This window comes from Medicago sativa, chromosome 1 (assembly GCF_051527215.1).
Source record: "Medicago sativa cultivar Bolivia chromosome 1, Bolivia_mono, whole genome shotgun sequence".
Lineage (NCBI taxonomy): Eukaryota > Viridiplantae > Streptophyta > Magnoliopsida > Fabales > Fabaceae > Medicago > Medicago sativa.
Genome location: NC_140749.1, coordinates 90,851,058 through 90,966,253, shown reverse-complemented (window position 1 = coordinate 90,966,253; position 115,196 = coordinate 90,851,058). Strand labels below are relative to the sequence as shown.

Below are 115,196 nucleotides of genomic sequence, written 5' to 3'. Positions count from 1 at the left end.
CAATACTGAACTTAGTTCCAGGTGATCTTGAACTGCCTTTCAAATTTACTATGAGACAGTTCCTGTTGGCTGTGTGTTTTGCAATGACAATAAATAAAAGTCAGGGTTAGTCGTTGTCTCATGTTGAAATCTATCTTTCCAAACCGGTTTTTACTCATGGACAGATGTATGTCGCTATGTCAAGAGTCACTTCCAAAAAGGGATTGAAAATGCTTATACTGGATGAAGAAAATCGCGTGTGTACTGAGACCACTAATGTTGTGTACCGTGATGTTTTTCGGAATGTTTAACCTGTTGTTCTTGATGATGCAGGTGGGTATGAGTTTTTTTTTCTCTTTTAAACTTCGTTGTGATATATATTTTTTATTTGGATATGAATTGGTTGTTTCTACTTGCAACCATTCTAATAGTTGCGTAAAGAAAGAGTAATGGATTGGTCATGTAGATAAACTACAATTTTAGAACTAACAATTAAGATCACACTTCTTATTTCATTGTATAAAATCCAATGACATTTATTGTTGTGCAAATAACAGGCCGAGTGATCAATTTGTTATAGGGACTAATATGTTATATGGAGTAATATTTTTGATCCTTTTTGACAATATTTTGATCTCATGTACCTTCAGGTGCTGTCTGCTTTAGGTGAGGTGATATCATTCAGATGTACACAGGCTGACGTTAATGGAATTTCTATGACATTGAAATATCATTGACCAATTGCAATAGGTGCAATGCCTTCTCTTCGACTCCAAAATTTGCCTGATACATTAAGGTGTTTATCTACTGAGATTTCGGTTTTTCTATTATCTGGTAGAGCAACTTCAATATTCTCATACTCAGTTTAATTTTATTTATAATGTCAGCATCCTTCTGATCATTCTCATTTTTTCTAATGTAAGCCGTACTCTTTCAGTGACCATATTATCAACTATATACTCTGCTTCATTTTTTATACAATCTGCTATATATCCGTCTTTTTTTTTTCTTTGTTCTTTGGAGCGCCTATGTCTATGTGCATGCACATGACAATTTTGTAGTCCTTTTTCAAGCCTTATCTGTTGTGTTTTTATAATATGCTTAGTTAAAAAATGCGATAGATAGTTGGTGTTTATGTCGCTGTTTGTTATACTTATTTGTTACACGATTGAATAATTACAAATTCGTGTTGGATATTAAGATAAATCAAGTGTATGCACGATGTTAACTTTGTATATATAAGGGTATCCGCTATAGAAATCATGGAATTTGAAAGAAACTAATCTGATAGAGACGATTCGTTGGGTAGGGACAATTAATTGTATATGCAGCAGTAGGCCTCGAGACTCCAACACCCCCCAGTTATATGCAGAACATAAAAAAAAAAAAAGACTCATGTCTCCGTAATAAATTTTAGCCATCCATGTAAAATATTCCTGCATTAAATACTAATATTTCGACGTTGCATCCGTTAAATCATTCCTGTTTAACGATACGAAAATCCAAATAACTATATACGCATTGATATTTGTATATATAAGCAATCGAAAATACGATAACAATGCGTTCTATTTATATATTGTGTATAAAATAATGAATTTGCTATTTAATTAGATTTTATATATAAAAAATAGTCGTAATTCTAGCCCGTGCTTGGCACGGGTTTCCAAGCTAGTAGTTAACATATGACAAAGCAGAAGCTTAGTGTTAGTGTGATGAGTATTAATTATAGTGATGTTAATTGTTTTTGCCAAATTGGTTATTTATTTGGCTATACTACAGCTTGTAATCTCAGATCAAACACAATAATAGAATTTCCAAGTTGATTGGTACATGTGCAATGTGTCCGAAGGAGCATGGAAACTCAGGACACTATTTCCATTGGGAAAGAAGTGAGTAGCTATAGCTTATCTAGCTAGTATTTTTGTTCTTTTCTCTTCAATGTAGTAGCTGTAGAGTGAAATTATTAATTTTACTTTTTAATTTCGTTTTTTTTTTGTCAAAGAAATTAGTGAAAAAACTAATCTAGCTAAGTACCCTCGAGATCTTAATCCAATCAATCAACCTTTTATAATTAGAGTAGTGATATTTAAGCACACAAATTTGACATCATATACACGACACATTATAAAGCACGCCTAGATTCAATGTTGGTTAGATTCCAAGAAAGAAAATGATATTTGAACAACCATTTTCTGACAATTTTTGTGGTAATTTTCTCTCTCATTCTCATATTATGTTTTTCTCTCTTTATTGTTTTGGTTTTTGTGTTAATACCTCATTTTTTTTGTAAAATTTTAGTTGTCTCACAAGTTGTTATATAAATAGATGTTCAAACAACACAACTCTTCTAAGAATAGAGAAACAGCTAATATAAAAACGGAAACATCTTGTAAGTAAATACGGTGGTTAGATTTCGGAAAAGTGTGTCAACAAAATATAACTCTTCGTAGTAGTTTTTTATGTAGAAAATATTTCTCTCATAGTTAAAATTGTATTTGTTATCGTGTAAATTTTGGACTCAAATTTGATCTTTAGTATGCTATTATTGTTGCCACATTCTGCACGCCAAAGAATGAATATACTAGTGTACCATGTAGTTGTGGGCCAATAACTTAAAAAAATACATTAGCTCAGGGCATATGTACTACGGTACTAGAAATGCGGCGGAGCAATATAGGTGATAAAGATGTTCATGTGAGAATGTCTTTTATAAATTTGTTACTACCTCCGTCCCGGTATAATTGACTTACTTTGGTTTTTCACACAGATTAAGAAAAGTGTATAAATAAAGGGGAAAGTGGAATATATTGTATTGGGAATGATAAAAGTAGTATTATTTAGTGTTATATTGTATTGAGAATGATGAAAGTTGTATTGAAAATTGAAATGGGTCAGTTTTTTTGGGACACTTTTTTTTAGAAAATGGGTCAGTTATTCCGGGACGGAGGGAGTAAATGATAAAGGATTAGTCACAACTTAGTAGTTCAATTGATTACTTTAACATAAAAAAATAGTTCCGATCTCTAGAAGTAAACATGTTTGAGTATATTATATTGCTTAACCCTAATTTATTATGCAACTAATTAGCCTGTTCATAAAAAATTATGCAACTAATTAAATATATTGTGGTTGCAATTTTGTAGAAGCATACTATCTGTACAAGAAATCTAGAGTGCAACTTGAAGTTTTTTTTTTTTTTGAGAGATAGAGTATTTATATGCAAGTATTTTAGTACTCCCTCCGTTCCTTTTTAAGTGTCACTTTTTGAGAAATTTTTTGTTCCTATTTAACTGTCACTTTCAAAGTTCAATGCAACAATAAATGTTGTTTTACCAACATTACCCTTAGTTATTTATTGTGGAGAGAGAAATATATGAAATAAGATATTAAATGACTAAGACTATTATAGTAAAAGTATAGACTATTGTATAAGAAAAAGTAACATTTATTGAGTGTCTTGGTTTGTGTAAAATGTTAAAAAGTGACGCTTAAAAAGGAACGGAGGTAGTATATATCAATGTATTATGAAGTATTGTGGAGTATATATTACTATTATATATATGACTCAACTGAGGGAGAGCAAACCGTGCAGTAGCAGTATTGAAGTCTCTGAATGGCTGGCGACATATTGGGATGAGCTACCACATAGCTGTTTTTCTATGACTATAACTAAGGTATTTTAAATTTTTTATTGAACACTTTGCAAAACAGAACTCTCCCAAAAGGTATTCACAAAAAAAAAAAAAAACAAACTCTCCAAAAATGGATTTAAAAAATATTTAACCCTTGTGTAAATTATGGCACATGAGAAACGGGTAGCACTTAGGTGACATTGTGGTTGGTGACATTGTGATATTGGTCAACCACAATGTCATAAGTGTCTTTCTTATTTCTCTTTCACAATATTTTTTTGTTTCTTTATACATTTATGATATTGTGGTTGACCAATGTCACCAAATACTATCACCCTAAGTATTACTCCCTCCGTTTCAAAATACATGTCCAAGTCAACCACTTCACATATGCCAATGCACAATTTTGACCGTTAATATCTTTAATTATCTAAAGCAAAAAATTATAAAAATTTAATATCTTGAAAATATTTGTCGAGACAAATCAAACAACATCTTACATGCTAATATTTGTATTTATACATTAGTTAAAAAGTATGGTCAAAGCAAGTAATGTGAATAGTGCACATTGCAAAAATTGGACATATATTTTGAAACGGAGGGAGTATCTGAAACGAATTAATTATGCTTCTCTTACAATTCCTCACACATTCAGGTAATGAGACATCAATCAATTATATAGTAAAGAGTGATTCTTAAATTTAATTTATACCGTTTAGATCTAAACCTAGACTTAATAGAAAATGCAACTTCAGATTTCCTCGAATTATTTCATGAGTTTTGGTTCTTATTCTCACGTGAATATTTTCCCTTCTTTTTCATTTTTATTAATAATATATTTTTGCTTAGAAAAATAAGGGGAATGTTTTCCACGGGGTTGATTCATCTTGGGGAAACAGTAAATTAAATATGGAGTTATACTAACAAGTACTACCTCCGTCCCAATTTAATTGACACATTTTTGTTTTTCACATATATTAAGAAAAATGTATAAATAAAGGAGAAAGTGGAATATATTGTATTGGGAAGGATAAAAGTAGTATTATTTAGTGTTATATTGTATTGGGAATGATGAAAGTTGTATTGAAAATTGAAATGAGTCAGTTATTTTGGGACACTTTTTTTTTAGAAAATGGGTCAGTTATTCCGGGACGGAGGAAGTAACAAATATCCTAAGAGCATCTATAGTGGAGACCCTCAATTTTGAGTTCTTAAACGATATATTTTTGCTTAGAAAAATAAGGGGAATGTTTTCCATGAGGTTGATTCATCTTGGGGAAACAATAAATTAAATATGGAACTATACTAACAAGTAACAAATATCCTAAGAGCATCCATAGTGGAGACCCTAAATTTTGAGTTCTTAAACGAGTCTCACGTGTACACATCATTTATTAATAAATTTTTTAATAATAGTACATAATAAACATTCAATCCCTCTAATCCAGCATCTCACACAATTTTTTAAATGAGACTCACTAATCAATCATCAATAAATATCATTACATATCAATTTTTTAATATTAAAAGAGTATGAGTCTCACTTAAGAACATGTGTCTTAAGTGAGACCCCCCCGGCTCTTATACATATAGGACCCCTAAAAATTTCTCCCCAATAATGATACTTATTAGGTATCAGATCCTAAATGTTTAAGACCTCGCTATTGAAGAGGGTCTAATGATATTATTTAATACGCCGATAATAAGAAATTTCATCTTAAAAATGCACCTCAAATTGCTTAACATTCTAGGCAAAAAGGTACTCTTTTTGTTTGCATTTACCTTAAGTATATGTGCACTCCAACTAGTTAGTATAAATATAGTGAATGTGTCAGTTTTGGTTGGAAGTGAACATGCTGGTTTTAATGAAGCTGTCCTTCTAAGAATGTCAGTTGAAAAATTAAAGAAACAATAAATCAATGACAGAAAGGGGATGATGGGAGATCCAAGGAAGAAGGTGAAAAGAGTGAAAGACAAAGGCTTCGAAAGCTGAGTGAGTACAGTATTTTCTAAGCCATTACTTACAGAATGTGGGTGTGAGCTTAATGGACCAAGTGCACCAACATTAGAATATAATATTTGGTTTATAAGGTAGAATGATGAAGGTAAACACTAAACACATGATGGGTTTGAAACAGAAACCAAGAGGAAGGAACATATGAGAGAGTGAGACAGTGCGCGTGCGTTAATTGTTTTTGCGCATGATCCTATAACTCATCCTAAGAACATTATTTAATTATGTAAATAGTGAAAACTGAAAGAGCATGGGTCTGGAACATTTGTACAATTTGGGGTCAAGGTTCAAAGAATACCGCGTGAGTCTGTGAGTCACTATTTAGGTTTATAATCCCAACTAACTATGACAACAATGCGAGGTTTGTAAATTTGCATGCCTGAATTTGGTTGTATGCATTTCCCTCTCTGTGCTCCCACCTAGTGCTCTTCCATGTCTCATGGTCAGGCACTATAAGTTAGTGGATTGTGCTTACCTTGCAACTTGCAAGTGAATTTAATCCAAATTTATCGTACTCTATCTATCCGTTCTAAAATAAATGTCATTTTAGGAAGTATGAATTATGTTATCGATGATGCTATAAGTGTATTTAAGATATTTGTTAAAGAATTTAAAAGACAATAATGTTTTATGTTTAAAAGAGAATATTTTAGAACACTTGTTAGCAACATTTTTCTGATTTTACTTTCAAATTAATATTGTGTGAAACACTTTTTGTTTTGAATTGGCCCAAGGCCCAATCCGACTCCGCTCATATCCGACCCGAATCCATTAAGCATGCGATATACCACATGATGAACATGCCTTATAATCCATCAAATCACAATGCAGGTCGAGAGTTGCTCACCGGTCCAAGAGTTGCTCACGCCCACCGGACCAAAAAAATATTTTTGTCCCTATAAAATATTTATTCAACTTTTAGTCTCCATGATATTTTCCGGCCACAATTTTTGTCTGTATAAAAATTAAAACAAATTGAATTCATATCATATACAATAATTATTATATAATAACAAATTACATCTATGGACCCTCTTATAAACAATTGAGACATTCTCCTCCCTCCACACCTCTTGTGCACCCTTTAATTTTTCATAAATGTCCAATGATTTTTCAATTCTAGAATCCGAAATGTGTTGTCATGTCATTTAAAAAGGGAAAAACATTAACCACAATTGAATCATGACTAGCTGCTTTTTCAGGATTATTACCCATCTGAATTTTAGAATCCGAACGACGAAAGACCAATTTTACACATATGAATATTAGAATTGAAACGCTTACATGGTTCGAACACCTCAAGATAAAATGCAATTCTAGAATTTTTCGCATTCTAACTTTAAAATCTATATATGTAAAATGCAATCTTTAACATTATAGATGCGAATAACTCATTAAAATTTTCGGGTTTGGATTCTAAAATCTCAAGAAAAAAGAGAGGGTATTATTGTGTTTCCAGGGGGTTCGTGAGATATAGGGGGATGTAATTTCTGTTAACAATTTCAACATGATTCATGGACTTTTAATTGGCCCATTTACATTATGAAATGAGCAAACTAATTATAATTACAATATTGATTTTAAAACCCCCGCCACAACTGCGACCATACATACACCCCACAAATGCTTTATCGTTTCTTATTAGTTATTGTCTTAAATGCAATTTTGTACCTAGTTTTTTTTGTCCATTTATCCTAGAATCAAACTAGGGATAACAGTTCCCATTACATCACCTAGAAGAAAATGACTGAATTGGGTCGAAGAATATCACCGTTCAAAGAATATATATTGGTTGGCTAACACATCCATGAATTGGTTAACTTCACAAAAAGATTGTTTCACAACGACCTCCAACTCAAGCAAGCGACATCTTCTCAACTAAAGACTTTCCCGTAGACAATCACTTCCATTTTTTATAAGAACATTAGCAACAACTGCTAAAGAGTTTATATTTTAACTCTACCGTCCGAAATCCAACTTTCTAGCATACGTAAAACCTTTATACGCTCCCCCATAACTGTTGTCATATACTAAGCATTACACATCTCAATCCTATTAGCAAAATCACCCAACCATTCAGCTTAACTGTTTCCCTCCTCCAGCGGCTTCCGACAATTTAAGACACATTCAAAAGGTGGAGTTACAATCACTCTATGAACATTGTGGAGGCAAATGTTATTGATCTTATATCTGACATACGCCAAAGCATCTCGTTGACCATTTTCAACAATCACTCAATTTTATAATACTCTTTAATGTTGTTTTTGTATTTGTTGTTTTTATTCTTTTCTTCTGTGTTAAGCCCATGCCCCCATATGGTTGTCAATTGTATTTTATTTTATTTACTTTTAGGAAGTATTATTGCTATTTTTCTAGCAAGAAAAATCATTATTACCATCTCTGATTTATGTGTGACGAAAAGTCTAATAAAGAGAGATTCCAGGTCTTTTCCTATTTCAGGAGAATTAAAAAGATATTAAAAAACTAAGAAGTTAACCTATTTTTAATACGCCATTTTGTTAAAATATTCATATAATTCGCATCTGCTGCATTTTTTTTTTTTTTTTTTTATAAAAAACTTTGATCTGGAGGAGGGGGTTGAGTCTGCTGAATTTTCAATAAAATAACCACACAGTTGCCAACAAGGAAGAGAGTAATAAAACAACATTACAACGAGCTTTTAATTTTCAATATGGTTACTTTTAAATGTTATTTTATAGCTAAAGTGGAAGAATTAGAAAAGAGCAATGATCATAGATTCAAATGTGCGTTAAAGAAAGTACTAATAGAAAAGCAAATTCTACATATAAAAATACAACTTACAAACGCGTAAAAAATATCTTACACAATTTCCTTTAGTCCCAAAAAAAAAAAAGCATACGTAATTTTCAGTCAAAAAAACATCATACAACGTAGTTTTAGAGTTTTTTTTTTAATAAACGTAGTTTTAGAGTTAGAAGTTAGAACAGAAGGTCTCTTTTTTAAAAAATAAATAAATATGTGGAGGTTAAAAATGTTTTGCGCCGTCTGCGGGCCGGGTGGCTAAGAGTTACAACTATGGAGGTCCATTGTGTACTAAACTCTTTTTTTAGGCCATGTGTGCCTAATATATAAACAAACAATTAATGAATAAACAAACCAAACAGGTTAATTCGAGAATAAAAAAAATAGTGCAACCAAATGGGTTGACGGAAAACAAATGGGAATAATAAATATTACTTTACATTGTTGAGTTTTGATTTAAAAACATATGATTGTGTTTTTGCGAAATTGTGGTTCGATTTGGTTCAGATGTTTGGAAGTTATAGTTTTAGGAAAATCGTGATGCGTTTTGGATCATGATTCGTATTTGTATGGAAGCAAATTGTGGTGCAATCAAAGAAGTCGTGGTGCAATTGCCTAGATCTTAAATTCTATAAAAGCACTCTTTGTTTCATTTGTTGAAGTGTCATAGAGAATATCACATAACCAAATGATGAAACTTTTAAGAAACTAAAGGCTAGATGTTGAGGGTCTTTGGATGGGGATTCATAGGGTTAAAATGTCAATCTTGGAGAACCATAAGTGGGCTTCTTGGGAAAGAGTTGATGTGTTTTGGGGAGAGACTCATGGGTTGGGAAACACACGAGATGGTGGGTAATTTGTGAGCAACTTGGGTGAATATCGGGAGACCAAAATAGAAGATCCTTAAGAAATCAAAGTCTAAGAGTTGATTTAGGTTGGGGCTAGACTCTAGAGTTGAAAAACAATTGGGAAACACCTTGGATAGTGAAATCATTGAGTTTCTTGATCATGCGAAAAAGATTCGTAAAAATGGTAGAAATTATAATTGCTTTCGGTGAGCTTGTTAAAGCTAATTTCTTGTTATTTTTTTGTAAATAACTTTTGACAGTGGATTGGAGATCTCTCTCCCCTCCAGATATACGTGATCGTTGGGTCGAACTGGGGGAACAAATCCTTGATTTTGTTCTCTATACACTACTCTCTTTATCTTGTTGTTCTTTGGTTCGATTGTTATTTTGCTTTACACTTGGTTGCTATGTTAGATCTAAATATGTTGTTGGTGCTTGTGACTTATTTTGTTATTGGTTGTGAGTGATACTTCTTGCACTCATCTAAGTTTATTGATGTGAGATTTGGAGTTCCGTATTCCCAACACTTTTCATTACAAGTATTCTAAAGAGCATAATTACGAGTGTTAAGGATTGGGTAATTGCAGATTTAAATCCACGCTTCAATATACCAAATATTTTTGTAATCTTTTATAATCGGAGTTGTATTTAATTACAAGACACTGTCCTAAATTATTTACCACTTTAAAATATTAAGAAATCACTGATTAAGGTTTTGTCTAGTAGTAAAAATACAAGTTTTGGATGCAGGTTTGAGTCTTGCTAGCGTCATTGAGGGAAAGTAAATGAAAATCTTTTGGTAATTGTCCCCCAATGTTATTTTTTTTAGTTGCCTGGAAAACCAACCTCCCACCTTGTATTTCTATAAAAAAAAAAGTTATTAATATTTTAAATAATTGACTATTTCTAAACCATCTAGATCCAAAACTTGTATTTTTACTACTACCTTCGCCCTTAATTATAAGACTTTTTTTAGATTTTGTGTATCCCTTTTTATAAGACCCCTTTATTATTTTCAACTACATTAATTATTTTCTTACTTACATACCCTTATTTATTATACATTTTTTTTCTTCAATCAACAACAAATAATATGTTGAAACCATAACCAAACTCTCTCTTAAAGGATAAAATTGTAAAAACAATAGTAATTATAAACAAATTTAATAGAAATATCAACTTTCTTAATTTTCGTGATTTTACCAAAAAGGTCTTCAAAATAGGGACAAAGGTAGTAAGCGCATTTGCATTTATTTCTTATAAATGATAAAAATAATAATGTTTACCTTTATTTTATTTTACGAAAATAATCACATTTACTTAACAACTACTCCATCCGTTTCAAAATACATGTCACAGTCAATCGCTTTACACATGTCAGTGTACAACTTTGACCGTTAATATCTTTAATCATCTAAAGTAAAAAATTATAAAAAAGTTAATATTTATCAAAACAAATCGAACAACATCTTACATGCTAACATTTGTATTTATATGTTAGTTAAAAAGTATGGTCAAAGTAAGTCATGTGAATAATGCATATTTCAAAAATGCGACATTTATTTTGAAACGAATGGAGTATAATCAATATGAGTATTTTAGTCTTTAAACATTTATTTACTATAAAAAACAATAAAATTAATCATTTTCTTAACAATTATGTTTTGCAGTATCTAAAATAACATAATAAGACCAAAAGAGCAGCAAGCAATTTACTCTCTATCAAATATTTTTTAACACTACTTATTTTTTTTGTTAAAATTGATAGGTATTCCATTTCGATTTTAATTGTTATGTCATGAGTGAAACACAACTATTACGCTTATAAATGACTTATACACACCTAAGTATTTGGTATTGGAGCCCACACTCTCTCCTTATGAAATCTTCTTTAACAAGAGAGTTTTGCATGATCACAAGATTTAGACACATTATTTAGACATATATATAAATGAAAAAAAAATGTAGAAGAGAAAACAAAGTAAATGATATTTTTTAAAATAAGTAAATGATTTGTACTTTTTCAAATATTCATTCTTCATTGTTTTGCTTTTTGTAACATTAATCAACAACTTTCTTGTACGTATCTTGTAAGTAAAATCCTTTTCAAACAGTGAATACTTGAAGTTCAAAATCTCCACCGGTCAAATCAAAAAACACAACTCATCAATTATAGTATATTACAAATTTTATAATTGATAGTTGTAGCTCCAATGTCAACGGTCAGCATTGTTGGCCAAATAGTTTATCTTAATCTCAGCTTATATATACACTACCTACCCTCTCTTCCCTATTCACCAAGTTTCACTTTTCTTTCTCCTTTTAGCAAAACATTACATTTCTTTCTTCTTATACGCATCTTTCAATTCAATTTGTTGTAATAATATTGAGTTGAACTAAAAAATGAAGCCTGAATCAAAGTTGCATGGTTTTTATGATCAACAAAAGAATATGATCAATGGTCCTCGTCCTTCCCCTTTGATGATACGCAAGCCTAATTCATCACCCAAACAACAAAGGGTTCCCATAATCATTTACACACAATCACCAAAAATTATTCACACAAAAGCACAAGATTTCATGGCTCTTGTTCAAAGTCTCACAGGCATGTCCACTACCAATCAAGTACAGCCACGTCAGCTAGAAGTCTCTGAGAATTTTGAGTCATCTTTGTCTGATGGATCAAACAATAATGGTGATGAAACTACTTCAACTAGCTCGGTTATTAAGAGGGAATATAATATTGATGAGAATTTTGACAAGGGTGGTGTAAATAGCAATGTTGATGATAAACATAGTCCTTCTAATCTGATGAAGTTTGCTGATATGCCATTATTCACTCCAACTTCACATGATTTCTTCTGCTCTCCATCATCACGACCAGTGTATAAATTTTCTGATTCTCCATATGGGATTTTGGGAAGTTTGATATCTCCTTCTGGATTGGGATTCATCCAAGATCTACCTGAATATTAATTCTTCACTTTGGGGTATATGGTTGATGTTTATTCATCAACTAATAGGTGCAAGCTGTGTGCTATATTAGGCTGGTCTCTTATTTGTTAATTAATTTGTTGCATATTTATTTTTTTGTAAAGTTTGTTGTATTATGGACATAAGAAATTGACATGAATTACTAGGAGATTTAATTCATTCTTTCTAGACATAAGAATTAGCAAAAGATTATTCATTTGGTTTTAATTTGTTAATTTCATTAATTTTACACTGTTGTTTTTTGTTTATTTCCATGTTAATTTCTCATTACTTACAAAAAAGCTGTGCATGCAATCCTATTTTTTTGAGTGTATAATTCACCTTCCAATTTAGCAGTTGTTTATATATCTAGCTTCTTCTCTCTTTCCAACCCCTAGGCTAAATAATGGTAAAAGAAAGGGGAAGGAGTATTGTGTGAAACCAAACTAACCACAAATATGGTCCATAATTCTTTTTGAAACAAAGGGAATATGGTCCATAATTTTATCACGTGTTTAATTATAACCAATGGATCGATGCATTCAAGCATCTAGCTAGTCAACGTGAAAGACAATCCAACAAGTTTAATGGATCGCTGTCAGGTTTGGGATTTTTAGGGATGTGGGTTTTAATAATTCGTAGTTCAACCTTAAATTAAGTATAGTCGGATATTTCACTCAAAAATAGAACTTAAATTTTTTCTAACAATTTGTCATTTAATAGAACTCGTTAACTCTTGAGTCAAATCACTAGATTAGATTTATGATTTTTGTCAACATGTTATATTGTTATTTGAATTATTTTCTGATTTATCCATCAATTAATGGATTATTATCTGATTATAATCAATCCCCTTTGATGAGGAGCTGTACTATTACATTAGGCAAGATCAAAAGTCAACTCCTTCCTTATCATACTATTTTTTTTTAACTGCAACTTGAAATTTTCAATCGTTCAATTACCAACATTTGGTTGACCATATATTTAACATTTGGTTGGATTGGAGTTGCAATTGTCAATTGCTTACACACGCCACCGGCAAGACCCCAATATTTATATTACAGCTTACGTTTCATAACAACGGTCAATAATAATAATAATAATAATAATAAAAGAGTGGTTTGACCAACAAAGGATGAACCTAATACAAGGGCCTAAACTCCTTGATGCCTTGCTAAAAGAGGTATTCTCACACACCTGGACAAGGTTTTTATGGGTTTTCCATTAAATTGTTTCGAACAAATTTTTTCCATTAATTAGGGATCAGGGATAGGAAAAAACCTCATATCCGTAGATATCCATGTATAAAATGTGCCACAGGCATAATGGGGATAACTTAATGGATAATTGCAAGTAAAATCTATATCTATAATAAAGACATATTTTTAAAAAAAATGCAGCTATGTGGCTTCTAGGATAGATTCTCAGATAAATGAACTACTGCACGCACAAGCTAATAATCAAATAATTTTTTGATGTTTGCATAAGAAATGTAGACATGGTAGTTAGGAATTCAATGACCTTGGTTACATCTCAAAATAAACAGTGTTTCCAACTACTCAGCAAATTTTAAGCAGAAGAGTACTAGATAGAAAACTAATAGAAAATTGCTCCTCTGACATTCAATACTTCCTAACAACTGCTGCCGGATTGCCCAATGGTAGTTAACTACCGCTAGGGGCATTTAAGGACTTTCCATGTGTTATTAGGAAGTATTGAATATCATAATAGCAATTTTCAAACGATTTTTGGCCCAAATTAAAAAGTTGTAGTTAATTGAGTAAGATTTCTTAAGGGAAAATGCTACAACTTTTTAATTAACCACATTAGAAGCACCACACGCGGGAGGCTTAGAATGTGATTGTAATGTTAGTTTTGCTTCCTATAACTTAGGCATCAAAAGTTTGTTGCTTATTGATTTGTTCTCTTGTTGTCACTTGCTTATTGGCTTGGCCTCTTATTGTAATCTTGATTATGTCCATGATAGGCCTCTTAAGCATGTTCATAGAAGGAGTGGAAACTAAAAAAAGAAAAGAGCTGGAATGAGCGTGAGTAAGGAATTAGAAGGGCTGGCGTGAGAAACATTATCATCTTAGAGGGATAGTTTATACTATTAACATATCTTAATTAGTTGTAATCAACCTCTGCTATACTGTAATTACGTAGAGTTGCCCCTCTATGTGAATTATATAATCCAATATCTATCCTAATTTGGGTGTTTCCTATTAGTCCCTAATCTATCTATATTCCTTAACTTGTCAACATTTTTTATTTATTTACTTATAAATTTTTTATAAGTATTGCACATGGGAACCTAGATATGATGCGGGGATTCACCAAATTTTTAACACTAAGAGGATTACTCAACAATATTTGGTTTTGACTTACGAAATTATCAACCAAATGTTCAACCATGACTATAAATAACAAAACATAAAACAAAAGCTAAATTATAAAATAATAACATCAAATAATGCAAAACAAATGAAGGAATAAAAAATACTGGGGTTGAATGGATCGGGAGTTAGAACCCAATCCCAAAATCGGATCTTAACTCATGATAAGTTTGTCACATCAAGTTCCAAGAAAATCCATCGAAAACCAGCAACATAAATGGGTTAAAAGAAGCAATATCTGCTTATTGACGTTAAATGAGTGTTCAAATATTTCAATAATGCTTTTTTGATGACTTGAGACACACTTTTTGCAACAAAAAAAAAAGTTTTAGACGAATGGATGAAATAATAAGTAGGTTGTGATAGAAAAGTGTAGTAAAAGTGAGCTGGGCAAGATCTATGTTAAAAACAGATTGTTTCGTAAGTCCCAATCTTGAGCGAACTAGATGTAATTCCGACCTATAGGAGTATTTTTGGCATTTTAAGGTGTATCTGAGCAATTAAAGATGCTTTAAAAGTAGTTTTCTATTGTTTCTTTACTAAGCCCAGATACAAACTAGCAAAATAAACAAGAGGCCCAACCCAAAATAACCTTACTTTTTTGTTTGTCTAAAACCCTAAATATGGATTTTTTTTTTGTTTGTTGGAAAACCCTAAATTTGTTTCTGAAAAGTAATAAGCTACAAATTGTAGCAGTAGATTAACGTGCGGTGGGTTTCTGTTGCTGAGTTCTCCTCTTCAACTTCAACATCCCCAATTCTTTTTCATTTTTCTGCAAAACAATAAGTTTCGATTCAACGCCGTTTTCATTGCAACACGATGGTTGGAAGAAAAGCGGCGGTGAAGGAAATGGTTTCAACACAAATTGATAAAGGTTTATTCTTTCTTTCATTGTTTTATTTTACTTTTTTTATCTTTTCGTTATTGATTCGTCTCATTTATTTATTTTGATTATATTAGAGATTAATGTGGATGGAGAAAATAATGTAAAAAGAAAGAGCAAGAAAAATTCCACGGTTGTGATTGAAGCAAAGCAACATAAGGAGCAAATAGAAAATCTTCAGCACAAGGTTAGACCCATTACATTACATTACATTGTTGTTTCTTAGTATACTAAGATACCTGTGTATGCAACTTTGCTTGTTCTTATTTGAAGGATTCTCTTTAATTTATTGTCTGTTTCAGCTTATTTGCTTATAAATTTTGTTTAAATGTCTGAGCTATTTTCGGCTTATTTTCATAAGTTCTCTAAGATAGCTTATGAAAACAACTAATAGCTTAACAAAAACAATTTAACTTTATTTTATCTTTTTCTATTGAAATAGCTTATACATAAGTGTTTATCATGAGAAGCGCTTATGCTATAAGCTGCAAGTAAGCTGCTTATCCAAACAGGGCCTTAATAGCTAAATATAAGTTTTGTCCTTTCAAGCAATGTTTATCTCTAGGTTGTTTACGTTTATATAATTTTATTAGAGAAATTAGACATATTGCATGTCCATAGGGTAGACGTAGACGAAGACAAGTAAAGGTTTCAGTGAAGGTTTTGATAATTTAATTCACATTTGCAAATGCTTGTATGTGTGAAATTTGAACTAGGTGGTGGTTGATAGGGAATTACCTTTTATATATTTATTGGGCTACATTCTGTTAGCAATGTTATTAACAACCTTTTCCATTGCAGGACGAAGATTTTTATGAGTACTTGAAAGAGAATGACCCGGATCTGCTTAAGTTCAGTGATGACGATATTGATGTATGTTTCATTTTAACACTTCCTATCTAATATCTGTCTTGTTTTTGCTTCATACATTAATTGAGATGAATATGGTTCTGTGATGCATTGAGCCATTGATGTGAGATGTGTATTTCAAATGAATGATATGCAGTATCTTCTAATGCCATCCTAGATATGGGAAAAAAATTCTTAGCTACTAAGCTTGCATTGGTTATCAATCTCTTCTGCTTCATACTTTTGTTTGTTTTGTATTAGGAAGATGTGGGTGCTAAGCTTGCATTGTTTGTTATCTTACCCAATATTTCTTTTTCCTTTTTTTTTCATCCGAAAAAGGTCATTGCAGTGGCTAAATGATGGGTGACTGGCTGGTTTCCCTTTAGAGACATGTTTGTGGCACAACACAACGAAATGTAAATTCAAGGCAAATGCTAACATGTGCTCTAAGGGCACATGTTTAGAAACTCAATAAAGAAACATTCATCATAAAAGTCATGCATTCAACTTTTAAAATTATTTTTTCATTGCAAAAGTTCCATTTTGTGTTCATTATTGGTAACCCACCAATCACTACAAATTTAATTTTTGCTTCTTGAGATTTGTATTTTTTTAGACCTATAGGCTATAAATCTTTTAGGTTAAGGTTATGGTTCTCCTATTAGATTTTGAGAAGACACTTGGGGTAGAGTCATGATATTTATTGAATCTCTTGTAAGCTATAGATGGTTTTACTTGAAATTTATGATCTATCCTTTAATCAAGATAGAAAATTTTGGACTGTGCTTGTGTGTTTGCTGGTAAATTGGTTGAAGAGGAATGCCGGTATTGTCAAGATTGCTCCTTTTTGCTGTTATGTTATATAGGATTTCACGTTCATCAACTATATTTCGTGCAGTGATCATAATTTGTAGGAAATCTCAAGAGATTGGTTTCAGTCTATTTTTTTTTTCTGTTACCTATTTGCATGCATTACTAAATTGCTATCAGTGTGACACTTTGTTAGCAATAGAAACTATATATAACTGTTTCGCTTCTTTTATCCAGGAAGATGTGGATGATGACATGGAAGATGGAGAACCACAGGTAGATGAGAAGGCTATTGAGCATGAGGTTCAAGCAAAGGATAAAAAACGTTCTAATAAAGTTATAACCACTTCTATGGTTGATTTGTGGTGCAAATCAATTAAAGAAAATGGGAGCTTAAATGCGGTTCGTTCCCTGATGAGGGCTTTTAGGACAGCATGCCACTATGGTGATGATGATGAGAATGATTCTACAGCAAAGCTTAGTGTAATGTCTAGCGTTGTGTTCAACAAAATAATGTTGACTGTACTTAATGAAATGGATGGAATACTAAGAAAATTGTTGAAGCTTCCTGCTTCTGGTGGAAGAAAAGAGATCATAATGGATTTGATGACTACAAAACAATGGAGGACTTATGGCCATATTGTGAAGTCCTACCTTGGAAATGCTCTCCACATTTTGAATCAAATGACTGACTCGCAAATGATATCATTTACTTTACATCGGCTAAAATATTCTTCATTGTTGTTGGCTGCTTTTCCTTCGCTCCTAAGGAAATATATCAAGGTACAAATAGTTCATTGGTCACCTCATCATTGTTCACTACAAAATTCATAGATGAGCATTAGTACTTTAAAGTTTGTGGCTCTGTACTGAATATGTCTTCCAATGCTTGGTGATTGTGGCACCATTCGGTCTTGTGCAGTAATTGATTAAAAAGCTTAATAGATGGACAGAAATCAACTAAATTTTTCTGAAATCTGGATCATATAAATGATACATTTTTCCGTACTCGAACAAAATTAAGAATAGTATCATTCGGTAAACTTGCTGTTGCATGCAGTTTTTTTCCCTTGTAAGTATATACTTCTGGTAATGTGAATGAAAAGGCTTCAATGCAAAGAACATTTGTGACTTGCTAGGACATAACTTAACATATGTCTATTCATTTGGTAAATTACTTTCTTGTTGAAATTATCAGGTGTCTCTTCATTTCTGGGGTACTGGTGGAGGTGCCCTTCCTGTTGTTTCGTGTCTATTCATGAGAGAGTTGTGCATCTGTATTGGATCTGGCTGCATAGATGATTGCTTTAAAGGAATATATAAAGCCTATGTTTTGAATTGCCATTTCGTAAATGCTGTGAAACTTAAACATATTCGTTTTCTTAGCAACTGCGTCATTGAACTTCTCGGAGTGGATCTTCCGACTGCATATCAACACGCCTTCATTTTCATTCGACAGTTGGCCATGATTTTAAGGGATGCACTTAATACAAAAACTAAGGTGCTGTTTATTTGTTCACTATATGTTATTTTCTTTCTTGTAACTGTAAGAAGTGCCTCGTAACATTTTGCTGCTAGAGGGATACAATCAATCACCTGGAACCAATCCTAACAATTGATCTATCCTGACTTATGAGCTTGACACTTCCGTATCTCATTAGTAATGAGTAAAGGAAATGTGACCAGACATTCCTTGATAGATTTGTTTTATTCGTGTTTGATTGGAGCTTTTCACTAATCAAAACAAATTGTTTGTGCATTTTTGACAATTTTATTTTATGGTTCTTACGTTGCTCTTCTTCGTCTGAATGTTTTCTTTAGGAAGCTTTTCGCAAGGTTTATGAATGGAAGTTCATTAACTCTCTTGAGCTTTGGACTGATGCTATCCGTGCTTATAGTTCACAATCTGACTTTAAGCAACTTGCATATCCACTGACCCAAATAATTTTTGGAGTAGCCCGTCTAGTTCCCACGGCTAGGTACTTTCCCCTTAGGTTGAGATGTATCCGGATGTTGAACCAGATTGCTGCTTCTACCCATTCTTTTGTACCAGTATCTATGCTCCTTTTGGATATGCTGGAGATGAAAGAGTTGAATAGACCCCCTACAGGAGGCATTGGCAAAGCTGTTGATTTACGCAGCATATTGAAGGTACTCGTTACTTGGTGAAATTGTGCATTTGTTGAAAACTTTAAATCCACCTAACCTTTTAAAGGTATTCTTGCATATTAGGTTAGCAAGCCAACTCTTAAGACACGGGCATTTCAAGAGGCTTGTGTTTTTTCTGTGGTTGAAGAACTTGCGGAACACCTAGCACTGTGGAGTTACTCTGTTGGGTTCATGGAGTTGTCTTTTATTCCAATTGTGAGGTTGCGCAACTTTTGCAAATTGACCAAAGTTGAAAGGTTTCGAAGAGAAATGAGGCAGCTTATTCGCGAGGTATCTTATTAAAAAGATCATAAACCTTTTATGTTTTACTTTTATCATTGGCATGCATCAGATTTTGTGGCATTCGTCTCTAATATTTAATTTTCCACACTCAGATTGAGGCTAATGTCCAGTTTGTGAATGAAAAGCGCATGTCGATTTCCTTTCTACCTAATGATCCTGCGGCATCATCTTTTCTTGAGGTTTGCTCAGATTTTCTCTTTACTTTTGAGGAATGAGTGAGAGTATTGATTGTTTCCTTGTTGGATGTTGGTTGACCTTTTTCATTCATTTGTTTACTTACATTGTAGCCTGCTCCATGTTTCAATTCTTCCAAGCTCTCGGCTACCTGCATAAAAACTTTTTTCCTTAAGCAAATAAACTTCTATAGGTTGTTACTTTATTACTGAAGACCAATGAAGTGACTGACGATGCTATTAAGTTATTTCATTTTGGTCTATATATCTGGCTAAACACTATCGTATGGTGGGAATTGAATGAAGTCATTTTATTGATGTTTAATGTTTTTGTGTTGCCATTTTCTTTTCCTTTATTTTATTATATCAAGTGTGTATAGATTATCGTCCCACTTATTTCACGCCTCAATGTCACTTTACTTTAAATTAAATGCCCATTTATATTTGAGAATTGTAAACAGTCAACTTGATTTTGATAGGATGAGAAGAAGTCAGCCTCTAGTGCACTATCAAAGTATGTTATAACACTCCGCCAGAGAGCAAAACAAAAAAACGACTCATTAAAGGAATCCAGGTTTGAATTTTAAATTCACCTCCATTCTCATGGATTACTGTGTCCAACATGCATACATCATTATCATATATGTTTCTTATATAACTTAAAAAATTTCCAGTGTTCTTGTTGGAGAAGAATCCTCTGTTTTTGGTGATGAAGAATCAGCAAGTGATGAGGAGGATACTAAAGAGAATGAGGATGCCAAAGAGAACGTGGATGGAACTGCTGCATTTAGCTCATCCTGGTTACCTGGAAATGACAAGTATTGCTCTTTTTCTTTGTTCATCTTTCACTGACAAACCCAGCTGCATACACAAACACACGTACATTCGTGCACATACTACACGATGACATTAACACAAATTTCTTTTTACTTTTTATCTGAGGAATGCTTTGCTTTCAGGATAAAACAACAGCCTACTGAACCAAAAGGAAAGAGGAAAAAGCATAAAAAAGAAAGAACTGCCATTGATGATGATGTTGTGGAGGACTTGGTACTTAGTTCTGATGAAGATGAAGATTTGCCTTCAAGCGACAGCCCTTCTGCCGGGAAAAATGCCGATGTTGATCATCATTCATCTCCAAAACAAAACCGCAAGACAAAGCATAAAACAAAAAGGTTGAAAAGGAATAAATCTCACACCTAAGGGAAAAGTGATATGTCTACTTTGCAATCTCTATATCTTCTTCATCGACAGAACAACCTTTATCTCTATTCGAACTTTTATTGGGTTAATGAGAGAAAAGTTTTGTAGTTTTATAAGAAATTGTTTTCTATTTTACCTTGGAAGTAAAGATTATTGACATATCTAAATGTAATGGCGGCGGCTGCAATTATATTTTTGTTTACTGTTCAATTGTCAAGGGAAAATGTACTTTTCCCGTTGTAGCGATATGCCAAAAACAAAAGTTATATGATAATCTCTTTAGCGTGTAAGCTGGTAGGAAGATTGACAATTATTATGAGAATTCAATTTCAATATCAGGTTGAGCTTGCTTGAATTTTCCTCCAGACCAAGTTGCCCCTGATATTTGTATTTTGGACTGTAGATGATAATTGTCTATGTAGCTCTCCTACAAACTCCTCTTTTTTTTTTTTTTTTTTTTTTTTCTTTCACACTTTATCTCTTCCAGAAACAATTTTTTCAATCAAAATTATTTTTCTAATTTGCATTTAATTTTTTTAACAATTTAACATTTCTTTCTCGTTATAGGTAACAAAAAAAAAACTGTCTAAAATAAAACACTTGAATTTTTTAAATACATGATTATTATAGGTAACAAAAGTATGTTTAAAAAAAGTAACAAACTTGAAATTTTTCAAATACATGATTAGTTAATTTTATTGTGAAAGAGTATAATTGACAAGCTATACATTAAATATTAAATATGTTTTTGGTCCCTATAAATATACCAATGTTTTGCTTTAGTCCTTCTAAAAAATTTCTTCGACTTTTAGTCCTTGTAAAATTATGAATTCCACGTCCGAGTTTACTTAAAAGGAGAGACCAAAAGTGAAGATGAAAAACTTTTAAAAAACTAAAAATAGAAGAAATTTTTTAGAGGGATTAAAGCAAAAAGTTGGTATATATAGAGACCAAAATATATATTTAATCCTACACAAAAAGATTAAAATGATAGTTAAATAGCATTAAATCAAGCTTAAAACGGCAAAAAAAAAAACGGAGTGTATTTTGTAAGAAATGGTTTGGGAATTTTTTTTAATGTTGCGATCAAATTTTCTCTTTTTAACCATTTTAAAGTGAACCAAATTATTTCTTTTGAAATGATATCTTCTTAAAATAATGATTGTGGTTCAAGCAAGGAAGATTCCACTTTGGTAATAAACTAAAAAGAATATTTAAATGGGTTTCACGTACACACATAATTTATAATGAAAGTACTGATTAAGGATTGACTCCATTTGTAGTAAACTAAAAAGAGTCTTTAAATAGTTCATACTAATATGTTTTTTAATGTGTTTAGTTAGAAAATAAATAAAAAGAAATTGGAGAGAGCAAGATCACATGAACATGAGATGATGGGATTAATTTTTATCTATATTCTATCTTATTTTGATCGTTGAATCTGTTATTTATTTTTTTTGATGAAGTTGAATATGTTAATTGTTGAAGAGAAATAGTGTCTTATATAGTTACCGGTAATTAATAGGTACCCAATTTTTTCTTCCACCACTGAGGGTCTTTAATAGGTTGAGATTCTTATGAAATAACTGATACCCCATTGAAGATGCTTAGAGTGACGTCCATTATACTACATCATTTTTTTTTTGGTTACAATCTGCTACATCATTTTGAAACAACTCGCTCATTTTTTGCTCCAATAGGACAACTCTTAAAAACTCAATTTTAATTCACATATGAATAATAATTTAATTTATCTTAACCAAAGCAAGGGGATTTATTTATATTGGGTAACGATATCTCAACTTTTGCGGATACCAGTGAAAAAACGGACAAAAAAAATGGAAAGGCCAAGCATTGAAGGTGCTCTAAATTACTATTAAAAATTACTATTATTTTTCTCAAGGCCATATTTTTTTTGAGGATTTAAATTGGTCTTCACTCATAATTTAATAACCAAAAACGATTGTATATACCTCAAAAGTCAAATTATATACTCCCTCTGTCCTTTTCTATAGAATAGAATAGTTTATAAAAATCATGAGAAGAAAAGTTGTTGAAGTAATAAAATTGTCTCAAATGTGTGACTATTACCATATTATCCTTAATTAAATATATATTTAATGTTAACTTTTCATATACAAAGACAAGTTGGTAGTATTAATAAGAGGTATATTTGAAAAAAGAGTAATCAATGCATCTAGAAATTTGTATATAATTTTATATTCAGGGACAATTTTTTTTTTTTAAACTACTCTTATAAAAAAGGTCATAGGGAGTACGTTTCTCTTTATTTTCGTAATATTGGCACCATTCTAGTCATCATCTTGGATCACACACGTGATTATAGGCATGATCGTGAATTCCACTTTCAAATTTGGAAAATCAGTTGTCATTGATATTTTGAGTGATTTTCAAATGGGTCAACCATAAATCATTGATCAAAATGATTTGTAATATTGGTCTTGATCTTTACACCTTAAGTTGGTCCACCTCATTTAGAGCACAGAAAAGTGAGGAGGAGACATAGAGGGGGAACCTGAAGGTGGAGGAAGCACATAAAAGGGGTTAAATTGTGTTGACCATTTGATAAAGAGTTGCATGAGTTAAATGAAGTTTTTTTTTTTTTTTTTTTTTGAAAGAAGAGTTAAATGAAGTTATTAAAGAACTTAGTTTGTATCTTCGTAGCAAAATTTCTGAACACATACAATCCTTTATCAGATTATTTAACTCTATTGAAAGACAAACTTTTCAGAGTTAAACCATAAAAATCTTTGTGCATCTAAATAAAATGGAGAAAGAGTAAAGAAAAAGAAAACCACACAATATGTTTACAGTAGTTTACAGTCTAATCTAGACAACCTTTTATCCAAAAAGTTTTTCCCCTAGTAAGTCGATTACAACAATTTGATTTTGTATGGATACAAATTGGAGAGATATCTTATATTACTCTCATCTTAAGGGATACTATAATGATTCATATATCAAAGCAAGTGTGCTAAAGACAACTCGATTGATGTACAATGTGATCTAATAACTCTCTAAGATATGACATTGTAGAATGATTCGAGATTCATGTTCAAAGCTTTTTCAGATATATATTAACATTTTGCAATCTCATTTCTACGAATCTAACGTCGTAAGATATTCTTTGATCGACATAGTTTTCCTAGTATTGTGAATATATATACTATAGACTTTCATTCATACATTTTCTTCTCTCCTTTGTTAAGTAGTCATTACTTAAAAGCTTTTAGCTCTTGATCTTAAGTAGTGGTGAACACCACAGTTTGTGTTGAACACTCACACAAGATTTTATTTAAGGTCGCATTCACTTAATTTTTATTGGTGTTGAACAACACTTAGAGTTGGTAAATTGACTTTATTTGCATATTTAGTTATATTAAATATCAGCAAGGCTGATCCTTAGATATTTTGTGTCCTGAGCCAAATAAAATAATGGTGTCCATCTCTCAGTCATATTATTATAATTGTTTCGTTTGTGCACAATGATAGAGCTTGAACAAAAAACTTGGGCTGTCAAAGTGAAGATAAAAAAATTTAAGTTATAAATTTACAAAAGAAAAAACACTAGCAGATGTACATGTACAACCAATCAATAGGAATAAAAACACCATCCTTCATATGCAACAAATAAATCTTAAAAAACATCACAATAAACAATACTAGACAACACCAAAAACAATTTTCATAAAAACTGACCAAGTATAGATCCTAATAAACGACTAAATTCATTCTTTTTGTTAATATGAAATGATCTAAAAAAATTGATAACTTAAATCATGCTATGAAACTGGTCATTACAATATTTAGTATTGTAAATTGCTTATCGACTTGCTTGAATCAATTAACAAAGGAGAGCATTTTAGCAACCTATCACACCTCATTAAATGCATATTTTATTAATTAGAGAAACAATAGAAACACAACATATAAATCATTTATTTTTAATTAAAAAATTAATTATGAAAATTAGTTAAATCACACAATTATTTTTCTTTCATTATTATAAAGTAAACATGACTCTTAGAGTCATGCGTTTCAATCATAAAAAACATCAACTATTTCTATGAATCACCCATATATCTTGCAAATAATACATAACTTTTTCATTTTTCATGTATTAAGTATGATTTTTTGAGCCATGCAAAACTTTCTCATCTTTCATGTATTAAGTATGACTTTTTGAGCCATATATGTCATGTGAGAATAAATATTATATACATTAGAAATACAACGTGATTGTAAGTTTTAACCCCTATTATATTTCTGTATTATGTGTCTACTGTCTATCAAAAATGTATTTAAACAACCGGATAAAATTTTGTAACATTCTATTATTTTATGGATAAATTATAAATGACATCAGTTACCACTTTAAATTTAGACGAAAATATCAACAATGTTAATTATTTCTATGATATCTCATTTGTCTTCATCTATTTTTTTATTGCCCCTTATATATATATATATTAATGTATGCTTTTATGAAAAAATTAGCATTACTTTAAATATTTAGACATGTATATATTTCTAAAAATATTTTGTATTGTCCCTTATACCTATTAATGTATGCTTTTATAAATAAACTAGTTACAAACCCGTGCTTCGCACGGGTTGAATAACGTATCTTGTAAAAAAATTGTTCCAAATGAAAAATGAGCAAATTAATGAATATTGCACAAACTCGGATATTCTAAATAAATCACTTTTACTGTATTTTTAAAAAACTTTGTTATAAAGGATAAATGGGCAAATTAAGAGAAATAGCTGCATTTTTCTAAGAAATTGACGTCGTTCATAAATGTGAAAATCAAGCAAGCATATTGCACAAATCTCAGCTATATGTACATTTCTAAAACATTTACCAAAGCATTATAAAGATTTGCTGTAGGAAAAGAGCATGTTCTATTTTGTTCAAGAGATTAGGAAAACAACATTATAATTAACATGATACTAATTGGAACCAATGAAGGAACCAACAATGTGCAGATTAACGTTACATAATAGTTAGGTTTATAAAAGAAACTGCAAGTGTCATAGACTAACCAAAAAGGGATTTTTGCCAATATTTACATCAGACAAAATGAAAAGAACAAATGGCATCCCAAAGTCAAGATAGTTTACGATTACAGTCCAAAGCGATACGCCAAAATAGTAGAAGTTCAAATAGTTCAACGGCAAAGATCTACTTTGGAATAACTCAAACGTGCAAGTTCTTCAGTGACTTTTCGAGATCAAAGATGAGCTTACCACTTTCTTCCATCACACGTTCTCTACAGAAATTGAACCACTGCCCACCCAAGTATTTTTCATAGCTTGCTCTTTCGGCGGTAATGAGGCGACACTTATACTTTCTATGCGTCTGGTCATCAATGAGAGTGATTGTTTTGGGCTTTTCTTTCAAAATTGTTCTTGACACCTCGTTTGAGAAATGCTAAACAGAGAAATAACTGCAATATTAGTCTAATGCATATTAACATGGATAAGATGTATGCGAATATAGTTACATATAATTTATAAAATGAAGGTAGCATAACTGATTTTAAGCTAAAGAAAATGTACCATGACTTCTAATTTATATTCCTATAAGTCTAGATAAATGCATGCATGTGGATTATATGTACCCCGTTGGCCAATTAACATTGTTGAAACAAATGAAAATTTAGCATCACTCACGCATGTACATTTATAGCTAGCACCATTTGACATTGATGTCTTCGAATATTTGGTGCAACTCTCATAATACCATCCAAACTGGTTAGGATTGAATTTAGTTTTTTCCAAATAGTGATGTAGTATGTATCCTAACACAAATTATGCACATGAAATAAAGAATAATGCAATATGTATTTTTAATTTGTGCGTAAAAAAACTCAAAGCATGTTTGTGCATAAAAAAACAGACCTTGACTAAGTTTATAAATTCAGCAATTGGCCTAACTTGAGACAGATTGAAAAAATCGTCGTACGAAGTACGTTGAGAAGAAGTCGAACTCTGACTTAAGTTCTGACTGAAGCTTTGACTCTGAGCTTGAGAAGTGTTAAGGTCACGACAACAATTCAAGAAACATGGTCAAAAAATAATCAAATCAGATTGTGAAATAATAAGTTACTCTAACATTGTATTGTGAAATCATAATGCAAACTTACTAAGTCTTAAACTTCTCAACAATTGTATGATGTAGGTTGATGAGCAACCTCAAACCTGACCAATTGTTACATATATTTGGGTTGCCATTGGCTACAAAATGGAAGCAAAGAACTCAAAGTAAATAGATGGTAAATGATAAAGCTACAAAGTATTTTTTCAATAGTGTTACATCAACCATATTCCCGCTGGATAAGGAAATACATCTTTCAGGTCATTATCAAACTTTAAAAAAATACTGTCATCTGATGCTGACAAATTAGAAGATAATACATTTTATCTTTCAACACAATGTTCGTACATGGTTTCTTTCCAGTCCCAATTGGTTGTCTTGACAATCTCATGAAGAAACCCGATGATTTCTTAAAAAAAAACATCTATAAGAACATTATAATCGGAGAAAACACAGAAATAAAATAAAGCACATAATTATATCATAAAAAACGTCAGTTTTGAATTTTCCATCTTGAATTTCCTTAAATGACTTCAAGCAAAATTCATGAGTAAGAACGTTAGTTAACTTGTCATATTTCTGCACCTTTTTACCAGAACCAAAAACAACCTAAAAAGGATTAAATGCAATGTCATTATCAAACTCATGACAATTATACAAAGTATAAGTCTTGTTTTCCTCGATCAAAGTCTTCCAATGCTCCAATTCTCTATATCGAGTTATTACATGAACTCGATCACCCTAAATCCAAGAAAGAAACCAAAAAATATAAATAAATCAAAATGTACACTAATAAGTAACATTGATAAATCAGAAAGGAAATTACAACAAATCTTAACTAACTCATCTAACCTTTGCATCACAAATAATGAGCTTCATATGTTGATTCTCATTACTACCAGTCACAATCCAAGAATCTAGCACTCCAAATCCTATTTTCCAAATGTCCAAATCATTTTTGAGATCCTTAATGTAGTCATAATCCATTGACATTGAAAGTCCTATACGGAAATACAATAATACATCATTTAATTTTATTCCCTTTGTTCATTCTGATATAGAAAGAAGCTAACATATTTCTATGTGATCAATTTTTGTATTATCAAATCAACCTGATCTTAAATGCACAAATTTATGTATCATCAATTTTCTAGACCTCAATGATATGACCAAAACAAATTTACACCAATCAACTTTCTTACGGCTCAATGATATAGGAAAGAATAAACCAAATATGAAAATTGTTACAGCTTTAGGATTACTCACAAAAACAAAAATATCCCACATGCATCATTTTTTTCAACTACAGTACCAGAAGCTAAAATAACAATTGTGTCAAAACCTTACCATGGCTAAAATTCAATCATCATGACACTATACTCCACATAACAAAGGAATATTTTTCTACTGCCATGCAACATAACAATTTATGGTACATAATCCACTAACAATTGAAAAAAAAACAAAAAACTAAAACCATTAACATTAAAATGCAGAATCGTGAAAAAAAAGAGGAAGAAAACTACCTATGATGAAGAAAAAAACTAAAACAGTGTCGAAAAATGAACCCCTCAAGCCATAAAAATCAGTCAACTCAAGTCATGCATGGTCTCAGAACCATGAAAAAAAGGAAGAAAATGACCTCTTATGAAGAAGAAAGTGAAACAGTGTTCCAAGTTGAACTTAGATACCGTTTGGCCAAGATTTTTTACGGTCTAAAAGTTACTTCAAAACAAAGTTAAAATAAAGGTCTTTAAGAAAGAAGCTAAAGTTGTTTGGTTTCTTTGTTTTTTTAGTTTTAAAGCTATTTTTAAGTTAAATGTTGTTTGGCAAAATATTGTACAAACTTTGATTTTTTTTTTTATGGTGTACGGGGTTCGAACCCCGGACTTGGCATATATTTATGCATTGTTCATATCAACTGAGCTAAGCTCACGAGAAAAAAAACTTTGAATTTATTATGAATTAACAAAATAAATAAAAAAATGTATAAAATATTTTCTGAAGGCTAAAAATATTAAAAAATAAAAGATATTGTTTTTTACAAATACTATATTTACTCAATAACGTTTATTTTGTGTAACATGAATACAAATTTGTATGATCATATAAATGACTTGTTAAATATTTGAATAGAAGAAACAATTTAAGGAGCCTGAAATAATAACATAAATAATATTAAAATAGTTGGTTTTTTCTATTTCAATTATACTCTATAACAAATTTCGTTATAAGAATACCATATTTTTGGTGTCTTTCAAAAATATAAGAATTTATATTATATGATATTATATTTGTTACATTGTTGGTGTCATGAAAACATATATGTTAAGTTTTTTTAATAAGAAAAAGATATGCATAGTTTGTTACAATATGAAAGTGCAATATATATATATATATATATATATATATATATATATATATATATATATATACAAGTATAATTTTTTTAGGCATCTATACCTTTTTTGAAGAAAAGACATCTACAATTTTACTTTTAATTAAAATCAAAATTTTATAAAAATAATCATATGCATTATGCAACGCCAAAAAAAATTATAAGCATTAGCGTAACAAAAAATAGACACACATAAAGTATTACTCTAAACGCTAATGTGTGTGTATATATTAGCGAGGTTGAAGAAAGAAAATAAAAATATTTGGTATCATTAAATGACAGCATGAATAAAAATATTTGTGAGGTTGTGATGATTAAACGATATTGAAATTAAATATATAAGTGATAAAAAGATAATAAACTCCTTTGAAAAGAATGTAATAAAATTAAATGAAACCTGCTTAAAAAAATTAAATAGAACGGTTAAAAAAAATTAAATGGAAGAAAAAACATATTTGAAATATAATAACAAAAAATAAAAGAAAAGGTTCCCAACGTGAATTGAAGAGAGATGCTTGTGAAATAAATTGTCCAGAAGTAGTTTTTTGAAGTAGCATTCAACAACTTTTGGCCAAAGCTCATTCCACTCAATTTTATACATTAAAAAAAGTATCTTTTTTAGTAAGTACTTAATTGATATTGTATTTGGTCTAACTTCTCCTTAAAAACGTAGAGAAGTTGGAAAAAAGTCGGGTCAAACGATACCTTAATCTTCCACAACGACAATGTAGAAGCAACTGAATTTAAGATTATTTTTATTCTTATAAAATAAATATAAAATAAAAAAGAAAATAATATAAAATAAATATAGAATTATGAGGTGGCACTCTCCAAGGTTAATGAATTATGAAATTACCAAATTGCCCCTCCTAGGGGTAAAATTGGAAATTCTCATGACATCAATTTTAATAAATAGTTAATAGATTAGCATTACTCTAAATATTTAGACATGTATATATTACTAAAAATATTTGCTTCTCCTTTAAAATATGGGACCTTGGATGGTCATTAATCTCAAACCGTGCTTAGGGCGAACACTAAATATGAGATATACATTTCATCCAAATGCTCTTGCCAACATCGTAGAAATATTTATTTTTTTAAAAAAAAAATATCATGCGAATATTTACTTTCTTGTTTTTTTTTTTACACAAAATATTTACTTTCTTGTTATAATATTTAATTATAGTAAAAAATTTGATATATAATATTATGCTTTTTTAAAAAAAAATTGCAATAATATTTTAATTGGGATCTGAATTATATAATTTTATAATTTTTTAGTTATAAATTATAGTACACATTACGGGAAAAATCGGTTAAGCAGGTTTGCTGATCAATTTTACAACGGTTGAATTGATCACTTGTGTATTTCATAACAAATTACTAGTGTAGTATATGTCTAATAATTAAACATTGCACAAATGAACAAAATTTTATAAATGGTACTAAAATTGATACAATTTAGGAACTTATTGATACGTATTCCATTAGGAAAATGATACTTCTCAAGAAAAATAGCTTCAAGAATTTTTCAAGAAATAGTTGGCAAATTTTAATTGGATGATTTATTTGTCCACTTCCTATTTTTCAGCCACACCTCCTTGAATTGTGGCAAATAGTGCACTGTGATTGGCTATTCTTTATTCTTGAAGAATTCTTGATGTTATTTTTCTAAAGATATAGCATTGCTCATTTCATTACTCATAAAGTATAATCCTACAAAAATATATAAGTTCAAAGAAAAAATCCATCATATACTATCAAATGTATAACTAACTATCATCAAGGACGAATTCATAAATTTTGATTTGTGGGGACAATTTTGTATGATTGTTTTTCGAACGCTAACCACGACGTTTGGCCTAACAATTCCAACATTAGTCTAATTGAGATAGTGGACTCAGTTTTTATTTTCATTTTTATTTTTCATTTTTAACATCATCAAATATAATATTTTTGTGTATGCGACCGAATAATTATTCAATAATTTATCTGTTATATTATTATCTATTTGATTTTTCAAAAATAAATTATTTAATAATTTTTTGTAGGTTCAACACTCTTAATTGAGATAAACCTAAAACTATTGAATAATTTATTATAAAAATCAATCTAGTGGGCAGCTCCCTCCAAATATCATAACCGAGAACCATGTCTACCTACTATTATCATTTTTATATTGTATAATTACAATATGACTAATAAGATAATATCATGAAATTTAAATGAAATATACAACTAAAATTTTAGTTTTATAAGAGAGTAGTGCAACAACAATGGAAGACAAGAGTTGAAAACGCACCTCCGAAGTCATTTATTGATTGCACATTTCTTTCTAACCAATTTTGTAATCTTCTTAGCAACCGTCTCCTAGTCAGTCCTGTCCATACCTGACTTCAAGATCCTACAAGAGGGTTACCTTCCTTGCAGTAGTAGCTTTTGTTTAGCTCTTCTCATCTTTTGTATATCTTATATAGAATTAAAAACATATGTTAGTAATCTTTCCTGTCAATTTTCTTTCCAAATTTTTGAAGATTTAAAGTCAGGCTCATCCATTTCCCATATGTCATTATGTTGTTAAGATAAATAAAAGTGGTACACGAATATTCTTCGTTTTCCGTCCAAATTTTTTTTTTGTGCATCACTTTTTTTTATTGGCATATAGAAAAACTAATGATCTACTTTTCAGATGTCATAGATGTAACAATATGTCAAGAATAAAAGCCATATGATATCTTTTTAAAGTGTAAGCTGCCAAGAAAATTCAATTATTTTGAGAAGAAATATTATTGGTCTTCGAATTCAATTTCAATGTTGTAGTTCAAGTTGAGCTTGCTTGAAATTTTTCTTCGGACTAAGTTGACCGCAAAAACTCTCATATTGCTTGTTTGAACTTTGGATAATAAATGTATGTGTAGGTTGACAATGTAATTTAAGTATGTATGGAATGTGAGTTAGAAGATGGTCTTTACTTTGCTCTCCATGCTACAATTATGTGGAGCCTTTGGAAGCGAAGGAACCTAAAGTTATGGCAACATAAAGATGAGACGAATGATCAAGTTCTGACTAGAGCGACGACTCTCCTAGAAGACTGGAAAGCCGCGCAAACCATTAGAAATGCAGGTGGCACACCTTCAACCGTATCTCACCAAGAGTCAAGCAGTCATGATATGATCCGTTGGGAAAGGCCTGCGAGGGGTGGGTACAAATGCAATATTGATGTCTCCTTCTCCTCCTTTCTTAACCGGGTTGGTATTGGAGTGTGTATTCGAGACGATGTCGGTGACTTTGTGCTTGCAAGAAGTTTTCCCCTCTACGTAATGTTACGGTAGGAGAAGCAGTTGGATTACACACGGTGCTGGAATGGGTATCAGACCTCCAATTTGATAATGTTGACTTTGTCTTAGACTCACAACAGGTCGTGGATTCCTTTCGTACAGGGGTAGATGATGATAGTGAACTTGGTTGTATTATTACTGCCTGTAGACATATATTCCATGATAATTTTCAAAACTCTCATGTAGAGTTTAAAATGGGGTCGCTCACGAATTAGCCCCACTATTTACGATAATATACCGTCATCTATTTGACATATTTTGGCTAATGAAATAAATTGTTATGCTTTCTTTAAAAAAAAAAGGTGGTTGTAGGTTTTGATAGCCGTAATATATATATATATATATATATATATATATATATATATATATATATATATATATATATCCGCGTGAGCATAGCTCAGTTGGTTTGGACAATGCATAATATACGCAAGGTCTGGGGTTCGAACCCGGCCACCACCCAAAAAAATATATATATATAATTTTTCTTCCTAACATAAATTGATCACGTTTAAATAAAAAAGATTATAGTCAATGAAATCAGTTGTATAAGTAGGGGTGTTCAAAACCGAACTGTCGCGTCATTTTTCGGAGATCAAGGCTATTTGATTAGCTTATTGACTCACTAATTATTTCACGACTGAACGTTTAATTTTTAATGAAAAGGGGAAAAAAGTTCAAACACCCCACATTTTGAAAAGATTTAGGGTTCGGGGGTTAGTTACATAAAGGGAAGGTGTTAGCACCCTTTATGTCCGTAGTACTCTACGGGAACCTTTTGATTTTATTTAATTAATGTGCTATAACTTGCTTATTTTTTTTTGAAAAAGAAAAAAAAATAAAAATTGAAATGATTAAAAAAAGGGAAGACCTAATTATCTACATTTTATTGATTTGGAAGGACAAGTGTCCTCTGCCTACGTACCCGTGAGGGATCAAAACCTCGTAGTTCGGGGTAAAAATTGACGTTTGATTGGTTGAGTGTTTTTTAATGTTTTTGAAAAAGGTTTTGAAATAAAAGCCAAGTGGCAAAATGGAATTGGTTTGTATTTTTTAAATTAAATGAAAATAGACTCGAAGCAGAATTAAATTGATTGATATTTGACTTAAGAAAATAAAATGAAAAGACGGTCACTTGATTTAAGATCAAGGTTTGTTTATGAAAATGTTTTTGTGGTTTTTGACACTATTTACATGTTTGTGTTGTTTTTGAATAATAGCTAACTAAAATATACACTAACGGAGCGAGAAAAGATAAAAGCGTAGGTACTTTGTGGTGACGTTGGATCACCACAAAGACCATTGACCTAAACTACAAAGCATAAGAAGTAAATCATACACCCACGCACACACACATGCATATAAGCTATTACATAAAACCTATTAATACATTCTACGGTCTGCGATAAAAAATAAATAAATAAATTACATTAAGGCCTATTTACATTCTAAGTTCCGTGCAGTAAAAATAAACGATATAAATATGCATGCTGATATAATAAACCTAAAATAATAAAGAAATAAAATGCAAAAGAAAAGGAAAAAAATAAAATAGAAATGCTAGAGAAGTTAAAAATGCATGAAGAAGAAATAAATAAAAAAATGCAAAGTGGCCACCAGTTCTCTTTATATTGGAATCGCAGCCACGACAACACTACTAGTTTTGTAAAAATCTGGCCACTTTGATGGAGTAGAATCCCCTCCAACAACTCGATGCAGACTGCACATTTAGGAACCGTACTGCAAAACAATGGATTAAACAAACAAACAAATAATAACTAGGCACAAACACGATGAGATACTTGTACCTACAGTAGCCGAAAAGAAAGATTACAATACCAAGAATAAAAGAAACACGAACAGTAGCGCATCAAATTGCTTTCAATGAATTGATGGGATTAAGCAGCAGCAATGAACAAGTAATACGGGACCCAAAAGCAATGATAATTGACAAATAAAAAGGAAAAACAATAAGCTGGAAACTAAAACTACGACAGCAAGCAATTGTTTTGGAATTAAAATAGAGAGCTGTTATAGATGGTAACTTTGATCCAGTACAATTCCATTGCTACAATTTGAAGGTTATACGCATGTAATTGAAACAAAACGGAACAGCTACACACGCATATAATTGAAACAAACGGAACAGCACGAGGTGCAGCAACAACAATGAAAATAAAAGGGACAAAACAAAAGGGAAACAAAAACAAAAAAACTTGGAATTATTAATGGCAACGTGAATTCAAATGGGTAAGTAAAGCCAAACTGAGATTAAATTTCTATGGAAAATAAGGGTTCTTAAACTATCATGTAAATTACGGCTGCTAAAGATTCAAAAGAAATAACAAAATAAAATTGAAACTTCAAAACTAGGGTTATGAAAATTGTGGTAACTACAGTTTTTTGGTTTGCAGGTTCTTTGGAATATTTGTGCGTGTCTCAACTTGTGTGCTGCAGGTTCAACTTATAGTGAAGGATTTGAGGTTAGGGTTTGTTGAGAAGGCAGAAAATTTTGTGGCTTGGGGAGGGGAAAACGTATCTGTTCTTGGCTTGGGAAAAATAAAAACTCTGTGACAGGCTGTTTGTATCTGGACCATTTTTGGACTTAACACTTAATAATAAAATAAAAAAGTAAAAATAAAAAGGGATAAACATGTATATATTTTTTTTGGATTTTATCAAAGAAATAATAAATAAAAGTAAAAGTAGTAAAAAATGAAAAAAGGATAATTATACAAGACTTAGACAATTGGACTTATCTCATAATAAAAAATAAAAAATAATGATAATAATAATGAAAAGATAACTATGCATATTTTTTTTGGATTTTTGACTTATCTTGAAAATAGAAGTAATTAATTAAAAACGAATGACTAATTAAAACAAAAATAGACTAATTAGAATTAATTGATTAAAAAATGATGGAAATAAAGACTAAAAAGAAAAAGAGAGAAGAGGGCCCGACTCGGAACCAAAAATGAGTTATTTTAAAATACCTCTCTGCCGACCTTTTTCACTGAAACATCAGAGATCGATCAGGGTCAAGCGACACGTGTCAATGGGATCTTGGGTCAAAAATTGGGGTATGACAGATGCCCCTATTTAAGTTTCTTCGTCTGGAGATTTGAAGATGGAATCTTTGATTCGATCGGAGCGAAGAGACTTAAATACAAAGTACGCCAATTTTGGACCTAAGATGCTATGAATGCTCGTGAAACGCTTTTATGAATGCAGGACGACAAAGATGACTTGACTGGAATGAGAAACAACAACGGGATACCCAAATTTGTTGAAGAAAGGGGATCCGACTCCGCTAAGGATGATGTAGTTTCACTGGGGAAAAGATTGTCTACTACCGTATTGGTTTGGGACGATAGCTTAATAAAGACAAAACTTTTTAGCGACACCTCTCGACCAGACACACTTGAGATGACACTTCTGAAAAGGGTTCAAGCTGTCATTTTGTCGGAACTAGCCACTTGAATTTGATTGAAGGTAGACTCAAGTTGTCCTTTTGTCGGAACTAGCCACTTGAAATTGATTAGCGACGTCTCTGGAACAGATAGACTGGGGGACGACACCATTGAAATTGATTTGATTAGTGACATCTCTTGAACAGTTAAAACTGAGGATGACACCATTGAAATTGATTTGATTAGTGACATCTCTTGAACAGATAAACTGGGGATGACACCATTGACATTGATTTGATTAGTGACATCTCTTGAACAGATAAACTGGGGATGACACTTTCGAGAAGATAAAATGATGAAACATGATGAAAGGTGAACTCAAGCGGTCCATTGTTTAGGACTAGCAGCTTGAAACAAGACAAAAAGGTAAACTCAAGCGGTCCGTTGTTTAGGACTGGAAGCTCGAAATAAGATAAAAGGTAAAGTCAAGCGGTCCGTTGTTTGGGACTAGTAGCTTGAAACGAGATAGAAGGTAAAGTCAAGCGGTCCGTTGTTTGGGACTGGCAGCTTGAAACAAGATAAAAAGGAAACTCAAGCGGTCCGTTGTTTAGGACTAGCAGCTTGAAACATGATAAAAGGTAAAGTCAAGCGGTCCGTTGTTTAGGACTTGCCACTTGAAACAAGGTAAAGGTAGACTCAAGCTGTCCGTTGTTTAGGACTTGCCACTTGAAACAAGATAAAATGTAAACTCAAGCTGTCCGTTGTTTAGGACTTGCCACTTGAAACAAGATAAAGTGTAGATTCAAGCTGTCCGTTGTTTAGGACTCGCCACTTCAAACAAGATAAAGATAGACTCAAGCTGTCCGTTGTTTAGGACTCGCCACTTGAAACAAGATAAAGAATAGACTCAAGCTGTCCGTTGTTTAGGACTTCCCACTTGAAACACGATAAAATGTAGACTCAAGTTGTCCGTTGTTTAGGACTTGCCACTTGAAAAAAGATAAAGATAGACTCAAGCTGTCCGTTGTTTAGGACTCGCCACCTGAAAGAAGATAAAGATAGACTCAAGCTGTCCGTTGTTTAGGACTTGCCACTTGAAAGACGATAAAATGTAGACTCAAGTTGTCCGTTGTTTAGGACTTGCCACTTGAAAAAAGATAAAGATAGACTCAAGCTGTCCGTTGTTTAGGACTCGCCACCTGAAAGAAGATAAAGATAGACTCAAGCTGTCCGTTGTTTAGGACTTGCCACTTGAAAGAAGATAAAGATAGACTCAAGCTGTCCGTTGTTTAGGACTTGCAACTTGAAATTAGATAAAGATAGACTCAAGATAGACTCAAGCTGTCCGTTGTTTAGGACTTGCCACTTGAAACAAGATAAAGATAGACTCAAGCTGTCCGTTGTTTAGGACTTGCCACTTGAAAGAAGATAAAGATAGACTCAAGCTGTCCGTTGTTTAGGACTCGCCGCTTGAAACAAGATAAAGGTAGACTTAAGCTGTCCGTTGTTTAGGACTTGCCACTTGAAACAAGATAAAGATAGACTCAAGCTGTCCGTTGTTTAGGACTCGCCACTTGAAACAAGATAAAGATAGACTCAAGCTGTCCGTTGTTTAGGACTCGCCGCTTGAAACAAGATAAAGGTAGACTTAAGCTGTCCGTTATTTAGGACTTGCCACTTGAAACTGGATAAAAATAGACTCAAGCTGTCCGTTGTTTAGGACTTGCCACTTGAAACATGATAAAAATAGACTCAAGCTGTCCGTTGTTTAGGACTTGCCACTTGACATTGGATAAAAATAGACTCAAGCTGTCTGTTGTTTAGGACTTGCCACTTGAAACATGATAAAAATAGACTCAAGTTGTCCGTTGTTTAGGACTTGCCACTTGACATTGGATAAAAATAGACTCAAGCTGTTCGTTGTTTAGGACTTGCCACTTGACACTGACGAGTGACATCTCTTGACCAGACACACTGGGGATGACACTTTTGATGATGAGAAGGTAAATGTCAGATGTTCATGTGTAGAAACTTGCGGCTTGACACGATGATAAGTAGAGACCAAATTGAAAAGACATGACCGAAACAAGATTTTGGTGACCAATGCAATCATGCATGAATTGATATCGCGTATATGATATGTATGAATGTATGAATAAGTGAAAGTATTTATGTATGATTGTATGAATGTATGATTGTATGGATGTATGAATGTAACTTGTATGATTGTATAATATGTACGTGACGGGTAACTCGATGAAACGAGACAAGACGGGTAAGATAGGAGACGGACTGACGTCGCAGTACAAACACTCGGCAAACTTCCTTGGAGGTGATATTATCGTGGAGAAATCAAGCCGTTGACGGTGTAAAATCCGGCACAAGGTAGCAACTGATACCTCCTAGGGAGAGAGCCCATTGTCGTACCAAAAGTCTGGAAGAAGCCGCCATTTGTAAACCGACGCAGAGTGCTCTTTACCTAGCATGCTTCAACAGTCATGTTTTTTTTATGCTTTTTTTGAAAAATCCCTAACTTTTGCCTGGACCGCCCTTTCGGGTTGTCAGTCCACCGGGAATATATTCCTTTTTTGTGCCCCTAATTTTTGCCTGGACCGCCCTTTCGGGTTTTCAGTCCACCGGGACGCTCTCTATTGCCTAAGCCGCCCTTTCAGGTTTTCAACTTGGCGAGCTTTTATTTTTGTATATATTTTTTTTGACTTTGAAAGCATTTTGCCCGAAGCAGAGGTCCTCTTCTTTGTGCTTAGCCATGTTTCTCTTTTGGAACGTAACCGTTTTCGAGGCGGATGTTGATGTACACTTCAACTAGTCATAAGTTCAAAGAGAGTGCGTTTGTTTTTCACATTTTTCAAAAGATGTAAAAAAAGTTTTGTATTTTGAAAATTTTGCTTTAAGTATTGCCATCAAAAATAGAAGAATTTTTTGTGAATAGAATAAATGAGAGTTCCAAGTAAATGGGCACAGGCTCAAATTTGATGAATAGAGTGGTGACCTGCCAACGGCGTGGCCCCACGGATCTTTGAAAAATTTGGAAAATGGTAAATATATGGGAAGGGTACATTGAACACGATAACCGTTATACTCCCTGACAACTTTGAATGCCCCAGTTCCGAGTCTTTGATCTGCAGATGCTTCGAATCGGAGGTTCTTTTGACGACTGGATGCCCCAAGTGGACTGTGCTGACTGATGCAGTTACCTGTCATGATCCTTAACTTTTGCATAGATTGCCCTTTTGGGGTTTTCAATCTATCAGGATAATCATCATCATGTTTTTTTTTTTTTTGTCTCTAATTTTTGCCTAGACCGCCCTTTCGGGTTTTCAGTCCACCGAGACGCTCATTTTTGCCTAAGCCGCTTTTTATGATTTGCGACTTATCGAGCTTTTTATTCTTTGACAGAGTATTTTTTGACTGCATCGGCATTCATGGGACGTGTGAATTCGTCACCATCCATAGTCACAAGAGTCATTGCACATGGGCCTTCATAGTTAGGCATCCACCTGCCCCTGGAGTCTGGTTGGAAAGTAGTACAAAGTTCCGTTCTTGAAATTCATGGGGACGACCCTTTTTGTTAGAAGCTTGTTTTAAACCTCTTTTGATATATTTGTACAAGGTCGTCATAAGTTTAGATTCGATCCAGCTTGGACTTTAGTAGAGCTCCTATTAACAGGACTCCAACCTCCACGGGAAGCACTATCTCCATGCTGTATATTGGGGAAGGAGGGGGGGGTTGCCCCTGTTGAAATGTGTACTGAAGTACGATATCCATGCGAGGCAACGGTAACATCTCATGCCAGTCTTTGTGAATGACTGCCATCTTCTGGACAATCTTCTTGACTTTTGTTTGCAGCTTCGATGGCTAAGATGCCCCAGTATGTGAGAGATCTCATCGGGAGTCTCTTCATTCCCTTCTTCAGCTTCGGATACAAGGAACTCAAAGTTGGAAGAGAGTACATGGTTAATGTGTTCAACGGGTTTATTAATGCATGATTTGATTATTGATTTTGACAAGTGAGTATAAGTTATGATTATGCAGATATTTGAGAATATTTTTGGGTTTTTTGTATTACCATTTTTCCAGAAAAAGCACGAAATAAAAACAAAGTCGGGATCAAAACGACCTTTTCATTAAGGATGGAAAACACATGAAGCAAAAAGCCCTACACAAGTTCATTTTCGTCTCGGGCAGAACGAAATGATTTTTGAAAAGCAGCAAACAACAAACCAACGCATTATTTGAACAGATAAGTAGTAGAAGGAACATCAAAAAACGACCCAAATGTGGCTTGCAAGTACGAATTCAATCTTCGAAGAGCAATATATTGGCTTCAATCAGCTTCTGGACTTCAATCTTCAAAGAGAGACAGTGCTCAATGTCATGGCCGGGTGCTCCTTGATGAAAGGCACATGAGAGGTCAGGTTGATACCCAACCGGCAACTCGTTAGGCACTCGAGGAGGCTTTCTAGTTTTGACAAGGTTCTTCATGAGCAAGATGGGAAGCAGCTCCACATACGTCATTGGGATTGGGTCAAACTGCATCTTTGGAGCCTGTTGTCGAGGCTATTGTTGATGTTGGCGTTCGGGCCTTTGCTGGAACTGCGGCTGATGAAGCTACCAGTGAAACCACCAGCGTGCTCAGTCTCTCTGAATCGGCCCGGAGTGTTGTGATCTCTTGTTCAAACTTCTCCCTTTTTGTTTGCACGAGTGCGTAGGTGCGAGTTGGCCTTAAGCGAGGACAGTCGGACCACTTTTGAAACAGATTGACCTCTATGGAAAAAATTATGAGACTCAGAATTTGAGACTATGAAATGCACGATGATGCATGGTGTTATGCAAAAATAGACACATTTTTTATTTTATCGAAGAATTTGTCAAAGTAATTGTAAACATCATAAGGAACATTGTTTCATTTGATAATTTGAGATATTTCAAACAGTTCTCTTAAGAAAAAGCAAAGCCAAAGACAAAGTCCCCAACAAAGCTAAGGTCTAGTTTAAGATTTTTGAAATTGTATTTCTTGTTGTTCCTCTTTACAAGGTCCATACCTCTGATGTTTACAAAAACTTATTCAAGTCTTTCGATGTTTAATGAGAAAATGTTTTTAGGAATGTATGCATGTATGCATGAATATGCTAAAGAACAGAGAAAATATGGTGAGGTTAAATCCACATGTTGGAGTTAAGAGTAACAACGCCATTTGGTAAGGACTATGGTTTCATTTGTAATTGTAACAAGGGTTCTACCAAGTTCCCAAATTGCAACTACCCTTATGAATATACCGGTGTATAGGAATGCTCCTAGTCCAATATCATCCACAAGGAAGTCTAGTTTGAGTGTAGTATCGCGTGACAACTAAAGTCAAGAATGCTCTTGGTTTAGCCACCGCACTACGTCCTAAAAAGGCCAAGATGGGTTAAGGGTTACTAAGGTCCACGGCTTCACGGGACACTCACATTGAAAGTAATAACGTCGACATGAATGCTCATGACAACAAGAGTACTACCTTCCGTGAGGCCTCCGCCGAGTAGGGTTATCACATGTACGCATGGTCCAAGAATGCTCTTGGTATGGCACTATGATTATACCCCGTCCTATCTTATATTTCTCTCAAGTCCGGGTTAGGACTTATCTCACCACTCACGTTAAGAAAAAGAAGAAAGAAGAAGAATGGAGAACATATATACAGGTATTTCCATCTTTTATTTTTTTTGATTTTTTTTTTTTAAGCAAGTTATAGCACAAAAATTTAGGTAAAACCAAGTTAGGCTCAACCCTCTTAGGGGGGCCCCCAGCGGAGTCGCCATTTCTGTCGCGTCATTTTTCGGAGATCAAGGCTATTTGATTAGCTTATTGACTCACTAATTATTTCACGACTGAACGTTTAATTTTTAATGAAAAGGGGAAAAAAGTTCAAACACCCCACATTTTGAAAAGATTTAGGGTTCGGGGGTTAGTTACATAAAGGGAAGGTGTTAGCACCCTTTATGTCCGTAGTACTCTACGGGAACCTTTTGATTTTATTTAATTAATGTGCTATAACTTGCTTATTTTTTTTTGAAAAAGAAAAAAAAATAAAAATTGAAATGATTAAAAAAAGGGAAGACCTAATTATCTACATTTTATTGATTTGGAAGGACAAGTGTCCTCTGCCTACGTACCCGTGAGGGATCAAAACCTCGTAGTTCGGGGTAAAAATTGACGTTTGATTGGTTGAGTGTTTTTTAATGTTTTTGAAAAAGGTTTTGAAATAAAAGCCAAGTGGCAAAATGGAATTGGTTTGTATTTTTTAAATTAAATGAAAATAGACTCGAAGCAGAATTAAATTGATTGATATTTGACTTAAGAAAATAAAATGAAAAGACGGTCACTTGATTTAAGATCAAGGTTTGTTTATGAAAATGTTTTTGTGGTTTTTGACACTATTTACATGTTTGTGTTGTTTTTGAATAATAGCTAACTAAAATATACACTAACGGAGCGAGAAAAGATAAAAGCGTAGGTACTTTGTGGTGACGTTGGATCACCACAAAGACCATTGACCTAAACTACAAAGCATAAGAAGTAAATCATACACCCACGCACACACACATGCATATAAGCTATTACATAAAACCTATTAATACATTCTACGGTCTGCGATAAAAAATAAATAAATAAATTACATTAAGGCCTATTTACATTCTAAGTTCCGTGCAGTAAAAATAAACGATATAAATATGCATGCTGATATAATAAACCTAAAATAATAAAGAAATAAAATGCAAAAGAAAAGGAAAAAAATAAAATAGAAATGCTAGAGAAGTTAAAAATGCATGAAGAAGAAATAAATAAAAAAATGCAAAGTGGCCACCAGTTCTCTTTATATTGGAATCGCAGCCACGACAACACTACTAGTTTTGTAAAAATCTGGCCACTTTGATGGAGTAGAATCCCCTCCAACAACTCGATGCAGACTGCACATTTAGGAACCGTACTGCAAAACAATGGATTAAACAAACAAACAAATAATAACTAGGCACAAACACGATGAGATACTTGTACCTACAGTAGCCGAAAAGAAAGATTACAATACCAAGAATAAAAGAAACACGAACAGTAGCGCATCAAATTGCTTTCAATGAATTGATGGGATTAAGCAGCAGCAATGAACAAGTAATACGGGACCCAAAAGCAATGATAATTGACAAATAAAAAGGAAAAACAATAAGCTGGAAACTAAAACTACGACAGCAAGCAATTGTTTTGGAATTAAAATAGAGAGCTGTTATAGATGGTAACTTTGATCCAGTACAATTCCATTGCTACAATTTGAAGGTTATACGCATGTAATTGAAACAAAACGGAACAGCTACACACGCATATAATTGAAACAAACGGAACAGCACGAGGTGCAGCAACAACAATGAAAATAAAAGGGACAAAACAAAAGGGAAACAAAAACAAAAAAACTTGGAATTATTAATGGCAACGTGAATTCAAATGGGTAAGTAAAGCCAAACTGAGATTAAATTTCTATGGAAAATAAGGGTTCTTAAACTATCATGTAAATTACGGCTGCTAAAGATTCAAAAGAAATAACAAAATAAAATTGAAACTTCAAAACTAGGGTTATGAAAATTGTGGTAACTACAGTTTTTTGGTTTGCAGGTTCTTTGGAATATTTGTGCGTGTCTCAACTTGTGTGCTGCAGGTTCAACTTATAGTGAAGGATTTGAGGTTAGGGTTTGTTGAGAAGGCAGAAAATTTTGTGGCTTGGGGAGGGGAAAACGTATCTGTTCTTGGCTTGGGAAAAATAAAAACTCTGTGACAGGCTGTTTGTATCTGGACCATTTTTGGACTTAACACTTAATAATAAAATAAAAAAGTAAAAATAAAAAGGGATAAACATGTATATATTTTTTTTGGATTTTATCAAAGAAATAATAAATAAAAGTAAAAGTAGTAAAAAATGAAAAAAGGATAATTATACAAGACTTAGACAATTGGACTTATCTCATAATAAAAAATAAAAAATAATGATAATAATAATGAAAAGATAACTATGCATATTTTTTTTGGATTTTTGACTTATCTTGAAAATAGAAGTAATTAATTAAAAACGAATGACTAATTAAAACAAAAATAGACTAATTAGAATTAATTGATTAAAAAATGATGGAAATAAAGACTAAAAAGAAAAAGAGAGAAGAGGGCCCGACTCGGAACCAAAAATGAGTTATTTTAAAATACCTCTCTGCCGACCTTTTTCACTGAAACATCAGAGATCGATCAGGGTCAAGCGACACGTGTCAATGGGATCTTGGGTCAAAAATTGGGGTATGACACGAACCAATCCAATAGAAAAACCGCAAACCAAACCAACTCAAACCAAAACCGCAAAAAACCGTATTTGGTTTGGATGTATTCGGATCACTTTTTTACTCAACCGTATGATTTGGTTTGGTTTGCGGTTTTCATTTTACCAACCGAAACAAACCAAGCCAAACCACAACATAAGAAAAACTCTAATTAAATCTATATCACCTAGACCAATACTCATATAAACTTAATATAAACTTTAATAAAATGACATATTTTTCTATTGTTAAGTTTCTTCTTTGTTTTTTTATTTCAAAAATGTATTTGCGTGCTACTTGAACTTTTACAGAATGATAAAATATTAGTCTTTTACATTTCATACATAATAGAATTACTTTATGTTCACATTTTTAATTTGGTTTATGTTGTTTGGTGAAAATGAAATTGTGTTGTCAAATGAAATTAAAAACATTGTCGGAAACATTGCTGAAAATATGTTATGTTTTACCTTTTTAACTCGATTTTAATATCAAAAACAAAAATTGTATTGTCTCGAAAAAACTGCACCAACCGATCCAACCCAAACAGCATTGGTTTAGTTTGGTTTGGTTCGAATTTTATTTTAAAAGTCAACCGAACCGAACTAAACCGCATGATTTTTATCTTGCGGTTCGGATGACTTTTAGTCTCAAAATCGAACCAAACCGCACCGCGAATACTCCTACATCTAAGTATAAGATATTAATTTGCATCACAATCACAGTATAAATATGATAGAATTTTATTTTATATTTTACAAGAATAAACTCTAGATAATTTCTAAATCTAATCTAAAAAGAATAAACTTTAGATGCTCAAATATTCCCGCCCTTCCTTCAAGTGATTAAATTTTGAGTTATGTTAATCGATACCCACAACACTGATTAAGGATAAAGAAATTAATATTAAAAAAGGAAACTTTTTTTAACTTTTTTCGGATTAATTACACAATTTTCAATACAATAATTATTAATAGTTTCCTTTATTAGAATTTAGGAATTTGGCCACCACAAATCTCTTTGAGATTTCGTTACACCTTCTAACGGTGGCATCATAGTATTGTCAACTCATAACGTCCGTCATCTCTAACGTAAACCTTCTCCAGACCGTCGGAAACAATTCCAATGTCGTTCCTGTTGCCGGGCACCCACTCCGTGACCACCGCCGGCTTCCGTCTCCGGAGTCTCGTATCCCAAATCCTCAATGCCAAATTCTCTGACGCATTTTCTTCGGCGGAAACCATCATCGCCGACGATAACACGCTTTGTTTCTCGTCAGCACCGTCGTATACCGACACCACAGAGGAATCAAAATCGTCAAATCCAAATCCTAATCCAAACCCTATTGTATCCCAAAGCTTCACAACGCTTTTGCTGTTGGCGATTTCCGATAGCGAAAATATATCGGTAATGCTACGACGACAACTGCGTAGAAATCCGTCACTGTTTCCGGAGCCTTTTAATCGGAAATATTCACCCGATCTATTTTCATCTTCTTCTTCATGATCGTCTTCGGATTTCGATGACGTGGACGACAACGAGCAGGTTTCATCATCGTTGTCGCTGAAATCATCTTCAGCAATGAGAGGAGGAATAGAAGGAGTTTTTTTGGGGAATTTGATGATGAAAATGGTGTGAAAGGTTACGAGTAGAGCGAGAAAAAGAGCGCAATATTTGCAGAGATTGAGAGCTATTGAAGAAGGTTGGTTATGAAGAAAATTGAAGAGATGGTTGATTATGTGAGTCACAGGAACTTGCACTTGCATCATTTTCAGAAGAACAATGGAATGGAAAGGAAAATAATAATGGAAATTGTGACAGCGAGAAAAATATGGTGATGATGATGATGATATGTAGTTTATGATGACTAACTACTTAACTTACTCTTGTTTTTGAGAATGATAACTTAACTTACTTTGTTGGCAAATTGTTGGATTATGAAGTTAATGATAACTAACATATACTATATATGGTGAAGAATATTAGTTTCCACGTAAGGAAATGTGTTGGTTAATGATAACTCATAACTTCCTTGTTGGCAACTTGTTGGATTATGCATGTAGTTTGTATAAATCAACATGGATGTGGATATGAACGATGACGGAAGCAGGGGCGGATTTGGACTCACAATATTAGTGGGGCAAAAAAAATCCGTTAAATAATTAAATAATACTAAATTTAATAAAGTTGTTACAAGAGATCGATCAAATGCTCTAGCAGAATACTTGTGTATATGGACGTTAAGCCTGTTGCGCTCTTTTTTTGGAAGCAAGTCGCAATTGCGTAGAAATTTAAAATAAAAAAGATCTATGTATTGATATATGAAGAAAAATATAGACAGATGAACAAATTGTACAAAACATTATTTATGTATAAATACGAGTAAAAATATAGACATGTGTATAAATTAAAAATAAAATTGATCCCCATATTAATATATAAGTTAAAGTATAGACACCTATAAGCATTAAAAAAAATAGGTTCTTGTATTAATATATGAGTAAAAATATAGATACATATATAAACATAAAAGATGTTTGTATTAATATATAAATAAAACTTTTCACCAAAAAAAAATATATAAATAAAATTATAAAGGAAACTAATAATAAAAAAAGTAAAAAAAAATTGGTGTGGCACATGCCACACCATGCCAGGTTCAAATCCGCCCCTGGACGGAAGTCCCAAACATTTTGAGTTTTTCATTTTGAACTTTCCTTGTGTGGTTCAAACTGTATTACTAGTACTCGTTCATGCTTACAATAAATTCAAAGTCAAAACTTTCAACATTTTTTCCTAAAAAAAAAAAAAAAAAAAAACTTTCAACATTTTGAAAACGTGTAGTGTTTGTACCCAAATAAAATGAAAAACGTGGAAAATACATGGTCCGCTGTATTTCTCAGAAATTTCTATCTAACAGTTTGACATAAAAGATATTTGGTGTGTTTGTTTAAGCTTTTAAAAAAAAAATAGATTTTGTATTAATTATTAAAAATATTTACAAAGAATTTAAATCCATTTCTGTTTGTTTACAACTCATAAAATAACTTTTTAAAAATAATTCATATTTTACCTCCTTGTTTAATAAAGGGTTTGGTCCTCGTGAGCATGGCTCAGTTGGTTTGTACAATGCATAATATATGCAAGGTCCGGTGTTCGAACCCCGGCCACCACAATATGCAAGGTCCGGGGTTCGAACCCCGGCCACCACAAAAAAAAAAAGTTTTGGAAAAAGTCAAATAACTTTACATGTTATAGTAAAAAATATATTTTATGAAAGTTATTTTAAAAAATATTCTAAACAAACATTTTAAAATGACAAAAGTGATTTTTTTTTCTTTATTTCTAAAATAAACGCACCCAATTATCCGATTAGAAAATGAAAAACAAAAAACAAAAAACTATTGTATATATTTTCTTTAAATGTATCTTATTGATTACTACTCGTCAGTTTTTTAACTGTTGTTTTAGAATAATAACATAAAATCAAGGAAGTAGATTTTAGGTGTTTTATTCGTCTATCATACCCTCATTTTAATCCATCAATAAATTCCTATTTTTTTGGAAAACACATTTATTTTTCAACAAAAGCCCGTTTAATATAACCTTTTTAAGAAAAAAAATCAATTTTAAAAGTATTGCATAAGTTTGTTACAACTTTATAAAAAATCAGAATCTAAAAAAAAAAATTTAAAAAGAACTTCAAATGAGAAACTGTTAAGAGTAGCTTCTCAAAAATAGATTTTTTAGAGGAGAGAGAGAGAGAGAGAGAGAGAGAGAGAGAGAGAGAGAGAGAGAGAGGAGAGAGAGAGAGAGAGAGAAAATAATGGTTCAAAAGATCGAACTAATTTCGTAGCAAAAAATTCATTTTATGGTCGATCTTAAGATTTTTTGTGTCCTGAGCAAACTAAAATGATGGTGTCCATCTCTTAGTCATATTATTAGATTTGTTTCGTTTGTGCACAATGTTAGAGCTTGAACAAAAAACTTGGGCGGTCAAAGTGAAAATAAAAAGATATAAGTTATAAATTTACAAAAATAAAATAAAATAGCGCTAGCAGAGATACGTGCACAACCGGTCAATATAAACAAAGACACCTCCTCACATGTGCAACAAATAAATCTAAGAAACATCTCAACAAACAGCACCAGATAACATCACAAACAATTTTCCTGAAAACTGACGAAGCATCGATCCTAATAAATAACTAAATTCATTCTTTTTGTTAATATGAAATGATCTAAAAAATAGATAACTTAAATCATTTTAAGAAGGAAAATGCTAGATATCAAGAATGCTTTTATCAAGAAAGATTCAAGAATGACATGGCAGAATAATTACCCTTAGATTTCAGTCCCACCACCCCATGATTTCCGCACCACCCCATGATTTCCGGTCAGGCTGAGATTTTATTGGCTTACATTAATTTCAGGACAATTTCTTGATAAAATCTAAGGGTGATTATTCTGCCATGTCATTGTTGAATCTTTCTTGATAAAATCTTTCTTGATATATAGCATTGCTCTTTTAAGAAACCCGTCATTACAATATTTAATATTGTGAATTGATTATTGACTTACTTGAATCAATTAAGGGTCATGTTAACTTGTGCCCTTAGTGCACATGTTAAACAACCTAAATAGAGCAAGTTTGCATTGGAAAACACAATATAACAACTTTTAAGAAGTTGAATGCACGTCTTTTGATATGTGTATTTCTATCATGAGTATCTTAACATGTGCCTTCAGGGCACAAGTTAACATTAGTCATCAATTAATAAAGGTGAACATTTTAACAATATCACACCTCATTTAATGCATGTATCATCCACATCAATCATTTTTGGGGTGTAAGTAGCCCAATAACTAAAAATTCAACTTCAAATATACAAGTATCATCCACCAAAATTCCATTATTCAGGTTTTTGAGTTTAGTCAATGTCACAAGTTGTCTGGACCCCCACACTAAATTTGAGCTGGAGAACTTGCGATTAACTGCAATATGAATTAGATTGAGTTAAAATGACAAATTTTAGGCAATATTTACTAAATCAACAACTTCTTTTTAGAGGATTAATTCTACAACTTAGAAAACATAACAAGTTTTAGGCAATTCACTAAATCTACAACTTTTTTTGAGAGGACTAAATCTACAACTTAGAAAACAACAATGACAAGTATATACTTCAACACATGCAGAAAATTATAAATGTAGTTAATAAATTTTAATTTATTTTTCTATTCATTCTAAATTTATTTTGTCACTCAAATTGTTCAACCCGAAAATCCGACATGACATTATGTTCTTCTCTACTTCTTTCTTTCAAAAAAAAAATTATGTTCTTCTCTACTAACAATGATAACATATTCCTATAGCCCGTCTCCCACCGTGGTCCAAAGACCGTTTGTTTCTACGTCTAGACTAAAGTGCATCAAACATACGTTTTTTATAAAGCTAGAAATAATAGCTTTCACGTTTTTCACATCAATTGACCCATAAACGCATGGCTCCGGCAACAAAAAGCTTAACCAAACACTCACTAAACTATATATAACAAACACCACAGTCTATTCATTTGGATATTTGTGGACATGATATACGACGTCTACCAAAGCCACGATTACTGAATGAAAGAAAAACTTTAAAGGTACTGACTAATATACTCCCCGTCTCTAGATATAGTTTTACATTCCTAATGACCTAAGACTCTTTGGTACACTAGCGAATGCTTTGAATATTACTAATGGTTAAATACTTTTAAAAAACATTTATATGAAGCGTAATATCAGTGCATTAGTAATTCAAAACCTATTTCTTAATCAAATGTATCTTTTTTTTTTTTTGACCAAATAATCAAATGTATCTTTTTATTCCAATGTATGATAGTAATTCAATATGATGGGTACTAACACATATTTTTGGAAAACTAATTAAAAAATTAAGAGATTATCACAGGAGCAGCAATTTTTAAGATAACCTATCACGAACACTCCTCGCGTTATGTGTGTTTCGGTGTCGGACACACGTCTCGTGTTTGACACCGACACGACACAGACACGTATAATTACCCTGAATTAAGTGATTTTCTCAAATTATTAGCGGTGTCGGCGTGTAAGTGTATGTGTCGTATCCGGTGTCTGTGTTCGTATCCATGCTTCGTAGAAGATAACCTATATATATATATATATATATACTATATATATATATATATAATATATATATATATTGGACTTACACTTTCGTTCAACATGTTTCCCACTGATTTGGTTTTTGGTGCGCAGAGTGCAGTCCACAAGAATTTTAGTGTCAGATGGGAGAGTTGAGACATCCAGAGCTAAAAATAATGAAATATGGGTACCCTTTCCCTCAACGACTCCATTGGGGTATAAAAGGAGCTTCCTGTTAAAAAAAAAATAGCCAGAGAACATAAAATTTGTTACTTCTACAACAAGGTAGTGATAAGAAAGTTAATTAGAAGTAGTTTATCTAAGTACCATTTATAATCTCCAGCTACAAAGGATTCAGACTCGTACTTGTCTAAATTTGCAAACGAAAATTTGCAAAATTTCCAGCCATGGGAAATAGTGACAGGATTTATTATGGATAAGCAATCGCCTTTATTGGCAGTCTTGACAACGAAAACCTCAGCTCCAAAAACACAATTATCATCCAACAAATATCCTTTTGTAGGGTCTTTAAATGTGTCAAGGTTGATGAATTTTGGGATACCCCATTCTGTTTTCAGGACATGAAAACGCCTAACAGATGCATCTGCATGTTTGTTAATTAATTTATAATGTAGTATAAGATAAGGTATTTTTCTAATTTTCTAAACTTGCCTGAAAAGATATTAAAAACTTATAGCAATAAATATGATTTTAATCCCTATAAAATAGCTCATGTCAAGTTAAACACTAAAAATTTCATGATATTTAATCACTAACTTGGTGATTTCAATTAGTAAAAAAAAACTGTGATTTCAAGATTTTTTTTTGTAGTTACCAAACCTAACAGAAAATATAACCAACCTTAAAATTTATATCATACATATAATGCAATTTTTGAAAATTAAGTTTACAATTACTCTCAATTAAAATTTGTACCTTGAGTTGTAACGTATTCATCGTCAATAAAATTATATGCTGAAAAGTTTATAATGGCATTGATCTCCCAATCAATAGGTAATGAAATTGGGTCCATGATTGCCAAATAAATAGAAACGTGGCCATGTCCATTCCCCTTTGTGTTCCCAGATGGGTATATAGACAAGCTCCTACGCATGAACGAAAGTTTAATAATATTATCATTTATTTTTTACTAAAATAATGGTATCATGATTGTGAACGAGCTCTCAAATTTATTGAATGAGACATTCAAGTAGATATCTAAGTGTTCTTGCTGACCATTATTTAAGGCCTAAATACATTTACATACCATTTGTAACCTCCAGCTTCAAACTCTTCCGAGACACATTTTTCTATGGAGGCATTAGAAAGCAACGAGAAGGACTGCATTTTGAATGTGTAATGACTTGGCGGAGCTTTCCTTCCTGTAAAAGATATCAATATAAACTATCACTGAAAATGATATGCATATTTGCATCCACCTTCTTTTAATGTATCTAATCTAATAACAATGAAATAATTTCAACTTTTCCGATTTAGTATTTAGGGCAAGCACATGCTAGAGATGGTTTTTTTGAAAGAAACAATTCTTACTTTTTGTTGTCAATCTTATCTTTAATAAATAAATATATAGACATATATTTGTAAATAAACACACTTGTGTTACCAATTGTTGTTTATATGAATAACCTTTCATGGGTGTGGTAGACAACACTGGATCCATGGTAGAAAATGGAGAAAACATTGCAGTGAAGAACTAATTAATGAACCCTTAAGAAAAAAGAACTAATTAATGAAGGTTTTTATATGGCTTTTGAGGTTTCTTGAAAATTTTAATTTCTTACATCCTTTGTCCAAGTTATTCACCTTTATGTGTTACTAACAAGGAAGGGATTGTTTGTGGTTTATGTATTTGGTTGCACATACCTTAATTATACTTAACAGTTTCAAATGAATTACACAATGAACAATTCTTTGCTTGTTTCAAATGAATCACATATTCTTTTCTTCAATGCTAATTAAATCATTTCCTTGAACTTGACCATAATTGGATTTGCTCTCATTCTTTCAAACAAATTACTAACCACAACGAAGATGATATCATGAAGAATAAAGGCATGGAAAGAATCAAGAATGCTGCTACCATTCGTTGCATAATTACGTGGTTTTCTAATGTTGCGACTATTTCATCTCCTTTAATCTTCATGATATCATCTAACCCTCTATTGTTGCGACCAAATTTTCCCAAACCATTTCTTTAAACATATTGTGTGGTTTTCTTTACTCTAATGCTGCGATCATATTGTGTGGTTTTCACAATGTGTTAAAATGTATTTGAATTTACATACCAGTTTGCATCTTGAAATGATAAAAACGAATAATTCTTTAAAATGATTGCGTGATTTTTTAATTTGGTCGCAACATTAGAAACAAATTATGAGAAAATTTAAACATTTTTTTTTTAATGTTGCGACCAAATTATTTTCTTTCAATCATTTTAAAGAATTATTTATTTTTAAATGATATCATCTTAAAAAAAATTAATAATGGTTCAAGTACGGACTAAGAACATCTTTAATGGTGCAATCCATCATATACATCTAAACACCAGATTATAATTAGCTCATAGTCGAACTCTAGATTACGAAACTTCTTTTCTGATAACCGAATGGTTAACACTTAACACAAATGATAGGTATTGTGAATGAAAAATATAAATGGAAGATCACATTATCATTTAACGTAGAATAAATTGTTTTTTTTTAGGGACATTTAATGTAGAATAATGTGGAAGAAAAAAAATACCATCAAGCCAACTTGGTATATTCTTACGATTATTCTTTTTTTTTGGGGTACAAGTTCTTACGATTATTCTACTGTGATGCATTAAATCAGACCATATGTAGTTTGAAATTGAAAGTTAGTTAATTATTGATGAAAATGCAAAATTAATATGGTTGCAACAGAGTGCCTTTCACTTTGTACACGATGCTGTCATTTTCAGGCAGTATTGCCGGGGAAGGAAAATAGATTTGTGCACAATAATATTCCAAATAAGTCTTTCAAAAAAGTGACGATTTTTTGTTTATAGTTATTTGATATAAAGTGTGTTTGACACGAGCTAAGTTTTAGCTATCTATGACTTACTTGATCGTTTTGAAATTTATTTATGTCAACTTGAGGTGTTTTATAAATCAGTCTATTTATTTATAAAGTGCGACAAAGTGAGAGAGTGCCTCACCGGTGTCCGGACACTGATTAAGCATACTAAAAAGAAAATTACATAGTAGTTAATACATTGAAAATGTGTAATTAATTTATAAAAAGTTAAAAATAATTTTCTTTTACGGTAATAATTTTCTTTTTAGGTATGCTTAACCGTGCCCCGGGGGCACCGGTTAGCATGACCCGAAACTTATTTATAACTTTATGTGGATATAGTCCTTCAAAAAAGAAAAAACTTTATGTGGATATAGGTCTTTTGTGATAACCCTTGAGAATGAATGATTTATAAGTATAATTTTAGAAATTGTAGTTGAGTCTTATACAACCTCACAAAATCGACATGTGTGGATATAAATGGTGGATGGTTAGATAGCGAAAACTTGATATCATCTTAAAAATTGTGGTTGTGTCTTACATAACCGTACAAAACCGAATTGCGATTTGATTATTGCCCTATTTATAAACACGTGTTCATGCTATTTTTTATCCGATGTGGAACTCCTTAACAACTAAATTAAAAATAATTATCCGATATGAGACTCCTTAACAACTACATTCAAACTATGCTTTTTTTGGGTCAAAATATGCTTTTTTTTTATTCTGAACAAAAAATAATTGCCAAACATTATTATTGATAAAAATAATATGTGTAATGCTTTCTTCTTACGGAAATATTTAATGTTATATAGAATTTTCCTTGACTCAAAAAGAACAAAGATCGTCTTATTGAAAACAAGATCAAACATAACCGTCAAAAAAGTTAAAGATCGTAAATTTATTTATTTAAATTCATAACGGAGATATCTTTTTTGAAAAAACACATTAATTGATCGAGATATTCTATCACAGTTTGTTTCTTTTTCAGGGAATATTCCATCACAATTTATTATAAACCAATTTTTGGAATTATAGCCAGCTTTTACCCTCCTTACAACAACCAATTTGCACGACCTATTTGAATTTATTCCTAAAATCAAAATTATATTTTCAATTAAATTTCCATGATTATTTATTTCCATTTACATTATTGCAAATAACACACACACACAGACACATTAGAAAGTGACGTAACGCTAAACAACGTTCACTTTATTCATTCACCAAGTCATATAGTTCACACCAAGAAACCCAACGTTCACTCAATTACCTTATAAGGTCTCTCAACAGACACACACACACATATTATATATAAATGCATAGCAAGAACATAATTTGCACGGTTAAGTGAAGTAAACAAAATGGAGCATCACAAAATCATTTTAGTGACCATAGTCTCATTCATGTTTTTGTTTCAAAACATTCAAGGGTGGGGAACTGATGGACATGCAATTACTTGTAAGATAGCTCAGGTAACCAATCATTTTTCTCTCCCTAAATCTAATTATTTCTACACCTGTTGTATTGTTCTGCAGCTTCATCAGAGAATCCAAATCCGTGTTTTATTATATATTCTATCAAAAAAATATATAATAAAACACGGACTTGAATTCTCTGGAGTTGCAGTAGTACGGTACTATATACGTTGTATATTATTATATGCATGTAACAAGTACTATCACATTAATTTCCTTTTTTATTGTGTGCAGTCTCGCCTCAGTGATACAGCTGCAGCGGCTGTGAAAAAATTGCTGCCAGATTATGCACAAAATGACTTGTCAAGTGTGTGCTCATGGGCTGATCGTGTCAAATTTTATCTTAAATGGTCTTCTGCTTTACACTTTGCTGATACCCCTCCTAAGCTTTGCACTTTCCAATATGACAGTAAGTTCCCTTTTCATTTTGCATAGTTCTAATGAAAACCTAGAATTCAATGACTTTAAAAGTGAAAAATGTGATTTATTTATGTTTTATGATAAAGTGGAGGCCGTCAAGGCAGATTATTTATTTATCTTGACTAACATGAAATGTAGTACTGCACTTACCACTTGTTTAAACTTGTTTAAATATTCGTAAGGGGATTGCAAGGATTTGAATGGAGAGAAAGATAGATGTGTTGTGGGAGCGATTAACAATTACACCACTCAGCTTCTTGACTATGGCAAAGACACTAAATGTAAAAAACCCTTGCCATGAACCTAAATTTTTTATGTCTACATTTATTTTATTTATATCAGCTCGTTGGTTGACTAACCAAATTCTTGTTTCTTATTGGGAAATCACAATATCAGATAACCTCACGCAAGCACTTCTTTTCCTTTCTCATTTTATGGGAGATGTCCATCAGGTATGTCTAACAATAACAATTACAAAGCTCTGAATCTCCAAAAATCGGATTCCCAACGGTTGCAAAAAACCCACATTCATGCAGTCTCCACGTGGGAGACTGTTGGATCAAGATAAGGACAATGTTGATTTCAGGCAGATTTTTTATATTTGATTTAAAAAAACTAAAATCTCGACCTTGAAATCTGCACTGATGTGGTGACCGTGTGAATTCAAGAATTTGTAACTTCATGGAATCTCTCGATTCTGATCCCCCATACTCTTAAGTTTATATCTTAATTTGCAATTTAGTTATCATAATGCCTATTTTTTGCTGTGTTAATTTGCAGCCTCTACATACGGGTTTTACCACAGACAAGGGAGGAAATTTAATTGATGTTCATTGGTTCACAAGGAAACAAAATCTCCACCATGTGAGTGAGCCCAATTCTCAACATCATGAATCATCAAGCTACTTACAATGTGATCTATTTCACTATCTACAACACTGACTAATTTTGTAACATATAGGTTTGGGATGCTAACATAATTGAGACAGCAGAAGAAAGATTCTATGACACTAACATAGATGAATACATCAGTGCTATTCAGGAGAATATCACGGTATACAATGCAGCAGCTTTCTGTTATCTATTTTAATAAAAGTCTTTTGCTAATGACATGTGACGAAATTTTACACCTCTATTTCTCGACATTTTTCGCACATTCCTTCAATCTTTCACAGGATTTTTACTAATACTCAAATTTTATGATACAGAAAACATGGTCGGATGAGGTAGCAGGATGGGAAGCTTGCAGTTCTAATAAGACCACATGCCCCGACATGTATGTCCCATTACTAGTTTAGTTTGAAATTTGTTCTATTGGCAATAACAATTAATTTGTGTTCAAAACTCTAGCTAGAAAATCCCCCACATTTATCTGTATAAAATTACTTAATTACTTTGGGTACTTTTCAGATATGCATCTGAAGGTATTAAGGCAGCATGTCAATGGGCATATAAAGATGCCCCTGAAGATTCTGTACTAGAAGGTAAGCTATAATAATTTTGCACGTAGAGTTCTTTCATTTACATTTTCCTTTCTAACTGTATCATGAAACAATACCCTGCAGATGATTACTTCCTATCACGTTTGCCAATAGTCAGTTTGCGATTAGCTGAAGGAGGAGTTCGATTGGCAGCAACCCTCAATCGTATTTTTCAGTGATGCAACATGTTCTGATGTAATTTGTTGAATTATTATAAATAACATGTGATTGGTTTGAATTATGATAATTGAAACAATAAAGTTTCTGACTTTCTGTAATACCCTGTGGAGGTTATCTATCTTGTAGTTTACCAAATTAATGTCATTAAGAGTGTTATTTGATATTTGATTCAACATACGATGCTTAACTCACCCCAGTTGTTTTATTTGAAAATATGCTTAACACTGTCTTCTTGTATGTTTATCTATCGCTTTTCATCATGTACATCATATACGAACTTCAAAAATAGCCTACAATAATAAAGGGACGCCACATTAGATATCTCATTTTGATGTTTGAACATCATTTCTCAACTCACCTCCACCCACACTTTGCCGGAAATAATGAAAATTATGATGGTGTATGTGATCGAGAATTAAGAGTTAGTGCTAGTATAAATTTTAGAAAAAGAAATTGTTATTTGGTCACTTGTGTCCCAAGTCTCCTTGTATTGTACCTCCATCCACTCTTCGCCGGAGATAATGAAAAATTATGATGGTGTCTTTGTGATTGAGAATTAAGAGTTAGTAGTAAAAAAAAAAATTAGAAAATGAAAAAAAAAAAAAAACTATTATTTGGTTACTTTTGTGTCTCCTTGAATTGTACTGCATCTACTTATATCTCGTTGACGATCTATAGTTTGCTGTTACATAGTGAGAGATATTCTGTTGATAAATTGGCATATTTGATATTTCTATTGAACCTGAATAACTAAATAGGCAACACAGGAACCGCAAGAAGAAGACAAATAACCAAATATCATTGAAATGGTTAAATAAAAAGCCAAAGATAGAGGAGAAAATGGTTTTGTATAAGATTGGAACTTCTGAGATGTGAATATATCTCAGATCATATATTGAAAACAACATACGAGAACCAGAAAAAGAATTAAAACTTAAACTTGCAGTGTAATGTCAAATTCAATGTTTGACCATTTTCTAAGCCACGAAAAAGAGGGGAAAAGGAGGAATCCTAGTTTCATTATGCAAACAACAACAACAACAACAACGCCTTATCCCACTAAGTGGGGTCGGCTACATGGATCAAATGCCGCCATAATGTTCTATCAAAGACCATATTTGGATCCAACTCATTGACCTCTAAATCTTTTCTAATGGTTTCTCTAATAGTTTTCTAATGCCGCCATAATCTTTTCATTATGCAAACCTACCCTATTTTTAATAGATTTACTTTGTTTTTTCTTCATTTTCCTTGTTTTCAGTTGGCAATGATTTTTACTTTGTAGTGTACAAAATCTGATCGCATGACTCCCAAATTTGATGTGCAACGCATCGGCAATCTTTAAAATGGATCAAGATAATGGGTCGAGATTCATACCCACAGATATCTCCAAGCCAAACAAACTGTTAAGTATCAGATATGAAACTCCTACCACCAGACAAGAATTTGCACCAAGTATCATAGTCATGCATTTATCCGGTTCAGGGCGACCTTTGTTTTGCTTCATCTATGTGGAACATAAGCTGCAGATACACAGGTAGAATATTATTAGAGAACAAATGTGAGGAATAGAAAACCATTCAAACGATGGAAAATTCAAATGTTAAAAATTGTATACCTTTGTTCCAACATAAAATGTCATAAGCAAGCCTCCAAGGACAGGCAGCCCTGTGAAATGGAATTTTGTAATTAAATTAACATGTACATAACGTCTGTTATGTTAAAAAGTAAAGGATCTCGACAGACCTTCCTTATGAAGAAAAGAAGAAAGCAACCAGTTAATACCGCTTGGTCCAATAACAAAACCAACCAGGTTTGCCACCTGTTAACAAAAGTCACAGCTCTCAAGTTAGATATTGACTATAATTTTGTTTTCTAAACAAAATGTGACAGTATCTACCAAAACAGATATGAAATCACGCAGCCAAAAAATTAATAATGGTAACTGAAGTCATTGAGACCGAGAATGGCTAAGAATTATAATAATCATATATGGTTAGCTATCAAGGGCAACCAAGGACAAACCACGAGGCAAGTGATTGTAACTGCACCAGCAACAGCACTGAGTTCACGAAATATGAATTCCCCAAAAGAGCTTTCAGCCTAATTTCGAAATTTAACTCCATGTTAGACAGCTAGAATCACAATTTTTTACCGTTGAGAAATTAGATGAGAAAAACAAGGATATACATTATTACCTTAAATGCTTTTGCGGCTGATTTTAATACCAACTCAGGGATAAAGAATAAACATGTCAACCACGCCCATGAAAGAAGTTTCCTAAGGTTCATGAGAATAATCAAGCATACAATATTTGACCAAAGAATGTACATCTTTACAAATAGAATGGATTAAACAGACCAATAAAGGGAGTATACATACCACTCTAAATCATGCCAGATGGCCACAAAAGTGAATATAACCCATACATTTAAGAGCTTTTTCCGAGATCCCCCAAGAGGAATGTACACATACCTGAATTTCTACCCCGTCAAATTTAAGTTATCATTTGGGAAAAACTAAAAACCAAATGGAAAATCATGGTTAAAAAATTGAGATCACCTCACGAGCCATTTGTTAAAGGAAGCATGCCAATTTTTCCAAAAGCCTTCCAAGTTGTGGCAATTATTAATACATTTTGGCATATTTTCTGGAGCCTCAATCCCGTTCACCTACAACACAATTCCAAATTAATGACTTTCTCCATGAATATACATGGACGTTTATGCTTAGATGCTAAAAGAGCAAGTAACATACCAGTGACCAGAACCTGAAAAAGCGCCAGATCAGTAAAAACTTTAGCCACATGAAGTTTAAGACCTGAAACAGATACATAATACAAATATATATTAAAAAAAAAAAAAAAAAAAACGCTGTGGTAACATAAATTGGAAGCATATTTATCAAACTATAACTAACAACCACCACCACTAAGCCTTAGTATATCACTAGGTAGGTTTGGCTACATGTATCCGTTAGTGTCATTAGGCTCAGGAGAACTACTTATGTTAATTTTATAGACATGTATTCTCTTACCCCATATCCAATGATGAACACGTCCATAGGAGATAAGTGCTTCCACAAACCGCTGGATAAAATTGATGAAGAAATATTTCAGCTACCATACAATAAAATTAGAGTAAAAAATTGAATATAACATGTGGTGCTTTACTGAGCATTGAAGCGGCCACCTATTAGCAAAGGCATTGTAGTAGAACAGATGTGTCATGAGCTCAACAAGGATAAAACACAATACCCAACGGAAACCATAGAATATCACATTTCTAACTGAATTACTATTTTGAGGAACATCTAGCTGCAAAAACATTAAAACCAGTACCATCAATATAACATAGACTCAGGCAAGCATTAAAGAAAATTGACAACAATTAGCAATGCAAGAAACACCCAGGACAAAAAAGGACTACTTCTGATTATGGCTCAACAGTAACAATTTGATTGTATTCATAGTAGTCAATAGCGGCCGCGCGGTGCGGTGCGGTGCCGGAGCGCTACGCAACAAGCCATAGCGTTGCGGTGTGAGATAGCGGCGCAACGCTTCGTAGCGGTTTTGCAGTTTAGAACCGCTATTTCATTTTAAGAGAAAATACAAAATTGTCCTCGGTTTAAAAAAAAAACAAGGGTATTTTTGTAAATCTTCCTCTGCTTTTCTGCTGTTCTGTAAAACTTCTTCACCTCTGCTGTAAATCTTCCTCTACTTTGTCGTGTTTGCTCTGTTATCCTGTAATTTTTTTGTTTAACAATCTCAAAACTCTGTTGTCCTGTTACTTTTTTGTTCTAGTTTTCTTTGTTATTATTGATTCCAAACTCCATTCTGCTCTCTCTGTTTCTGTTTGTAGTTTGTACAAACAATCCTCTGTTTTGTTCATATGAAACTCTATTCTGCTCTCTGTTTCCTTATTTTTGTTGTTTTTGTTTTTATGAAATAGCGGTCATAGCGCTATGCGCTATCCCGCTATAGCATTTTCGGGGTCGGCCGCTACGCGCCGCTATCCGCTATTAACTACTATGATTGTATTATATAAAATTCACCAAAGTGTTTTGACTGATTACATTTGCATTTAACTGCATAGTTGATTAAAGTTTCAAATTCCTCCAATTTAATCAAATAATATCTTCCATATACTTAAATTTCGGAAAATAGCAGGATGAGGAATGAGGATGCACTTAACCCCTAAAGGTTTCACAAGGACCACAACCATACAACTGTAATGAAATTCAATCATGAAACTTATATCCTAAAAATAACTTGCAGTCACACACCTGCGAAGCAAAAGCGTTGAAGCTCACTATTGGACCGGCAATATAAAGCGGTGCATACACCAAATAACAAAGGTATACGACATATCCGAACTTGTTGATGTGTAGACTTCTCTCCTGATAATGAAATTAAAATTATGTACTGGAAAACATGTCACCACAAGCCGAATAGAAACTATATAATTATAAAATGGAAAACTTGAGGGAAAAAGAAGCGTGGAACATAATTTAGCAACAATGATAAATTTCACCCCATGCTTTATTTTAAATGGTAGCTATCCTAACCTGTAAAGCTTGATAGCAAGTGTTTCCTGATTTGCAAATATGACAACGTTGACAATGTTTCTGCAATCATCAAAGAACATAATATTGACAAAATTACTATAGATCACATGAGGCAGATAACATGTCAATAGCTACATGACAAAATGTGCATTAGACACTGATACTTCAAGTTAGTATGTTTCAAGCAATGCATTGCCTAAAAATATGACTATTTAAGCAACTTGAAGACAACTTAAGATGCAGGTTTTAGCTTAAAAATAAACATGGTTTCTATCAGTCATTCAGGCCATAAGCAAATATGCAGAAAAACAAGTACACTAAAACCTAATTAAACTTAAACCAGCCTGGTCTTACATAATTGTTAAGCAAAGTGTCCCAGGCAAAATTATTTAAATATCAATCAAGCAGTGCCACTTTGAGGTAATATCAAAAGCTACTCTTCAGTGATAAAGTTTTCATAGTATATGCCCCAACAATATAATGCTGGGCTTATGTATGTTGAGATAGTGCTGAATGAAATGGCCACTCTGCTCGTGCGATGGTCGATACCGGCGCCACGAGACGAGGCTACTTCCATCCAACCAAGGGAAAAGTGAAGTCCCAGTAAGCAAGCCATGATCATGATCAGAGGGAGAAGACTATTGAATAATCATCACCACAACCATATCAAGTTAAGAGAGAGACCATAGAATGGAAACTTATATACTCAAAACAAATACAATATTCCTTAAGACAGTAATACCTCCGGATCAAAATGAGAATCTTGATTTGTCCAATGATAATCCAATCCAAAGCTTATCATGCGCAAAACAACTGCCACAAACAACTATGCTTAGAAATAAAGAAATCTATATTTCTCGTCATGTTATACAAAGACATGCATATAAAATTAGTAAATGCACAATAAAATAAAATTTAGATCACCAAATTTTAATATTCCAGCCCATAAGTATCCTAATTAAAAATTATCATAAGATGAAACCAGTTTCAAATCAAGTGAGGAATGATCAAGTTTGGATTTGTATAACTTAATATGAATGCTGGTGATGGATCACGGATGAGAATAGTTCAACCACCAAGATGGGGAAGGAAAACGAGGTTACGTAAAAGATAAATATGAACCATAAATACATGGACAATTTCAACTTTAGATGCTATAGAAACTCAATAAATACCAAAGTTGAAACATATGTGCCACCTAAAGCTGCCGCGGTAATTGTCCAAAAACCTCCATTGTTGCCTGCAATATAAATACATAGCTTAAGTGGGAATATAATTACACCTACCATAAAATTGTAAATACAAACAATTGAATGCATCTTACCCAAACATTGAGAATGAATATCCTTCATAAATTCGATTACAGAGAAGAAAAAATATGTTGTAACTCCAAATTATCAGTGGAAAGTACTTTTTCCGTGCAAACATCTGCAGAAATATCATTTTAGTCTTACATGGTAACTGAGGGAAGAGTGATAAATATGGTAATTAAACGATAGACCAAAAGTCCAAAACAATATCTATTTAGGAACAAGTAGATCATAGATGTGATATTTTATATGTTTGCCATTCATGTTCCTAAAAAAATATGTTAAAACTTCAAAGCCTGACCAACCAATAGAATGAGACCTATGATACATCCCCACCATTGGATATACAAATCTCTCTTAATGAATACCTATTTTCTCAGTCCCCAAAACTATTCAAAGTATATTTCTTTAGTAGGATGTAGGGAATTCTTGTTGCAAATGCAGACCTTCCTATATAATTAAGTTTACTACACAGTTTTACTATGGTAAAAGGTATTAATCTATGGGATCCATGGTCAACACAGTTTTTCAAACTTTTCAGAGTCCTAGAAACAAAAATACACAAATAATCGACATGTAAACAAGCAAAAAATATAATTCATATTTTTAAGTAGAGAGATGTATTCTTGTGAATAATTCAAGAAATTTGATATGAATGCCTTTTAACTAGATTTCTATATCTTATATACAGTAAATTTTACAAAAAAAGAGAATCATTATGACATGAGAGTTTCAGTGTTAAGTTAATAATTAAGACCAACATATTACACATACCAACTAGAAATATTGTAACTAAAACTTATACGTTGTTCTGTTACACGCACCTTAACAAGAAGAAAATTAATAGTAGCTATTGAGAGCACAAATATGACGCTGCAAAGTGAAACAAACACAAAATTAGACAGAACAACGAAAAAATAATGTCTAACATTAAAAGAAAGAAACAACATCAAAAAGAACTATGAATTCCATACCATGCTCCGTGCAGATATGATAGGTAGGCGAAAGAAAACAAAAGCCAGACAACAGACATTCCTCTCACATTGAAATTGAAGAAAGCCCTCATCAAATGGGCCAGAAGTGTAAAAATTCCAAAGACAAGTGTAAGAACAGGTAAATTTCCTCGAAAATTCCTCCATTGAGAATCTGAGAGATCCTTTACACATAACAAACAGAATAGGAAATGCAAAAGCAATCAAACTAACTGCTGAAATACTTACAAAGAAATGGTGATAAGGATAGAAAGAGCAGAATCAATCATACATTGAGGTGATTAGGAATGAGCCATCCCAGGCGTAAACCGAATAGTTGTTTGTAGTGATCTACGACCGACGATAAATAAAAAAAAACAAATTACACAATGTTGATCAATTAAGCCATATCATCTACATAAACAGGTTATACTATACAGGGAAATTTGAAAGAAGAAACATACCGCGAGAAAGTTGAAGGGAGCGTCTGATGATGATAACATAGAAAATGAATGCATAAGTGACGAGAAAAAAGAACTCTTTCTGCTTCCAGGGTGAACTCTTTCTACCATTATAGTTGTCCTTGTTCATCGCAATCTACTGTAATCACTAATCGCGAGAGAGAAAAGGAGGGAGAGGAACACCTGTTGCCGACGCTATTGACGGACGACGAGAGAGATCAGACTTCCTTTTTTGCCCTTCTTCTTTTCTTTGTAAGCAACGGACGGTTTAACACTGAAAAAAAAAGTGGAATTCTGCAAGAATTGATTTCTTCAATAAAACAAAAACTATACCAAATTTTTATATTTAATTTTAGGCTTAAATATGTTTTTGGTCCCTATAAATATGTCAATTTTCCGTTTTAATTTCTTTAAAATTTTCCTTCAACTTTTAGTCCCTGTACATTCGAATCATTGTGTACCTGTACATTCGAATCATTGGGTATACCATAGAATTTGCCTAGAATGAATTTTGGTCCCTTTATAAGTGAAACTAAACATACACATAGATTTAAAAGTTCGAACCTTAGATTCTCAACTAATTCAAGGTAAAATACTAGCCACAAAATTACTTGAAAATAAAAGTTAGGGTTAATAGTGTTTTACCCCTCTGTAATATGTAGGTTATTTCCGGTTTTTCACCGCATAAACTTTTTTGTTTGGTTTTCGTCCTTGTAATTTGAAGATTTTTTGGTTTTGGACCTTCATGACCAATTTTGCCCCCTGTAATTTGAGAAAATTTTGGTTTAGGCCCCTGCCATATCGTCGATTTTGTACTCTCAAAATTTATAAAGGTCCAAAACCAGAAATCTTCAAATTATAAGGACAAAAACCAAACAAAAAAATTTACAGGGTGGAAAACCGAAAATGACCTATATTACAAGGGGGTAAAACACTATTAACCCTAAAAGTTAATTAATTCTTATGAAATTCATTCATTTAATTTTAATACTTTTGAAATAATCACCTCTTTTTAGCTCGATTTAACCCGACTCATACCCAACCTCCTTACACATTTCACCTCTTCTACATCATCTAAGTCTGATCCAACGAGTCCCAAATCTTACTTCTAGAGCGTAGAAATTTTGTTTCATCCCTTAGTGAAGAAATCTCTCTCCCCCGTGATTTTTGTTTTTGATGAAAGACTAATACGATTTATCTCTTGCTAAAGCGATCATATTTGATGATAGTTATATCATCTTTATTCTGACATTTTAAATTGTATTGATCATTTGACTTTTAATAAAATGAATTAGTTTTTTATTGTTAAAGAGGAAAAATGATGACGAGTATCTTTGAAAACACAGTTTAAAGACCATAAATTATAAGTTTTATAAAAATTTATGTATTTAATTCATTTGAAATTAAAATATTTAATTTTTTATTTTCTTTATTTGAAATCTTTAATGAGTGCTTGAGTCAAGGAACTAAAGGAACAATTGCAAGTGAAATCTATATCTATAATAAAGATACGCTTCCTCCGTTTCAAATTATAAGTCGTTTTACAATATCATTAAGACATTAATGTTATTTTTCTATATAAAATTAAATACATTTCTTTACACGTGTGAAATGAACAAAACGAGACTTATAATTTTAAATGGATGAAGTAGCGGTTGGGGTAGCAGAATGTCATGTGACATTGGTACCCCAATATCACCCAAGTGCTACCCGCGTTTAAGGAGTAAAAAGGAGGAGGTGGAACTCTTGCGTATGATATATGTTGGCTCTGTTTCATTAGGACCTCACTCACCTGGAATATATTTGTCCTTCCTTGCTCGATCTCGTTATGATCTTGATGGAGAAAAACAAAGCATGCAGCTGGTGAGAGTGAGACAACAAAAGGTGTCCCTACTTAACTTACCAACATTATATTTTATTTAATTTCTAAAATACAACCTGCTTCACCGCCGGTTCAAATGCAAGCTCCTTACATTGTATTTCTACTTTGTTATGTAGTTTTCACTTAATTAGTTTTGTTCAGTCAAACACGTTTCTTATATACTTACAGTAATACTAATACTTAGAAACAGTAATAAACCGGGGTCCATATGAATTTGTTTCAACTCTTCTTCTGTTCAGGAGCTTTCACGTAGCTACTTATTATATCATTCAGTCAATAATATCTTCTTCATTACGTAACAATCAAGTACATATATTTTGCCTTAAAAAAAAGTACATATATTTTGTTCTTCACAGTAATAAGCAAGTACTTATGCCAAGCAAAAAACTAAATAACACTTAATTTCAGGTGAATTTACCAGAAAATTTAAACCTCAAAACGCAAGTAGTTTTGACTTATGAACAACACTATCATGCTAGCTTAGTATTTACCTCAACAGGAATAAAATACTCCCTCCGTTTCAAAATGAGTGTCGTTTTAGGTATTTACACACATATTAAGAAATGCAATGATTAAGAGAAAGAGAATGGTTATTTTACCAAATTATCCTTATTAACTATTGGTTAGTTTTAAAAGTAATACTTTGGAAGTAGTGTACAGAGTATTAATTGGAGGGTACAATTGAAAAGAAAAAGTTATTATTGCATTGGAAACTGAAAGCGACACTCATTTTGAAACAAATTTTTTTGGCTAAAGCGACACTCATTTTGAAACGGAGGGAGTAACGTGTTGGTAAGGTGATGGGTTAAATTTCCCAATGTAGATAACCCTTTTTCTAGAACTAGAATAGAACCATTAGGTGTTTAGGCACGTGGCAAGTGATGATGAGTCTATACAAGAAGCATAGCTTAAATTAAAGTCATCACGTTCAAATATGATAGAAAGATTCTTGTTTCTTCAAAAGTTAAGAAAAGGATATATCGATTCGTTAAAATTACGAAAAATATAAGATTATATTTGTACATATAAGCATATAAGAATGTATTTTTTTAAGAAGCCAAAGTATAAGAGTTTGTTTATAATTTGGTAAAAAAAAAGTGTTCTTTTTCTTTATGGAAATAATTATAGTGTTCAACAATATAGAAATTTTTGAAGACATCAAATAATATAAAAAGTAGAGAAACACAATTGATCACAAAGAACAAGGTACTAGGTTATCATAGCGATGTATTTACTGACATTTTGTTTGTTATTACTAGTTTCTTTCGGACAATTTAACTGATCACGTATAGTTGAGTCTTCTTGTCAAACCATATTTTTTCATCCACAATACTCAAACATGCATGAAACCTTATGTAAGGTATTCAAGTCGATTCTCATCAAATATTATTTAAATCACTCGCAATATATATATATATATATATATATATATATATATATATATATATATATATATATAGGGTTTTGCTAGAAGACACCTTTTATGAAGGTGTCTTTTAGCAAGTTATTCTATGAACATTTACTAAAAGACACCAACTAATTTTTATGAAGGTGTCTTTTAGCAAAGTTATAACTAAAAAGTGGAAATCACACCTTAAGGTGTGGATTGCTAAAAGACACCTTCATGGGTGGCTTATAGCAAAACTCATATATATATATATATATATATATATATATATATATATATATATATATATATATATATATTCACATTTTTCCTAGAAAATATATATATTCACATTTTGTTTATTCTTGGTCCTAACGTATAGACTGTTAGTCCCTACTGCCTAGTACCTAGTCTACCAAACCCGTATAGTGAAATTCCATGAAGAGCGTATATAAAAGCATGAACATGTACCATGTTACTCACACTCCTACAATTTCTTTCTAAATTGCATCTACCTAGTGTTTAAATTCCACACCTTCAATTTTTCTTTGATCTTGAACACAGCTTGTACATCTTTGTGTGATGAACACCACTAGAGCATTAGCTATGTCCACAACTACAAAGAAAGAGTTTGGTAATTCTAAAGAAGAAAATGAGCTGAGAAGAGGACCTTGGACTCTTGAAGAAGATAGCTTGCTAATACACTATATTGCTCGTCATGGTGAAGGTCGTTGGAATATGTTAGCCAAAAGTGCAGGTATACATTCTTTTTGTACCCTTTTAAGGTTAGAAGAATAATATGTACAATCATATACTGTTTAACTTTATTGTTTTATTAGTTAATTAGTTAATTCCAACATTTCAGGATTGAAGAGGACCGGAAAAAGCTGCAGACTCAGATGGTTGAATTACTTGAAACCTGACATTAAGAGAGGGAACCTTACACCACAAGAACAATTATTGATCCTTGAACTTCATTCCAAGTGGGGCAACAGGTATTAATATAATTTATATGTATTATTATTATTATTTATAATTAACCTGGTGACCCAAAAATGTATTTGGATTGTCTCTGGTCATAAATCGCACATTCACACGGTCAATACATTAGTGGTCTTGAATGGAGATCAGAAGAGACAAAAAATAAAAATGATTTTTCTCTCTAAAGTACCAAGTTTGAAATCTGAACCATTTGATCCGATCTAACGATCACCGTGTGTTGACCATGTGAATACGTGAAATTTGTGACTGCAAACAATCTAAATAGATATTAGTTAATTAATGAAATTCGTCTTTATATTTTCGCACAAAGATCCTATAGTTTACAAAAACATAATTAGGCTTGTGCAACTTCAATGAATTGAACATTTTTATGGTTTATTTGAAAATAGGTGGTCAAAAATTGCTCAGCATTTACCAGGAAGAACAGATAATGAGATAAAGAACTATTGGAGAACAAGGGTGCAAAAACAAGCACGCCAACTTAACATTGAATCTGGTAGCAAGAGATTCATTGATGCTGTTAAGTGTTTTTGGATGCCAAGATTGCTTCAAAAGATGGAACAGAACCCTTCTCCAAGCCTTGATCACTCTTCTATCACAAATATGAATAATTTTGGTAACTCTATTGAAGCTTCAACTAGTAATTCAATGTCAACAAGCTTCAATATTCCTTCTATGTCTCCTTCATCCTATCCACAGAGAGGATTCATAGATGCTTCAAGTGCCAATAATTTAAGTACTATGTCAGCCAGCTTCAATAATCCTTCTTTGGATTTCTTCCAATTTTCACAGCCACTTGAAATTTCAGAAAACTCAAAAAGTGCTCCAAATGTGTTTGAGAACAATGTTTATAACGGTCCAATCCAAGACAATTTCTGCATTGATGATACCAATAACTATGGCTTGGAAGGTCTAAACCTTGATCCAATGTCTTCAATGGAAACTTATGACTTTTCACAGTTTGATTTTCAAACTACAGAAAGTGGTTGGATGTTAGACAACATGGGTAATAGTACTTTGTGGAACATGGATTCTATGTGACAGTGTACCCGAAAATATTACTACTACTAATAATAATAGTTATAAAGATTTTATTAGTATACTAATTCTTAGTGACTAAAATTAGTCTCATTATTAGAGATTAGTAAAGTGTAAGGGTATTAAGGTTATTGATTATGACTTATGAGTATTACTATTGAGTAGTTCTAAAGGATCATATTTATATAGAAATGAAGGAGAGGATACTAATGTTCCTCTGTTCATGTATATTAAAGTTGGAAAAGCTGTAATAATCTGAGCAAAAGAATGTATCTCGGTTGTTAAGAGTGCATTTTTTATAGTATGATATATATATTTATCTTTTTGCTTTTCATTCTCTTTTTTATTTAAAAGATAAATTATAGAGGTTGTAGTTTATATATTTTCAAAGAAATGATGTTAGAAGTGACAATCAACAAAGTGGAGTCACATCTTTATGGTGAAACGACACTTAATAAGTAATGCATCCATATAAGTAATGAAGAACTCTATATTATTCATATTTCCAAGTACAACCACTTGCAATAATTACTCCCTCCGTCCTGGAATATCTGACCAATTTTTTAAAAAAAAAAGTGTCCCAAAATAACTGACTCATTTCAATTTTCAATACAACTTTCATCATTTCCAATACAATATAACTCTAATTAATACTACTTTCATCATTCCCAATACAATATATTCCACTTTCCACTTTATTTATACATTTTTCTTAATCTGGGTGAAAAATCAAATTGGGTCAGATATTCTGGGACGGAGGGAGCAGTGGTTAACTCATAAAACTGATATATTCCCTATGTCACTATGTGTACAAGCTCATCATTTTGCTTCTTGAAAAGTTAGAGGAATAGTAGAAAATGGTTATATAGCTTGCACACCTATAGAAAATGGATATTATTGAAATCTTGATACCGGTAATAATTTGAGAAAATAAAATATTTTTTTGTAATTACTTGTGATTCGTCGAACATTAGATATGATTTAGATCTGAAGTGTTAATATCACATATATAATAAAAAATGTCTTCTATGATAACAATGAGTTTATGCTTGTATATTCCGCAATTGTACTTGATATTTTATCTCAACAAAAAGTTTTTGACAAGATTTAAGATCAATTTTAAGGTTCAAACAACTTTTACAAAATTACTTATAAATTAGCTACAAATGAAGTCTTAATATCGATAGATGTATTTGAACTCACGTTTTTATGAAATATGAATTACATTCTTACCGACTTAAGCAATTTGATAGTTGTACTTTTTTTTTTTGAAAGACAATTTGATAGTTGTACTTGGTATCTCTTCATTTCCAATCTAATATACCACTCTAGCAGCCTTCTTGTTTCCTGTTGCAATCATAAGGAGGGAATCTTGTGTCAATTAAGATTGCATTCCAATTCCAACTCTCAACCTTGGTACTATTTTGCAGTGATGGCATATTTCTCACAGCTTGACAATGAAGAAATTGACTAACAAATATTCTTGGCTATATTTTATTCTCATGTGCTCAGTGTCACAAGGAATTAGAACTTTTCAATCACAACTTCTTTTAATAGATTCATAGATTCCTTTTTTTAACAAAACACCCTGCAAGTTCACAAACCGCATTACAGAAGAATGAAAAATCATCCGAAGCATGTGGGCTGTATTAGAAGCAAATATCTTTCCTCCTTTAATTTCAAAAAGATTTTGGATGAAAAAATAGAGATATAAAGTGCATGATTGGGTGTGAAACGGCTAAAGAAAATGCCAAGACTAATTCCTTGATCTGGATAAGACCTCAATGGATGATAAAGTTTACCTTCAAGAGATTTAACCAAGTTGCATTCTCAATGTTTTTTTTTTGAAAACTAATTTAGTTTAGTCCACCCAAATTGGCACCGTGGAGAATTGAACATAAGACCTTGAGGAGGAGCACACTATAATATCTCAAGCCAACACCATCAGGTCAATCCAGTGTTGGATTCGAACTCATGACCTCTAGTTAAATTGGGATGAGTTAACTCAATCTTACAGAATAAGCTTGTATGACGATGATTGACCCTTCTGATCAACATTTGTTCATGTCATATCGCTTTTAATATGAGACTCTCAACACCTCATGACGAAGACTAGATATCCGAAACATGACACGAGTGGTTCGATAGCAATGACCTAATCACAAGTGATGAAACAAATTTTGGATAAACTCATTTGAATTTAGTTTGAGCATAACTAATAGGGTCGGTCCAAACTAGGGTTTTAGGCTAAAATTAAAAAATTAAGGAAAAGCTTATAAAAATAAAATAAATCGAGTTTGTTGAGTCTAATGTTTGAACTTTGGTCGATGAGCATTTGAGGTCCTCAACTTTATCAACTAAGCTAGGCAAACTTGTATGATTAATTTGTCATATAATATAATTATAACTAAATTAATTTTTAGGCCTTTTTTAAGCCTAAAGTTTTGAAATTTATGTTAAAACCTCGCACAAATACTGTATATTACAAAATAATTCATATTTTTTTTTCTCTTTCTCTTCTTTTATGTTTTTCATTTTTTTTCTTCTACTTTTCTTATATCTCAAAAGACTATAACTATGATCCCAAACTGCCTATTATTTTTATCCCGAATTCGAAGTGATAAATTTTAAAATTTACAATTTCAAAAAGATGAAATACAACAATATTATGCACTTATTTTAAAAATTTAGTTATTTAATAGAGTAAAAATTGACAAATTATAAATTTAAAAGTTTAAATGAATGGTAAAATAAAAAGCAAAATTACTACATAAAACTTGGTATGTCATCTCATCTCAATCTCATATATATTAATGACTATTAATTAGTTAAAAAAATGTACATACCCTAGTCCTGGTCCTTGATTTAACACCGATTATATTTGCACTTTTAGGCTTTATAACAAGTTTTATTAAAAAAACACGCATGACATTTTAATTTTAAGAAAGCTCACATATACATGTGAGATCCATCCATTTTCTTTCTCTTTTCATTTCTTGTTCTTTAATGAATTTTTGTATCTTAACAAGCATTGTCAGGTCATAAATGAATGTCACAAACTGGAATATTAAACAAACGTTCATGTTAGGAAAAAAGAAAGTAAAAAAATCAAATTAATACACATTTTGAATTTTTAAATGTATATTAATTTGAAGTTCTTATGAGCTTAGTTCTTGTGAGTTTCAAACCATGTGCATTTCACTTATTCACCACAAAGGTGAATTTCTAGACACTAACCTACTTGAACAAAACAATATATATATATATATATATATATATATATATATATATATATATATATATATATATATATATATATATATATATATATATATATAGAGAGAATATATACTATGAGAATGACCATCTTATATGAGAATGATGAGAATGGTCATCAACCATTAGATCAAAAATAGAAGGTTGAGATTAAAAATTCACATATGTACTTTACCTTACTACATCAACTCTCATAAACTCATTTCCCTTTTCATCTTCTTCTCCCCACAATCAAAATTTCTGCTACAATCTCTCCTCCAGCGACCACCTCTCTTTTCGACCATTACAATTCAATCTCCGGTGAAGAAATTAATAAACAATCGATTAGATTTTAAGATGAGAAGCTGAAATTAATCAACATTTAATCGTAAACGTGCTAACACAATCCTACAATTTTCATCACTTTGGTTTTTATGGTTTTCCAATCACAATCGTTAAAGGTGAATGGTTTTTTTTTTTTGTTAAGATCTATTTGTTTTTATGATAGGAAGAGTCACACGTATTCTTTAAATTGAATTTTTGGGAATCTGGAAAAAAAATCGAAGATGGAGTACTTAATTGGAAGGATTATTTAGAACTTTTTTTTAACTGGAAAACAAATAAAAAAAATAGTTGTTAATGTTGATGGCCCCAAATTTTCATCTTTAATCCTCTTTGCGTTCAACAAAATACGAAATCGAGAAGTGTAACCTTTTTCCATACTCACTTTATTCCAATAAGTACAAATCAATATGTTGTTTAGAGACATCAGAGTAATCTTAGTGATGTTGTTAGAAGATGACGGTGAATTGGAGAAGACGAGAAGGGGAGTAACGTTTTTGCAATCAAATTCATTTAGTTATTCATTCAAGATGATTTAATTAGATTGGAATATTAATTTAATTTGGTCTAGCTATGATTGTGGGGAGAAGAAGATGAAAAGAGAAATGAGTTTATGAGAATTGATATAGTAAGGTAAAGTACATGTGACTTTTTAATCTCAACCTTCTATTTTTGATCTAATGGTTGATGACCATTCTCATCATTCTCATATAAGATAGTCATTCTCATAGTATACATCCTCATATATATATATATATATATATATATATGGGGTTTGCTAGGATACATCCACTGGTTTTTATTAAGGTGTGTTTTAGCAAAGATATAACTAAAAAGTTGTTAAATACACCTTAAGGTGAATGTTGCTAAAACACACCTTCTAAAAAATACTACCTCCGTCCCTAATTATAAGACCCTTCTGAGAATTTTTTTTGTCCCTTTTTATAAGACCCCTTTGCTATTTCCAACTACATTAATTATTTTTTTACATACATGCCCCTAAAACCAATAGTAATTACAAACATATTTAATACAAATATCCACTATCTTAATTCCCGTTATTTTTTCAAAAGGGTCCTATAATTAGGGACGGAGGCAACTCCTATAGGCATTTGCTAGGATACACCCACTTATTTTTTAGAAGGTGTGTTTTAGCAAGTTATAACTAAAAAGTAGTTAAATACACCTTAAGGTGTAGCTTGCTAAAACACTCCCACATAAAAACTAGTGGGTGTGTTCTAGCAAATCCCTATATATATATATATATATATATATATATATATATATACTTTGAAAAATAAGCATATCACATTGATTGAAATAGGGAGCATTCAAAGATCAATCATTATGGAATTATGCAAAAGATATTTGAATGAAACAGTAACATATTAATTACTGATTTACAATTGTGAAAGGTTCAGTTTGACTAGCCAAATTAAGGCAGTCTCATTCTGTGGCTTTACAACAGTAATCTCACCCAAAAATCCTTATCCTTTGCTTAATTAACGGCTAGGGTGCCACCAAGTTTACATCTCAATTAAGCAAAGCTTGTGATTTGTGTCACTTGTAGATGCATCTAGTAGTTGAGGTCTTAGAAAAACTGGGTCAATAGGCTTTCAATTCATACGCATGATGGTGTGATAGTGACTGAATATACAGCATTGATCTGATATGAAAGCAACATATACATACATGAATAAGTTTTAATGAATCTCTCAAAAAAAACTCATTACAATTGACACATATAGTTGAACATTCGGTCACGGTTATTGTGATTTGAGTTTAATTTCAAAATTCAGCAAATGATAGATTATAAGTAAAATTTATTATAAATCATCAATGAGTTTGATGGTTCTCCCCGACTTTTATATAGGATTTACTTCCGCTAATCTATTTTTTTTTAAATAAAAGAAAATAATAATTTGCCTAAGAGATGATTTATCATATAAATATAATGGGGCCAAATGGCGTGACTACTGCGGTTTCAATGTTGAACCACAGAAAGAGACTGCTTTTTAAAGTTGCTGTCTCCTAAGTTCATTATTTTTTGTATTCTATGAATGAACCAAGTAAAGTAAAGAAACATCCCCCATATCATTGAATCACATAGCTATTGCATTCAGTTTACTGTGCATTTTTTCAAATCTTCAAAGTCTTTGTATGAAAATAAAGGACACGGTCAAAAACAATATTAATCACAAAGAAATAAATGACTTCATTTTACTCATGTAGCAAACTTTGCCAACTGTCCCAGCTTACTTGTTCATGATTCTTTCCAAAACGTGCTTATTTTGGAGGCCACTCAATATGTCTATAACCATCATTTCCATTTTCCCTTCTCTTATCTTTGCTTATTACTATTAGCAGTGGCGGCATGAGTATGATCTTCATATTTTGAAGGGTGCCAAAAATATATATACATTTAAGGACTTGAAAAATATAGAGAATCTAAATTTGCATGTTATTATTAGTGTTAAAATGATTTAGAATGTAAATGTTATTATTAGTGTTAAAATAGTTTAGAATATAATGGTGATCGTCAAATCAAATTTTTAGTAAAAGAAATACTTCAAATGAAAGTAAATACTTCAAACATTGAGATTGTTAAAAAAAATCATTTAAGATTAGCTGTTTTTTATATCATGAATCAAGCAAACTGTTTCCTAAAAAAAAAAAATTGTGTAATATAGTACATAAGAGTTTTTTTTTTGTCAAAAAAAAGAGATTTTGTTTTTTAGAATTGAAAATCACTTTAAAATTATGTTGAAAATATCTTAATAATTATTTTCGTGTAACCAAAAAAAAATATCGTAATGCATGCATAACTCTAAATAATATTAGCCATTTCTGTTATTTTTATATCATAGAAGCTTTTATAAATTAAATTTGTTAAATTTTTATCTACAATTTAATATTTCAGAAGATAAACTAACGAATTTTACGTTGACAATCATCAATAATAAATGTTTAAAAAATCTTAATCATAAATAAATTATTTACAATCCTACCAATAACTTTTTGATGGATATTATTTAAACTATTAAGGATATTATTTTCTAAATTTACACAGTGTTCCTAAAATCTTAGGAACGATCCTAATTATTATTACTCGCATTCACATAAACCACAACATGTCACTCTATTGGATGTTCTTATTCTGTCATTGATCTTTTTCTTATGTCTTAACTATATCAGTGATTATCGGTCTAATGTCGATGATGTTCCTTGTCCAAATTTGAAGTGGTAAATAAATTTCAATTTTCTTTTTAAAAAAATAATAACAACAAAGTATCACAATTTTATGATAATATTTTAAATTTTTTTAAAAAAAAGTAAGTTCTTCGAATAGTTAAAAAAATATAAATTAATATTTCAAAAAAAGTGATCACACTAAAATTTAGTATCTTTTTTATAAGATAATTTTTATCATCCTTTTGTATATTGTTATTATTATTGTTGTTAATATTACTCTTATAGAAAAGGAGAATAGAAGCATAACGATATATGTATGATGTGTCAGGTGGATAAGCTGGCGTATCCAATCGTTGGTTTAGACTTTAGATAATGAAAACTCATGAAAACTCTTTAGGAGAGAAAAAGGTGGCATATGCACATAATTGCATGTGCACCATTTGTGCTAATTCATGTGAATTGGAACATTTGAAATGCAAGACAAGAAGAAGATTAGATTGGTAGATGGATGGATATAATTCCTTTACTTTCAATCAAAATAGACATCTCTCACTGTCTAATGTAATGTAATCAAAGCGTGACTCGACCAAACTCCATTTGGAGAATGAGACTGACTTCATGTTCATGGTGGGATCCTTTTACTTTCCTTTGCTGAAAATTACTGATCTTGTATACTTTGATTGGTTGTTGCATTGCAGCCCACAAGTACAAAAGGTCCCTTACGAGGTTACATCCATTTGATTTGATTATTTCTTTTAGACATTTAACTTTTTTTCTTCAATAAACCATGTTGCTAAGAAATTTATTACTATAAGCTGAGCTGTACTCGAGACAAAACCACAATAATTGAGCTTAATAAAAGTATACACTTCACGCTAATAGATTCTCTCAAGTGTACTTCTATCAATTTTTTCGTAATCTACACTAATAAATATGATGAAATCTATTTTCATATTTGATGGATATTAAAGAAAAGAGGAATCTAAATGTGTAGTTGAGATGTAACAACCGAGAAAAATTAGGAGATTTACATTTCATGGAATTTATTCCCACACTTCACTCAAGTATGTGTTAAAGTCGTAAACCCTTTATTTCTCAAAAGAAATAGTAAAAGATGTTACTTATAGTGAGAAAAATACATCCAAAAATAAAAATAAAAAGTTTAATGATAGTGGAATTAATTAAATTAACCGTTATAACTATCAAGGTTTGAACTCTCGTTACAAATAAAACTTATTAAAAAACAATCAACTATTTATCATAAACACTCTTTTACCTTCTTATCATGGAAGCTCTTAACTTCTCTGCAACTCTCAAACTTTTTCTTCTCTTGTTCAACGACTACAAGTCTTGTGGATAGATGGGTTCAATGGAATTCTTTTAATCATAGTTGAATCGTTATTAATGTTGATGACAATTGTTTAGGTAACAATATCAGAGCTGGATTTGGAGGCTTATTTCGTCACCCTTTTAGGTTTTATATCTTAGGTTACATTCCAGGTGCATATGACATCCTTCTTGTTAAAGTGAGTCATCGAGAATTATTAAATAAAAAGTTGAACTTTCTAATTGTTATTTGCTACATGCATTCCTTTCGTTGTGTTAATATCATCGAGAGGCCTACTCTCAAATTATATAATATGCTACTTTATTCAAGACATTAAGAATTTTCTCAATCTTGATTGGCATGCTTCCATTGCCCGCACCCTCAATGAAAAAAATAGTTGTGCTAACTTCCTAACATAGTTTAATGCCTTTTCTACCTTGGACCCTGTGGTTCACCCCTCTCCTCTGACAGACTTATCGAACGATCTTTACAAACTTGTAGAATTTTGGCTCCGTTTATAGTTTTTTTTTTTTTTTTTGGGTTTGCTTTCTTTTCTGTCTCATTTAACTTTGTAACAAAACAAAAACACTATTGTTGACTTTGTGAGCTGCTATATTTTCACCGGAGAACAACAATAGATTCAGTTGTGCCTTCTCTCCTGTAATCTAAATTTTTTTCTTTGAAAAAGTGCAATATCCATAGTGCATTAACAGTAACAGGATAAAAATATATATAGACAGCCAATTATGTTCACACATCTTATCATAGAGTGATATTATTTTTGAATTATATTCATATCTAAAATTTCATAAAAAAAGTACTGTGAATAATTTACAAACATTGGCTCGATATTATTTCAGCTAGCTATAAATAATAGCGTTCAAGTTAATGCGTATAAATTACGAGCATTAGTTTTTATGAAATTTTGATTAAAATTATTTTGATTTTGATTAAAATTGTGAGTATGTATAATAGATATTTTGCACTTTTATTTTGTAACATATTATACTTATCTTTTTCAATGATACTAATAATATAACAATACATACATAAATATACATACATACATACATATATATATATATATATATATATATATATATATATATATATATAATTCTTTATCTTTTTGAATGACAACAACAAAATAGTATTCTTATACTCAAATTTGTTTAAAAGTATAATCGGAAGTTAAAAAGACAATTTAAACCATTTATTTCCTTTATATATAGTATAGAATAAACATAATTAAATATTTTTATAAAATTAATTTACACTATTGATATCAATATTATTAAGTACTAATATCTTAAAGATTTACACCATCAATGTCTTATTATAAATTAATATCTTAAAGGTGTACACAATAGTATTCCTATAGTTTGGTCTAGTATATGTATATATCATTCATCCAATTATTCAATATCATGTTTTTAAATTAATTTATTTTAAAATAAATTTGAATAATAAATAAATTTTGTTTACGGAGTACTGGTATCTAACCGCACTTCAAGGTACCTGCAAACCTATCTTAAAATATGCAATAAAGCATATTTAAAATCCGATTTGATACGGTTTTCTTAAAACTCGATCATGGCCCTGTGTAGTGGGGTGATTCATATGTTCTCTAGGTGAATGTTACTATTCAAGATTCAAGATGCCCCTAGTGATAGTATAGTAGAATAACTTCTCAGTTTGCTGATTGATTTTGATGGGAATTAAAATAGGAAGAATAGTAGAATAAAATGAAACAATATATATGTGTCATGTGTGCATAATTTCCTTTGTCAAGTTATATGGCCAGATAACCTAAAAAAAACTTCTATGGCCAAATATTTTTATTTATTTTTTGGTCAAGCTATATGGCCAGATATTAAACTGGTAAGCAACTGTTTGGCCAGTAATTAAACTAGGAAGCAACTGTCTTTTGCAACTTCTATTTAAATTTAAAAGATAAAACATTTAAAATTATAAATGACATTTCAAAATTTAACTTATATTTAAATTAGAAAGATAAAACATTCAAAATTATAAACCGTTGTATGACATTTCATTCTTCCTCTCTCCTTTCAACAACAATAAGAAAACCATTAAACCGCTTGGATTAACTTTTGGAATTAAAAACTTTTGTTAGTAAGCAAGAGCTTCATTAAACTCACTTGCCTTCAGACTTTTGAATGAGTGTAACTCTCAAGATCTCAAGTTTTCATATCAATTTCAATGAACTAGTTTAGTTTCTTTAAAAAAAAAATTTAGAGCTTAATTCATTCTTCATTATCAATATACAAATACATTGAGAACACTTGTGCAATCGTTGCTACAATTACTCTTTGAAAGGTACAATTACCATAAAAGGTACAATTACCATATATTAATCAAGGTTTTTTTTTTTTTTTGACTGGGGTTCAAACCTTAGACTTTGCATATATTATATATTGTCCCTATCAACTGAGTTAAGTTCACAAGTACAATCAAGGGTATATTTTTTTTGGTTACAAGGCTAAAAACGAAACAGAAAAAGAAAACAAAACAGACAAAAGGAAAGAGGCTAGCGCCTCATAAAGAGGACTCCTAATTCATCTGTCCGAAGCAGAGGCAGCAGGTCCTCTGGAGGGGAAGAGTGGAGAGTCAATTCGACATCATTCGATGCTCCAAGTTTAGCCATAAAGTCCGCACACTGATTTCCCTCTCTGAGTGAGTAATGAAGGTTGAAATTACGAGAAACCATGATGTCTTTGATGTTTTGTATGAGAACAGCATAAACATGAAAATGATTAATATCATCTTTGATGAGGTTGACAGCAAGAAGGGAATCCAAATAGCACGCCAATTCCTCACAATCAAAACTGATTGCCAACCTTAACCCTTGATAAAGAGTTGTGAGCTCTGCAAGCAGAATGTCCTGTGAATGACTGATGTAGCCAAAGTAACCTGCTATGTATGTTCCTGTGTTGTCGCGAAAGACACCTCCAAAACCTGCCCGAATGGGAACACCGAGACAGATGCCAGCAACATTCAAAATAGTACACTGACAGTTGTTATTGTTCCAGCGGATCAGCCTGGGTGAAGGGGCAGCGCTTGCAGCTTTACGGAAAGCATTGGTGATGGAGTTGCACCCTTTTCATCTATAATCTATTTTTAGATTAAGCTGTGTGTGGATGCAATTGTAAAAAAATAAATAGTTGGTGTTAAAAAAAATTAGGGATATTTTTGCAATTTTTTAATAAAAAATTAGACCTTTTTTTTAAAAGAGAATTAGACCTATTTATGTTTGTTCACTAGTGGTAAATATCATTTTTTTTTTCAAATTAACTTGTTCATGTACTACCTCCCTTTTTTAAACAATATTATAAAATAAGAAAATAAGCTAATCCTAACAATTTTTCATTTGAGTCTAAAAAAAATCTTTTAAATCCCAAACAAACTTAAAAATGACAAGTGATTAGTGATTTTTTTAATAAAAAAAAATAGATTTTTTATATATATGGTAGCACAAATGAGCGAGAAAACATAAACATTTGAGAATAAAACTAAAAAATCAGAAGATTTCTATGCACTTGGCCTTCAAGGCAAAATGTACAAATTCCTTTTCAGGTCATTAACATTTTCCGCTTAAATTTCGCCTGGTCAAAATATGGAACGATAGATAAGAAACACGAAATTTGTGAAAAAGATACACCAATAAAAAATTGTACCAGCAAGCAACTATGGATTCTTACAATTCAAATTGAATACACGTGTGCCAACATTGAGTTATAACAAGAATCTGAATTAAACATTTAAAATTTGAACTCAATTTGACACACACGTCACTGTTTATAACAAAATGTCGTATATATCATGTCAAATGAATATATTACAAAAAACTAGGCTTAGTTTTCAATAAATGTGGAAAATATAACTTAAATATGGGAAAAATAAGTAAATTGTGCAATTTTTACACTACAAAAATGGCATGAGAATAACAGAGGCTGGTATTACTTTAGCCAGGTTTAAAAAACTAAATCTTCAAACTACAAAACCATACGAGGTAATTTTAGTTCAAGTAACTGGGTAACTTATGACTGGCCCCTTAAAAGAAGTACATGACTATGGTCGGTAAATGTGTACATATACCCACCCCCCAAAAAATAATCATGCAATATATCTTTACCAACAAGAGGTAATATTACCAACAGATCTGTGCCAGCATGATTTAACCTATAATTTCCATTCGTGAATCCTATTTTCCACCCTTACTATAGCTGTCCTTCAATGTGACAGTTCTGTTAAAAACAAGCTTTTCTGGAGTAGAGTCCTGGTCGACCACAAAATAACCTGGAATAGCAAGTACAAAGATCATATGTTATGCCAAAAAAGAATGAAAAAGATCGAACTACATAACCACCAAGTTATCAAAGTACATTACCTAATCTTTCAAACTGGAAACTGTCCCCAACTTTTGCATCACGGAGTGAGGGCAGACCAAATGCATTTGGAATTACCTCTTTTGAATGAGGGTTCAGATCGCCAAGCCAATTGTCAAGTTCGGCAGGATTCTGTTGAAGTGATTTAGAAGAAAGGTGCAGAGAAATATGATTAAAAACAAGGATATAAATGTAAACTAGTACTCAGACATAAAACATAAAGATAACCAACCTCTGATAGGAACAGCCTATCAAACAGCCTGACTTCAACCTTCAATGGATCAACTTCATGAGCAGGTTGTGCAACCCAATGGAGAACACCCTATCAATAAAAAAAATTGTAGATCACTACCAATCTGATCTTACGAAGACATTAATTTAAACTAACACACATAACAAAGTTTGTAAACCTTAGGCTTTGTCTTTTTTGAAGGATCATACTCAGCCCGAATTTCAAGAATAGTCTCATTATCATCAGCTAGAATAACTTCAGTGCACTTTATAGGAAATGCATATCTGCATAAACGCCAAACATTTTGAAAAAAATGGACAAATAACTACGCATGAAGTGTTAATTCATTCCTTATACTAACCTGAGTATCGCAGATTTGCCAGGAGCAAGGCCGTAATAATCTTTTGAATCTTTCATACGGAAATCCGTACGTTCAATATATACAACGTTGGAAAAGGGAATCTAATAACAAATACAAGACAAAAATCAGAGACAGACATAAGGCAAGGGTACCAGCATCATATCAAGAAGTAAAGAAGCTTAAAATAAATTAAGTCAGTGAATCTGATAGGGACTGCTACTAGTTCAAATTCAGTTTATAACCCTTTAGGCCGCACAATTTGTGTGTGGTATTCATGAGGGACAAGCCCATTCACTGTACAACCTATTGTCGTCACCAGTACCACCAGCAACACGCTCATTTACGGAGAAAGAGGGATCTTTCGAAAGTGATGGATGCAAAAGAGGCCATGTGCCACTTCTAAATCCACCTGATCCATTCTTTGGCAAGAAAGACAAAGAAGGTGGAAAAGTCGAAGCGGCCAAAGGTAGGTCATGCAGCCATAACAATTGTGAAGGGGGGGTAGATAGATGGTTAGGCACAGTGCCAACTGGACCATCTGAGCGAAGTCCAAAAACAAAGGACAGTTTTTGTGAAAGGAAGGATGGACTAACAATTGCGAAGGGGGAGTAGAGAGATGATGGTTGGGCACAGTGCCAACTGAACCATCTGAGCGAAGTCCAAAAACAATGGACAGTTTTTGTGAACCCTAACCAGTACAGTCAGGATACAGTAAAGAAAATGAAATTCTAAACTTAATTGCCTAAACCCATCTACCTCAGAAGGTTAAGTATGAGCTGCTTCACAAAATTCAAAAATGTTATTAGAAGTGAGTATGTGTTCAAAGTGGGTTACAGACTTACGGGCTAGCCCAATTCCCTATGAGATATTCAAGCAGAGACTACAATCTGGTGTGGTTGACAACAGAAGGGTATGAATTATTTTGTAATTTACACTGCTAGAGATGGGGACTTCAAACATTTCACCTTAAGGACGAGGTGTATGTTCAAGGGAGATGGGGGGAGTATTATATGTAGCCCCTTAGTTAGTTAGGCTGGGATAGTTTGAAGAAAGAATAAGAACTGTTTGAGAGGTAGTGTTAGTCATTTTGTGGGAATTAGAATTGGGAGATCCTGGATCTCTCAGATATTCAGGGAATGTGTTATTTCTATGCATAATCTGAATCTGAACCAGTTCCTATCAGAATCAGCACCAGTAGACAACAGTAGAGTAATCCTAAAAAAAATAAAACTCCATAGAGATATCAGTCTTCAACAGCCCAATTACCTTGTAGAAAGCAGATGGATCATCAGCTTGGGCATCAGGCCATTTTTTTGCATCAACCTCAATTGTTGAGTTAGCTTCAAGATTAGTAATAACAACCTTGCAAGAAAGAAAGGATCAGTCTTAAGCTATAACTAAATAATATCCTGTAGAAAGAAATCAAACAGACAAAATACCTTGAGTGGGTGCAAGACAACCATTGTTCGAGGAGCTGTTTTGTTCAATTCTTCCCTAACATGATATTCAAGGCGACTCACAGATATCAAAGTGCCATCACTGCAGCAGAAGGAAAAATAATTTTATTTCAATTATGTACTACTGCTGACACATATCAAATTTATTTCAATGCAAAACCAGGGTTTATGTTCTTGCTCTTGTTGTGGATGAGGGACAGTCGATGAACAAAACCTCACACATGCACTTTCCAAACAAAAATGACAATACAACCAAGGAAGAATAAAACATGATGAAAACTTGATGCAAACAGAACACAATGTCAACTGTGAAGTAATTAATTGGTAAAAGACACCTCTACCTTTTACTAAACTTGCAAAGGTAATACCACTACAATGTTGGTGAAACTATAAAAAAAACCTAGAAGCTCTTGAGAACAAAATACAGTTAAAGAAACAAGAGAAAATGGAGATAGAAACTGAACTGACTGTTCTTATTAAGATTTCTGTATGAATGATAGAATCTACAAGTATTTATAGCTAGGCATGATAGTCAGGCATAGCTGTAACAGAATGCTAACTGCTCATAAAAGAATGAGAGCTAAGCATAACTGTCTAAAGCTTCTACGAAAAGTAACTCAGAATACCGAGGGTGTGTTTGGATGGAGGGTTTAGGAGGGGAAGGTTTATTTTCCTTTTTTAAATTGTGAACACTAAAATGTTTTTTCCAAAAATTGAAATAATAACATGATAAATGATATAATACTTCAATCACAGTTATTTTATTTTATTTTATTTAAAAAAAAAAAAACTTTATATTGTCCGTAATTTAAAAAAGAAAAGTAAGCCCTCCTCTCACTTCCCCTCTTTAACCTTAAATCCAAATGCACCCTAAGTGTAATATTCAGCAAGATGTGTGAACCTGCAAATTATGAATAAGGAAACCATGTAAATTTAGGAGTGGGAATAGGCCATGCCGACCGTCAGCGGCCTATGACCCAACCCTACTTAAAGCCTGGCCCATCCTAGCTCGTTTAGTAAATAGGTTAGGCTCACTCTTTTTAAAAAGCCCATTAATTTAAATAGGTCAGGCTTAAAGCCTGACCTATTTAAATAGGCCATGCCGACCGTCAGCGGCCTATGACCCAACCCTACTTAAAGCCTGGCCCATCCTAGCTCGTTTAGTAAATAGGTAAGGCTCACACTTTTTAAAAAGCCCATTATTTTAAATAGGTCAGGCTAAGGCTTAGAGAAAAGCGGGCAGCACTTCCGTGCCATAATGGCACGGTGCCATTGATTTCTGTCCACACAAACCACAAAAGGTGAAGGGAATCTTAAAAGATTTGGATATGTGGCAGAATGTGATTGGTTCTATGGCACAATGGCACCATTTGCTATGGCACTGAAGTATTTCCCGAGAAAAGCCTACTAGGCCTATCAAGCTGGCCCATATATGTGTAATTACATATGCACTCTATTATATTAATAAATTTTTGGTTCCTTCCAAATTTCCAATACCGTAATTTATTTATTTATTTGCAATTTGTTTTTTGCCATCTGGGATTTCCAATTAGTTACAAAACTCTTGGTATTACTCTCTTATTCCAATTCTAACGAATACACATACATTCTGGTATTACCCTCTTAATCTCTTGCTATTGTCATTCTCATCTCATTCCAAATTACAAAGTAAGGAACCTTATTAGCCTCAGAAATAAATAAATAAATCAAGGTAATAGGTCAAATGTATGCAATATGCTTATTAGCCTTTACAAAATGGATGTCCAAGCTCTACAAAATTAATTGTATTGTACATATGGGTAACATATGCTTATAAAGTGAAAAAGAAAAATAGATGCACATGCTATACAAAATTTTATTGGCCAATTAGCCTTGTAGGAAATATATTCTTAGTAGCCTTTCAATAAATAGGCCAAATATTCCATTTAAAATTCTTAGCGCAAACTAGGCTTTTAGACTGGCTAATAGGTCAGGCCAGGCTTAAAATAAAGTCTTTGCAGCTAATAGGCCAGGCTTAGGCTTTAGTTTTAAAACTGAACCTGGCCTATGTAAGTAAAGCTCGGTCCGGCCCGGCCTATTCCCACCCCTATTAAGTGTAATTAAATGAGAAAGTTGAGCTCGGAGACTCTACAATGGAGGGAATAACCGAACGAAAGAGATAAACCAGAGTTCAAGAAATCCTACACTCTGCTCCTAACCAGAGAAAACTCTACTAACGAACTCTTAACAATATTTCTCAATGAATTCAACTAACCATCCCCTCTCTTATGACCGAATAACATGGCGCTCATGGACACATCACTAAATAATAGCAATTCCCTATTCGTCTCATCTATTGGGCTAAGGCCCAAACCAAGTATCGTAACACAAGACATAAGTGAGAGGAGGAGTACTAAAGATACTCCTACATTGATGTTTGGTTTTATCAACAAACAAAGAAAGGAAGAGGCCATGTTGCAATATCTTATTAGTTCACACCCTTCATATGAAGCGAAAACGATGATAAGAACAACTTAGATATGAATTACGAAAGCAAACTGAGTCACGTTTCTAGCGCTTTTCGGCATGAATAACTTAAAAGTAGTATTCTTATACAACCTATTGCTGAACAGTCACAAATAATGTATTGAAATATTAAATTCTACCTTCTAGTGATTCCAATTCCTCGAACAAAAGAATTGATTGCTGTTGAAGTCATCCCTCTACGCCGTAAACCAGCTAATGTCATCAGGCGAGGATCATCCCACCCATCAACCCACTTTTCGGTAACCAGGCGATTAAGCTTCAATGGAGAATAGTTCAAAATAAAGGACTGGAAAATTATAGACAGTACAATAAAGTGGCTTATATTGATACAATTTCATAAGGTGTTGTCTTACCTTGCGCTTCGACATAACAGTGTTAGAGATATTCAACCTTGAATATTCCCATACATAAGGTTGGTAAATACCTAATGCATGCAACAACCAATAGTATGAAGCACGGCGCGTCTCAAACTCAAGAGTGCACAGCTGCATTAAACACGCAAAGTTATTAGTCATAAAATGCATTAACGCTACTGATAAACTATAATGATGATGAATCAAGAAAATACACATTTGGTCACCTAAGTAAACAAAAATGACTGAATTACCCCAGCAAGTCAAGCACAAAAAAACAAAATGCAACTAGTAATCTCACTAATAATTAGTGACCATTTGTTAAATCAATAACAGCAAAAATCATGACATACAATAAGAAAGTAAACCACTTTGCAGTTCAGGGCAAAAAACCAGAGCCAAAGTGCTCTGGAATGTTGCCGTGCATAAAATACTATATGAAAACCAGTCCAAATTTCTTACACTTATACCAACAAACTCCAACTGCTATAATGAACAGCTATTTACTGCCAAAAGTGCACATTATATAAATATATTTGGGATGACTGATATAATCTAATATTTAAAAAATCATAAACTAATGCAGAAAGAGAATTTAGGTGTCCAGCGTATTAAGCTTTATCTTAAGATATCCAAACATTATCAACTTTGCCGAAGAGGAAATAACAACAAAAATCTTAACTTCTAATATAATATAGAGTAATAAAATTACACAATTCAGTGGATGAAACTTACTGAATGTGTGACATTCTCAAGTGAATCCACGATGCAGTGAGCATAATCATAACTTGGGTAGATACACCATTTGTCTCCAGCATGAGGGTGCGGAGTAAACTGAAGGCAGAAAGGATCATACCGTAAGAAATTGTCCCCTTAGAATTTTGTGAAATCAAACAGTTGTGTTCTTACCTTAATTCGATATGCAATAAGGTCATACATATTGTAATTATCACTCTGCATGTCTTGCTTCATTCGCAGTGTGGCTTTTCCTTCTTCTACAAGACCACGTCTCATATCCTCAAAAAGATTCAATGATTCTGAAATTGGTCTGTCCCTCCATGGACTGTTCAATTTCTTCTCCCTATACTCCTTTATCTCCTCAGGTGTCTACAACCAAATCATCAAGAAAAAAAAATATGCTTATTTTATGACAACTTACGCAAATAGAATAACTTAATGTGATTATCTCATCCTCCATAAGTTATTCCACATTAATTACTCTATGTTGAATAATACACAATCAAGATTTCAAAGCCAAGATTCAACTGCCAATTGCCAAAATGTTAAGAATTGGTGCTTTGAATGATTCAATTATAGTCAATAGATGTATTTATCAACCATAAAGGGAGAATCAATGAAACATTTAATCTTCAAATGATTCAATTATAGTCAATACATGTATTTATCAACCATAAAGGGAGAATTAATGAAACATTTAATAACAGAAATGAACAATTTAGCATTCATTACATGTTTGGTAGGATACCAACCTGATGATCAACATAAGCACAACCTCTTCTTATGAGCTCCACGGCTAAATCATACAATTCTTGGAAATAGTCACTTGTGTAAGTAATCTGCACAAATGTAAAGCTCTTAAACATCTTTTTTAACTGGGTAGGAACAACGAAAGAGGTGCAAAAAAAACATACCTTGAATGGTTTCCATCCCATCCACTGGACAATTTCTTCAATGTGATCAATATATTCTTTCTTTTCTGCTTCAGGATTTGTATCGTCGTACCTGAAAGTGCCAAAAGCTATACAACTTAACAAAAAAATTGTATAAGGAATGTCCAATCCAATCACAGGGATCTGATGAAGGCTTTCAAGCCATGTTATAGCTTAAACATGAAACAGTTAGAAAAACGTTAAGTCTGAAGGAAGTACAAGTAATGTATGAATACATCTTTGATTTTATCGTCAAATGGTAGGTATATAGGAACTTCAAATCTTCTTAATACTTTTGAAACAAAAAAGTGGATGTGGATGATAGGCCAGACCTATATCAGCATAACATCAACTAGTATCTTTATTTTATTTCCCTTTGACGGAAGTGTAGAATGTTACACCTGCCTATTCAATACTAATATTGGTCAAAATACTATTAATTCACTGCAGGTCTAGAATAATTTCATGAGATAGGTCAGTCTGGTGTGTTGAAATTTGGGGCCTAGCTCATTCTTACAAAACCGGCTTGAAAGGAGAGGAGTGTCTCTCTTTATAAAATTTTATCAAGAGTCCTATCTATCAGATGTGGGACTTGGGTTTTTCCCAAGAGGTGCCATAGATGTAAAGAGGTAAAGAGAGAAAAACAGCTCAATAGTCCACAGATGACGTTAGTAGCAGAGGGAATGAAGGTCCCACCCTCCACATAGCCCGTCTATAAACAGGATACCTTGCTGCACACTAAGTTCCTACAGTGGGAGGAAGTGCCACCAGCCAAGTGTGAATAATATGCCCAACTAACAAGCTTTTAATCGACACCTGGCCATCAGGCCTTTTAACAACAACGATGGTTGAACATTTTACAACTAGTTGGGTCGACTACAAGGATCAATTGACCTATCTCTAAACCTATCTTCATGGTTTGACCTTGTTAAAATCCTAGAAAGCAGGAGAAAATAAAGAGGGGAAGAGAGTTTGATATTCATGATCTGATCTGAAAGTGATCAGCAGGCTAATGTGCCAGATTACAAGGCCCAATTATGACAAGGGTGTCAGCCCACGGCTTAATAACACTATCTCTAACAGACCTGTACATTTTCCTTGATTTCTCTCAACGTCTAACTAATGAATGTAAATTTAAAAAATCTTGTATAGCCAAAATGCTGAACACACAAATAGACAACCTGTAAATGTTTCATCTCCATATGAAGAACCTCTATGACTTTTAGCCGAAGAGACACTGGTTCGCTAACAATATAATAAACAAAAAGAATAAAAAATGCACACCTCAGGTAGCAACCTCCATCTCTGTCTTTTGCCAACCCAAAATCAATAAACATCGCCTGAGACAGAATTGCTTAAACTTAAAACAATAAATCAAAGGGAAAAAAAAAACTTGTCAGAAGTTCATATTATAATGTCGCATGCACCACACCTTGGCATGACCAATATGCAAATATCCATTAGGCTCGGGAGGAAACCGTGTCAAAACTTTCCCACCTGTTGCTTTCAAATGCTTGTCTAGAAGCGCTTTTGTATTGCAACATCTCAGAATAGTACCATCGCTAAAAGGAACTTCTGTATGCACCTGAAATCAAAATGATGCTCATGATGTGTGCAGATGCAAGTTAATGAAAACAGAAAATTTCAAGCTGAAGCATCATAATTTTGAAAACCATGGAAGGCCATATCTCTGACCAGAAAGGTTCAATAAATTTACTAAACAGATCACTGAGTAGAAAGAAATGAATAGATATGAAACGACTCCAAACTAGACAAGCACACCGTTGGCCTGTGAAACACCGACACGGACACCAGACACGACACATCGATAAAAATTTGTAAAAAAAATAATTCTTTGACATAATCACATATGTCGGTGTTAGACACTGACGCGTGTCGGTGCTACAGAGCTGACGGCAAATGTTAGGTTCACAGCATCAACAGAAAAGAAAGAAGCTGCATTTTATTTTTAAAATGAGGAAATTAAATACCTTCAAATTTTCCTCTGGACTAGGGAATATCAAAAATGGATTGAGATCTTCTTCTGGTGGCTTTTCAGGAGTAGCAATTGGTGCTGCTTTGTCCTAATAAAGCGAGTGAAATTGCAAACATTTAGTAGGCCATGTGATAAAAAGTAAAACATATGAGCTAAAACAACTGTAAACAAACTCACCTCTACTTTAGCAGGTTTCTCTTTCTTCTTTTTGGAAGGCTTTTCATTATCTGCTTCTGTTTTATCACCCAGTAGCTCATATAATTTTGCATCAGCAAGTTGCTGCAAGATAAAAAAAAATGAAAGCAACAAAACAATGTTAACAAGACCTGCAATAATAAATTAGCCATCCAACATATTATGTTTGGATAATAGACATTACCTTGACAGCTTTTGCATCAGCCCATGGAAGCCTCTTTCGCACGTGCCCAAGTAACTCACCAACTAGTAACATAAAGATCAAGACATCAAAAATTATTAATTTGAGCAGATCAATAGTTCAAAACAAAAGTGAACATTATAATTATTGAATTTGAATCCATTAGACGGAAAAATTGAACAAATACCATTTGTTCGATAGCGTAGTTCAATGATTGAAGCCTTATTCTCCTCAAATACTTCATTAACAGCTTTCTTAATATCTTCTGTTGAAACCTCAACACCTGCACATATATCATATCATGTATCCATATAATTGAACTCCAGAACTAAAAGTTGATACCCAATCTAAGTTGATACCTAATGGCTAAATCAATGTTGTCTTTTGTGGATCGCCAGGAAAGAGCGGTTTGTTCAAATTCTGCTATGCGACAGTGTTATAGCGCTGCTATTTCACAATATTTTGTACTAAATAGTGTATTGCGAACAATAGTATTTTAGTCAAATTCTGCTATGTAATAATAGCACTATAGCACTGCAGTAGCCGCTAATTAACAACACTAAGCTAAATTACCAACCAGACTAAGTATTAAACATTAAGGTCATTTTCATATAACAATGAAAGTTTTATCTACAGTCACCAAACGACACCACAGATTTAAGGTCAATTTTATATGCAAAACTAAAAGTTATATCTATCATACCAACTCCACACGCTTCTTCAAATTTATTCACATCCAGGTTTTCCGAACCCGTATTGGCAAGAAATGATAGTGCTGCATCTAACTGAGCCGTTGTTTTCACCTGCAATGATAATCCATCCATGTGAGAAAGAGAATAACTCCAAGGTAAAAAACCTTCCAAACCAATAGACAACCAAAAAGTAAAATAGATAATATGCAATGATACAAGAATATATAATAAACAGTTGATATAATATCAAGTACATGCCAATCCTATATCATACGAATACAACAAAACCAACAATATATGGTTCACACCTTGGATGAAACAACATATTCCAGCAATGTTGGTCGATGCGGTAAGGCATTTCCAGGGTATTTTGTTGCAACCTGCAACATTAATAGATCAACAAAAATGGCAACTTCAGGTATTAACAAACGAAAAGAAAAAAATCAAAATAGAATAAAAGGTCATCTGCAGTACTATGGCCATTTTTGGATAAACGGTTCATTTTCAGCTTATTTCATAAGAGCTTATCATGATGTGCATTTATGTATAAGCTATTTATTTCATTTCTATAAGGAAAGTTAATTATTTATGTATAAATCTATAAGCTGTTTTAATAAGTTATGTTAGTGTATGTTTGGTTCTACGGTGACAAGAATTGATTTGGAGTGAATTGATTTTTTAATATTGATTCTGACTAAAAGTGAGTTGAGCTTAAATTTATGAGCAAAAAAAACCAATTCTAGAGTCGAAAAATCAATTCTACTCGAAAGCAAGCAACCAAAAGCCAAACATACACTTAAAAACTTATGAAAAGAAGCTAGAAGCAAGATCAGGTGCTTATTGGTGCATGCATATAATTTACCGTGTAAATAAGGTTTCCAACAGTTCGTGTGCAGCCATCGGTAACGGCAGCCTCGTGGATAACGGTGGTGAGATTGGTGGTGACTTTGTTATTAGCAATGGTGTTTTTCGCAGTGCGTTCATCTAAGCCGATCTTTAGAAAAAGATCGAGACACTTCTCCTTCTCTAAGATATCTTCCTTCGAAGGCATCTTCTTCTTCTTCTTCTTGTTCGATTGAAACTATTAATTAGGGTTTTGCGTTTTGTGAGTATAAAAACAAAGCTTAAATCCACGGATGACAAAGAAAAGAATAAATAAATAAATAAATAAATAAAGAATTATAGTTTGACATTACACAATGAGAAAGTAAACAAGAATGGGTCATATACCGTGGAACCCAAGCAGTATAAAAAAAAGGTCGAAAAATCGAACCTGTGTGTGTTTCTGTGACGTTGCGGCGTGAAAGGGGAAGTGGATGGATTTGCTGAGCTGAGAGAGTGAGAAAGAAACAAGTGAGGAAAAAAGGAAGGAAATTCAGTCGCCCAATAAAGTTTTTTTTGGTTAAATATGTTTTTATCTTAATAAATACTCCCTCCGTCCCATAATATAAGAAAAAAAGAACTCATTTTCTTTATTCGAAAATATAAGTAAAAAAGACAAACTTTTATTTTATTTAATTTTGTTTTTTAAAAAAAATCTCTTTTTTAAGAAAAACTTTTGTTTATTCTCATAAAATTAAATGCAAATTACATTCAATTTTCTCTCTCTTTCATTTTTTTCATAATCAATAGTCAATGAAAATTGTTTTTACATCTTCCTATAAAACTTTTTTCAAAGAAAACACAAAAAACTATACTCCAAATTCTTGTGTTTTAGTTTTTCTTAATAAGTGTGATTTTTTATTTGCTTATAATTTGGGACAGAAGGAGTATGTCCACTTTTTGTTTTAATCCCTTTAAAAAAATTCTTTAACAAAAGTTTTCAATCTTCACTTTTGGTCCCACCATTTAAGTAAACTCATAGGTAGAATTCATATTTTTGAATAAAATTTTGCAGAATAATTCATAATATTATAAGAATCTTTGCAAAAAAAATTAGAATTTTTTAACAAAATATGAATTGATATATTTTTTGGAGGTTAAAAATTCATATTTAATTTATATTTTGTTAAAAAATTCTAAATTTTTTGGAAGAGATTTCTACAATATTCTACACATTTCTACACAATTTCATTAAAAAATACAAAAATTAACTTAAAAATAGGGACCAAATAATAATGATTGAAAATTTTATAGGGACTAAAAGTTGAAGAAAATTTTTAGAATGACTAAAACGAAAAATTGATATATTTACAAGGACCAAAAACATATTTAACCCCTTTTTTAAAAAAAAAACAAGGTTTAAATATATAATGTAGTTTTAACCAATGTAAATACCCAAACTTTTCTTTTTAATTCCTTAAAAAAATTATTCGGCTTTTAACCTTTTTTATCTCCACTTTTCATCATGTTTTAATGTCAGCTTATGTGTATCATTTGAATTTTAATTTTTTTCACAATTATGTTTCTGGTGATGTCCTGGGTTCGAACCCCAGACCTTGCATATATGCGTTATCCTTACCAATTGAGTTAATTATGCATTGTCCTTACCAATTGAGCTAAGCTCACGGGGACTTTCACAATTATGTTTAAAACATTATGAAATTCTATCTTGCAAATTTTAATTTTTTTTTATAAATGATGAATTACATATGAATTTTTATATTTTTACACTTTCAAAATTCATATTTAATTTATATTTTGTAATAAAATTCTATTGTTTTTTAGAGATTCTTATAGTATTCTAAACATTCCTCCAAAAACCCATTCAAAGTTTCAAATGATAACATGAGTTGACTTAAAAGCTGTGAAGCTCTGATACTTCAAAATGGATGACGTATCGTATCCCCTGTGTATCATGCACTGATACCTGCCTTATACTTCCCGATACGTATCAGGAGAGTATCTAAAGATTAAATTTTATTTTTTTAAAAAATAATTATCCTATGATTGGTTTCTTTTGTTTGTTAATATATTTGCATATTAAAAAAATGATTATAATTATATTGTACATTTAATTATATAATTTTTTTATTAGCGTATCCCAGTTGTATCGTATCTTGATTTTTGAAATTTTTCCGTATTGGCCTATCGGTGCAGTATCGTATTCGTATCGTATCTCGTATCCGGGCTTCACAGCTTAAAAGCAATAATAAAAAATGGCAATAAAAAACTTTTATGGGACTAAAAATTTAAGAAAAATTTTATAATGAGTAAAACGAAAAGTTTGAATATTTATATAGAACAACAACATATTTAACTCCAATAATAATATTTGTTTTCTTTAGGTAAATCAAAAGGAAAATGAAAATAAGTACAAAGTAAGTAACAACATAAGTATCCTTCAAAAAAAATTACAACATAAATACTTTTATTTTGGGAAAATGGAAAAGAAATTAGAATTATGTGTCTCAAAACAAACAGCGGTGTTCTATAGGGTGTAATAGGTTGGTTTTTTCGATTCTTTGATAAAATAAATCCAAACCAATAAAAAAAATGTTTTAAAGATTAAATAGCTGAGTTTTTAAGTTAATGATAATTGTTTTCTTGGTAAATAGAAATAATTTTCATTGACAACAAACAGTTATCGCGGACTAAATGAAATTAGAAACCAATCAATCTAAGAACCATGGGCCAAGCTCAAACAAACAAGAAAAGTCAAATGCCTCACAAACAAATCATGAGATTATGCACCTTCTAGGATTGCAAACCTCTGCCGTAAACAATCGTTTTGATTTAGTTAAGGAGTTCTCGAATAGACTGGTAACAATTCTGAAATCATATACAGGGTTACACTCAACACCACTTTTTGAGTTTGATGTGTACAATTGTTCCTACTACAATAACACTAACGGTCCGTTTAGTGCGCAGGATAGTAAGACAGGATATGATAACACTATCATATCCTACTTTTTTTTTTGAGAGATCACTATCATATCCTACTTAAATCCGTTGTTTGGTGCATCATTAGAAAAGGATAAAATAAACCTATTGCTTATTATATTCTATTGCTTCTTTGTAATTTTAATCCTTAGTTTTTGGCGGGTTAGCAACCTGATAGGATAAGTTGAACCCATCACACGCGCATCTCTTTTATTCATTCAAAGATCCTCCTTCTACTCCATGCCCTGCCTCCTATCGTGTTTCTTCTTCTCTTTTTTTCCTTTTTTTTCTCTCTCCTATTTCTACCTTCTACGCTTTGTTCAGGTTTCTTTTTTGTTGTTCAGTTTCAATTTTTTCCCGATTTCCTTCATCTTCCTGTTCCCAATGGATTTCAATTGATTTTCTTCCTCTTTTTGTTCCCAATTGATTTCACTTAGTTTTTTTTTCGTCTTCCTGTTTCCAATCCATTTCAATTGATTTTAATTAGTGCATCTTGATTTAGATCTCAGTAGATATCTATCATATACTCAACCGTGATTTCAATTCAATAATTAGTTTCTTTTGCAATTTTAAACTCTGAATTGTTTTGATATTTTGATCAATCTAGAAAACGAGATTTGTTCGTAAAAAAAAGTGTTTTGCTCAATTGGTTGAAAATTACATCACTGTGCATCAACATAATCGGTGATTCGGTGCATCATTCCTAACAACAACAACAAAAAATTTTGTTCAATTTATTTAAAATTCCAACAATATCAACAAAGAAGACATTGAGAACAATCATAAATACTAACATCTCAAAAGAAAATCATATTAAAATAGATGAAATTGGTTACGAAAAAGAAGAAGAAATTGGTTTTACACACACAACACGGAGAGAGTAAACTGGGTAAATTGATGAGTGTACCAAACATATGATAGGATAAAATAATGCTATCATCTTATTTATCATGTGTACACCAAACATAAGATATGATAGTGTCTATCTTGTTATTATCATATCCTTGTTAGAATTTCTTCTAATATTTTGTGGGCTACAATCAATTGTTGGTTTTGGTTTTAATAAAAACGGACTGATGTTGTGATCCATTTGATGATGCTTAGGCCCTAATAAAAGTGATTAATTAATAATGGGCTTTTGGGCACTTAATCTGATTTGTGTAGAAACATAGTGTAGGCCCAAACACTAGGCCCATGATGAGTGGTGCCTAGGGTTGCACGGTTATAAATAGAAAGGCTAGGTCCCCTTTGCCATCACTCTGACAATTCTGCTCATTAGCGGTTTGCCCCATCGAAAACCCTAAGTTTGGAGCATGTGAAAGGCAAAGGAAGACTTTGTCTTCAATCTCGGCTAATTCGGTAATCAAGGTTTCCAAGTAAGTGTGTTCTAATTTCATATAACAACTCGATCATGTTATTTAATTCTTACATGTGGTATCAGAGCCAAATATTATATGATTTGGAACCCTAAAATCTAATGTTCTTGAACTGCATCGCATAGATAGATTTTTATTTGTGATGAATTACATGTCGTTGATGCCAATAACTATCGTTGATACATGTGTTCATAACAATTTACAGCATTCAACCTTTCGATTCATATATGTCTTCGGTTCATGTGCATGTATGCTATAAGTTTTATCGTTCTTCATGATTTATTTATTTTTTGGTGTAAGCGTGACCAATTTTGGTTGCCATAAAACCAACGAGACAAGCACTAATCCTAATTTAAATTTTATTGTGGTCCTAATACTTAATGCATTTTTATTTTGGTAAACATGTTAATTTCTACGGACCCTGATGTCTAATCAATTGGTATATGATTTTCCAAACTATTCTAGGGTTAGTATTTGCTTGTATTTTGTGTTTGTTGTGCGTATACTTATGCTTGTTGTTAACCTTCACGGCAATACGTAAGATTTTATTTTATTTTTGGTTTGCTTACAACCTTTCCATCCAAACGTGTCATGGGGCAAAAGTAGCTCCTTTAGATCAAATTGATTTAGTCAGTGTGACATTAATTTTCTTTCTGGATCATGAATTCAGTTTGGCCTATGAGACATTCCAGGTTTTGCATAACTCATAGCATATTGATTTATACATATATATTTGAGATGAACAGATCTGTTTTGTTGGTTCGGTTACAGATATGAACTTATGTATTTTCTGGATATACTGCGTGAAAACTAATTTGTCCTATTCATTCACAATGTTGTTGATTTTTGTTGTTGATTGAACCTGATGTGTTTTAGTTGCATCAACTCGGTAATTATCCTTATCGTTATGTTTGAAACTGTTTCGATATCTTTTCTAAATGTTTGTTTAATTTATACAAGTATGGACTAGAAAAGATTTGTTTCTTCATCATATATTTGAATTCAAGTACTTAAAATAGATGTGGATATCGATTGATTTTGAGTGATTTGTTTCTAAAGATTTAGAATTAAATCTTTTAACTTTGACTCATTTTTCTTTTAACATCGTTGCCATGTCTTTGAATTTGATATTCTTTTCACCTTGGTATTATTTGGGTTGATATCTTTATACATATGGAATTCACTCTATTGTGAATTCGCATATCTGTTTAAAATGTTCAATTTTGTTTCTGAGAATTTGTTCTTAATATTCAATTTGAATAATTGAAATTGTTTCAATTTTCAAAATCATATGGTTGATATAGAAATCAAATATTTCTCATTTGGGTTGAATCTTTGATTATCTGGCAAACAAATTTTTAAATTTGAACAAGAGTTTTGATTGTTTCTTTCATGGAATTTTGTTAAATTTTCTTAATCTATATGAAAGATGGTTTGAGCTTAATAATTGTTTGCTCAATTATTATTATATTTTATGAGTCATACATGTATTAATATGTGTGAAATTGGTAAATTGATCCAATTTTATGTGGCTCCTTCTTCTATTAAATTCATGGATAATTTCCTTTATATATGACTGTTATTTGTACTCTATTCAATTTTGAGTGGATATGTGGTCATACATATACTTTTGCTGATTTGATCCTATTGCCTCAAAATCTAGAGAAACAATTTGTTTGGTGTTGGAACGAGATATTTGTCTATGATATCTTATGAGATTTTGTTAGAATCAAATTGATCATTATTTGATTTTGTTTTCTTATGTGTACATGACCTGTATTTTAGAAGTGATGGTTTCATTTGTTTTGAAATTGAAAATACTCTAAAAATAAATATTGGAAATTTTATATATTTTTTTAGATAAGTTGGTTGAACCAATATGCCACTTGAATGACCTCTTCTGTGGGGATTAGTTTATTTTTTAAATATATAAAGATTGATTATGGATCAAGCTTTGCATATTCAAATGATTTGATTTTGGTGGATTGATTTGCTTTGAAAATTAAATATTTTGATTGGAAATAATTTCTAAATATTGATTTCATATTTTTATTTATGGGAATAAATTTTATTTTGTGAAATATGTAAAATCTCTTTTTTATATGTGAGACATATATTCCCAAGGATGTGAGTCTATAATATTATATGTGAAAATCTTTTTTATAGAAGTGAATTGTTCTATTAAAGTGTTGTAATTGTTTACTTTAGAATCAATTTTGTCAATCATATCACCAAATATTAAGTATATGAATTTATAATTTTTGTATAAATTCTTTGTTGCCTTTTTGTTATTTATATGCTCACTTATGAAATATCATAAAATATAATATTTTGAGCTATTTTGAAGGCAATTGAAAACTATTATCCTTGTATTGTATTGATCTATTATTGGAGTATTTCTTTTGCTATATTGGTTTGTTGTTGAATTATAAACCAATTGAGGTGATAATATGTCAAATTGGTCGGAACTTTCCCTAAGTCATCGAAGCTTAATGACTCTACATACAAGGAGAATTGATTACACCTTTTGAGGTTAGCCGTGGTTTAATTATTTTAAATTCTTTTTATTGAATTTGATTACACTTGTTCCCTTATTATAAGGGATTGACATATCCTATTGGTGTAATATTAATTGACATGATCATTGTGTGATAGAGAATATAGTTGAATATTTGTTTAAATATTTTCAAAAGTCTTGGATTGATTATCCAACTATCATTCTCTATCAAGTGGGAGAATCTACATGTCAATTATCTAGAAATGAAAAACAAATATTATTTGTTAATAAAAATCTTTTGTGTTGTTATGGAGACCTACATTGAGAATATTATAGTCTTTTCTCAAATATTGTTTTGTGACTAGTTTGTCTTTTTATCCTCAATAGTAGTGAAATTCAAGTCTCATATATTTCCGCTGCGTTGGTAATTGTTTTAAATTACTACTTGTTAATAAGATTATGAGTTTAGCGGTAATAGTACTCTTCCAAAAGATAGCACACAATTATATATTGATTTTCTTTTATGTGCTTTTAACGTACTATTCTACCGCATTGTATCAAACAAAATTATGATGAATGCAAATTGAAACGATATTGACAAGTTTAGATGCATTTAAATGATGCATATTTTTTCTGTGTTGTATTTGACAAGAGTTATTGATTCCTATGCAAAAAGATTTTCATGCGTTGATATAGGCCGTTACCATCAAAGTGGGACCGCCACTATTGATTGATTGATGAAATTTCTTTTTGTAGCTTGAGGAATGTTTTTAATCGTAACATGTAATTTCCTGCCCAAATGTGGGTATTGCATTTTACAATTAAAAATTGATTTTGGATAAAGTTATTGGAGAATGTTTTGAACTAAGGAATTTGTCTGCCCAAAGGTGACAATTTCCTGAATTCAATCCATGCTCATTGATTAACTTATCTGAGGTTTTGACTTAGGCTTTGCCTTAGTTTGTGCATTCTGCCCGAAGGTGATTGTACAATTATACTGGCCTCATTGTGATAGCTTGTTTATTTTGAGCTATATCTTGTCAATTGATATATTTTAATGTATCCATGTTTTGTCTCATATATTTCCTCAATGGATAATTGTTATGCTTTTATTATGATTACTTATTGATTAACTTATATGAGATGGAGTTATTGGAGTATATGTTGTGTTGGAACAAAATGTGTTTAACAATGAACCTTAAAGAGTTTTGATGATAACAAGGTATTAAAAATTGTAAAATTGGACTAGCTAATATTTGTTCAAGTGTACAAGACCATAGTTAAAAATTTACATCATATAAAGGTTCTGAAGAACAAAAAGAGAGCTAAGAAATCAAGAAAAAGAAGCTTGAAAGCATCTGAAGAAGTGCATCTGAAGAATGATGACGTCATCAGAAGCTGAAAGTCATCAGAAGCTGATAGTCATCAGAAGCGGATAGTTCAGAAGCGACTTCATCAGAAGCTGAAGCTCATCAGAAGCTGATTATCACCACAAGCTGAAGATTCAAGGATCAACACTTCAAAAGCTGTCTATTGGATTCAAAAACATTGCAGAAGGCTAGTGGAACCTTGCAACGGTCACTTTGGTGAAGATTTGAAGGATTTGGAAGCTTATCTTCAAAAAGCGTTGACATTGTACTTTGTACGAACTGTACAACCACCTTCTCCACTACTCTGTTTTGTGTCCACGCTACAAGACAAGAAAACAGCTCAAGAATAACAGTTATGCCTGCAAAGATGTTCCTTCACAATGGGAATGGATTTCAAATTGGTTCTTCATAGGACAACAACCAAATCAGGCAAAAGATCATTGGTGAAAGATCAAGCTTCAACAACGACTCTTTGATGTGCTGGCAATTTCATAACGTCTCTTTCACACCTCTATATAAAGGAGTGAAGACTTAGAATTTTGGTAATGCTGAACGAAAGACTCTCAACATTTTTACAAGTGTCAAACCTCTACTGAAATTGTTCTGCATTCACTTAGAATTTCTGTTTCTCAAAGTTCTAGTCTTAGAAATTCTTAAGTCTTAGAGTCTGTATCTGATTGTATTGTGAGCACCTCTGATTGTATATCAAGTGTTCAATCTCAAACATTATTCTTTGTAATCTTGTTTGTTTAGAAGTCTCTTGCAGTTGTGCTTGAGCATAGAAGTCTCTTGATTGTGTTCTTGAGCATAGGAAGACTCTTGCGAAGTGTGCTTGAGCAAAGGAAGTCTCTTGCTGTGTTCTTGAGCAATTGTAATTAGATATTACATTCTAGTGAAATCTCCTTGGAAGTGCAAGGGGGACTGGACTACTTCCGGATTGTGGAAGGAACCAGTATAATTGCTTTGTGTCTTTCTTCTTCTCTCTCTCTCTCTCTCTCTGTTTTATTCCGCTGCGTTCAGATTCTGTTTATCACCTCAGAAGCTGTTTCACTTAGCTTCTGATCTGTGTGTTCAGTTTTTAGAGAAACGAAGAATTTTTCAAAACACAATTCAACCCCCCCTTCTTGTGTTTTTCTCACCTTCATGTTGAACCAAAGAATTTGTCTGCCTAAAGGCGACAATTTCCCAAGTTCAATGTATCCTCATTGATTAACTCATTTGAGGTTTTGCCTTGGGTTTTGACCTTAGTTTGTGCATTCTGCCCAAAGGTGATTGTACAATTATATTGGCCTCGTTATAATAGCTTATTTATTTTGAGCTGAATCTTGTCTTATGACATGTTTTAATGAATTCATGTTTTGAACCAATGATTTTCTTTGTGATTCTGCTTCCATTGAGATGTTAAACAAGTCAAACTGTAAGAAATGGAAGTAAGATTTGGAGTTGCCTCTAGGAGAACATGCATGAACTGAAATAACCTTTTGGTAAGTGAGAGATGACTCACAAGTTAAAATATCTTATCATATTGGTCTCCATGTGTCTAATGAAAAAGTTATTGGACGTGAAAATATGACAATGTTGTAATTTATGAGTAATTGCGAAGTCAGTGGGAGATGTCAACTTAATTTCAGATTAATATGATTTAAGAGAAACTGTGAAGTCAGTGGGAGATGTCAATATAATTTAAGATTCTAGTTTTGAACTTGTTTTAGAAAATATCTTTCACATACTTTCCTTTAGGATGAATCTTGTTTGTGTTTCTTTGTTGGATGAACTTTGTTTTAGTTTTACTCTTGGAGGTAGAAAACTAAGCTTGAGATTAAACTCACATAACCTTGCTTCATCCTTTGTTCATCTATATAAATTGTCTCTAGTAGATGGTTCATGACTCCCTGGATCTTTTGTTGATAGTTTATTTAAGTTGTCTTTGACTTCACATAACCTTGCTTCGTCTTTCATTGTCAAAACTTTTGTTGCTATAAGGTCTAATGTTGAGGAAGACATCCTTTACTTTATGACATAAGCACTTGGATCATATTTATTAGGGAAAGGGCTGAGAAATTAATCAAAGTAAATATTCTACCTTTCTTAAAGTTTGATGATCCAGGTACTTGTGTTGATTGCATTAGAAGCAAATTTACTAAAACTAAAGGTTACAACTAGCATTTTTGAACCCTTTGAAATTGTCGAAAATGAAATTAGTGGCTCCCAACTCCTATAATTTATGGTAATGAATTATTTATTACATTAATTGGCTTCCTAACCTTGACATTAATTGTTCTTTTAACCAAATGACTTAGGTTCATTGTTTTCAAGAGTCATTTTGAATAACATGAATACTGTGAATTCTTTTGATGCATTTGGTTAGTGGGAGTTTGAATTTTATATTATTAATTTTTTTATGATGAATTTTTCTTTCACTTATTTCCTTTGATATATTGATGTGAATTTCCATTCAATTTAATTATTGATGATGAGATGAATTCTTGTATACATCAAATATCAAATGTGAAAAATTATAGCTCAGTGTTGAAGGGATCACTATGCCGGTGATCGACACTATTTTGGAGCTGAGGCATTACATGTGAAAAATTTGAGCTCAATGTTGACAGGATCTTTATGCCGGCTGTTAACATTATTTTGGAGCTGATGTATTATGTGTGAAAATTAGAGCTCAGTGTCGTTGGGATCACTATGCCGGTGATTGGCACTATTTTGGAGCTGAGGCAATGTGGTTTTCCGTGGACCACATAATTTCTCTGGCTTTAAGGCATTTGAGAGAAATCACATAATTTCTTTGGCTTTAAGGCATTTGAGAGAAACCACATGATTTCTCTGGCTTTAATGCATTTGAGAGAAATCACATAATTTCTTTGGCTTTAAGACATTTGAGAGAAATCATATAAGTTCTCTGGCTCTAAGACATTGAGAGAAATTGAGGACCGACAATGAAAATGATAGTATGGTCGATGATCACGTTGACATATCATTTCTTGCTACACTCTACACAGATGATTAGTTGACGGAATTGGTGATATTTGTAACCATGGAAGGTGTTGTGTCAATGAAGGATATAACTACTGCCATGATTCGATATCATTCAGTTCTTAGTTGGACGGAGTCTTTATTAAGTGTTGCATCATGGGATCATGTGGTGGCCAGGTTAGGAAGTTTGTTATCAGTCCGAGAGTCGTTTTCAAAAATTATTTTTTAATTTTTAATTTTTTACTTTATTTTTATTTTAATTTTAAAATACACAGTTGATTTTGCCCAAGTGGGAGAATGTTAGAATTTCTTCTAATATTTTGTGGGCTACAATCAATTGTTGGTTTTGGTTTTAATAAAAACGGATAGATGTTGCGATCCATTTGATGATGCTTAGGCCCTAATAAAAGTGATCAATTAATAATGGGCTTTTAGGCACTTAATCTGATTTGTGTAGAAACATAGTGTAGGCCCAAACACTAGGCCCATGATGGGTGGTGCTTATGGTTGCACAGTTATAAATAGAAAGGCTAGGTCCCCTTTGCCATCACTCTGACAATTCTGCTCATTAGCGGTTTGCCCCATCGAAAACCCTAAGTTTGGAGCATGTGAAAGGCAAAGGAAGACTTTGTCTTCAATCTCGGCTAATTCGGTAATCAAGGTTTCCAAGTAAGTGTGTTCTAATTTCATATAACAACTCGATCATGTTATTTAATTCTTACAATCCTATCCTTATCCAATTTCTAATCATATCATGTCTCTATCATATCATGCGCACCAAACGGGCTCTAAACATATTGCAATATCGACTTCTAGTTGCTATTATGTATGCTCGTATTCATCCATTGCATAACACTTGTCCACACAACATCAACATATTCGCAAGTAAAAAACAAATGACAATGAGCTTCATTATCCTTTTTACACATAATACAAACTTGTTCACATTAGATACATATTATAAGCATTGTGTCACAAGTAGCTAGTCTAGAATGAATAACTAACCAAGTAACAAACAAACACTTTGGAGGGGTTGGATTACTACATATCAACTTTTACAAATTCTCCTCTTAATTAATAGATAAATTAGCTTGCTAAAGCACACTACCATTACCGCTTGAAAGAACCTTTGCAGACACATCCATGAGTAGCAGATTCCTCCCTTTAGTGTGATACTCATGAACTCATTTTACTGCTAAAACATCTTGTTGGAATATTTTATTATTTAATAGTATTCCAATATCATTATGTGGGCAAATATCGTAATAATAATTATATTAGTTATTTATCAATTTAGAGCCTTAATTGATTAGTGATCAAATTAAGTGATAAGGCTAATTAGATTTCTATTTTGGATAATTAATTATTTAATTAGTTGATATGGGCTCAACATGAGTGGATGTCTGGATGGCCCATTAACGGAATAATGGGAAACCCTAATGACCATCCAATATAAAAGAGGCTATGGTCCCCAATACACCGTACACGGCAAAACTCTCTCTTCTCCCCATCTGAAGAGAACTTGAGGCATAAAAGTACCGGTTGAGGAAGAACCAAATCAGCCGCTGCTAACCATGTTGATGTTGATGTTTGTTTCAGATCACCTCCTCTCTTTATCGTTGTTGTCGAGAGGGCTGCCATCATAGCTTCATCCAGGTATTCCTAATACCCTAATTCTTAATATCTTGATAAATCAAACATGTCGTAGATCCGATCATACTCATGTTCAATGTTTTGTTTGCTTCCGCTATTGATTCATAATTATTGAACATGTTTTATGAAATTTGTTTCAATAAGACCTAAATTTCCAACAAGTGGTATCAGAGCGGGTCTTCATGTTTGTTTTATTGAGTTTTTTGTGAAACCCTGTTTTTGATTTTTTGGGGCTTTGGTTTTTTCCCTATTTCGTATGAACATTTGAATTATAAAATTTTGGTTTGTTAATTGTTTAATTTGTTCGCCGCAAATATGATGATATCGTGCAATTATTGCACGCTTGGATTCATTGGTTTCTTCATTATGCATAATTTGAAAATTCATGTATATTGTAAGTATGTGTTGTGTATATACATTAATGTGAAAGCTTTGCATAAAAAAAAAAAAAAAGGTTTCATCCAGTTGCCAATGATAATTTTGTTATTTTTATAATGGGTTCAGCTTAATTTTCATGTTATATTGGTTTAAATTAAATTATGCTGTTTGAGTGATTTTCGTCGAGATAGTTTCGAAGTGTACCTGAATTTTTGGAAAATAAAGAACTTTACTGGATTGGAAAATTTAGTTGTGCACTATTAAGATATTGACTAAAGATATGCATCGATTTGAATTTTTTAAAATTTTTGTTTGTAAAGATGCAAAATAGTCAATTTTAGGTGTGCATGTTGTAAGTAATTGCAGTTTTTTTTTTATTTTTTCCTCCATGACCGTGACTTCATGCAAATTTAGTCCTTCTTTGTTTTTTGGCTATATTAATTTCGGTACATTGTTTATGGATTTTTATTTGGATTTATTTAAAATCCATTATTGATGTGATCGCCAATATAATTTTTTGTTTTAAATTATATTGTGTGTTAATATGTCCATTATATGTCCATGGTTATACACATAAAATTATTTGTCCACACGGTTATATACAGAAAAAGTATGTTTGTTGGCATGAAACCAGGATCCGACTTGTTTTGAAAATATAACTTTTTGATTTAGTTAAAGTTTCAAATATTGTTATCATGTCTTACGGTTTAATTTCTATATGAAATTAGGATTGATTTACATCATCTTGTACTTAAAGTTTATTTTGAGAAATGAGGCAAACATAAATTTGTTATATATATCTTTGGTTATTATATATACCTTTGAAAGATTCGTTGCCTTTTATTAATAATAAATCTCAAAATATCATGAACAATTTTTTTTTTACAAAAGTAAGAATTTGGTTCTTTAAAGTTTGAGAAATAATAATTCTAGTTTTATTTGTTTATTTATAAACAAAGTATATTTCTTATTTATGAAATAATTGAGTCTAGAGTTATTCATTATTTTATTTAAAGAATCAATTGGTATATGTGAATCAATTGTGACATGAATATTTTTGTGTATATAAGATTCAATTTTCTTTTGGTTTGAAATTGAATATTTTTCTTATAACATGATTACCATATTTGAGTTTATTGTTATTAAGTTTTCTACAATAATATTTTTGATCATGCAAAGTTTCGATTTTTATTTGGCTTGAAATTGAATATTTGGTTATAGCATGATTATCATATTTGAGTTTATTGTTAGGAAGTTTTCTACAATAATATTTTTTTGATCATGCATTTTGGATATATATTTCATGCTATGGTTCTTTTTGTTGCTTTTATGCGATATCTGTAAATGTATTGTCAAACACACATTGGTGTGGTTTTTGACTTGCATCTTCTTTAGAATTCTTGTGAATTTGTCTTCACACTTAAGGGTTGTTGAGTGGCCTAATAGTTACACAACGACATAAAGAACTAATTCGGCCTACATTATGTCGGTAGTGCCTTGTGAATTTAAGACATTTCCCATTTGCCTTGTAAAATTCAGACCATCCCCATTTAAATTCATTTATTGAATTGTCTAGTAATTTTGATTGAGTTGGTTGAAACAACAAGTTGCAAAAGTAACCTATGTTGTGTAGATTTGATTCAGTTGGAATTACAAAAGATGTAGTATGTAATTGTTCATGCGAGCTGTTTTAGTCGGCCAAAAGGAAGGCACAGTTTGGCCGGATAATTACATACATGCGATGGTAAATATGCGGTAATTATTAACTTTTTCCATGTGGATAATGAGGATGTCAAAAGACACCCATTATCTCACCGGACTTCTTAAGTTTTATCCATGTGGATAATGAGGATGTCAAAAGGCACCCATAATCTGACAGGACTTATTACCATATTTGATCATTGCGTTGAGATTACCATTTGCAGTTAATTCTTAGCAGTCAAAAGATTGTGTTTTAATGGTGCTTTGGTATCTTGTTTTTGGTCTTTTAATTTACAACTTGTGATGATAAATATGTGGTAATTCTTAAATTTTTCATGTGGGTAATGAGATGTCAAAAGGCACCCATTATCTGACAAGACTTATTAAGTTTTTCCATGTGGGTAATGAGGATGTCAAAAGGCACCCATTATCTGACAGGACTTATTACCAATATTTGATCATTGCACTGAGAGTACCGCTTGCAATTAATTCTTAGCAGTCAAAAGATTGTGTTTTAATGGTGCGCTTGGTATCTTGTTTTTGTCTTTTAATTTACAAATAAAGATCAATTGTGCATGTCTTACAGTTAATTAATTTCGACATGTCTATTAATGTTGTGTGAATTTAAACTTATTCAAGTATTTAAGAGTTTACATCTACACTTGTGATGGTAAACACACGACAATTATAAGAATTTATTCTTTGTCAAAGTAAATTGTCATTGTTTGATCATTGCTATAAAATACCACTAGCAATTGATATTATTGTTTAAAGACTTGATATTGATGATGCACTAGGTATTTTAGTGAGTGCTTTTGCTACTCTTGTTCTCTCTAAACTAATATAGTTTATGTATCTGCTAATTTGAGTTAAATTCTTTAACTCTTAAAATTCTAATTTAGGAATTAAAGAAGAACATTAATATTGTTCTTGTATCTAGACCTAAAATAAGGATGGTGAAACTCACATTCTCTCATAAATTCAGCATCTAATGTGAGAATCAAGTTTGGCAAGTGAGTATACACCAAATCTCATAGGTCATATGTGATCATAAAGCTGAAATATCATATGTATTAGAGGTGTTATTTAAGATGACAAAATTTTTGTCATATTTTCTTTGCTTAAACTAAGGTGCTTTTAAAGTAATATAGAGAAAGACAAGCTCTTATTGGAGAGTGATTGTTTCATTAAGATTATTGGGCAAAGAAAATATTAGGAGCACATTATGTAAATATTTAATCTTGCTGAGACACTATAATTTTGACTATCATATGACTTGTTCGAAAATTCAGTAATTTCGACTATCTTATGACTTGTTCGAGAATTCAGTATTTAGTATTCTCTTTGCACAATTAAGTTTATAACTTTTACAGTTAGAAATGATCATTTAAATGATCAATTCATAAAGTGTGCAAATAAGGAAAGGCTGAAGCAAGAGAAAATAAAATAGTGCTCATTCAGAAAATACCTCATAAGGGCAAATAAAGAAAGGTAGTTTTGACTGACTTATGTCCAATGATGTTGAAAGATATATCAATTTAGAATGGACAAAGTCGATAAAGATTTTGCTTTATTCATTTTTTTAACTATTTTTTAGATTGTCATTAATGGATTATTTTTGTATTTAAAAGACTATTTGGTGAATCATCACTTGGATTTTTTGTTTTTGTTTTAATTTCTCTTTGAATGAATCAAGATATTTTAAGTTTTTTTTATTTTATAATGATTCAATGTGTCTTTTAAGTTCAATTATTAGAGTCAATTCAGTTATGACTTGTGACATTCTATATTGTTTAATGGTTTGAATACTATAAGTTTTCGTCCCACAAATTAAAAAAATTTGAGACATAAATTTTTAAGTTTTCTTGAGGATATTGAGTTTGGGGGAGAGATATGGTTTTAAAACAAAATTAAATGAGGAAAAATTAGTTCTAAACTAATTCATATAGTTACTATTATTATAGTATATTTGGATCCTCATGAGGACATTATTGTGCTTCCTCTCAATCAAGTTAAGAAATTATTTCATATAGATCAAACTCAACACCCTCAAGAACTAGGGATTCTAGTGTCATCAAGAATTGACTGAAAAGAGAAATTCTATTTAGTCTAATTGAAAGACTCTATTAGGACAGTCAGGATACTAGTTTGCTTATTATAATTTTGGAGCTGCATAAGATGGATTTCAATATAGTGTTTCTTAATGGTGACATTAATGATACAATATGGTGCAGTTGAATAAAACTTTTGTGTCAATTGATACAAAGTAAATGGTTTGCAAAGTCATGAAATCCGTAAGTTGAATTTTTTTTTCTCTTTAGTGTTACCACAAATTCTCATGAAGCAATTGTCTCGTTTGGTTTTGAGATAATATTATGGAGAGTTGTGGATTTAGTAAGCTCAGTGGGAGTAAATTTATATTTCAAGTTTAATGTGTCAATTATATTTTATTTAGTCAACAATGATATATTATTAGTTATGTGAAACCAAGAAAATCTCTAACGAAAGTTTAGCGATGAAAGGTCTTGGGGACACTTCTTTTGTATCAAGTTTTAGATACTTAGAGATTACTCTTAAGGTATCCTTCAGATGTCACGAAAGATTTATATCAATAAAGTTGAAAATAAATTGACACAATAAGTTATGGGTGACCAAAATCACCGACAGAGACTTTTCAGTCTCAAATATTGCCCATTGTGAAATTTATGAATTCAGAAATTTAAGTATTTTCCTACACTTTGCCTGTAGGATTTTTATGTATGATTTTATTATACACATTTGGAAATAGCATATATAATAAGATTGTTTGGCAGATATTTGAGCAATTCAAAGTTTGAATTGTTGAAAAAGAAACCGTAAGGATTATTAAAGAGAACAAGAGAGCTTATGCTCACGCAAGAGATCTGACAATTTGGTGATCATTTATGTGTCAGACTCCGGCTTTTGGATGTAAGTAGATAATACACATCCTAACTCAATAAATGACTGTAAGTATTTATGTCACTTGTTGCATACAGTAAAAGGTAATGAAAGACCACTTAAGATATATAGTGACATAATTTAGTCATATAGTTATACAACAACATTAATAAAGTTTATTGCCTTATACATTATTGTTGTTGAATGATAGATCAAGTAGAGACAAACTTTATGCTAGCTGACCCACTAATCAAAGACTTGACACATAAGGTCTTTCATATGGTTGTTGTCATTCAGGATGTTTTAGATTAGTGGGAGTCTCTTTTATTTTATGTTCTATACTTTTGTTTTGGTATTGATACAGACTGTATGTTATGATTTTCTGCAGAAATAAAGTTCATGAGGTTATTATTGTTATAACCATTTCTGTATCATTTGTGCAAATTTTAAATTTGCAAAACTTCAGTTCGATCTCATTAAAGACTTTAGTTGGATCAGTTGGAAATAGACATGATTTAGAGATCACATTACATGAAATTTCCATGCCACTCATCCATATCGATCTATGTTATCAAGTGCATTGATATGGTGGTCGTCGGGGTTCCGTCACGTTATATGTCAGTGACGACAGCCGCGGTGGTCCCATTATTAATGTATGAGGTGGACCAGATTGTACGGTTGAAATCTAAAGATAAATAACATTCAGACGCGCGCCTAAAGAATTCTGGTATAATTATTAAGATATGTAGCCCAAGTGGGAGATTGTTGGAATATTTTATTATTTAATAATATTCCAATATCATTATGTGGGCAAATATCGTAATAATAATTATATTAGTTATTTATCAATTTAGAGCCTTAATTGATTAGTGATCAAATTAAGTGATAAGGCTAATTAGATTTCTATTTTGGATAATTAATTATTTAATTAGTTGATATGGGCTCAACATGAGTGGATGTCTGGATGACCCATTAACGGAATAATGGGAAACCCTAATGACCATCCAATATAAAAGAGGCTATGGTCCCCAATACACCGTACACGGCAAAACTCTCTCTTCTCCCCATCTGAAGAGAACTTGAGGCATAAAGGTACCGGTTGAGGAAGAACCAAATCAGCCGCAGCTAACCATGTTGATGTTGATGTTTGTTTCAGATCACCTCCTCTCTTTATCGTTGTTGTCGAGAGGGCTGCCATCATAGCTTCATCCAGGTATTCCTAATACCCTAATTCTTAATATCTTGATAAATCAAACATGTCGTAGATCCGATCATACTCATGTTCAATGTTTTGTTTGCTTCCGCTATTGATTCATAATTATTGAACATGTTTTATGAAATTTGTTTCAATAAGACCTAAATTTCCAACACATCTTTCTTATTTGCCAAGTACCAAAGTTGTTTAAAAATTACAACTTGATTTCAAACTTTCAAATCAATAGCATTTGACCCACCAAGTTAATGATTGTAAGATATTAACGAAGATATGTTATAAAAATATTCACTTGGAACATGAAATAAACTTAAATTTTTAAATTATTTAACATGTGCCCTTGAAGTACAAGTTAACAACAACTCTTCTATATTTATTATTTGAAAGTTCTAATTGATATATCAATCGTGTCATTGATCCAAAACAAGAAAATTATAACATGAAGATGCCAAATGCATCCAATCTTATAGCCATTGTCTACTCTGATCTGATCTGGTTGGTCATTACCCACGTGCTAACAAATGAAGAATGATCCAATGCTGTCAAAATGCTCTGACAAACATATGGCCTTGCCCCCAAATCATACCACACTCACTCACTACGTACAGATTCCCTTTGAGTTAAACGCATGAGCATTATGCAATAAAACAAAAGAATATGCAAGTCAATAATAGAATTACACTTACAAGCCAAAAATATTCCATCCAGCCCAACAAACGTGTTTGCAATTAGCTATGTCATTCACTATCACTATACATCTTTACCATTAATTCCAACTATCACACGTTAGTAGTAAATCAAGTATTCATAACAGTCCATAGCTATCCAACTTCTACGATGCAAAATTTCATTTAACCTCCACACACTTCTACGATGCAAGGTTTCATTTAACCTCCATACAGGAAAAAAAAAATAGTTATCAACTAGGTGTGTTTCTGAGCATAAAAAAACATTCATACAACATATAGTGCATACTACCTATTCTTAGAATTTGGATTGGACCTATAACATAACCCTACAAAATTGACTTAAAAACGTCTCCACTTGTAAATACACCAGCCGACCCTTATTTTCCAATGTAAAACTCTTAACAAACCCACTCATGCCCATAATTAACTGAACATCTGGAGTGACAAGAGTGTACCCGAGTGACACAATAGTGGTGGTGATATAATAGTGGATGCTCCCACAAGTTTTAGATAGACTCTAAAATCATCTTAAAATTTGGATTAAACCTAACCGATCTACTACAAAGTCGGCTTACAAGCCTTGCTCGTTCTATGTAAGACTCTTAAAAGCTACTGATGTCAATTGTTCTAGTCTTTTTCCACGTCATATGGTTGTTTCACTTATAACGAAAAACAGATTGAGCCCGTACCATACTGTGTGTATTTTAAATTTGGAAAAAGTTAGTCTTCTTTGTCTTGAATTCAACATGCAGTTATCTCCTCAATCTTGGCTATGATGTTAGCATTGCTTGAAGAAATACTAAAGTCTAAAGGTGTGGTATACTAGCAGTACTCCTGTGATAGTGCCTAGTCATGCGACAATAATTTCCTATGAATATGAATGAGGGTCATTATTTTGGCTATGTATATTGTCCTTAAACTGACCCTACATCGTGTACCACGTAATGCTAACTAAGGACCTAATGTTTCCACCACTTAGGACAGCATAAATGCCTAGTAAGATATATGGAGTATTATACATCATAACCATGAAATTGTTCAAACTTTAACAAGTTAGAAAAATAATTGCAAAGAAATGTACGAGGACGATTGTCTAGATCCGGTAATTAGTTCAATGGTAATCAAATATGTCATTAACATAAGCAGTTTGAGCATGTTCTTCAATTTACAGTTAAATAATAATAACATAGTGAGAGTAATTTACATTGGTGCAATCATTAATACGTACTTATAAAGTCATAGGATTTCCTCATTTCCTTTTTCAATAATGGTGAGAACAAGTAAAGAGGGATTTTCTGAAGTATATCCATTAAAAGATCTAAACCATCAGTTTTTGAAGTCCCTCATATCCTGTACAACCCGAGATATTGATTTAGGTGTGTGATTGTACTTGGTAGCAAGAAAATTATTGCTCAAGAGAAATTTGAAATTTATTTAATGTAGGAGGTCCATAGACCTTGTTAATTTATTTAATGTTAATCTTTTGATTATTTTCAAATAAAATAAACTTTTAGATCATGCAAGACCATTAAATCTAATACTGAACTATTAACACATTATTTTTCTTTCATTTTCATCATTTTCTACCTTAAATTTCTTCTTATTCTTCTTGATCTTCGTTTGAATTTCATATCATATTCATCAACCTTCAAGAAAACAAATCCAGAAAAAGAAAAGAATATGACAAAAAAAGATGAAGAAAAATTATATGTTAATGGTTCATGATTAGATTCAATGGTCTTGCATGATCTAAAGGTGTATGTTGTATCAAAATAATCAAAGGATTAACATTAAATAAATTAATAAGGTCTATAGTGAGTCGCCTATAATGTTGGTTCATCTTAGACATTTTAAGTTAAAATTAACGAATTTAGATCAAATTACTGGAAACATATTTAAAGGACCAAAACAATTTTTTTATGAAAATTGCTGTTGACACATTAGCTTTGGCTAGGACACACATGTAAAAGACGTTTTTACCCCTTCGGTAGTTAACTGCCGAATTATAAAACCGGCTGCAGTTAACTACCGAGGAAAACTTCGGCAGTAAACTACCGAGGAAAATTGAAAACTTCGGCAGTTAACTGCTGAGGAAACCTCAAACCTGTTTTTTTTTTTTTTTTTTGACAAAAACCATTAATTCTTTAAACCTAAATTTTCCTTAATTAAATTTAATTCTTTAATTATTTTATGGAATTAAACATAATTCTTTTTATGATTTCATTAATGTGATTTTGTTGCCATAATGAAGAAATATGGATTTTGTTGCCATTAAATACACGATTCTTTTTATAAAGTTGTTGATTTCATTCATATAATTTTGTTGCCATAAATAAAAAAATATGAGATCCTATAATTACTACATATTCAATCACGTTTCT

At 32.0% G+C, this 115,196-nt stretch overlaps 9 protein-coding genes across 11 annotated transcripts; 4 read left to right on the top strand and 5 right to left on the bottom strand.

Annotated features, from left to right (window-relative positions):
* The first annotated feature begins 11,561 nt into the window (after positions 1-11,561).
* On the top strand, positions 11,562-12,461 carry LOC146959059 (VQ motif-containing protein 8, chloroplastic-like). Its single transcript, XM_085740592.1, has one exon. It carries the CDS (start codon positions 11,664-11,666, stop codon positions 12,234-12,236), a length of 573 nt encoding a protein of 190 aa, XP_085596718.1. The 5' UTR covers positions 11,562-11,663; the 3' UTR covers positions 12,237-12,461.
* Positions 12,462-15,271: 2,810 nt separating this feature from the next.
* On the top strand, positions 15,272-21,353 carry LOC146959058 (Noc2p family). The gene is made up of 11 exons (XM_085740591.1): positions 15,272-15,503; positions 15,590-15,699; positions 16,314-16,385; positions 17,409-17,954; positions 18,370-18,672; positions 18,993-19,322; positions 19,404-19,610; positions 19,715-19,801; positions 20,275-20,369; positions 20,470-20,613; positions 20,755-21,353. Exons 1-11 carry the CDS (start codon positions 15,449-15,451, stop codon positions 20,996-20,998), a joined length of 2,193 nt encoding a protein of 730 aa, XP_085596717.1. The 5' UTR covers positions 15,272-15,448; the 3' UTR covers positions 20,999-21,353.
* Positions 21,354-45,515: 24,162 nt separating this feature from the next.
* Positions 45,516-46,693, bottom strand: LOC146959057 (uncharacterized). Its single transcript, XM_085740590.1, has one exon. The coding sequence runs from the start codon at positions 46,393-46,395 to the stop codon at positions 45,679-45,681; it is 717 nt and encodes a 238-aa protein (XP_085596716.1). The 5' UTR covers positions 46,396-46,693; the 3' UTR covers positions 45,516-45,678.
* A 2,611-nt stretch (positions 46,694-49,304) lies between these two features.
* On the bottom strand, positions 49,305-52,641 carry LOC146959056 (MATH domain and coiled-coil domain-containing protein At3g58260-like). Of its 2 annotated transcripts, none has more exons than XM_085740588.1 (6): positions 52,346-52,641; positions 52,062-52,176; positions 51,731-51,900; positions 51,122-51,398; positions 50,863-51,026; positions 49,305-49,621 (listed from the first exon to the last, which is right to left on the bottom strand). In XM_085740588.1, the coding sequence occupies exons 1-6, from the start codon at positions 52,494-52,496 to the stop codon at positions 49,464-49,466; spliced, it is 1,035 nt and encodes a 344-aa protein (XP_085596714.1). In that variant the 5' UTR covers positions 52,497-52,641; the 3' UTR covers positions 49,305-49,463. The 2 variants fall into 2 exon arrangements, with proteins under 2 accessions (XP_085596714.1, XP_085596715.1); XM_085740589.1 differs by having other exon boundaries at positions 52,442-52,641.
* Positions 52,642-54,840: 2,199 nt separating this feature from the next.
* On the top strand, positions 54,841-57,583 carry LOC146959055 (endonuclease 2-like). Its single transcript, XM_085740587.1, has 9 exons — positions 54,841-55,326; positions 55,564-55,738; positions 55,932-56,030; positions 56,146-56,201; positions 56,530-56,613; positions 56,711-56,803; positions 56,958-57,025; positions 57,160-57,233; positions 57,315-57,583. Exons 1-9 carry the CDS (start codon positions 55,216-55,218, stop codon positions 57,407-57,409), a joined length of 855 nt encoding a protein of 284 aa, XP_085596713.1. The 5' UTR covers positions 54,841-55,215; the 3' UTR covers positions 57,410-57,583.
* Positions 57,584-58,600: 1,017 nt separating this feature from the next.
* LOC146959054 (MBOAT (membrane bound O-acyl transferase) family protein) lies at positions 58,601-65,029 on the bottom strand. Of its 2 annotated transcripts, none has more exons than XM_085740584.1 (19): positions 64,722-65,029; positions 64,550-64,608; positions 64,261-64,442; positions 64,111-64,159; positions 63,301-63,404; positions 63,152-63,216; positions 62,719-62,789; positions 61,977-62,036; positions 61,695-61,808; positions 60,602-60,726; positions 60,447-60,498; positions 60,168-60,230; positions 59,973-60,082; positions 59,793-59,885; positions 59,609-59,690; positions 59,436-59,513; positions 59,157-59,232; positions 59,029-59,078; positions 58,601-58,933 (listed from the first exon to the last, which is right to left on the bottom strand). In XM_085740584.1, exons 1-19 carry the CDS (start codon positions 64,846-64,848, stop codon positions 58,892-58,894), a joined length of 1,602 nt encoding a protein of 533 aa, XP_085596710.1. In that variant the 5' UTR covers positions 64,849-65,029; the 3' UTR covers positions 58,601-58,891. The 2 variants fall into 2 exon arrangements, with proteins under 2 accessions (XP_085596710.1, XP_085596711.1); XM_085740585.1 differs by having other exon boundaries at positions 64,261-64,432; positions 64,722-64,793.
* Positions 65,030-68,327: 3,298 nt separating this feature from the next.
* On the top strand, positions 68,328-70,181 carry LOC146959053 (transcription factor MYB24-like). Its single transcript, XM_085740586.1, has 3 exons — positions 68,328-68,744; positions 68,853-68,982; positions 69,379-70,181. Exons 1-3 carry the CDS (start codon positions 68,570-68,572, stop codon positions 70,028-70,030), a joined length of 957 nt encoding a protein of 318 aa, XP_085596712.1. The 5' UTR covers positions 68,328-68,569; the 3' UTR covers positions 70,031-70,181.
* A 10,510-nt stretch (positions 70,182-80,691) lies between these two features.
* LOC146959052 (uncharacterized) lies at positions 80,692-81,242 on the bottom strand. Its single transcript, XM_085752994.1, has 2 exons — positions 81,203-81,242; positions 80,692-81,119 (listed from the first exon to the last, which is right to left on the bottom strand). The coding sequence occupies exons 1-2, from the start codon at positions 81,240-81,242 to the stop codon at positions 80,692-80,694; spliced, it is 468 nt and encodes a 155-aa protein (XP_085609120.1).
* A 777-nt stretch (positions 81,243-82,019) lies between these two features.
* LOC146959051 (glutamine--tRNA ligase) lies at positions 82,020-93,544 on the bottom strand. Its single transcript, XM_085740583.1, has 23 exons — positions 93,486-93,544; positions 93,075-93,293; positions 92,521-92,592; positions 92,224-92,323; positions 91,708-91,803; positions 91,524-91,585; positions 91,322-91,423; positions 91,140-91,232; positions 90,581-90,733; positions 90,433-90,488; positions 89,131-89,221; positions 88,969-89,055; positions 88,388-88,585; positions 88,214-88,312; positions 87,479-87,610; positions 87,245-87,381; positions 84,582-84,681; positions 84,409-84,504; positions 83,143-83,243; positions 82,960-83,065; positions 82,782-82,871; positions 82,552-82,681; positions 82,020-82,460 (listed from the first exon to the last, which is right to left on the bottom strand). Exons 2-23 carry the CDS (start codon positions 93,261-93,263, stop codon positions 82,366-82,368), a joined length of 2,385 nt encoding a protein of 794 aa, XP_085596709.1. The 5' UTR covers positions 93,264-93,293; positions 93,486-93,544; the 3' UTR covers positions 82,020-82,365.
* Positions 93,545-115,196: the final 21,652 nt, after the last annotated feature.

What these genes read in the sequence shown, in the direction of transcription:
- LOC146959051 (XM_085740583.1), bottom strand. Translation starts at nt 93,263, where the DNA reads ATGCCTTCGAAGGAAGATATCTTAGAGAAGGAGAAGTGTCTCGATCTT. An exon ending in GGAATTGGAATCACTAGAAG is followed by an intron (nt 84,682 to 87,244) that starts GTAGAATTTAAT and finishes CTTCTGCTGCAG; the next exon opens with TGATGGCACTTTGATATCTG. An exon ending in TTGTCTTGCACCCACTCAAG is followed by an intron (nt 84,505 to 84,581) that starts GTATTTTGTCTG and finishes CTTTCTTGCAAG; the next exon opens with GTTGTTATTACTAATCTTGA.
- LOC146959054 (XM_085740584.1), bottom strand. Translation starts at nt 64,848, where the DNA reads ATGAACAAGGACAACTATAATGGTAGAAAGAGTTCACCCTGGAAGCAG. An exon ending in CTTGCTATCAAGCTTTACAG is followed by an intron (nt 61,809 to 61,976) that starts GTTAGGATAGCT and finishes TTTCATTATCAG; the next exon opens with GAGAGAAGTCTACACATCAA. An exon ending in TTTTCAGGTTCTGGTCACTG is followed by an intron (nt 60,083 to 60,167) that starts GTATGTTACTTG and finishes ATTGTGTTGTAG; the next exon opens with GTGAACGGGATTGAGGCTCC.
- LOC146959057 (XM_085740590.1), bottom strand. Translation starts at nt 46,395, where the DNA reads ATGATGCAAGTGCAAGTTCCTGTGACTCACATAATCAACCATCTCTTC.
- LOC146959059 (XM_085740592.1), top strand. Translation starts at nt 11,664, where the DNA reads ATGAAGCCTGAATCAAAGTTGCATGGTTTTTATGATCAACAAAAGAAT.
- LOC146959053 (XM_085740586.1), top strand. Translation starts at nt 68,570, where the DNA reads ATGAACACCACTAGAGCATTAGCTATGTCCACAACTACAAAGAAAGAG. An exon ending in TATGTTAGCCAAAAGTGCAG is followed by an intron (nt 68,745 to 68,852) that starts GTATACATTCTT and finishes CCAACATTTCAG; the next exon opens with GATTGAAGAGGACCGGAAAA. An exon ending in CATTCCAAGTGGGGCAACAG is followed by an intron (nt 68,983 to 69,378) that starts GTATTAATATAA and finishes ATTTGAAAATAG; the next exon opens with GTGGTCAAAAATTGCTCAGC.
- LOC146959058 (XM_085740591.1), top strand. Translation starts at nt 15,449, where the DNA reads ATGGTTGGAAGAAAAGCGGCGGTGAAGGAAATGGTTTCAACACAAATT. An exon ending in ATTTACGCAGCATATTGAAG is followed by an intron (nt 19,323 to 19,403) that starts GTACTCGTTACT and finishes CTTGCATATTAG; the next exon opens with GTTAGCAAGCCAACTCTTAA. An exon ending in CGGCATCATCTTTTCTTGAG is followed by an intron (nt 19,802 to 20,274) that starts GTTTGCTCAGAT and finishes TGATTTTGATAG; the next exon opens with GATGAGAAGAAGTCAGCCTC.
- LOC146959052 (XM_085752994.1), bottom strand. Translation starts at nt 81,242, where the DNA reads ATGCTTTCCGTAAAGCTGCAAGCGCTGCCCCTTCACCCAG. An exon ending in AGCGCTGCCCCTTCACCCAG is followed by an intron (nt 81,120 to 81,202) that starts GCTGATCCGCTG and finishes CCATTCGGGCAG; the next exon opens with GTTTTGGAGGTGTCTTTCGC.
- LOC146959055 (XM_085740587.1), top strand. Translation starts at nt 55,216, where the DNA reads ATGGAGCATCACAAAATCATTTTAGTGACCATAGTCTCATTCATGTTT. An exon ending in AAGACCACATGCCCCGACAT is followed by an intron (nt 57,026 to 57,159) that starts GTATGTCCCATT and finishes GGTACTTTTCAG; the next exon opens with ATATGCATCTGAAGGTATTA. An exon ending in TGAAGATTCTGTACTAGAAG is followed by an intron (nt 57,234 to 57,314) that starts GTAAGCTATAAT and finishes AATACCCTGCAG; the next exon opens with ATGATTACTTCCTATCACGT.
- LOC146959056 (XM_085740588.1), bottom strand. Translation starts at nt 52,496, where the DNA reads ATGTTTTCTCCATTTTCTACCATGGATCCAGTGTTGTCTACCACACCC. An exon ending in GAAGCTGGAGGTTACAAATG is followed by an intron (nt 51,901 to 52,061) that starts GTATGTAAATGT and finishes GTTCATGCGTAG; the next exon opens with GAGCTTGTCTATATACCCAT. An exon ending in GAAACATGTTGAACGAAAGT is followed by an intron (nt 49,622 to 50,862) that starts GTAAGTCCAATA and finishes TTCATATTGCAG; the next exon opens with TTAATCGCAAGTTCTCCAGC.